This window comes from Salvia miltiorrhiza, chromosome 8, assembly GCF_028751815.1.
Source record: "Salvia miltiorrhiza cultivar Shanhuang (shh) chromosome 8, IMPLAD_Smil_shh, whole genome shotgun sequence".
NCBI classification, from domain to species: domain Eukaryota; kingdom Viridiplantae; phylum Streptophyta; class Magnoliopsida; order Lamiales; family Lamiaceae; genus Salvia; species Salvia miltiorrhiza.
The window spans coordinates 54,927,056-55,050,982 of NC_080394.1; the positions used below are offsets into that span (position 1 = coordinate 54,927,056).

Genomic DNA, 123,927 nt, shown 5'->3' on the forward strand with positions numbered 1-123,927 from the left:
TTAGTATGGGTTAATCCCACAAAATAGCATGGAGAAGTAGGATTAAGTAGGAGTTGACCATATTAACTGCACATGATATCAAACATCACACTAATCTGTATTAATTTAATTTATCCTACCTATAAACCCATATCAAACAGGCCCTAAGTATAAAGGTGGTTGGTTGTTGCTTGATCCGATACCAACACCAACGGAGGCTGAAAACTCTAGGAATCTTTTGACTAACCGATGGAGCCGTCGAGTGACAAAGGCTGTTGATGGTATTGCAAAGATAATTAGCGAGTTAAGAAGTACAGTCGCAACTGCACCAATCGAGGTAAGAACCGACAAACAGTTTTTGAGTTGTATTCAGTCAGGCGAACAGAAACTCGGGATTAGTTTTAGTTTGCCGGTTGTTGGATCAAGCAATGATGGAGATTGTATCGACAATGAGGATGATACTTTCTTCGGGCAAGATGAAGTACTGAAGTCTATTGACGATTCAACATTGAAGGCTATGAACAAGAGCACTAGCCGTATTTCCAAAGTGGGTGACATTCCAAGTTTCAGCCTGGGTATGACACAAGAAGACATTGATGAGGGCCAGGTAAGGTGTCTTCTTTTGAATAGTTAAATGATTTTTGAATTAAGTTTTTAATTGTACTAAGGGGCGACAATGTATTTACTATTGTGTAAGGTGGCAAAAGCTGGACCAGTAGCAGATAATCCCTCAAGGGATTCCCCGATCAGAGGCGTTATTACTGGAGCGGAACATAATGCAGATGCTGCAGCTGATACTTTGAATGTAAGTAACTTAGTATGAACATCATTTTATTTCTTTGAACATCAATCGTTGATGCACGAACAAGGGGACATTCATACCGGAAATCTGCTCGACCGGCAATCATTTTATTCCTTTGAATGTAAATATTTATTATATTGTAAATTTGTCAATTCAAGGTGGTCGTCCAAGTACTTGCACAGCAAAGGGACATTCATACCGGCAATCTGCTCGACCGCGGTGGACATGTTCAGCCAAATCAGGTAGTTGTTCAAATAACAAAATGTAAATTGAACAAGTGTTTTCACATTTGAACAGATTTTGGGTTTTATATACTTATATGTTCTTGCTCACGATTATAGGTGGATATCGGTTTAGCTACTTTGGGTGACGGCATTGATGCTACGCCGGCAATGAACAAGGTCTGTGTTGGTCAAATATGTTAGTATTTTAATCACGTTACTTTAATTACTATTAATTATAATTTTTTGGTAGCAGACACCACAGCCTGAAAAGCACTCGGACAACAAGGAGAATGAAGGCGGACGAGCTCTGGCGCCGGTAAAAAAGACCTATGTTAGGAAACGTAGGAACCTTTAGTTCGATATGGTTGTAAACATTAACATATAAAACTTATCAGGTGTGCAAGGGTAAGAATGATATTCCAAGTGGACGTAAACGGTTGGTTTTGAGAAGCAGATCGTTGAATGTAGGAAACAACATCCCTAACTCTTAATTTGGAATTATAAATTAACTATGGATGTTTTTTGGTTGATGCATCTTTTGTTTTGAAGATTGTTGGTGATTTATGTGAAAATGGGAAAACACCCATGAAAGGACGGTTGTTGAAAACGATGAAATTGAGGTCACCATATATCCAGCGGGAAATTTGTACATCAAAACAATTGAACCAATCTGAGAAAGAATTGGGGTTGTATGCGATGTACAAAGATGATGAGGCAGAGTATGTTCATGATCAATTAATTTTTTTTTTAACGTGAATTTTCATATGAAGTTAGTCGTACTTAATATTCATACAGGAATGAAGTCATGTTCTCATATAAGGATATAGATCTACATAGAATTGACATGTATACTTTGAGGAGGGGTACAATTATTGGAAACCATGTATTGAACGCATGGATTTTGGTACTAAATAGTAGAGAGGAAATCAGGGCAAGCACATCACCCGTTCGTTTTTTTGCATCGATGAATATCTATGTAAGTATATTTACATATGTTCAATAGATTTATAGTGTTGTACTCCAAAAAAATGTGTTGTTAATTTATTTAACCTTTTTTTGTTTTGTTTGTGGCTTTAACACTAGCTGGACATTATAGCCCCCAAGAACATGCTTTACGAGACGCGTCAAAAAAAAGTTTTTTGAGACTTTGGATACGGAGCTCAGTGAATACCACAATAGTCCGCTGAAATTCATGGATCTAGTAAGTATCTTACATAAAATTTATGTACATTTTATTGTATAAGATGTCAATACATATGTGTTGTTATGACAAATTGTTCCTTGTAGTTTTTCTTCCCAGTGTACGAGCAGAAAAAATATTACGCAGTATGCATTGATGTGCGAAAGTGCAAACTATTCATACTGGATAGCACAATAGATTCAGTCACAGACCATAATATAAGGAAATATGACAGTGTATGCTCGGTTCTGGTGAGTGTAAGCCTCATTCAATTGATATTCTTATAATTGGTTAAATCTAAGATTTATATTACACAGCGTGTACTGTTCTCGAACTTCCTTGCTGCTCAAAATGAGACAACTAAGGCGAACAATGTATCGAAGTCTGAATTGCTGCCCCTAAAGTTGAAATGGGCTGACAACAGAAACACGCTAGACACAGGGGTATATTTAATGCGACATTTGGAAACCTTTATGGGCGATGGATCATCTGGTTGGAAATGTGGAATGGCATCAACATCACCACGTCAAATAAGTCGGATGCGTGTGAGGTACTGTGCAACGATCATGCAGAGTGATTGCAACAGTGTGAAAGAAGATGTCATGAAGTCCGCAACTGAACATTATCGTGAATTAATCGCTAATCCAAACTTCAAAGCTAATTTAGTTTTGTTTGGTTGAGTACTTTTTACGTGATATTCATGGCCTTTAAGTTTTTTTTTTATTAGATTGTCAAAGACATCTTTATTTTTGATAATAAAGTTCGACGAAACTGGTTACATTATGAGTGTTGTTTTTTTTATTGCCAAATTCATGATTTTTGCGAATTATGTTGGTTTGTTCGCAGGCGTTCACATTGGAAATGTTGAATAATGGTGTTATTATGAAATGTTATATCATTGTTTTTTGATGAAATTAATACAAGCAAACATGATGCATGGCAAAAAAATGTAGAACAATATATTACACACCAGAAAATGACAGCATAATAAACATTGAACAAAATGTAGTTGATGGTGAACAATACATAAGTACCGTGAACACAGGGTGTCCTATCTTGAACATTGATGTCGTAGTTTTGAAAAAAACATAAATCCAGATGACCAACTGCATCCCTTAATTTGTGTGAACAATACACAATTAAAGGAAGTCGTAACTCGAACATACTAATTTAAAACCCAACATTTGTACAATTGATACTTAAATATGAAATTTTCATAGATCACACAATTGAATAGGAGTATTTTTGCCATGCATAGTTCGCAATGTAATGGTTATTGCAGGGAACGGTTTATAGACGGTGAGTATTAGGCCAATTAACAATATGAATGAACAGTGATATTAAATATTGAACAAAGGCTATAATTTTGAAGAAAACATAAATCACGCTGACCAAAATCATCCATAATTTTTATGTGAACATTACACAACGAACGTAGAACAAGGAACATAAATAACGCTGACCAAAACCATCCCTAAATTTTGGGTGAACATTACACAATGAACGTCGAACAAGGTTGTGTATAAATGAACATCGTCAATTTAACCAAGATTTTTGTACGAGACATAGTGACAAAAAACAAACATAATAAGCAAAGTGTAAAATCGAAAATCAAGGAAAAACCACACGAAAAATCTAAAACATCGTTCCCACGACAATTGAAGAAATTGTACGAGTCATAATGACAAATAACAAACGTAATAAATTAACTGTAAAATGACAAAGTTGCTGAATAAAACAATTCAAACATCCACTGAATCATCCGTAACATCCTTCCCAGGACAATTACGTGAATCGTGGTTTACCATCTGATTGCATTTCCTGCATCTCCTCTTAGGCTTGAGTGCTTGTTCAATCATTTTCTCCCTTGTGGATTTCCTCCTCCCACCACAGCCACTGCCCTTAGTGTGCACTACAGGAGGCGGTAATACATCAACCTCAGTAGGTTTGGGTACACCATAAAATTCTTCAAACATTGCATGCTTCGACATTGAATCAAATGGTACTCCCAACTTCGAATATTTATCAGTGATACCCTTCAAATCGTTGTATAGCTGCTGACCCAGCGAAGAATCCCCTCGTACATGGCCGAAACTCTTACAAACTTCAAGAAAGAATTTCTGTATTGGGAGGTCATCCTTCACAACCACGGGCTCCGGCACATTCTGTTCGTACGGGGTTTGGCTCATCTGTGAAAGTTTGGTCCAGCGTGCGATAATATATTTTTCAGGAATCTTGTTCAATTTTCTTGTTCGCATGACAAAGAAAATGTGTTTGCACAACCAACCCTTTCTGATGAACAGCTTGCAAGAGCAAGAGAAGTGATCATCGATAGAACTGTAGCACACTTTAAATACTCCATGAACTGTGTCGTCAACCTCATAGTAACTGAGATTACCTTCATCGTACATGCGTGCCATCAGACAAGATACAGCAGCAGCCACAATTTTAGGCTGTATCTCATCCTTGAATATTTTGTTCGTGTATATATTTGAAGCATGAACTTCTATACGTAAGTCTGTGCACATATCAAATGAGCTGGTTTCATCAGCCATAGTGATAGTGTCGTATGAAGTGCGTTGTGCATCCATAGCACTTTCATAATGCATGAACAACTGAACCACATTTGCATCTTTATTAAAATGGCGCCTGAAGAAACTGTTCTCGCTCTCTGACATAGATGTTGTCCTAAAAAGACCACTCATCTTGACATCACGAAAATATGAAGATACCCAGTTAGCACGCCTGTGAAACATATCAGTGAACCACCTACTCTCAAATAGATCATACTCCTCCATAAAATGATGCCAATTCTGCTCGAATTCATGTGGCTCAACAAAATCCGACCAAACTATATTATTGAATCTTTCCTTCAGCTCAGTGTTGTCCCTTAAATGCCTTGGCAACTTTTCAACAACTTTCATTAGTATATGCCACATGCACAATCTGTGAGACGTGTTAGGTAGCACATTTTATATAGCTATCTTCATCGCCGGATCTTGGTCTGTGATAAATACTAAAGGGTGAGATCCCATGCACTCAACAAACTTGTTGAGAACCCATGTATAGGAATCCACATCCTCGTTCGATATCAAAGCTGCTCCAAAGGTTACACACCTCCCATGGTTATCTTTCCCGGTGAATGGTGTAAAAATGAGCTTGTACCTACAAAGAGAAATATGGTGTAAAACACATGTTCAGAACATAACTACTATAGTGTTATGTTCATTGATGAAGTTCATCACTGAACATTTAACTAACACTATGAACATATAGAATTTCATGAAAGCAACAAAGTACACAAGCTACATGACCAGTTAACGTATACGTAAAATGATAAATACAATAAAGAGTTCGTAAATTCGAAACAAACCTATTGGTTGAATAAGTTGCATCAAATGACACGGCATCTCCGAATTTGTGGTAATTCTGAATTGACGTCTCGTCTAACCAAAACATCCTCTTCAGTTGAGCTTCTTCATCAGTTTCAAAATAATACTTGAAACCTTGGGACTTCTCTTGTTTTTTCTTCAAATTGTCTAGCAGAATTTTGGCATCAACACCTTTCGTATGGACCCTAAGATCTCGAGCATAGTTCTTAAAATCTATACTTGTGCATCCAACGTCATCATAATTACCAACTATCTCCTTGAAAAAACGAAAGGTCCTCATGGGTCCAATGTTTGCCTTCATACCACAAAGAAGGAACATTTGATGGACATAGCCGACGTTCCGACGTGACTTCATAAGATGACGTTTGGAAGCAGGGACCATGTGGTGCGTGTGTTCCTCAGAAAAGTCGTGAACCACATACCCAACCACAGCTTCCAAACGAAACACGATACGTGCCATGCAATCAACTCTAGTGGAGACCGTTTTGCGTTTCTTCTTAGGCTTCGTGGATTTCTTTGACGACGAACTTTTACTGTCACTCTTGAGGCCTGCTCGATTACAAACTATATGCCTGTGTGTTATGGTTCCATCTTCAGCTTTTTTCCGACAACTCAAACGTGTACCAAAACCACACGTGTTTGCGTATCTGTAATAAAATTGAACTCTTTCTTCAAGAGTACGGAAGGCTTGTCCAATCCTCGGAATTAAATCTCTATCACACTTAGGGATAATCAACTGCGTTATTTCATCTTCCGTCCACGCGTTTACATCATCTGCAAAATAAACGTCAAATAGTCCCTGTTAAATTCAGCATATAACAACTAACGCACGATCCATAAATATCTGTGAACAACATTATAACGCCTAACTGAGCTTCACTACCAATTAGTATCTATATACTCTATACATGTATATGACGATATTAAGAATGCATTCTACGATATAACACCATTCGAATATGAATTTACCGTCTGCAAATCACACATGAAATCACTAATATACATTTATAGAATTCACACATCATTATCTGTGAACAAACGATTAAGATGCAACATTCTACGCACGTTACAGTCTGCAAATCAAAGTTGAACTCACTAATATACATTCACGCAAGTTTCACACATCATAATCTGTGAACAAACTATTAAGAGTAACATTCTACGCACGTTTTGTAGAATTTATACTAAATCAATACTATTTGAAGAAATTATTAATATGAACATAATAGATTACGATGAAACTAACACTTCAAAAAAAAAACCTCATGCTAGTCCGCCATTGATGGAGAAGCACGCTGGTCCGCCATTAATGGAGAAGATGCCATGGTGAACAGAATAGAAAATAGACGTGTGAAACGGCCGTAAAGAATGTAGTGGAGAAAATAAAAACCTAAAATGTAATATCTAAGTTGTAACCAAAAATAGAAGATCTCATGCAATCATGAACGCATGATTATAGGGATGACAGAACTCATTTCGGTTATGTGTTAATTGTCAAAAGTCAAATAAACCCTTTCTTAATAAAATGAATTAAACAGCCGCAGCATGCTCAGCCGTTTGATCTCCAATAATCTACGGTTTATATTGGTTCCCCGTTCTCACAATTATCTCCTATTTACATATGATCCATTCCCTATATGTATATATATATTACTAATATATAAGCCATAAATATTATAATTGAAACTACTATAGAAGCTTAAAATATAACAGCCATCAGTCATAAAAGTCAACGATTTGATAGCTATCAGTCAAGAGTACATATGACCGGTGGGTGGCTAGATCATGTGTCCGCCCAGGCGAACACATGATTTTACCGATCGGACACATGATCTAGCCACCCACCGGTCACATGTATTCTTGACTAATATCTGTCAAATCGTTGACTTTTATAACTGATGGCTGTCAAATTTTCATAAAAAATTAACACATAATCCATATTTTATTTTAAAAAATTGTACAAAATATCTTATTTTATGGCCATATTAAATAAAGAAATAATTTATTTAATCACAATTATTTATTTTTCCAAAAATTAAATTAAAATAGTGTATTTTATATAACCAAATAAATTTGATCAAAATAAATTGATAATACAATTCAAATTGTATTAATCTCATCGCTCCACCAATAAATTGTGAGATTGTGAGTTTTTATTTAGGGGGAATAAGAGCATCTTGTTATTATTATTATTATTATTATTATTATTATTATTATTATTATTATTATTATTATTATTATTATTATTATTATTATTATTATTATTATTATTATTATTATTATTATTATTACACACGTGATTATATTATAAGTTTATTCATTATATATTGATTGGTACATATATCTCGTAGGCATTTATTTTTATTCAATGTATATTTATATATTAAAAATGAATCAAATGTAGAACGCCTTCATATATATATCGCGTGTACATATCATTCGAACCGGAATATAACCGATAATATTGGACCAATATAATATCAAAATTAAAGGTAAACTTAAAAGAATAAGGTAGATGTGCAGCGTTCTCAAATACAGAAGGCGGAGCATAGAATTTTTGATTGTGAACTGATGTAGCAATTTCTATGATGTAAACCAGTTTCAGTTACCATATAATAGTATTTGTCTCAGGACATAACCAAGAACAAAATTTACTGACCTCCTCACATTAGCGAAAATATCATTGTTGGAATGATGATTATTAACGGAATCCATATAATTGGCCCCAACTCATCTTCTTTATTTGGCATGCATATAATAATCAAGCTCCAATGAGAGCTGCAAGAAATGAGATAATGCAAAATATGGTCACTGAGGAAGCCCATGCAATACAACATGCGGTTAGAAAAGATCTGATAAGCTTACTCTCCATTAATTGGGAGGAAAATGTATGATTTCTGGAATATTTTCACATCTCTGATTGTCTGAAACTCTAAAATGATTTGCCTTTGTCAATCTGCATCAAGGAAAAATAAATAGCAAATGACTCCAGTCTTGCAAAATTGTTATAACTTCAAGAAATAGTAATCGTTCATGTTTCTTCAAAATGTCTTAAACAAGCAGCCCAGAAACACACAAACAACTAACTAAAAAACAAACATCAAAAGTTGGAGAGCAAGTACGAGATTCAACACGACCAATTTCTACTTTTGACTGTGAAGAATTTTGACTTACGCACGTTAAACATTCTACAAAAGACTCAATGATTTTGAGGTTGACAAGATCATCAAATTCTCATAAGAAAGTCTTTCCATGCCTTTCATAGTAAAAGTCTCTCAAAGATACACTGGATGATCAATCCATTGTATATGGCATTGACATCTTTTTTATTTCATGAATATGAGAAGATTCTATAGCAAAGAGATGAGTGCTTCAAGAATTTCAGAAGCTACCTGACTCAACTCAAAACACCTAAGGGATTGACTCGCAATCGTACGAGGTCGTCCTAGTGTAATAAGCTAACCCAAGTCGTCTCTCAAGAAAGGCTAAACAGGGCTCTGATCATGCTACGCACAGAAAAAAGGAAATAATCTAAACACTCTAATCAGAAGATTGGGTCTGACACTCTCTCTCCAGTTAACTAATTCGTAATTAAAATAAAGCATATAAATTTATCTAGGCGAAAGATAGGAAGCAGGTAAAGAAAGCAATAAGACAACATAAAGAACTAGGGTTCTAATCTAACAATCTAAAAATCAATAATTAAATCCAAAATCATAAAGCAACAATTATCTAGGCAAGAAAAATAAACACGCATTCAAATCTATGGCAAACACTAATCATGATTTTTCCTAAGGAACATGTAAATAAAAAGCGACACAAATTCAACTAAGTATTACTCTAACAAATCAACCAACGATCTAACTATACTAACTAGGCAATAAGATTAACAAAGCATAAATCAATGCTAAATATCATTATCAAAATGTGTTCAATTATCTAGGAAAAGAGCAACCAAGAAAGCTTGTAGAATTCGATAAATCAATAGATAGAACTTACAATTGATTAAAGGAAACAACGATCTAGCGTAATCCGAGAGTTTCTAATGTGTTTCTCCCTACCAAAACTCTAAGAAAATACAGTAAAAATGGAGCTGGAGGCTGGATGGGTCGAGAATGGGCGCAGAAACCCTAAAAAATAGGTTTTAAACCTAAAAAACGTAACTGCCAGATCGCGCAGGCAGCCATGGCCGCCCGGGCGGTGGCAGCCATGGCAATGACGAGCGAAGGCAAGCGATGCCGTGACATCACCATGAAGTGAAGGCTTCCAGAAAAGTGTGTCTTGATCGTCACCAATAGGAAGCAATAGAATGTCACACACCGCGTCAGGAAAAACGTCCACAAAATCCTGTGTGAAGTGCCAAATCCCATCATAGAAATAATCCGCTACCGAATACTTAAGAAACTCTTGAACGTAATGCGGAACCCCACATTTACGGGCAATAGAGTACCCAATCCAATCGTCATTCCAAAAATTAGTGGAATCGCCATTGCCGATGTAACAATAAGATTCATTAACCAACGGAACGATTTCTGCTCGGAGGCCAAGCCAAATCGAAGAAGGAGCAGTAACAATTTTCACATGGCTGAACTTGTTAAAATATCTCTGTCTCATGATATCCATACCAAAAGCAGTCCCACGTATGACACTCCATGCACGCTTCATAAGATAACTTCTATTCATCAAAGAAAAAGAACGTATGCCAAGACCACCTTCATCTTTAATGGCACAAACCCTCGCCCAGGCCACCGTACAAGCAGCACGTTTTTCAGTATTACCAGTCCAGATAAAATTACGGCATTTAGCATCAAGGATTTTTAATAAAGACTGAGGCCAACGATAAATCATCATACAATGGGTAAGAGAGCTTTGGATAACAGACTTCACCAAACAAACCCTTCTGGCCATAGAGAGATGCCTGCCACGCCATCTAGCGAATTTCTGTAGAATACGGTCATGGATGGTACGGAGATACGAAGCACGAACCCGCCCAACGAAAAGAGGAACTCCCAGATAAGTAAAAGGCAGAGAACCAGGCGAGAAATCAATGGAGCACCAAATCGCACGTTTCAAGGCAGTAGGCACCTTGTCCGTAAAATAGAGATGAGATTTTTCGGGGCTGTACAACTGACCAGAAATATCTCCATAATAGGTAAGAATATGCCGTATAGTTCTCGCATTCTGTTCAGAAGCTTTACAGAAAACTAAAATGTCATCTGTGTAGAGAGAAGGTGAGTGGGGAAAGGCCGAGCTCTACACATGTTCATAGGTGTAAGTTTACCAGCGGCCACACAGTTCCTGAAAAGCGTACTAAGAACGTCTTTAGCAATTCCAAAAAGAAGAGGAGATAGAGGATCTCCCTGTCTAACACCACGCTAACAAGCAAAATAGCCATGTAAACGTCCATTATAAAGAATGGAAAGCCTAGCAGAATTCAAAATGATTCTAATCCAATTAATAAATTCTCATCATAACCTCCAACTTTAAGAACCACCAACAAAAAATCCCATCTAAGAGTATCGAAAGCTTTTCTGATATCAATCTTGCACGCCATATTAATCCCACCACTAGACCGCCTCATACAATTAACACCTTCAGAGCCAAGTAAAATACAGTCATGAATTGAGCGCCCACTAATGAACCCAAATTGATTCGGACTAACAAAATTCACAGCAACGATTCCAAGACGCGAAGCAAGGATCTTCGAGATGATCTTGAAGAAGAAATTAGATAGCACAATAGGGCGAAGGTCTACCACAGAAGTGACAATCTCTTTCTTGGGCAGGAGAATCATGACACTTGAATTACAACCAACCAGAAGATAAGATTTCTCGAAAAAAGTAGTGACCGTCTTCCAAATGTCAACTTTAATAATATCCCAACAAGACTGGAAAAATTTCCCAGAGAAACTGTCAGGACCAGGAGAGCTGCTCGAATCCATCCCAAAGACGGCAGTCTTGATTTCATCTTCATCAGGAATTCTAGTGAGCAGGTTATTATGATGATCATCCACAACCTCATCAATGACTACCTCAATAGAAGTAATATCCAAAACACCATGATTCATCTCCTCAAAAAGAGAAGAGAAATAGTCAATAATATGATCTCCAATAACCTCCTGATCGTAGACCAAATCTCCGTGGATATTTAAGTGAGATATAATATGTGGCTTTTTCTTGTATTTGAGCATGGTATGAAAAAACGTAGTATCACGGTCACCATCGTGAAGCCAAGAAACCCTGCTCTTTTGCTGAAGAAAATTATTCTTTCTGGTAAGGGTATTGTTGATCTTTGCTTGAGCAGCGACTTCCTCATCAAACAAATCAGGAGTGTACCCGTTGGAAGCAATCTGCGACTGAATCTGAACAAGAATGTTCTGAGAGTCTGCGATCATCGTGTCAACATTGCCGAAGATAGATTTATTCCAAGCTTTAAGCACACCACATAACCACTTAAGCTTAAACATCACCATATAAATCGGGCAGCGGCTAGAAGTCTCCTCATTCCAAGAATTTCGACTCACCTCTTGAAAAGTGTCGTGCAACATCCACATGTGCAAAAATTTAAAAAACCTCGGACCATGCTGGAGAGATTGGCAACATCTCAGAATAATAGGCGAGTGGTCAGAAGTAAGCCGAGGAAGGACCTGGGTATACACAGAACTCCAGTAACCCGCAAAGTCTGGAGAAAATAAAACACGATCCAACTTAGATTCCACATGAGAATGCATGAATCTCCTCCCTGACCAAGTAAACTGCAGCCCCACAATAGGGGAATCAATGAAGCCAGAAGCATCAATAAAATCACAAAATTCTCGGCACGAAGTAGCATTCGGCATACAGTCGCTACTTCTCTCGTGAGCTCTTTTCACGGCATTGAAATCCCCAACAAAAACAGAAGGCCCATCCACCATACTAAGAAGGTCCACCCAAAGCTGCCTTCTCAAAACATTTGAATTAGCGTCATGAACGATGGCAACACGGAAAGTGTAGCGAGTCCAGACGCAATTAACAATAACAACCTGCTCAGACGTGAGAATAACATTAGTAGTCACATCAGGATGAGTAAAAATCCAAATATTAGATCTCCTGTTAAGGCGAGAATTCTGATGACAAGGAATAAGATTTAAAGAACGCCAAAAACCATCCGGAATCTTGTGGAACTTCCTCTTGGGCTCTAGAATACCCACGATCATAAGAGAAAAGGAACGGCAATGTTCCTTGAGAATTAGTTTAGACTCGTCCGAGAGCCCTCGGGTATTCCAAACTAATAAATTCATGGAAACTAAAGGCAGTTTGTCGAAGTTTCCCCCGATTCCATTTCTGCAGCCCAACTCCGAGCTGTAATGTTATCCATTGATCGGGCACTAGGAGAGGTAGAATTCTCCACCGTGTAATTTCAAGGCTGCTGACCCGCAGCGATAGCTGTACTCAATCTCTTGTGGATGTACTCTTCTGAGGAAAAATTAGACTTCATATCCTGCGTGCGTTCTGGTAACCTGCTCCTGTCTTCTCAGTCTGCCTTTAATTCCATCATCTTGCACATATTTCCGAACAGAACTTTCAGATTTTGGAGGACGCCCCCTCTTTTTTACCTGCGGTTCCTTCACTTTCGAGTTCCCTGACGTTATCAAATCCACAACGCGAGCCACTTTAATCTGATTCTCAACAATATCAGCAGGGCTACTGGCAGCCTTCTTATTCTTATGATTAGTGACAGCCAATGTGGAAGAAGATTCTCTAACAACTGGAATACTTGCTGTAGAAGTTTTCTCATTCTCAACCATTCTCTGAACCTCAGCTTGCCTTTTTCCGTGCTCAAGCTCATCAAAAACCACCTCCATTTCTGATTCTTCATCCCTTTCCTCATCCACGTTCTCCCCCTCTGCTTTTTCATTTTCTCCTTCATCAGAAACGTTCTCTGACTCCAAAGCTTCTTCCTGATCAACGTCCGCAGAGTGGTCATTAACTAGCCTATCATCATGCTCTCCCGTATCATCATACCCTTTCGTATTTTTACTAATCAAAATCTTGTCTAGTAAATCGGGACCATATAAAATCCCTTGATCAATGTGCTCCTCATTCTCCGAAAGACAAGCAAAATTATTGGTACTTTGGTATTCCACCTCAGACTCTTTGGGTTTCCACTTTGGTTCTTTCACAAGGTCCATACCTCTCTTCCCAGGTTCATTTTCCTTATCAGTCTTATTGCCGATAGTTTTCTCTTTCGTAGCAGCTTCCTTATGGGCAGCCTCCCATTTTCAGCATTTGTCAAGTGAATGCCCAGTGATTCTGCATTTGGAACAATATTGGGGAAGTTGTTCATAACCAAACTCCACATAAAAAGACCCTTCATCACAATTAACAAGAAGCGTTTCAGGCAAAGGGAGTGAGAGATCAATTTCAATCAGCAAGCGAGCAAAATGTCCAAATTCCCCATGTGTCGAAGCCGAGTCAATTTGTAGAGGAAGTCTAATATGATGTCCAACTCCGGTAATAATTTCCGGGTACCAACATTCAACCGGTAAATAATAAATTCTGACCCAAACATGGCATAAAGAAGATATCTCCCGGTAAGGATCAAACATTTTAACCCATTCACGAATACGAATAGTGCCTGTCGAAAGTTCCCATATCAAATGTTTCTTGACCTTCGCCTTATCATCAACGCTTGAGAATTTCAAAGTAAAATATCCTTTTCCCATCGGAATAAGATTCCAGTTATTTTGAATATCCCACATGGTGTGAAGTTCATTTTTCAACTCCAAGTTAGGACGAGGCTTATCCCCTTTTCGCAGCAGCAGACGTCCGATAAGAGCGTGTTGAAACTCAGAAACCTATTTCTGATAGATAGATGAAGGAATATTTAGCGCAACTTCATCCCCTTTCTTTTCAGGTTTTAGGGCAAAGAAATTATGTGCCGGGATATGGGGTTTACGCCGCAGACGTGGACCCATGACGGCGACATAAGAAGGTTTCTGAACGAGAGCCTGAGTGTTCTCGGTACTCCCCTTCGTGATGTTAGTAGCAGACGGCGTTTGATCATGATTATCAGCAGGCGTATCCAAAACCCTAGTAAGAACCCTAGGTGAGTCAACAAGAGCCGGGACTTTCTGAGGGGGATCGAAATTGGCAGAGATCTTAGGCATGTTCCTTGTCGGAGATGCCATCCCAAAGCAGCCGGAAGGAAGGACGTCCAGCGCCGAAAAAACCGTAGACGACAGCTAGGGTTTTAAAATGAGAGTATTTTCACAGAGCGTCATGCTCATTCTAAAAAAAGATTAATCAAATATATAATACGGTTAAGGAATCCTGCGCTTTCCTTAATCCAGGGTCCTACATGGCATATCTAAGAATTCACCATTCAAAATCCATGCAATTCTAGAGCCTCTAGCTCAATTCTCTATCGCTGACGTGGAAATATAATTCCACATGTAATATTTTATTTTAAAACAATATATTTTATTTTCATTTTACATTTAATATTCATCCCTAATCCTACGCCACCTCCATTCTAACAATGAATACAAAATCTGCAAAAACCATGAAAAACACCTCCATACGAACAATGTACCAAATCTGCAAAAACCATGAAAACCAGTCACCCAACCACAATTCGCCGCAATTCCCACCGCCATCGCTGCCTTCAACAGCTGCAATCTGCTTTGTCGGACCACTCGGCCCCCCTTCCTCCCAACACTGTGATCTGTCCCACCGCGCGATCTGCCCCTCCTGCCGCCTCGATCTACTGCTCAAGCCCTAATTCGTCCCAAATCTGCAAAGGTGACGAGAGGAGGGGGCAGGCCGACGATACCCTACGGCCGCGATGGCCGCGATGGAAGGGTTTGTTGCTGTCGGAGGCTGCGGTGACGAGATGAGAGGGCAGGCCGACGATTCCCTACGGTCGCGACGCCGCCGATCTTCGCCCCTTCTCCGACACTCTCAACACTAATATGGAATTGATCTGCCCCCTCCATCTTCCCCCACGCGATCTGCCCCTCCCTTCCCCCACCGCGATTCGCCGGCAGCCTCCGCGATCTTCTGTAATTCTTTGGTAAGTATTAAATTAGTTTCCTAATTTAATAACGCGTTGACTATTGTACATATAGAATGATTATTATTTTAGAAAGATCAAATTTTGGAAAGAATTTTTACAATGGAAACTTATAACCTAGATTTTTAGCTATAAATTCCTTAGTAAAAATGATTTAGGTCCCATCGTGTTTTTACGGCCAACCCAAGGTATCTATATTCTTCTTTTCCTCCGTTTTTTTTTTGTTCATTGGTATATTGATCTTTCGCAAATTATAGTTCGTGGATTTACAAGAATATAGTGTCAGCTTTTTGTTTGCCAGCTTCTTGAGGTGTCTGGTTCTGATCTAATGGGAAGAGTAACCCTTAATTCAATCAGTGCTCCATCCAGTAAAAGTTATGCGAAGACATTACTTTCTGGATTTGTTGTGATTTTATCTCCAACCTGTGAATTCTATGTCATGAGCCTCCATATTAATTAATGTTAAGTGTTTGGGAGGAGAATGTCCCAACAAAGGACCCTAAATATACTCTCAGTTTAGGGATAATCAACTTTTTGTATTCTTTTGAATTGATATGTCATTTTGGCTTGTGAATAGGAAGACCTATTTATATCTTATTACGTCACTAATTCAAATTTGATTACCATGTGAATCTAATATTGTAGATCATACTCCCTAAGTCCAATTTATGAGGCTATCGCTAGGCCATTTGAGTCGGTCCCCATTGGCATAGGGAAAGGTGAATCAGCGGATGTTTTTTTTAGAAGCTTTTGTTTGATTTTTTTTTGTCAGTAACACATAGAAATATTGTAATAGATCTTATATTATCTATCATGCTATGGTTATTCTGTTTCAGTGATTTTTAATGAATATTATCTTCAATGTGTACGCATTTGTGAGTGGTCTAATCAAACATTTTTAAGTAGCACCTACACCAGAAACCAGAAGGTCTCTTCTGTTTCTGACTTGAAAAGAAACATTTTCAAGAGGATCTAGAAAATACATATGTATATGCTTTGTTAATGCTGTGACTCACTTTAATTGCTTAACAATTTTAGATGACTGTGAGATCACATGGTGATTCAATTTCAGAAGCCAAAACAGCAGATGAAAAAGTTCAGTCCCCATCCTTAAAGTAAGCAATTTCAGCCTGTTGTTGTTGTTGTGTCAATGTGTGTAAAGATTGAATATGTGGTATCCTAAATTCTGTTTTAGTTGAGACAGCTAAAAGTTGATACGAGAATTTAAATTTTCGAAATATGAAAATTTGGAAAGATTTACCTATTGATTAATAATCAGCAAATTCTTAGGGTTTAGATTTAACAATGGAAACTTTATAACCTACATTTTAGCTTAAATTCATTAGTTTGAATGATAAATTTTATTGCCACTGTGCTCCAAAACTCGGCGAGGGCCGTCGTTCAACCTTGCCTCCCCTTCCTGAAGACTCGCCACTGTATTTCTGCCACGAAACTTCATTTTGTAATGTCATTAATGGTTTTGCTGATTTGCAATGATTGAGTATATGATACTATGATACTGATAGAAGTGAGGTATAAAGCATGAGGGCAACCAAGATTGGGGTTGCCGCCATTACGTTTAACTATTAATCTCAAGAGTATATTAGATATCTCGCTATGTGTTTTTCTAAATGGAGCAGTTACATTATTTAGTTTAAAAGATTTAATGATGATGAAATCATGTTTTATATTGAAATGCATTGATGTTCTGCAACCTTAGTTTCTTCTACTGTCTGCAAGATACTATTGAGTCTGTTATGTCTTAAATTTTCATTTGGTGTACAATTGAAACCAATGTTCTTTCTCTTACACTTGAATCAATTTGATTAATGATCTTATGCAAATAAATTTATAGTAGGTATTGGGGGCTAGCATCTATCAAGTTCTTCAAGAATGACAGCGGGCACTAAGAAAAATTCCCTGCTTTTAAGGTAAAATCTTCTTCCCCCTGTCTGAGCCGCAAGTATTTGATTTGGAAACCACGTCGTGTAGGTTATGTTATCTTGCTCGAGGAAGAAACGGAGAGTGCTCGGTTGTTCCGCTTGGCTGTTGCAATACGAAGAGTTGGTTGGGATAAGCTAAAGGTGCTGTCAGTTAAATTCTTCTGTTATTTTTAGCTTTTTTCTGGTTTGTCTTTCTTTTGGGGATATGAGAATCATTAATAGCTGATGAAATTGGACCTTTGTGTTTTAAGTTTGAAGTTGTTTGAATTAAAGATGATGTTATATCACAATTGTAAAACTCCATGTTGCATCTGTTGAGCAAATTAATCTGGTTTTGAAAGGTTTCCTAAGAAACGGAAGTTGATTCATGATCAGATTAATTTGGTTATTAGCTAACTCTGCTAAATTTATATTGCAGGCGATGAGCTTCTCTCTAACTCATTCCCATATAAGGAAATCGAGAATGGGATGCTGCGAGAAGTAGAAGGAAAGGTATAAACTAATGATCATATACACTCATACTATATATGAATTTTGTGTGATTAGTGAGAAATCTAAGACAAGTTTTGTTTGGTATGTGTAGTGGGTCGTTCAAGAGCAACCTCCTTTCGACAAAAAACAGTTCATAGCATACGTAAAGAAATATATCAACAACTTGATCCCCAAGCTTCCTGAAGCTGAGAAACAAGAGCAGTTCAAGAAGGGTATTGAAGGAGCTACAACCTTGGAAGTGAAAAGGTTGCAGCAGGAGATACAGAGGAACAACCGAACTTATTTGAGGCAACGAGTGCCGTTTTTTCACAACCAACCACCGGATCATATTTGTATATAAAATTGAGATCTCGTAGGATCATTAGTGTAGTAGGTTTCTCCTTCGAATTGGATTTGCATGTTCAGATTACTATGTGCCATTAATAAATATTTGTTATTCAGTAAGGTTGGAAACTATATATATATATATATATATATATATATATATATATATATATATATATATAAATTGATAAATTGAGGTATTAGTTACAAAATTAGGGATGTGATGAAAAATAAAACTATTTGTTAGGAATTTTTACCTTACAATTATTTGAGTTTTTGTGATAAAAAATGACTATTTGTGACGATTTTTTTCATCATATAAGCATGATACTCTAATGTGAGGAAATCAAGTTTTCCTCACATAATGTGGCCATTTGACACCATTGTTTCTTATTTATAGTATATCCAACTATCCATATTAATTCTTTGAAATTGTACATTGATTTGTTACATTTATGTTATTTTTATCCTATTTTTTTCTTATTTAATTTTTAATGTTGAATTTGAGTCCATTCCAAAGTTAAAAGTAAAATTACTAATTATTAACAATGAAAGTTAGTTTATTTGTTTAGAAAATGAAATATATTTTTTTAAAAGAATGCATAAAAGTATGTTTTTGTATACTTTCAATCTACTTGATGTTGAATTAATTGAATTGCAAACAATTATCTATTATATTAAGTGATTGTTAAAAAAAATGCATGAAAATGAAGTGTACGAAATTCTCAAAAAAATTTGCACCTCCGTGTCTACATGTGTCGTAGATCAATAAATTCAGCCCCCCTAACCTCAAATCCTGGATCTGCCCCTGCGTAAGATCGATCTTATTCGCAGCTTAAGTTCAGCCTCTTTTTATGCTATTTTCTGTGTATTATCATTCTCCTCAGTTGCATCAAGAGACTCACTGCATTCATCCCTAACAGGAGAATCACACAGAATTCATCCCCATTCTCCACATGGGTTGTAATATGAGGCTCAATGGATCCATCCCCGTTCGGCTCATTGATTTGAACATTCTCCACATTCGGCTCATTGGGTGCAAGCCTCCTCTTTGGACCACATTTATCCCCATTCTCCACATCTATATAATATATAATAACGATTACGGATTGCTTTAAATAGAAACTTCAGCTTTTCATTTTTCCAACTTTCTGTTTTTAGAATAATTTTAGTAAATAATACATTATAGTATTGAGTACTTAATGATTAACTATATTATTAATTAATTATCTTTGATTACATTTCAAAGTATACTATTAATACTGCCATAAATTAATTCAATTAGTCAGCATGATTTTTTCAAATAACGGTTTTCTAAAAATAGTAACTTTGATTTTTCCATTTTTAACTATATCTTTGTTGTAATTAAATATGTATATGTTATATATAGTACTAATATATATAAGCCATAAATATTATAATTGAAACTAATAGAAGCTTAAAATTTAACAGCCATCAGTCATAAAAGTCAACGATTTGAGCGGACGCATGATCTAGCCACCCACCGATCACATGTACTCTTGACTGATAGCTGTCAAATCGTTGACTTTTATGACTGATGGCTGTCAAATCGGTCAAATGTGTAAGACTTTCACAGAAAATCAAACAAACCCATCAAATCAAAGGGTATTTAATGAATAAAGCATAGAATGCTTATGTTTATAAAAGAGAGCATTTTTATTTTTTACTATAGAACTTAAGGAGTAGGGCATTTTAAATTTTCAATCATATAATATTGTGAACTTGCAAACATATTAATTTTGAATTTACAACATAAATTATATATACATACATATATATATATATATAGATATAGATATTAGAGAAAAATCTAAAACCTCTAATGCCTATACTATGTTTGACAATATGCGTAACAAAATTAACGTGAAAAAACACAAGGGAAAAGGTGCAGATCCTTGTAGTGGTAGCCCCTATAGCGTATAGCTCCCCTTACTCAATGTGTGTGCAAATAGGCCCCCGAAGTCTTAAAAATCGATCAATTAGCCCATTTTGACTAATCGACGTTTTTCTTCCGTTAGTCAACTTTTTATATATTTTTTAATTAAAATGTGGGACCCACCTTTAATAAACAAACACATATAATTCCTTTAATAAAAGAAAAGTTATGAATTTGATACCACGCCGCTGCAGCAGCGGCCGCCGGCGATACCACGCCGCCGTCGCACGCCTCCCTCAGACCTCCTCCCGGCTCCCTCTATATACTTCGGCGGTGACACGATCACAAGTCGCGCCCCCACATCTAATCCCGATACCCCAGACACCACCTCTCCTTCCTGATATTCCGGTGACTCAGCCGCAAGGCTACCATCGCCGCACCCGATTTTCGACGACTGCGCCGCCACCATGGTCCTGAAACCCCTCGCCGAGAATCTGACGACACCACGACGGATCTCCCTCTCTCTTGAGCTTCGATTAAGTGGCAGCGAAAAGCCACCACTCTGCCTCACATCTCTCACCACTCCTCCGTCCACCGACTAATTGTGGAGCCAATGCAGTCAATGACTAGCGAAACGAGCGGTTGGATGGTCTCCAAAGTTGAGCCTTGCATTATTGGATAATTGTAATAATTTCCTCCTATCTCTCCCATCAGAACCAATGACTTTTGGAAATACTTCTTCCCATCTGATGTGAATGATAATGATTTTTCATTGCTTTGGAGAAATTTTACTTGCATTTGAAACTTCATATTGTAGATCCTGATTAGGAATGAATTTTGTTCATACCTGGAATTGTGGCCAGAAATCGTGAAATTAACCCCCTGCGCGATGGAGATCAGAACAGTAGCCTCCCCAAAACTCCACTACTGCTGAACCTAATGCAAAAGGTGGGCCCCATTATTTTAATTAAAAAATAAAAAAAATGTTGACTAACGGAGGAAAACGCCGCTTGGTCAAAAGGGTGTAATTGAGCTATTTTTAATACTTCGGGGCCTATTTGCACACACATTGAGTAAGATGAGCTATACACTATAGAGGCTACCAGTACAAGGGTGCATCTGCACCTTTTCCCAAAACATAAGAAAATGATAATCTACTCCAATAAGCGATGTTTTTGTATATGTAGATCCAATAAAATAAAAAGAAAACTATTCATATATGTATATTCAATTATAACTTTCAATATTCATATCTATATGTATATTTCTATATTTCTATGGTGATTTTGAATTTTAATATCGTTAAATTTGAAACGATCATTTTTTGAGAATAATCGCGTGTAGACAGGACCACTACACACACAAAGATGAAAAAACTAACCGCACACATGCAGAATTGAACTCAAGACCTCTCACAAAGGAGAGTTTTTGGATGCCTCAACTTTGCCATTTGAGGTAGACCTCATTGCCGATATTTAGTTTTAATTAGTTGTTTGTTTTTTGATTGATTAATTATAATTAGTTGTTAGTTGATATATAGTTGAGTTTTATTACTTTTGTATATTGAGATTTTTTTTTCAAATTAATTGATAAAGTATTTAATTATTTTGATTAAATTAATTAATAAAGTTTGACTTAGTTGGTCACGTTTTTATTAATATAAGGTATTGAAGAATTACATCTATATTTTGTACTTGATTAAATTTAATGATTCTGTGTGAACTGATTTGTTTGATTAGTATTTTTTTTAGGGCAATTAGTGTGTTTAAAACTATGCAATAGAGAAAAACACATTTGATCATTTTGAATAAACCTATATAATTGGAGATTGGGTTCTTGCCAGTATAATGTGACTCATTATATATATATAGGGTGTGGTTCTAGAGAGAACTACATTATTTGTGAGAACGGGAGAACCATCAAATCTAATGCATTCGCTGTAAAAATTAATGCATTCGCTGTTAAAATTAATGCACTAAAAAAATAAAATAAAAAATGCTCTCTTCAGGATTCGAACCCAGGATCTGCATTCATCCAACAAGATGATGCATCCACCGTAGATCTTGATGATCGAATGGCTGAAAATGGTTCTCCGGTCTTCTTTTATTTATGGTTCTTTCTTGAACTTCTCCCTATATATATATATATATATATATATATATAAGGTCAAGTTAAACAAAGAATGACTCTATGTATAGAGAATAAAGAAGAGATCTCATCCATTAAAACCGCTGCATCATGTGGCTTATATTGAATGAATTTTCCTATTTTATTTAAGAATTGTAATATTCAAAAATTACTGAAAGGGTATATGGGTAACTTTCGTATGAGTGAAAGCGGAAAATCCTATTTTCACTCTTCATTCTCTCACTCTTTTTCGTTCCTCAACCCTCAACCGTCTCTCATTCTCTCTCCAATCTCTCCATCTCTCCCCCTTTCCCTTGTGCAGCCACCTTGTCGCCTTTCTCATCCCTCTTCGCCATCAGTAGCAGCGGCGAACGGCAACGCCCGTCACATCCTCGCCAACACAGTGCAATATTGCTTCGGTCGCTGGCATCTTCTCGTCGACGCAAACGGTCGTTGCCGCTGCTGGTCCAAGGGCGCATCCTGACGCCGCAGTGCCTCCGCGCTTGTAGCCCATCTCGCCAATCAAGGTGAGGATCTCTGTTATCACGATTTTCCTGTTCGGCGGCGAAGTTCAACAAAGGTAGGATTTTCGATTTATTTCACAATTTTAAGAAATCTTTTGAACAGATCTAGTGCGTCATTTTAATTTTCTCATTATTCCGATAATTTTCCATCATCTTCTCCAAACAATTTTGATTCTGACCAAATCAACCTCGACCACTTTAAATTGATTTTACTTTTAAAACTTTGTTAAATGAGAACAACACAACATATGTTTGTTGAAAGTTCAAAACCAAAATTTTCAGATTTCCAGATTTTTCAGGGAAAAAGTTGCTGCTTCGTTCAATTCGTTCAAGTTTGCTGAAAAAAGAAAGCTTCCACAATATCTGTGTTCGTAGAATCAAATGCTGCTTCGCACAATGGAGTCTACGGCGGCTGAACCACCAAAGCATCGTGGCTGTTAGATTGATTTTTCAGCTAGACTCATGTTCATCGAAGAATTGTGTTCCGTTCGTTTAGAAATTATGTTTGTTCATTTAAAAAATTTTGTTATGTTCATCTAGAAATTGTATCGTGTTCATTGAAAAGTCATGATTGTTCGTTTTATAATATATTACGGCGGCTGAACCACCAAAGCATCGTGGCTGTTAGATTGATTTTCCAGCTAGACTCATGTTCATCGAAGAATTGTGTTCTGTTCGTTTAGAAATTATGTTTGTTCATTTAAAATTTTTTGTTATGTTCATCTAGAAATTGTATTGTGTTCATTGAAAAGTCGTGATTGTTCGTTTTATATTATATTCATGATAAATATTACTTTATTCAGTGTAACATTTTTTTCGCATTTTATGATTAAAACTTGTGTTCAGTTCATTGAAATATTTTGTTTTGTTTATTGAAAAATTGTGATTGTTCGTTACGCATTATATTTCTGAATAATATTATTTATATATGATTAAGAATTTTAAAAATATTAAACATAAATGTTTCGAACAGGCTTTAAAAAAATTACAAACATATAAACTAAAATATTCGAATCTTTTGATGATATAAAATATTTAACATATAACTTTTCGAACAAGCCTAATAATATTACGAACATTTAAATAGAACATTCGAATATTTCTTGCTGTCAGAACATATTTAATATAAAATATTTCGAATAAGCATAAAAAAATTGCGAACATCAAAAATTAAATATATTGTACAGATTATGAAAAGATTAACGTGAACATATATTCTGTACACAACAGACAAAGTTTAAAATAAAAGAAATATAAAGATTTGGATGTATAATATCTTACCAAAAATAAGTAGATAATTACAGATCTTCAAATCTTAATTAACGGATTGCATAAAATTGAACAATTACATATATAGCCTTTTCGGCTATAATTAAGGAAAATAAACAGAAAAAAAATCGGCCCTTGGATTTGTAATTTTGGATGCTCCAGATTAATTCTTCTTTCTCTACATGTTTATCATTCTCTGTTTAACATTTCTCTCTCTCTCTCTCTCTCTCTCTCTCTCTCTCTATATATATATATATATATATATATATATATATAGAAACAATCCACCCAAATGGCCATAATGAAGAATGAAAATCAAATTTTGTCCATCATTTGAAAAAACACAAATTTTGGCCATTTTTATTGATTTGGACGCTTTTGCCCTTAATGAGGCGGACTGGGTAGGGTCAGACACGCGGGTCGCGTGCCGGGTCGGGTTAGGCACTTATGGCACTATTAGTGCCATAAGTGCCATAAGTGCACACTTCCCCCTAGGGTTTAGATATTCCATTTAGGGTTTAGATTATTCATTTGGGGTTTAGATGTTCCATTTAGGGTTTAGATTATCCATTTAGGGTTTAGATGTTCCATTTAGGGTTTAAATGATGTTGTTGTTTCTGTATTTGTGCTGATGACCATTTTACTTAGTTTTATTTTGAATTTTGTTGGCACTTATGGCACTAATAGTGCCATAAGTGCCAAAATGACTATTTTACTTGGTTTTATTTTGGATTTTCGATGGCACTTATGGCACTATTAGTGCCATAAGTGCCTAACCCGACCCGGCACGCGACCCGCGTGTCTGATCCTACCCAGTCCGCCTCATTAAGGGCAAAAGCGTCCAAATCAATAAAAATGGCCAAAATTTGTGTTTTTTCAATGTGTGGCCATAAATTGTGTTTTATGCTTCATTTTGGCTACTTCAAAATTTTACTCTATAGATATATATATATATATATATATATATATATATATATATATATATAAATGTATGAATTGCGAAAAATAATTTTTTTGCTACCTATGGGATTCGAACTCAGGACCATGAATTCATCCAACAAGGTGATGAATCAACCATAGATCTTGATGATCTAAGAACTGAAAATGGTTCTTATTTTATATTTTAAAAAAAGTGTTTTTATTTTAACTCACCCATATATATATATATATATATATATAGGGACTGGTATAAATTATAATAATGTGAGAATTTATTGTTAACGAGTGATGGTAAAGTATGACATTTGAAAATCAAATAATAAGAAAGATTTAGATTAATCAGATCAATTCAGTTGATTTTTAAGTTAGTTCAATCGGCCTAAACCCTTAACCCTCAATCTTATTGGACTGTCAAACTATTTGGTTATGTCATTCAAATTTGAATTTTTCCTAACCACTTCTTTGTTCAATCTATCTAGAACAATTCATAGATTTCTAATTAAATTGATATGAAGTTAGAATGTGTATTAACAAATTTTATGTATACAAGAAAACATTCTAATTTTTTTTATGAAGCTAATATATTTTTTTTTGACTTCTTTGTATAACTTTAATGCGTATATAATTTATTTTATTTAATCAAGCTCTCATCATGAAAATAAAATGATCCCCACGCCTGTGGCGGATCCACATGAAGGCTAGGGTGGGCTGAAGCCCACTCCCAAACTTTTAGTTTTTTTTTTATAAAAAAAAATAAATTTAATTATTATTTACACTAACATATATAATTAATTTGTTTAAATAGTTTCTATATTTAAATCAATTAATCAACTTAATTTAGTATCAATTAATAGATTTTCAATTTTAATTTTAATAATTTGTGCAGATGATTGTGTATTTCTTTATTTAAAGGTAATTAATTTAAATATAAAACTAGCACGGATCTTACAAGTGTAGATATTCGCATGCGTGTGGGTATATATTAAAATATGGTAGTCAAATTAGATGTATATGATTCTAATATAATTTGTGTAATTAAATTAACTTATTCTATATAGAATGTTATAATATTCATGAATTTGAAAATATTATTTTTAAATTTTTTTCACCCTATTCATAGTGTTAGAATTTGAAAGTTCATTTTATCTATATAATAGCAGAGTGATAAAAAAAATATTTTTCCACTTAAACTACAGTTGTAAATTCTATTTTTTTGGGGCAACATCATTTATTATTTTGGTTTGAAATTTTAATTATTTGTTGGCTGAATTTGATCAAATTTATTCGTCCATTTATTAATATAATGTGTGTTTATTATATCAGCTTTAATTTTGTCATGTCATTTTTGATTTGGTGAAATTAAAATTAATGACAAATTTCGGAATTGACTAAAGTTTATGTATTAGCATTACAACTTTATAGAGTTGAAAAAATACCAAAATTCACTAATAGTTTGTGGATTTACAGCCAATTAATGTCTCCAAAAATATGTTGTGAAATACTGATCTATAAAAAGTAATTAAAAGTTCCAAAAACTCTTTCTACACTAATAGAAAATTTGAAAGAAAAAATATATAGGTATTTTGGTGAAAACTTTAAAGAGATAATAGTGTTCATTAGATAAAAAAGGTTTTGTCAAAATCTTGATCATTCATTTGATAAGGCTCCAACTATAAAATAATTTCATCTTCATTTTAATGCTACTATTTTTGTTAGAACTATTTAAAATAATATATAAAACTTATAAAATTTTATTTTTTAAATATAATATTTTAAAAAATATAGATTATAATAGAATTTGGCTTGGGGATAGTCCCCGAACCCTCATACAAGTTTAGCCCCCTCTAATGTAAATTTCTGGCTCCACCACTGCCCCACGCATATTGCGTGGGTGGTAGACTAGTGGCCTGTAAAAAGAGGCTCATTGGATCCATCCTCGTTCTGCTCATCAGTTGCAACATTCTCCAAATTCTTCTCATTGGGTGCACGCTTACCAAGTTTATGCTTAACATGATACTGTCCAGATGTTGATGTTGCACTGTTCCTCTTTGTACCACGTTTAGGCTTAGAATCATAATGTTCTAATGTTGCAAGCTCATCGATTGCAACATTATCCGCATTCTCCTCATTGGGTGCAAGCCTACGACGTTTAGGGTTAGGATGATACTGTCCAGATGTTGATGTTGCAACAGAGACAGAATTGTTCCTCTTTTCACCATGTTTAGGCTTTGCAACATGATGCTCAAGATGTTCATCCTGATCAGATGGCGAAGGGTTATTTGAATTCGCAACATGATGCTCAACATGTTCATCCTGCCAGATGGCGAAGGGTTATTTGAATTCGCAACATGATGCTCATGATGTTCATCCTGCTCAGATGGCGAAGGGTTATTTGAATTCGCAACATGATGCTCATGATGTTCATCCTGCTCAGATGGTGAAGGGTTATTTGAATTCTGAAGAGCAATCTTTTGACGCACACGGGGCTGCCTAGTTCTTTTTCTACCACATTTTGGTACAGTTGGAGCTTCCAAACGTTCAGCAGCACGTTCCAACTTTTTGACCTCAAGGCACTTGAGGTGCTTGCTCGCTCGTCGAGAAGCCATATATATCTTACCTTTGTGTAACTCTAGAGTTTGGAATCGTTGCACCTCATGCACTTCCTCTAAAACCTTGTTGAAAAATGACTAATTATCTATGTATTCTCTAATCAATCTCTACTAATCAAATTCCACCCATCTACTAAAAAATTTATAAAAATAAATTGTTATTTTATTGTTTCATCTTATCATGAATTTAAATATATTTTATGTTTTTCAATTGTTATTTAATTGTTTCATCTTATCATGAGTTTAAGTTGAGAATGGATTAAAATTACATTTTTAATCGGGTTTGACACGGGTAAAAATATATAAATGTTAAATGAGTATATAGATTGTATAGCTTTTATTATTTGTACTATTTATTAATAACACACACATATAGATGTTCATGAATCCACTTTTATTTTTTTGGGTGACTTCACTAATGGTAAAATCTAAATAAAATATTCTATATTGATAATATTTTACTATTTACTATTTATTGCAAATGATTATTTCAAAATGTTCCCAGTGTTTGTTGAGATGGATAATTAATTATCGTAACACCTTATATTGATGATTTAGATATTCGATAAATTCAAATATAGTCAAGTAATTGCGAATATTACTATTATAAATTTAAAATGAGAAAGAGTAGTAAAATCATTGTAATTGGATATTTAAAAGTTAAAATTATAAATAAAATTTATATATAATAATTAATTTATGTCGAATTTCGATGGGCAATCTATATATATTAAAGCAAAATAAACTCTATTCTACGTGGCATTGTATAATCACTCCATTCCAATTTTCCTCAATTCTCATTCATTCTTATTTTTTCTAAATTTTTAAGCAACAAATTTCGATAGATATCTAAAAAATAATACATATATGCTAGAACTCCAACTCACCCATTTTTTTTTTTTTTTGAAAAATTTGAAATTATCAAAAACAAAGAGATACTATATAATATTGGTCATAAATATTCCGTGGGTCAAGTGATTATATTTACTCGTGAAAAATAAGAGTCAAATATAGATAGACTCAAATATTTCATCCGTGTGTTGAATACTATTTCATCTCATCTTCATCTCTTTAATTTTTCCGTGGGTAGAATACTATTTCATCTTCATCTCTTCGTATTCAACTAATAATAATTTTTTAGAGGGGGGGGCTCGGTTTTCGGAATGAGAATAATGGTAGCATAGCATGGGTCAAGTGGAGTGACTTATGCCATGGTAAAAAAGAGGGGGGGCTCGGTTTTCGGAATTTGGAATGGATGAACCTTGCTCTTGTAGTTAAATGGATGTGGAGGTACTGGGAGGGAATTGCTCTTTTGTGGGCTAAGGTTGTGAAATCCTTGTACGGTGAACTTGAGTGGGGAGAGGGGAGATTTCAGCTTAGGGGACATAGAGGATCAAAAATGGGATGGTGGCCAAAGATTGTTGCTGTGGGTGGGAGGGACAATACGAGTTGGTTCTCGGATCATCTCAAACGCAGGTTAGGAGACGGGCTCCGTACTAAGTTTTGGGAGCATACTTGGGTGGGCTCGGTACCGCTGAAAGTTTCTTTCCCTATGCTCTTTCACCTTAGCGAAAATAGGGAGGTCAGTGTTAGCGAGTGTGGGAGATGGGATGGGGAGGTTTGGGCTTGGGATTTGAAATGGAGGAGGGAGTTACGGGATAGGGAGAAGGAGGCGGTCAATCTGCTAATGGGCTGTTTTTCACAGTGTTGTCCGTGCGCAGGTATTGAAGATGGATGGACATGGACAGAGGCTCCGGATGGCAAATACACCACTAAATCCGCTTATGCAGCTTTCAAATCAAAAAGGAGTGAATGTCAAAGCCAGAATGTTGATGTGAAGTCCTTGACGTCGGTGTGGAAGACGCCTGCACCGCATAAAGCTGTGGTCACAGTTTGGAGATTGCTCCGGAACCGACTACCGACTTGTGACAATCTGCGAAAGAGGAACATTAGCTTGGGAAAATAGGAGCGAAAATGTCCACACTGTCACGACTCCGATGAGTCTAATAACCATCTATTCACCTCATGTTCAAAAACACAAGAGATTTGGGATGGAATCCAGAAGTGGACAGGAATCAACTTGGCACGGCCTCCATCGACAGGCATGCACTGGGAAATGTTTACTTACTGCGGCAAAGAAAAGAAGGTTAGAAATCTCCTTAAAATGATTTGGGTGGGAAGCAACTGGATTTTATGGAAGAAGCGGAACGAGAAGAAATTCGAAGGAAAAGATTGGGGTGTTAAAGATTTCATTCTGGAGATCAAAGCTAGAACTTGGTGTTGGAATAGAATTTTCGGTGTCTTAGATAAGGAAATGGATTTCACATTGTGGAGCGATGATAACTTAATTATGCGAACTGTGTAATTCTGGTACCCCTGGTACCGCTTGTTCGTTTTGAATGAATCCTTTGTTTGATAAATAATAATAATAATAATAATTTTTTAGAATTATTACAACGTTTATATAATAAATAACATAGAATAGTATAAACTGAAGTTGCAAATTGATTAACAAAGTTTGTTTATTATCTATCTATCTATCTATCTATCTATCTCTCTCTCTCTCTCTCTCTCTCTCTCTCTCTCTCTCTCTCTCTCTCTCTCTCTCTCTCTATATATATATATATATATATATATATATATATATATATATATATACGTGCTTCATTCCAATTTTCCTCAATTCTCATTCATTCTTATTTTTTTAAAAAAAATTAATCAACAAATTTCGATATCTAATAAATAATATATATGCTAGAACTCTAACTCAACCATTCTTCTTCTTGAAAAATTCGATACTGTCAAATGATAAAGTCCAATAACCCCAACTCAACCATTCTTCTTTTTGAGAATTTCGATATAATATTGTTGAATAGAATAAATCAAAGGGTTAAGTACCAAATACCCCCCCAACGTTGGGGCCCCTATCGCGTATAGGACCCTATAGTCAGGGTCCGCGCTGTTTACTACCTCAACGTGGCTAAACCTAAGCAAATCCCCCCCTCAACGTTGGGCCCCTATCGCGTATAGGACCCTATAGTCAGGTATTAAGTACCAAATACCCCCCCAACGGTGACTTAATGCAGGGGGGGTATTTGGTATTTGAGGGGGGGATTTGCTTAGGTTTAGCCACGTTGAGGTAGTAAACAGCGCGGACCCTGACTATAGGGTCCTATACGCGATAGGGGCCCCAAACGTTGGGGGTGTATTTGGTACTTAACCCTAAATCAAAAAATTTCAACTTTTTGAAACTGATCTTTTTCTATTTCAGCGAAATTTCATCATGCCATTAAAGTGTGTATATATATATATATATATATATATATATATATATATATTGTGCGTTTAATTTTAAACACAAAAAATACATACTACTATTAAACAAAGATATATACTACTATAATATTGGCCATCAATATGCATAAAATAAAATTCTAAAACATATTTTTCCGTAGGTCAAGTGAAAAATATCTAAAAAAATCATTAACTATTTAAAAATCATTCTATGTCAATTTTCAATTCTAATTTATTCTTGTTTATTTATAAATATGTAATCAATCTTTACATCTAAAAATTATTAAATAATTATATAAACTTATTAATAAAAATCCTACACCATTAAATAATCATACAAACCTATAGATAACTTGCAACATGTTCAAATTTTATGTTCGTTACACATAAAATTAATTTATGAAATTCAAATCTAAAACATATAAATAGAATTAATAACATTAAAGTCATATATATTAAAGTAAATCATGTACATTTTTAAATTGAAATTGCAAAGTTGGATATTATGAAGTATAATATTACAAATCATTACAACCTCAAAATTACAAATAATTGTGTATTTTCTATTTTTCGTGTATGGATATAATAAAATTTTATTGATCAGTAAAATATTAATATAATGATTTTAGATATTTAATAGTTTTGGATATAGAAATTGAATTAAAATTAAAAAAAAAAGAATGAATAAGAATTGAGGAAAATTAGAATGGAGTGATTATACGACGCCACGCAGGATATAATTTATTTTATTAGAATATTTATATAATGATTTTTTTGATATTTAGTTTTTAAATATATCATGAAGGAAAAATTACTTATTGCTAAACGATTGCTTCGGTAATTTATAGTGGACTGATACACCATGATGAAAATGCAAATGTTACAATTGATTTGTTACATCCAGCCGACTCCAGGTCTAAAGATTTTAGCATCAAATGAGAATGGTCATATGTATGAGCATGACATGCCAACTAACTTGTGTATGATAAAATTTTCAATAAATTAAAAGGTATTTGTAAATTTAAGAATGTATTCAAACTTTGAAAGCTGAAGTCATAATTGATGTATTATTTAATTCATTTTCTTTTAATATATTTTCAATAACTGATTGCAACCACATACATCTAATTTAAGTAAAATTCAAATAAATGTAGTAGATCAACAGTTTGTCTCTTAATATTTTGTAGGTCAATAATAAGATATCTAATTTAATTCAACTTTAAATAAATACCATATATTTTTATTTTATCCAATTAACACTCTCAAAATGAGAGCATTTCCAACCACAAGTCTTGAGAAATAGAAGGAAGTTCCATTAATGAAATGAGAAATTGAGAAATTCTGGCAAAAATCACAAGGATTCACAACAGCATACCTCGCCTACCGATCTACAAAAAAATATTCATATTCACTCCTCCAAACTCAGCTGAATCCAGTCACCTCCAACTCTACTGCAATTGCTTCAAAATGCATCCAATATAAGAAAGTTTAGAATATAAACTAACAATCCATTTGAATCACCATGGCTTCTTTAGCTAGCTCAAGGCCTTCCCCAACTTCATCAGCCCTCCGACGCCACATCATCGCAGTATGCTTTCAAACTCACGGCAGGACAGGGACCAAAACTTTGAGCTTCCGATTGCAAAGGCGAAAATCGTTGCTTACAAAGTTTCATCTCTTTTTGTCTTGACATATATCTTTGTGATGTGTTCTTCGCCAATCTCATCACGATAAGGCTCAACAAATCTGTCAAAAAATCTATCCTCTGTCAATGTAGCAACAGCTGACAGTTTTGGCCACTTTTCAATCAGACTCCTACTTTCCAAGAGTCTAAGTATTTGCAGACGCGGCTCAAGCCTCTTCTTCATACTGCACATGAGTGCTACTGGACAAGTGACAATGCTGGATAGATCGTACTTACCGGTAGCAAGCAGAAGCTCTGTGACATTCTTCATTTTCTTCCCAGATTGTGAGAAAACCAATGGTTGCTTCCTAAATATTGTGAGTATATCATCATCAGAAAATCCCAAATCGCGGAGCGTTTGCACCTTGACTTCCCACATCCCTTCACTCGTATGAGTGAAAAGATTCACAGCTTGGATAAAAACGCCTGAAGTCCAAGGGACCCCAAATTCTATAGCCCTGACTACAGATTTCTGCATAATATCCGGCTTGACCACGAAACATCTCGGGCGAAGATGGAGAAAATGAAGGATATGCACCATTGGTATGCTATAGCTCTTCAATATTTCCATATTTGGCATTAAGGTTTTCTCCAAATCGGCTGACAGAAACCAGCTGCATCGTTTCAAAAGTCTGGCCAAATCATGATCGGATCCCAGCAAGCACTTTAGCATCAATAATTTGGGAATGATCCTATTCTCATAACTTGAACGTAAAATAGACGTATTTTCGTATATTATCTTGGCAATCTCCTTGGGGGAAAGGCCCAAACTCTGGAATACCTTCAATTTGAAATTAATGCTCTCAATGGTAAACCCTAGAATTCGAGGATTATATGTGACGACTTTCTGCAGCTGAGTAGCCGTAAAGCTATTCTCTTTGAGGAATGACAATAATGTATCAACTCCTAAGGGGCTTCTAGATTTAGGTAAACCCGATGAAGCTATTGAAGCTAATTCAGGAGGAAATTGGTGTTTGTTGAGCAATAGATCATAGATTTCAGGGTTCGGGTTTTTCACCCTCCAAGTGGAGAAGAAATGGATTGACGGGAAGAAATGAGTATTGGAGTTGCAGAGGAATGAATTAGGGTTTATGCATAAACAGGAGAGATTCCTGCGTGCAATTGCAATCATGTTTGATAGAAATAGAACTTGTGTGGGGAAATGATAAACGACTTGCCTGCAAATGGACGGATTCAAAGCTTCTGGATTGAGGGTTTCTGAAGCAGCGGCGCCGCCATGGCAGGGAAGGGAAGAAGCTTTAGTTTCAATATCACTCACTCTGTTACTGATATATTAATATTGAAATAATATATAGTAATATATTTTAAATACATTCAAAACAGCCCTTTATAAAATTAGAATTTATTGAAAACTCCATAAATTAGTCTGCTATAAAATTAATGAAAACCAAATTTCATAATGGGAAAATAGTTATAAAATTGTAAATACTGAAATATGCAAGGGCAAAATCGTAACATCAGCATTCAACTCTTCAACAGCTTCGAAAGGTTAGGCCAGGGCTTTATGCATTTTGCATTCTGATAAACCCTAAATTTTCGCAGAATTAGGCCACAAGCTCTTGAAATTTCGCGGGTTGAAGGTAATAGAATCTCCGTTCAAGGGTAGCAGAGATTCTTCAGGAGGATAGGGAATCGCACGAACGATTCACCGGAGAGTGGAGGTGTTGAGGAGAAATGACGGTCGCGAGCAAAATCGGGGACTGGACTTTCAAAGCGTTCACGGCGGGGCTCGGCATCGCCACCATATATATGACCGGTACTTTCTCCCTCAATGTCTACCGTGGTCTCTCCTGGCACAATGAACAAAAGGTTTGAATCTTGCTTGCCCCTGTTCCTTCACTTTCGCATAATTTCACGATTCTGTTTGGTATCTGATGGTTTCTGGGGGGGAAAAAACTGCTTTATTGTGTATGTATACATTTTTGTGCTGTATTTCTGTGTGCCAAATGAAATTCGAAGCAAAGATTATGATAATTTGTTTGTCGATAGTTTTGGCTTGTTTCCATGTGTCTCATTGCACTTGATTTGGGGAATTTGAGAATTATAGATCTCATGAATTTATAGGAATTATATAATTTGAAATCATTCTGAGATTTTTGGTCATTCTATGCGTTGGTAGAATCTGAGAATATTGCTCAAAGTGGCAGCTGAATGCTCACTCACTTTGAGCTTCGCCTGAGGTTTTTGAAGCTATTTTTTGCATACTTTTCTGTATTCTATTTTATGAGCAGTTTCAAGGCGTAGTTTTATTTGGATCGAGTTTCTTGTCTCAGGTCGACCCCGTGTGGGCATAACATCCACCTCACGTCTTAAGATGAATTACACGAATAGCAAGCTAACATGAGTGATACACAAAATGAGATACTATAAATTAGGAAATGTAATATAAGTAGTGTTGTTTTTCTGAGTAGCTGGTCACATAATTACTCTTGAACCACGTAGTACTCCAAATAGTCATCTCTCCAAAAGGATTGGATCCGGAATCAATATTTTTGGTATGTGGGTGATACTACAATTCGTTTGAGTGTCTTGACTACTTGATCCTCGATTTAGGCTTCCAGTTTCTTACAAGGGCAAGAGATTCTCAGTCGAGACAAGGACAAGTGTGACTGATAGTCTCTTGTCAAGATCACTCAAATGAATTGTAGCATCACTCCATATACCAAAACTGTTGGTATATGGGTGATGCTACAATTCATTTGACTGATCTTGACTACTTGAGCCTTATGTGAACATAATTATGCTATTTAGGCTGCCAGTTTCTGACAAGGACAAGAGGTTCTCAGTCGATACAACTTTTCCTCGTCAGAAACTTGCATAATTATGTTTACATTAGGCTCAAGTAGTCAAGATCACTCAAACGAATCATAGCATCGCTCACATACCAAAAATGTTGATTCCAGATCCAATCTTTTTGGAGAGATGACTATTAGGACTAGCAGTACTACATGGTTTGAGGGTAATTATGTGATCAGCTACTCGGAAGGAGAAACCTTGCCGGTTTCTTAATCCGACCATGTTATTTGCCACAGTTTGTTTTGTTGTATTGGGCGGTCGCGTTGTCAATGATGTATGCTTTCATTTTGCAGAAGGCTGGGAAGGAGGGGATTTTACAGAAGCCTGAGGAGGAGTCTACTGATCAAAATCCACAGTGATCGTAGCCTCTGACGAAGTCCATTGAAGACCGGAGTCTAGGCTCCAGCTGAATTGATTCAAGCAGACAAATTTCATGTAAAAGTATGCTATAGCAAAAGTCAGATTTTCATACATATGTGCAACGGAACGGATGGATCTTGCTTTGATCATGAGTTTCTTATCTTAGAATAAAATTCCATCAAAGTATCAAAAAGGTTTATATAGTACTTTTGCTTTTCTGAATTCTGATTGATGTTATAGAATTCGGAATAAGAGGAGATGTCTAGCTTGATAATGGGTAGCATTATTAAATTGGATGGTGTATTGGGCACATTATTTGTTATTTTATTTTTATGAGAATTTATGGGATTTTTTTGTGACATTTGCAAGTTGAAGCTTTTTTTTTAAAGGTTAGCTGTAGTTGAATAATCTTGATTCTTGAATTTGGGTTTTCACATTCTGGCTCAATTAATATTTTCATGGATCCAATTTGTAGTTTGTCTTTTCTATCGAAAAATAACGTCGTTTTTTAAGCTCGAAAAATAACAATGTTGGTAACAAAATTTAAAAGGTTTGTCTTTTCTACGGAAAAAAAAATAAGAAACTGAAAATATAGGTAACAAAAGCAGTAAATCAATATCTAATTAGGGAGATTTTCTTTAATACACAAGTTTTTAAAATTGTATACTAGAAATATCCACTTTTCTATTTTGCTACATTCTATTAGGGCAGAGCATCGGTTCAAAAGCGAACCGAACCATTTTAAGAAAACCGAAACCGAACCGATCTTAGTAGCGCTGGGACCGAACCGAACCGCCTAGACCCTAAAAACCGACCAAAATTGAACCGGTCGAAACCAATCGGTTTCGGTCGGTAACCGAACCGACCGACATTTTCAATTTTTTTTTCAAAAATTTGCCAAATCTGTACTTAATTAAAAATCTGCCCAAAACCTACCCAAATTCAGCCTTTACATAAATAAAAATTTGCATAAATAAAAATCTACATAAATCTCCCAAATTCAGCCAAATAAAAATTTGTACATTTAAAAATCTGCCCAAATTCACAAACAAAATCGCAGAGGAGGACGCGGGCGGCGCTCGTTGCTCCTCTGGTTTGGTCTGCTCGCAGCCTCGCACTGGAGGTCGCCGAGAATCGGGTCGTGGCTCGCCCTGGAGGAGAAACGCCGGGGTGGCGGCGGTCGCCGATCAGAGGGAGGACGACTGGGCTTTGTGGAGAATGGAGGCGGTGCGGTTGGGAGGGAGGGAGGAGACTAGGTTTTCGTGACTGAGGAGTGAGGAGCGGCGCTGTGAAATGAAATGGGAGGGAGCGACTAGGACTTGGGAGTTAGGAGACTAGGGTTTACTCTTTACTGTTTAGAATTAGTATATTAATATACATGATCGGTTCGGTTCGGTTAATAACCGAACCAAAAATAGTAAATCGAAACCGAACCGATATACCATCGGTTTTTAGCTTCAAAAACTGAACCAAATTTTTAAAAACCAAACCAAACCAAAATTGATCGGTTCGGTCGGTTTTTTCGGTCCGGTTCGGTCCGTGCTCTGCCTTACATTCTATACCCATCTTAATTCTTTTAATACTATTTGTTTGTTGAAAAAAGATGAATTAATTGCGACATAAAAGACAATTGTTGTGATTGAAGTTATAATTGGTACTATAATTCATCTGCGTGTGAATGTAAATGCCTTCAAAGGTGATGAATTAATTGCGACATACAAGACAATTATTGTGATTGAAGTTATAATTGGTACTATAATTCATCTGCGTGTGAGTGTAAATGCCTTCAAAGGTGTCTGCTCCATAAGTTTCCACCTATTTTTTCATCACATTATAGATTTTTGTTATTTAAGTTCTCGCTTTTTCCTTCTTTAGCATATTAAAGTTAATTTCGGCTTTGAAGTTTCTGCCTCTAAAGCATTCGCTCCACAATCATTTATGTTTGTGTCAGTAGAATTGGCGACAGAAACGTAAGTATTTTTTTATTGTACTTGAAAATTTTGAAGGGGCATAACTTAATTTTAAAAAAAAATAAGAATTAGTATATTTTAATGTTGTTTTGGTATGCAGTGTAAATAGATTAAAATTGTGTAGTTTGAAGTATTTCCATATCTAATTACTCTTTTCCTTTCTATAAATATTAGTAATGAGTACTCAACGTGCAGGGTCCTACAAGAGATGCTTTCGATTCACGAAAAGCGTAGTAGCTATAGAATTATGAGCAGAAAACACAACACAATCAAGTTTCTTAGAAAATAAAGAGTGACAACAAATTCTAAGCTCATCATATCATTCAATTCGCCATCATTCAACTCAATAAAGAGTTACAACAAATTCTATCACTACATAAAGAAAATATTGAAGCAGAAGCTTTTCATTTCTCGAGCATATGTGCATAAAGTGTGTCCATTTCTCTGATGATGAACACACTCACCGTACCTGCCGATGGACGGTCTTGGTTCTTCTTCGACTCACGGGGCTCGTGCACTCGTGCAGAAACGAGGAATCTAAGGACTGATACCGGTGCTAGGATCGCTCTCTTGATCCTTGTTTCACCGAGGAAACCGTGTGTATGCCTGGCTAGCAAGAGTATTAGTATTCTCCAAAATCAAAGCTATAGTTGGCTAATTCATATATATGCAGCACAATCTCTGCTTGGCCCATCACCTGCGTTAGAAAGCACGAAAGCTAAGAGTCGTATCGAGCCTTCAAATACATATATGGAGGGTTAGACGATTAAACAAGCTCAAATCTAAACGAGTTAGGATGATAGGAAAGGCACGAACGTTGGAATTGATCAGAGGGTACCTCGAGTAGCCATGAAAGGACGACGCACATCAAGCAGTACTATTATATACAAGTCCACTTGAGGAAACTTCAGGGAGTGCCGGGGAGCCACTCGGGATTTTGGCCAGTGGGTTCATGACAAGCGCATGGCGACCTTGGAGAAACCTTCGGTGTTCCATGGGAAACCCTTGTCCATTTCCAAAAACTGATGGGTTTCCATTAGAAGCAGCAGGCAATCGAGAGGTTGAAGAACGAGATCCTGCTTTTCTCCACAGTTTTGAGCTCAAGAAGTCGGTACCGGGTAGCTTGCAGCACATGGCTCCAGCAGCACCATTTTGTGACATCCTTCCGGTTGAGACAGCTAGATCGAATGAAATTTCATCCAAAGCTAGCTCGAGACCGTGTACACGTGCCTCAAGCGAATTCAATCCCTTCTGTGAGCTTCCAATAAATTTCTAGGTTTCATACAAGAAAGTTTTCAATGTCAGATTAATTAGCTATATAATTTCTAGTATGTAAATGAGGCAGAAATCCAAGCTAGTTGTTACCGTTGCAATATACATTGCACTAGGCATCCCTTCATAAGCTGAAAGGAAAAATATTTAGAAATACAATTGGAAGAAAGCTGAATACCTGAAGCATGTCCATCAAATTGGATTGCTGACTTTCAATCTGAAGAAGTTGTGTTCGTATCAAAGATAAGTCATCACACTCTCTGTGGTTCCTACAGATATCTCCCGTTTCATTACTAACAACGACGCTGGTGTCACCACATGGAACGACACGAGAGCCACCTCTGAAGAAACCAAGCTTATGCTGCTTCCCATTGTTCTCCTTGAAAAGGGCACGTTTGATTCCCGACTTTTCAAACGCTTTCTTCTCTCCCTCGCTGGTTTCCATAACATGATCACCCTTACCATCGGATAATTCCACACCGTAACAACCAGCAGGAGTGACAATTTCAACTTTCAAGTCAGAGGGTTTCTTCCGATCTAACTTCTGGAACATCGCTGGGCCCGTATTCCTAACATTGGAACCAAGAGGACTTCTTTTTCTTGCAGTCGAAGCTGGAGAACCATCAGCACGGGGCGTCCTGGTAGCCGGGGTGTCCAGAGGGCTTCTTCTCCTTGCTAAAAGATTATTAGACCCAACAGAGCAGGCAGTCTTGGAAACAGGAGGGTAACAACCATCGCTGGCGTTTTCTGTACTCGAAAACAAAGAAGTCTGTTAGATGTTACTGGAAAAGAAACATGGTTAATCGATCAAACAAGATACCCCATCTGAGGATGAACATTAAAACCTTACCGAACTTGAACAAATTCAAATGCAAGTATATAGTCATATAGATGACTTGGACATAAACGAACAATAACATGTAGGATATGATATTTACATCTGAAGCTTATGAAAGGAACTTAATACAAAGAGATGAAAGAAAACAACATAAGCAGAAAACAAGGCATCACAATTCACAACTGCATAAGAGTTTGAAAAGGCATGAACAACACAACAAAGCATTCAACACATCACACAAAAGCCATAATCAAATCACTATAATCCATTCTATGATGAATGTATGGGCTGAATAGATTTACATCACGAATTCGAATTTCAAACACAAAAATCTGAAAGAATGAAGAATAAACAACAGTAACTTGTAAACAGCAGAGTGAAAAATCATGTATCGTACGTTTAGATGAGGCCTCCGATTCCGGCAGCGGCGAGAACTCATCAGGCAGATCTGGAATTTCCTTCCAAGCTTCAATCATCTGATTCATCGTCTCCCTTGCTGCCTTCACCTGATCAGATCAACCCACACTCATCAGTCATCGAGACACACACACACAAACGGCCACATTTTAGGGCATTATGAGAAATCAATTGATTCAACAAATTCACCCAGATCTAAGATTACAACAAAATGTCGAGAAGCTATACTATTAGGGCGTTGAAATAGATCAAATTAATCAGCTTAAGATCACAAAAAGTTATGAGAGAAGCAGACCTTATCAAATCTCTTGGCCTCAAAAGTCTTCAAGCACGATGCCTTATACTCAGAGAGTGATTCCCTCTCCACGGCGGCGATCTTCACCAGCGCCTCCGCCGCCGCCTTCCTCGCGGCCCAGTCATCACTGCTCAGGAAATCCACCAACAAATTCAGCAAATTCCAAACCACATTCCTTCCGCCGCCACGCAGCACTCCGTCCACCGCCACCAAGCTCCCCACCAGCGCCAGAAGCGCCGGCTTCGCCTTGAAACTCTCACTCTTCGCCAGCTTCTCGATCCTCGGCAGCAACCTCCTCAGGCTCGCGGCGTCCGGATTCCTCGATCCCTCGATCGCCGCCGCCAGGCACAAAGCCGCGCCGGTCTGCGCGTTCGTTTCCTGCTCCGTGAACAGCGATTCGACGAATGGCTTGATCACGGACGCGAACGGAGGGGAGGTCACGTGAGAGGAGAGGGATAGCGACGCGGCGACGCAGGCGGAGCGGACCGAGGAGTCGGCGTCGCGGAGGCGGCGGACGACGGCGGAGAGGATTTTCGAGAGGTAGGGCGAGAGCGAGTTCCCGTGGTGCTCGGAGAGGATCGAGACCAGCCGGAGGCACTGGCGGCGGACGGGTGACTTGTCGGAGGCGTCGGTGGCGGCGACTGAGGAGATGAAGGAGGGGAGAGCGTCGGCGGGGAGCGTCCTGGCGATGGATTCTAGCTCCGACGCGGCGGCGGAGTGCGTGTCCCTGTCGGCTAGCTTGTGGAGGCACGTGAGCACGCGTTGCTTCATGTCACGTGCCTTGGCTTGCTTGGCGGAATTGGAGGCCGACATTCTCGGTAAACTGCTGGAAAATGTGAGATGAGTGGAGAATTTTTAAGTTTGCGGAGGTGGCGGAGGCGCCGGCGGCATCTCCGGCGGCATCGCGGTGGTCGGAGAAGATGAGAGGTAGTTGAGCTCAGATTTACTTTTTCTGTTTTTTTCCGATTTCTCCTTTGAGAATTATATATAACGGTGCGGGGTAGTATGGTAATTTGCTCTTGGTATTTATAACTAGAAATAAATAACTGCGGCCAACGGTGCCGTTTTGGTGAGTACACGTATCATCTTTTCTTTCTTTGGAAGAAAAATGAAAAATAGGGGTTGGATTTGATTTAAAACTAAGGCATAAATTTTGGAAATGAGCAATAGAAATGTGACAAAACGAAAGCAAGAAAAGGAAATATCATTTCTACCATTATTAATATGTTTGGATAGTTCGCTATCAATAATGGACAAAAAAAAAAAAAACTTTTATAGAACTATATTTTATAAAATTTAATGGAGAATAATTTTTCAGACGATTTAATCCATCGAGAATATATATGGTATTTTTTTATAAAAATCATTTTATTTAATTTCATTTGAAAAAGAAAGAAAGATGATACATTAAATTTCAACCTAATCGGCATAAATAAATTGTGACAACCATGTGAAAGTATAGATTTCCATACTACTCCATTTGCCAATTTTTTTATTCTATCGATTAATTTAATTATGTTTATAATAATAACATTATCATTATCAAAACATTATAATATAATTATAAAAACCATGCACTAAGAGTGGTTGATCTGTTTTGCGTATGAATGTGGGCTTAAACAAATGTAAATTAGGTGAACAATCTTGGGGTTGTTTCCATTTTTTTTAATGAATCTATAAATATGACCAATTATTTGTCTAAAAAATATGATTTATTTGAAAGTATTGATAATATGGGAATAAAGCAATATATGAAATATTAATATACAAGAAAATTCACGACTATTTAGTCTATTTTAGAGGAATATTCACAAACAATATAAAATTGGGTGGCATCGTTTTATCTTACGATATATAGTTGAACCATGATTCAAACCACATTTTGGAAATTTTCCCAAATCATACATAATTACCATATTAAATTCTTAATCAAGTAAGATTGATGTCTTTGTTTCCCTCATTTGCCTTCCATAAGTTCCATTATGTGAAAAAAGGAAAATTTTATTTTGTACGAGACTATTAATTAAGGAAAAAATAACTCAATTTAGCAATTTGGGGTCTAAATCAGGAATTGGAAAGGCAATTTAAATAATTACAAGCATTATTTTCCCCAAATAAAGTGACAAATCTTTCAATATATCTCTGGAGTTTTTGTGTTATAGTAACTTTTAGTGGTTGATAAAATTAATTACTCCTGTATATACAGCTTAGAATATTTATTTCTTCGGTCTCATGTTAATTAAATAAATATTCAATTCATTATAATATAAGTGAACGAGGACTCTTAATTACTCATGCTACATTATTGTCTCTTTTAAATAGCCTCAAACGCTAGATCTATTTTTACTTTTTTTTTTCCTTCATATTTTGTTGATCATAGCCAAATTAGAACAATTATACTCTTTTTTGTACATAATCATTGAGTTCCTTAGAGAAAATTAATAAGAATATTTCCAAAAATAATTAATTAATTAAACATGAATGATGAAGTACGAATTGATTTAGGAGGTAGGAATTTTCTCTATAATAGGTACTACTTTAGATATACAAATGAACAATGAGTTTCCTCGTACGGGTAATTAGGGTGTATAATATACCTATGACACCTTATTATATATTATTTAGTAAGAAGTAATACAAAACACTTGACCCTTTATAAATTAGAAGCTCAAAAATATTATACTGATTTGAAGGATTATGTATACCACCTACGGAGGTGGTATATGTAATACAAATTTTAATTATAACTATTATTAACTTTATATAATCATAATACCTTATACCAAACAATATATTATAATTTACAGATATTTTTATGCATTATACTAAACAAGTAAACACGATATTAATATGATATATAATAAAAGACATCCCCGACAAACATATCACACATTATCTCATACCGCGAACCAAACGAGTCTTATAGTCATAGATATATTACAATTTATTCAATTTCAAACATATTATTTTATAGATTTTGATATGATTATATGATACCACTGACCTAGGATTCGTGGCTTAAGTCAACAATTAAGAAAATGATTTATTCGATCACACTTGCAAATCTACATTCATGAAGAATTAATCGGTCTCCTAATTAATAAGGTATCTAATTACACAACACAACCTTTCAAATTACTAAATAATCAATAAAATATTAGTCAATAAATTGAAAACTCTTTAATCAACAAATTTTTGTGGGTTGAGTTTATTAATTAATTATATATATTTTCGGAATTTGCCAATCACCCCCTCACCCGTTTTCATTATTACAGCCTATAAATTAAAACCTATAATTTATAAATGCCTTTGAATGATCAGCTGCATTTCTTAATATTGACCCTACAAAGGAATGGGAAAATAATGTTTATTATAAGGGGGAAATTGAATGTGAAATTGAAATAGAGACTTATTGATAATAATTTAGATGTAATTATATGAGCAAAGGTGTGACATATCAAGGGGAAGGAGTGTATAGTTGAAGGATATTTGCAATCATTGTGCTTCTTTTTCAACTAAAAAAATAAATAAATAAATTGTGCTTATTCTTTTGCATCTTACGTTATTACGCCCTACTATGATTAAGGTATTGTTTGATGATCAAGCATCAATGATGAAAGAAAAAAGAGATATATATATATAGGGGTGCGCTCCAGTGAGACCCCCTATTTTTCGTGTAACATGAGTACAATGAATAAGACATATAATACTAATGAACAAAACGTATATCTAATGAACAAGATGTATATACTGATGAAAAATAAAAATTAAAAAATTCGTAATGAATAAGACATATATATTGACGAACAGAGCCGTATATACTGATGAACAATGCAGTATATACTGATGAATAACAAAATTTAAAATATTCTGCTCCCTCCAGGATTCGAACCCTGCGAAAAAAAATCACCCTCCAGATACAATATCAGCCATAGGATTGATAAAATAAATGCACCAGATCGTGCCCTAGATCTCACTAAAATTAGGGGGTCTCATTGGAGCGGCCCCCTATATATATATATATATATATATATATATATATATATATATATATATATATATATAGGGTGCGGTTATAGTGAGAATCATAATTATCGTGAGAACATAAGAATCAATAAAATTACTGCATCTGCTATACAAATTAATGCATCCGCTATTAAATTTAATGCATCCGAAAAAAAATATTTTTTTTGCTCCCTTCAGGATTCGAACCCAGCACCTGCATCCATCCACCAAGATGATGCATCCACCGTAGATCTTGATGATCGAATGACTTAAAATGGTTCTCCGTTCTTATTTTATTAGTACGTGGTTCTTATTTGAACCTCTCCCTATATATATATATATATATATATATATATATATATATATATATATATATAAATGCGTGGTATTTATCAATTAAACTTGCAAGTTTGTTATTGGATGCAAATTTAATTTTTGTTACAACAAAATATGGTTGATAATTAATTGTTATTATTTAATGATATTTGAACCTAATTTTCATCAACTTTATTGCTTAGGATAGGCCTCATAATGAATTTTTACCGGTTCAGATAAATCAATTAAAATGGCTATTTTAATTACTATTGAGTATTTTTTCTTTTTCTTTTTTTGAGGAGAAAATTTCAAAATTAAAGTATATTGTGAGCGGTAATATTTACATAACTAAATTATTTCTTCATAACAAATGAGCCGTATTTAAATTAAATTTCAACATTATATTATAAAAAATTAAATTATCGTGCATTGTAAACTATAACACTATAAAATTACGAACGGCAAAAACAAATCTCTGCATTAATTTCAAACTATAAAAGAAAAAATATTTGATTTGAAATGAACGTGATCGTATATTTTAATAATCATATTTTTTATATAGTTTATAGAGCATTACCAACTAATTATTGACTAATTTATCATAATTAAGCATCAAACTTAGTTATGTCACTACCATGCATTTAAAAATTGAGTAGTGATATTTGAACACCAGGTGTACGTTACACCTGGTAAAAAACCGGTTTTTTACCTGCTTAAGAATGTGGGCCGGTTTTATGGATTTAGTATATTTACTGATTTATCCTTGATTTATTCCATCCCTTTTCTTTCTTTTTTTTTCTGCCATATTATTTCATTTTTTCGGCCAGTATCATTAGTTTTTTTCGGCCAACATCTTTAGTGTTTTTTCGGCCATTTTTTCCTTTATTTTCGGTTAGTTTGTTTCCTTTATTTTTGAAGACTTTGTTTCCTTATTTTTATGTTTTTAGTTTGGAAAATTTTATTATTTATATAATTCGATTTTTTTAAAAAAAAAAATTTGTTCGGTTTTGTTTTTGATTTATTTGTTTTTAAATTTAATTATTGATTTGTTACCAATAATTTAGTGTTTCTTGTTATAATATTTCTAGGTTTGTTTCCAGAGATTTTTTTTTTCTAAATTAATATTATTATTTTTTTCAAAAATTATTTCTCCTAAATTTTGTGTTTATTTGTTTTTTATTAATTTATTTCAACTAATTTTGTGTTTCTCCTTAAAATAATACTAGATTTGTTTTTTGCTATTATTTTTAAATTTTTTCGAAAATTAGAGTTTTTTATAAGATAAAAATAATATAATTTATTTTTATTTAATATAAAATTATGTTATAATTTCGGATATTTATATTGCTAAAATTTTGTTATTTTTATTTTTTCCACTAATTTGTTTCCTATTATTAATTAATTAATTAAATTTTAGTATTTGTTAGGATTTAACATAGACTTGAATGAAAAACTATGTATTATTGTAAATAATACAATGAATAATACAATGAGGTGAAATGATTCGTAGGGTTCATATGAATATATTTCGCTCGCAAGACTATGTAACGAAGTCAATTCAATTCAGTTATTCGTTATAAAATAAAAATTTATTAATTAATTTAAGTTAAATTAGTGAATTTGAGGATAAACGTAATAAAATGAGGTGAAATGGTTCATATGAATATATTTCGCTCCCAAAACTATGTTTAACAAGTCGATTCAATTATTCCTTATAAAATAAATATTTATTAATTATTTTAAATTAAATTAGTGATTTTGAGGAAAAATATAATAAAAGGAGGTGAAATGGTTGATATGAATGTATTTCGTTTGCAAGACTATGTATAACAAGTCGATTCAACTATTCGTTATAAAATAAACATTTATTAATTATTTTAAGTTAAATTAGTGATTTTGAGGAAAAATATAATAAAATGAGGTGAAATGGTTGATATGAATGTATTTCACTCGCAGGACTATGTATTACAAGTCGATTCAACTATTCGTTATAAAATAAATATTTATTAATTATTTTAAATTAAATTAGTGATTTTGAGGAAAAATATAATAAAATGAGGTGAAATGGTTGATATGAATGTATTTCACTTGCAAGACTATGTATAGCAGGTCGATTCAACTATTCGTTATAAAACTATATAACATATACTTGTAGACAATGTATTATAATATAGTATTGAAGTCGATTTGATAATAAAAAAAAAATGAACTACTATAGTGTAAATAATGAAGTCGAAATAATTATACTCAATGAAATGAAGTTGAATTACTTAATTGAATTAAATTAGTGAAGTTTTAATAAAAAACGAATCATAGGATGGGGTTTTTATCGGAAAGCTATATAACATATACTTTATTAAAAGCGATATAATAGTAAGAAAATGAACTACTATAGTGTGAGTAATGGAAAAAAAAATTAATTCAAGTGAATCATACAATGGGATTTTGCTCGAAAAACTATATAACATATACTTTATTTGAATATATTATAATGAAGTATTGTAATCGATATGATGATAACAAAATGAACCACTATTGTGTGAGTAACGAAGTCGAAATAGTTATACTCGATGAAATAAAGTTTAATTAATTAGTGAAGTTGTAATAAAAATAAATTTTATAAGATATATATAATGAAGGAAATTTTATTAAAGTATAATCAATCCTACGTAGAGATTTTGCTCGGAATCTATATAACATATACTTGAATACAATGAATTATAATATAGTATTAAACGCGATATAATAATAAGAAATAATTATACTCAATGAAATAGAGATGAATTAATTAATTGAAATAAATTAGGGAATTTGAAAAAAAAAATGAATCATACGATGGCATTTTGCTCGGAGAACCATATAACATGTAATATAATACAATACTTTATTATAACATATTACAATAAAGTATATGTAATATTATTTTTCGAGCAAAATCTCATCGCGTGATTCAGTTGAAAATATTCTGTTTCGTTACTCACACTATAGTAGTTCATTTTCTTATTATCATATCGCTTTTAATAAAGTATATGTTATATAGTTTTCCGAGTAAATCTCTACGTAGGATTGATTATATTGTATTTTTTGCTTTCAACTTCACTAATTTATTTCAATTATGTAATTAAACTTGATGAACGTTGAGTTTAATTATTTCGACTTCAATAAAATATTATAATACATTCTCTTAAAGTATATGTCATATAGTTTTCCAACCAAAATTACATTGTATTCACAATTTTTTTTTGAACTTCACTAATTTATTTTAATTAATTAATTAAAATTTATTTCCTATTGTTATATAGCATTTACTGGATTATTATAATACATTTAATCCAAGTATATGTTATCTATTTTTTCAATCGATGCCCCATCATATGATTAATTTTATTTTTCTTTCTAACGCTTCACTAATGCGGTTGCCACTACCGGACAAGGTGGCAAAGTATAACTCACATATTATTGGTGTCTCAGGTTCAAATCCACCAAGTACCTTTTTTCTTGTATTTCGCTTTTTTTTTTTTTAAATCATCTTCGAATTTTTTTATTAAATATTTGAAAAATAAAATAAAAATGAAAACAAATCTAGGAATACTTTGAAAGGAATCTCTAAATTAGTAGAAATAAATAAAATTAACATATAATTCGCAAAATAAAAAATAAAAATCGAAAAATAAAATAAATGTCGAAATAAATGTAGGATTATTTTATAAGAATCTCTAAATTAGTGGAATCAAATCAAATATTATTTATTGGAGAATAAAAATCTCTAAATTAGTGGAAACAAATCAAGGATTATTTTAGGATAATATCTAAATTAGTGGAAACAAATCGAAGATTATTTTAGGAGAATTTCTAAATTTGTGGAAACAAATCTTGGATTATTTTTAGGAGAATATCCAAATTAGTGGAAACAAATAAAAAAATATATAATTTTCGAAAAATACAAAAAATTCAGAAAAAAAATTCGGAACAATAAAAAAATAATATGTGGAAACAAAAAAAAGAATATATAATTTTTGAAAAATACAAAAAATTCAGAAAAAAAAAATAATATGTGGAAACAAAAAAAGAATTTTTTTTAAAGAGAATCATAAAATTAGTGGAAACAAAATAAAACACAATTTTAGAATATAAATAAATAATTTAATCATCAATAAAAATAAATAATATTATTTTTTTTAAAAGTTGGAAAATATAAGGAAACAAAAAACCGAAAAAGAAGGAAACAAAAAAACCATAAATTTCAAAAATCATAACACAGAAAAAAAAAAAAACAAAATAATAAAACAATATATCTAATAAAGGATAAATTAGTAAATCAATAAATCATTAAAAACCGGCCCATTTGGACTAGTAGAAAAACCGGCGGTTTTTTGGAGGTGTATTGCACACCTAGTGTCCAAACATCATTATTGTTAAAGATTACACCTACGCTACAAAAACGTAAGTTCTATCCAAATCCTGATTCAACCAAAAAAAACAAAATATAAATTCTGATTTGACTTTTGTGAAATTCGAGTACAATCACATCTTATACTGTTATACATATCATATTTTAAAGTAATACTCTACAAAATTAATTATTACAAATAATCTTTTTGTTGCATCGAAACATATCATGTTGACTAATTTGGCTAATACTCCCTGAACTTGGTGAAATGAAATGGTTTACACACGTTGGCATTATCTTTCTAAGTTTATATATTTATTTTATTTTTATTACTTTATAAATTACATAAAATTAAATCAAATCACAATTTATCTTAATATTAAATATTTGAAGTTAAAAGGAGAAATGAATGAATTGAACTTTGATTTTTATATAATTTATTAAATTAATAATCATTTTTAGAGAACAATAATTATTATGAAGTATTATAATCAAAATAAATAAAAAATAGAAAAAATAATGCTAATATGAATCAAACGTAAGTAGATGTTCACATAAAATATGTACATAACATCTCTATTTGTATATATATTTTTTTAAAAATACTAACATGAACCAAATGTATACATATACTTACATAAAGTATACAACATAATATTTTTATTTTATTATATATATTTAGAATTATCCATATTAGTACTATCTTGGAAAGCTGAATCCGCCATAATCGATCAACTACATGCAATATTCCAAACATTTATAAAAAAATATTAAATCTCTCTCTCTCTCTCTCCAACTGAGTCATGATTGAATTTGACTCGGTGAATAAATACTTTTATATATTTTGCATTTTGCATGATTATAGTATGCCATTTGTTATCAAGTCGCACTCTACCCTCATAAATTGAAACCTTTTCTCTTTCATCTTGAACTTATAAATTGTGAACTCATTAATATATATGTCTCGAATTATCCAGGGCCATTCATATTATATACAAATAATTTGAATATATTATATTTTGAATTAATTTAATAGGGAAATATATCGAGTATTCGCGTCGGTTGCGAGGGGCCATTTCGTTGGACAATCTTTCACATCTCAAATCACTTCAAACCTATTTTACCAACCACTATATTTCCACATGATTTTTTACAAATCTATTTATAAGACAAAATAAGGGATTATGGTGGCCTTCTTTTATAAAAAGAAATATTATTCTAAGGTAACCATACTGTTTTGGGAAATTGCCACTATGTTTGGCTTCATTTTGACATTTTGACATTTTATTTTATTGCAAACAAATTCTTTTTGATCCATACATTTTGTTTGGAACCGTGTTATCGATTTTGCTAATTTCTACAACTCATTGAAAATAACTATATTTAAATATCCAGTGAGGGAGCATGATAACTCGTGATTAAATATTACCGCCGATGAAACCTAGCTCAAGCGATAAAGTTGAGACATTCGAATACTCTTCTTTATGAGTGATCTTAGGTTCAATCTTATTTGCGCGCGATTAGTTTTTTCACCTTTAATTGTATGTATAGTAGTCCAGCCTGCATGTTGTTGCCTCTTGTAGTTCTCAAAAAAAATATTGCACTAACAAATCAACTTATTTGATTATATAATAAATACTTCTTGTATTTTTTTTAAAGATTATATGCGTTAAGTGTCTTATCAACTAAATTAAAATTCATTGTTGGTTAATATTATCTTCTTTAATAGTTATACTTTCATTAGACATATCACACATGAACTTTATTGTAGTCTAATAACAAATAGACATCAAAATGAAAAATAAGAAAAAAATAAATGGAAATTCCCTAAGAATCTAAGATCTAGTTGAGTAAAGCTGTAAGTCTGTAGTATTTGTGCAGGAGAAAGTAAAAACATATAGTAGGAAAAAGTTAAAGTTGAATATTAATAAAGTAATAAATCAAAAGCAAAACATATAGGATGCTGGAGGTATATAGTTCTACTTTAAAATTATGGCAGTCAATCGCACTAGTCTAGATTATTGTAGTTAAAATTTAATTTTATTGGATCATATATAATTTTATCTGTCGGCATAATTGATTTTTTCGTAATGAAAAAATTTGTTCCACAATCACTAATCAAAATGCACATTGCACACTGAATTAATAATTTATACTTAATCGCAATAAAAAAAAATCATACATGAAAAATTAAAAGTGGTAGAGTATTCAACCTCAAAGAGGTCATATAATTTATTTTCCTCCTATTCTAGTGATAGTTTATGTTGGAGTTAATTTTTAACTCCAGTATTATTTTGTTTTGCCTTTTATCACGTTTTTGCAGGCCTTAAAACAAAGTCATAGTCAGTTCATATAAGATAGGAAACATGGAGAAATGAAGAGAAGGGGTTGAGAGAGTTAGTTCCTAAAATTATGGATAAAACCCTAAACTATCTCAACCTCCACTACTCCACTTCTTGCAACCACGTTTTCAGCTTTGAAGAGCAAAATTGGAGTTGTCTATAAAAGCTGAGGAAGTTCCCTCAGTCTGACCAGAGCTTACAGAGAGAAATCAAGCCATGTAGGGCAATTGTGTACGAGTGTGATTCCGTATGTTGGGATAACATCAGAGTCAACACTCGTTTTATTTTGTAAGGTTTCGGAGTATTACTCTTGAACCGAGTTTTGTATTTTTAGTGAAAGTGTCATGTGTTAAATACCTAGAGTCTTGTAAAGGTATTGAACGTGAGTTGTTCATTCTCGATTTAGTCTTTTGCCATGAGGCGTTTTCAAGTTATAATTTATAACTTGAAGAATTTTTCCATCTCATTGTGTTTCCCATTTTTATTTTCGCTGCAATTTTTCTCAGTGTGGTTGTGCGTGTTGTTTCAACATTCAGCACAATATTTTGATCCAGAAGAAGCAACACTAACAAGTGGTATCATAGCGGTCACTCGACACACTAAGTGTGATCCTCGTTGTTATCAAAACAGTTGCTTCAACATGGAGTCCAAAAATCTCGGATTTATGCAACCACCAATTCTGGATGGTGCAAATTGCTCTTTCAAGAAGTACAAATGCAGGGGGAGAACATCCATTTCGGGGGAGATTTAAAGGCTTATTGGTTTTGTGAAGAAAGGCAAAAATGGGGGTTTGTTGGAGTTAATTTTTAACTCAAGTATTATTTTGTTTTGCCTTTCATCATGTTTTTGCAGGCCTTAAAACAAAGTCAAAGTCAGTTCCTACAAGATAGGAAACATGGAGAAATGAAGAGAAGGGGTTGAGAGAGTTAGTTCCTAAAATCATGGATAAAACCCTAAACTACCTCAACCTCCACTACTCCACTTCTTGCAACCACGTTTTCAGCCTTGAAGAACAAGATTGGAGTTGTCTATAAAAGCTGAGGAAGTTCCCTCAGTCTGACCAGAGCTTACAGAGAGAAATCAAGCCATGTAGGGCAATTGTGTACGAGTGTGATTCCGTATGTTGGGATAACATCAGAGTCAACACTCGTTTTATTTTGTAAGGTTTCGGAGTATTACTCTTGAACCGAGTTTTGTTTTTTTAGTGAGAGTGTCATGTGTTAAATACCTAGAGTCTTGTAAAGGTATTGAACGTGAGTTGTTCATTCTCGATTTAGTCTTTTGCCATGAGACATCTTCAAGTTATAATTTATAACTTGAAGAATTTTTCCATCTCCTTGTGTCTCCCATTTTTATTTCCGCTGCAATTTTTTTCAATGTGGTTGTGCGTGTTGTTTCAACATTCAGCACAACATTTTGGTCCAGAAGAAGCAACACTAACAGTTTATATAATCAAATATCTCCAAAACTCATGAAATTATTAATTATTAATTGTAGTTTAACTAAACCCCGAATTAGAGTTTTAATTAGGATTTGTTAGCCTTAGTGAAGGGGTTTATTAATTTTCAATTTCTTTTTTCATTTATTAATCATGATTAAAATATAGTACGTATTTTTCTAAAATTTATTAATCATTGCATCATTAAATTAATTTTGATACATTGTACATAGAGTAATGCTATTTTGAACAAAATTTGTCCAGACAAAAAAGGTTGTTTTTAAAAAAAATATTTAAAATTTTTGGTTCAAGGTTGAAAAGGATTTAGTTAGTTTTATTGTTTTGCCCATATTGCAGTTTTTTTTTTAAATCAACAATTATTTGATTTTTTGTTATTTGTTTTGTAGTTTTTGTATTTTAAAAATAATAAAAATTTAAAAAGTTATTAAAAAATTACAAAAAGTTTACAATATGGAGAAAACAATAAAACTAGTTCAATTTTTATTTTTTTTTGAACCAAAATTTTAAATAAATTTATTTTATAAAATATTTAACTATATTTTATTCGGATAAATTTTGTCCAAATAGCATTATATTGTCGTACAAAACCTTAGAAAAATCAACGCTAGAATTAATTCATTTTCAGACTGCCATGCGATAGCAGACACTAGACAGTACTCAAACAACTTATTCAGTTACAAATAATTTCTCATTTAATTCAATCTATGTTAAAGTCAACTTTTCTTTATAAATGCCCATGCATTAATTATTCTTCCCTTAATACTAATTATCTAATTAATGTTCTTTGAAACTAGTCAACTAATCAGAGCATAGTAGGAAAATTTTATGTAATTTTTTTTTCAAATATATTAAGGATATTTAAATAAAATGAGAAGGGAAAAGAAGAGGGCGTTTACCTTTTTCTTTTAATAATTTATTCAGAACATGGTCCAACTGTATCCCTTCAACTTCTGTGAGGGATAATTATAAATTTCTATTTAAATATTATCAAATGTGGGGTCTTTATAAAATTTCCCTTGCTGGACGGTTGCAAAATATCAAATGGTCAGAATTTTAAATAAGTAAATTTTATAAGAAATGTATAATTTTAGACAACTTTAGTCTTTTTGTTTCTTGATATAATTTGAGATAATTTCTTCACATAAATAATTATTAAGGTCAACTAGAGCCAATTTGTTAGGTTTCGAGTTAGTTCAAATTGTTGTTAGACTATTCAATTCTGGTTAATTTGAACCTTTTTTTTTTCGTACTAAAAAAATTCTTCGCCCTAAATCTAAACTTTGATATGCATACTTTTTTTTAATGGCCTCACTTCGAATAATCCCCTCTCCCATTTTTAAATAAACAAATCCACAATATCTCAAAAAAAAAAAAAAAAAAAAACACACACATTGAGATATAAAAGGAAAACAAAAGGTAAGACTAATTTTTATGACTTATTTTTCATTTTCGTTTGTTCTATTGATAAAAGCATCCACAGTGGTGACTCGTTCTCCCTTACTCGAGTAAGGGAAAGATCGAGTAAGCGATCTATGACACTCTCCTTACTCAAGTATGACGCAACGCTGGTTTTGATATGCGCATGTCTACACGCGCGATATTAAAAAAAGTTATTTCTTAAATTTTGAATGTTAACGGCTCTTTACCTTTTATTTATTTATTTATTTGTTTCAAACAGTCAAATGACCGTTTCTCGTCCTTTTTTTTTTCCTTCATATAAATACCCCCAATTCTCCACATTTATTCATACCTCCAATTCATTCTCTACTTCAATCCTTCTCTCTTTCTCTACTTCAATTCTCTCTCCTCCTCCAAAAAAATGACCGAATGGTTTGATGATACTTTGTCGTCTTCGTCAAACGGGGTTGTGTAAGAAATCATCGATACAATCGCGGAGCATAAAAAAGTGATTGCTCAAATGTTCTCTCAACCGGAGTTGGAACGTGTTATTTACCACCGGTCTTATGTTTATCGTGATCGTGACTCGTGAGGCTGCCCATTTACGTCTTATGCAAGACTACTTCAATGACAATCCGACGTACGGGCCACAGTTTTTCCAACGGCTTTTTCGGATGTATAAGGAGCTGTTCTTGCGCATCGTCGATGCTGTGCAAGGTGAAGATGGTTACTTTCGGATGAGCCATGATGCTGCGGGTCGGGACTCTCTCACACCTTTGCAAAAATGCACGGTGATTATCCGCCAATTAGCCACCGGCTTTAGTGCGGATACTTTCGACGAGTATCTCAAGGTCGCTGACACGACAGGGCATATATGCCTAAAGAAATTCTGCAAAGTTGTCATCCGGGCATACGATGCCGAGTATCTTTGACATCCTACGGCGGCGGATGTAACATGTTCAACACTTTTTTCAGATGCACGAGGCGCGACATGAATTTCCTGGGATGTTCGGGAGTCTTGAAGTAATTATGTGTTAGTATTAAATTTTTTGCAATTAAAGTTAAATAAAAAATATAAAAATCAAAACTAAAAAAATAAAGTAAGAGAATGAGTCATCCCACAGTGGGCTCATTACTCATAAGTGGTCCCCCCTCAATAAAGTAAGGAGTTTACTCAACCACTGTGAATGCTCTAATGACCTATTTCAAAGAGAAAAAAATCACATTCTCTCACAATGAGTTGTGGGCTCCACTACCTTATATCACTTTGATCCTTTAATCACTTTTCTTCTTAATAATCGTGTCGAACAGAAATGAGTCATTATCGATGGCACAAATGGAGTAACAAGCATAAAATCTCTTATGTTACAATTCCACAAATTACATTGGAGGAAAATTGTATATTAGACAAGTTTTGTTTGTAGAATTAATTGGACATGCATAGAAAATTATGTAGTAACCATTTTTTTTTTTGGAAGAAAAATATTTGTGCATGTAACTTAAAACACGGTGTATATGACAAGAGCTTACATGAATTGTCTACACATAATTTCGAAGAAAAATTGCACATAGAAATGCCGACACCGTCAAATTTAGGGGTTTGGTACATTGCAAGGGGACACCTTCATTCAACATAATTGGTAGATGAAATGTCACATTCAAATATTTTACGCATATTGATATAAGTCTATGAGCTAGGCCAAGTAATAAATTTAAGGTATATCGAAAGATTCTCCTTATTATTGATGAGGTATATATATCGGTTCGATTCTTACCTAAAAGTATGGATTGTAGTTCTATTTTATATTTTATATAGTATGATCGAATTTGTACTAATTTGGTTATTGGATAAATTATTTGGAATTTTTTGTAATACATTAGTGTGGAATTTATTATACTATGAAATAAAGAAATTGCATACAATTAGGTATGAGACTAGTGATCTATGTGTGGCCGTAGATACACTATAATATATATTAACATGCATATTTTTGTGACGATAAATGTGTAACTATCATTATTATTATTATTATTATTATTATTATTATTATTATTATTATTATTATTTGATAAATTACACAAGTAAATAAAGAAATTTAAAGACTGCACCACGATGACTCAAACCCAAAACCTCATGCATTGAGCATTAACAACCTACCGTTTAAGAAACCATTATATATTGATCCTACGAAAAGAAACAGTATACTCCCTCTGTCCCGCCCAAGATGCTACATATTCTTTTTTGGGCCGTCCCAACGAAGATGCTACATTTCTATATTTGGCAAAAATAAAGAATTTTAAACACTTAATTAACACTAATTAAGTATTTCTTTATTACCTTCTCTCTCCTACTTTATCACTTTATTACCTTCTCTTTCTTACTTTATTACTTTCTCTCTCCTACTTTATCACTTTATTATTACACACTTAAAACATCAATCTACAACTCCTTAAATTCCGTGTCGAAAAGCAAATGTAGCATCTTGGCCGGGACGGAGGGAGTATATATTTTTGAGAGGTTATTTACATAAGTTTAGGATTAGGTGAGAACGGCACCCTTTTACGTGAGAACTAAAAACACTTGTCTAGGCAGTGACGTAGCTAGCGGGGGGGGGGGGGGCAGTGGGGGCACTGGCCCCACTGAAAATTTTAAAAATATTAGGGTATTTTAGTAATTTTATATTTAATATTAAATAAATGCATAAATATTATTATTATTTTTAGTAATAATCCCAATTTCTCTCTACTCAATCGTATATGAGATACGCTATCGAATGATTGTCTAATATCTTACATCAGAAATTATGAATTTGTAAATATGTACTAATGAAACGATTATGTAGCGATTTCAAAACATGAAAATTAAATAGAAGAGAAATTTTATGATGGTAGAATATTTATTTTTATTTTTGTAATATTATGGTGCAACTAATGTAGCATTATGATTTTATTGAAATTGTTATATATTCGGAGTCTTTTATAATATTATGATTATTACTTTCTTCATCTCAGCTAACTTGATCAACTTATTTTCGACAGAACTTAGTATTTTAAGTGTCTTTGGTAATATAGTGAATAAGTGATTGATTTTTTTTTTTTGCTTATATATATCTATTTCATATAAGAAAATTGATCAACTTAATTGAGACGGTAAAAAAAATATATATTTACGAAGTTAGTTGGAACCAAGAGAGTATTTGCCCCCCGACTGAAAAGTCTGGCTATTTCACTGTTCTAGGCACATATAAAATTGATTGTATCATGTTAACATGCAGTTCAATTAGTGTTTTTTGCTTATATATATTTTTTTGGTGTGTTTTTTATGTTCAATTTGTTTTCTTAGTTCTCATCAAATAGAGTATTTGCACTAGCCCGATTGATATATAAATGATTATTCGTTTTCATTTGAACATCTCTTCCATATATGTTTACTATGCATGAATAATGTTGATATAAATTATTGCTACATGCATGTTCAACGTACTATACTTTAAAAATATGTTACGTGTTGAAATAAATTAAAATTCAATGAATTTCTTTGTGAAAATGCACTATATATGAGGTTGCATTTGGCCTTAAGTTCCACCTACTTGCAAATATATATTGAGTATCTCTCTATAAAAAAGATCTTGCATCACAAGTTGACTATCACTTAAGTAAGATGACAAGCAAATTGAAAGATAGGTATTAGCTAGCATGAAATTGACTTCAACAGTCCTTTATTTAAACCTATGCTATATGTAAAAGTATGACATAGTTTCCAACTCAATTTCTTTTCTCCAATGTATTTTCGAGAGAATATGATGTCACTTAAAAAAAATAAATTAGAAGATCACTTAAAACCCAAGGAAAAATTGATTGGGTATTCAAATAATTAAATTGTTGTCAATTAAGTTATTTTATTGATTCCAAAAATACACGGAGTGCAATTAATATCCATGTTATATGTGAAAGTAGATATCTCACATAAGAAATATTTGAAGTAAAGATAGAAAATCTTCCTAGAAAAAGATAAGGGAAATTTCCAAGGAAAGAAAATACTATGATATGATAGCCATTTTTAGTAAGACTCAAACTGTAAATTAAGCATCTCTTTATCCCATGTGGGCTTGCTTCAAACTGCGACAATGGGTAATTAAACTAGAAAGTTGGAATACTACTCTTGAAATAATATATAAGCTCAATACTCAATTGGACTAGTTCTAGCTTTTTTTAATCAATAAATTAAAGGATTAATTACGCCAAAACCATGAACTTTGGGCCCATTTCCAAATTTTCCATGAACTTTTTTTTTAATCAAATTTTCCATGAACTTAAGGGCGTGAACAATTTTGCCATGATTTTGAGCTCCGCTAATACTCCGGTCTGAGCTGACTCCTACGTGGCATTACCGAGTTGACATGGCGCCTACGTGACAATACCGAGCTGACATGGCGTCTACATGGCTCTGCTCTGCTCTGCTCTGCTCTGGCCGAGAACAGCTTTGCTCTGGCTCTACTCTGGCCGAGAACAGCTCTGCTCTGGCCGAGAGCAGCTCTGTTCTGGCTCTGCCTCCCTCACCGGCCAGAGCAGAGCTGCTCTCGGCCAGAGCAGAGCTGTTCTCAGCCAGAGCCACGTAGGCGCCATGTCAGCTCGGTATTGCCACGTAGGCGCCATGTCAACTCGGTATTGCCACGTTGGAGCCAGCTCAGACCGGTATTGCCACGTTGGAGCCAGCTCAGACCGGAGTATTACCGGAGCTCAAAATCATGACAAAATTATTCACGCCCTTAAATTCATGGAAAATTTGATAAAAAAAAAAGTTCATGGAAAATTTGAAAATGGACCCAAAGTTCATGATTTTTGACGTAATTAACCCTAAATTAAATAAATAAAATTAAAGACCGCGTGCCGTAGTAAAGTCGAACACTCATTTGGACTAGTTACTGGAGCATAATTTAGTTAGTGTTAAGATCAAATTAACTAGTTTATGTTTTATTAGGACTTAGGAGCCATATTGTGAGAGTTCAATTAAGAATAATTTTTCTCTTCTCAAATGATATATGATTTCTTGATTCAACACTCAACCTATTAAGCAAAAATGAAATGTGTTATCCATTGAGCTGCCCTTCATTATTTAAAGGGTTAATTGCCGGAAAAACCATATACTTTTTCGATTTTTGGTTATTTCCCATGACAAAAAAAGTCTGAACAGAAATCCATGAATTGAAAACTTAATTGTAATTTTCCCCCGCGTCCATTTTCCGGCGATCTCCGATGGAGCTCCGATCCAACGTGGCATAATTCATTCCATCTGTCAAAATAAATTGATGACTAGGCAGCCACATCGCCGCCGCCTGAAACCCGAATTTCTGAAAGAGGCGCCGCAGATCTGGTTATGTCTCCCTCCTCCTGCTTTGTCAAGCAATGCCCTAATTAATGAGAATGGAGGCGAGCAAACTGGAAGAGGAAAGGGGAGGGCGAAGGCGGCGAGGCGAGAGGGCAGAGGTTGGAGGCGAGACAAGGGCGGCGGAAGTGGGAGCCGGGATCTGAATCAATTACCCAAATTTCTGAAAGAGGCGCCGCAGATCTGGTTCTGTCTCCCTCCCCCTGCTTTGTCAAGCAATGAGCCCTAATTAATGAGAATAGAAGCGAGCGAACTGGAAGAGGAAACGGGAGAGCGGAGGCGGTGTGTGGATGCGGCGAGGCGAGAGGGCGGAGGTTGGAGGCGAGATGAGGGCGGCGGAGGTGGGAGCTGGGATCTAAATCAGTTCTCTCAAAACTAATTGTCGTGCCAACTGCCAATCGCCGCCGGCGTCGGGGACTCGGGGTGGAGTCACGAGGCTCGAGCCAGGCGACCGTTGACTGGTTTGCTGGCGCCGGAGGTCGAGGTGACGGGACTCAAAAAAGCTTCACTATCGCCGCAAAACTCCAATTCCCGGCGATGACACGCTGGAAATCCGATTGCCACCTCGGATTCAATTTGGGAAAAAAATAGACGCGGGGGAAAATTACAATTAAGTTTTCAATTCATGGATTTCTGTTCAGACTTTTTTTGTCATGGGAAATAACCAAAAATCGAAACAGTATATGATTTTTCCGGCAATTAACCCTTATTTAAAATACCTGTGTATATGAGAGATATTATTAAATTCGAATTGCATAAAGACAAAAGAAAAAAAAAACTTAAGAAAAATTCTTGAAAGCAAAAAAACATAAATTAAGAGCCGGACCTCGTTAAAACATCTCCAGAAAAAATCCAGTAAAAAAAACCCATAAAAAAGAAAAAGAGTATTTATTTATATATTACAAAATAATGATTGATAGATAAAACATATAATTGAGTAATCGAAGGATTAGATGATTAAAAGAGCTCAAAATTAATCAATCCATCCATCAAATTAAATAGTAAAGAAACCTATATCTTTATTTGTCCATCTATATTAATGTAGAGAGTAAACGTCTTACCGATTAAGCTGCGCTTCATTATTTAAAATACTTATGTATATATATGATAGATAAATATAATTTAATATTTGAAGAATTAGATTGTCGAGGTTAAAATTCTTGAAACCTACCTTCAAATCCTTCTGATTTATTTAGAAATTTGTTTCGAGCAATTAACGATATCTAAAATGGGGGGTTTTCGTATACTAATTGGGCTTTAATGTTCTTATTTTTTTGTATATAATTGGCGGTGGCCCAATTAAGGTAGTGGGCCCTTCAAGCTCGATAAATCAAATGCAGCCCAATTAAAAGTTTAAAACCAAACAACATTCGTCTTATTTCTTTTTGTCGGAAATAATGGAGATGCCACTTTCTAATTAAAATTTACTTCTCATTCGAAATAAATTATTTATATATTTTACATCTGATGTTGATTTCCATTATAAAACTACGCACAAATATTGATAAACTCGATTTTTTTTTTTATTTTTTCCATCGATTTAAAATTGGCCAAATACATTTTTTTTTATATAATTTTTATGAAAACCCTCTAATCGTATAAAACACAATAATCATTGAATTATTATTGAGTCACTTATTTATTGAAAATATTAAAGTAAAGCAACCAAATGTAGTATTTTATAGTGTTACTATTTACACGTGGGGTTTTGAAACCCCTTTTAATTCATGCAAACTTTAATGTTATTTTTTTGCGAAATATTGTGCTACCTTTTTGTGTTAGCTCGTTATTCAACGTGTACACATGCACATCTCTCACTTTCACGTATAATACTTGTCTTTTCTTCCTTTATAGCCTTTTTTTATTAGATTTTTTGTGGAAAAAGGGCATATAATATTCGAGTATTTCGTATCTTCTCAAGTACATGAAACAAAAAAAAAACATGAAAATCTTAGTGTAATTCAATAAATGTATATATTTTATTTAAATTTTCCTTAAATTAAGTATACGCTATATTAAAAAAAATTATCCGAATCCAACCGCTCATCAAACTGAATATGATATAATTAGACAGTAATCATTCAACAACCAATCGATATCTGATCAGATCAATAAAATAATCGGTACTCATACGTCATCTAAGCTGCCATAATATTTAATGGGTTTGTGGATTCATAATTAGAGTTTTGGATTAATAAAATCAAATTAATTGTGTGGCGAGCTAAAACAACTTGATATTTCTCTAATATATTTATTATTTATAAAATTTAATTTGAACCGTATTTATTTAGAAAAATAAACGCTTTATCGATTTGTACATATTTCTTCTTACATATTTTGTCCTACGTTACAAATTTACCTTTGAAAGTTGAGATATTAATTGATTTGAGTAAAATAAAATTCACAAGTTAATCGAAAAAGAAAATATGTTTTTCTGTGAGTAGGCCCACTATTTTAATTAATTATAATTTGATATACGAAACGCAAAGAAACTATGGAGATTAATTATCATTACCTACGTACAAAAATATCATTTTCCTTAATCAAATAAAATTTGTACAAAATTAGTGTGACGAAAAAGCCCCCGCGGATCAGCAGGGATTACCGAAGGAGTGTTGGTGGTTGGCGTTGAAAAATAAGTGGGAAAGGAGGGGCAAAATGGTCCAAAGGCGAGTATTTATGTAATACAGCTTTCCAGTTGTGCAGCTCACGCTTGTTGGTTTGAAGAGTGGAAGAGGAAAAAACGAAAGGGTTGGAGCGAAGCAGAGCAGTTGCCGTTATCCACATTCTCTCTCTCTATATCTAGCGCTTTCTCTCTCCATCCGTTTCTCCGATCAATCTGTTTAGGGTTTTTCAGATTCTGCAACGAGCTGACTCAGCCATGGTTTCCGATTCGATCCCCAACGCCTCCATCGCCTCATCGAACCCCAGGGATTTCGCCAAGAAGAAGAGGGTGCGCATTACTTGTTGTCGGTTTCGATTTGTGGGGGGGAATGTTTGTACGCGCATTTTGCTATCTGCGTGATTTATTGGATTTTCTTGAATATCTTTAATTTGAAATTAGGATAAACTGTTTCATTTTCGTGTGTGAATTTTCGGGACGGCATCTTAATTTATTTGGGGGGAAGTTTTTCTTGGTCGGTATTTGATCGTTTCTTTGATTTTTCTTTCCATTTTTTCCAATTTCCCTTATTTTTGGGGGTTTCGCGAATTCGTCAGTTTCTATTCTTTTTTGTCAGTTAATTGTGGATATTTTTTTATCTGAATCTGTAGAATTTGTGGTAAATTATTTGTTTCTGCAGTTTCTAAGATCGATTTTTTTGTTAATTGGAAACTGTAGGCAAACCGCTCGGCGAAATTGAAGCAGTGCAAGCTTGATGCTCGTCGTGAGCAGTGGCTTTCTCACGGTTTGTGATTTTTCTATTTTTTTTTTTTTGTAACTTTATTTTTCTGAATGCACAAATAAAGACTTGAATTGAATGTTCCGATATTCAAGATCCCTAGTTTTCCATTAGTTATTGCATGTCAAATGAATTATTATTGCAATAATTATATTTATAATTGTACTTGGTTACATTTGGTGAATTGGGTTGTTTTATTGTTTTTTGCTACCAGTGAAGAGTAAGGGTGAGTGTAAGGGGGAAGCCAATGGTGGAGGGACTGCATCCATTGGGGCATCTGTGCATTTAGAAAATCACAGGAGCCAACCGATAGGGAAACTGGAGATAAAGACGCGAAGCGAGGAGGGGATTTATGGAGATGGATCATCAATGCATCATTACAGTGACTCGGAGTCCTTGCAGTCCAACAGCCCGACCAGCCACACCAGTAGTGTTTCGGGCAGCAATGATTCCGGGGCCAATTTTACTGCGAGTAGCAGCAGCAGCAGCAGTAGCAGTACTAATGGTTCCTGTTCAGGACACATGAGCGAGGAAGATGAAGGGGATGCTGGTGATGATGATTGCTTGGATGATTGGGAGTCCGTTGCTGATGCATTGGCTGCCACTGATGAAAAGCAGGAAGATTCCCCTCCTTCAAAGAATCAGGACCATTCTACAGAGTCTGGTTCTCAGGTGGATGTGAGGGACCAGATGTTTTCGGGGATTAGTATCCCGCGGATCCATACAGCAAGTGCTAATCCAGGGAGTGGAAGAGCTGCTAACCAGAGGGCCCTGGTAAATTGCTGTGCTTGGAGGCCAGATGATGTTTGTCGTCCCCAGACCTTACCCAATTTAACCAAGCAGTATAGTTTTCCTTTGAAGTCCGAGCGCCATTTAGACCGAGGATCAGTATGGGTCTGTAAAAATGTTGGACCAATCCCCACAGCATGTCCGATATGCTTTGAGGATTTAGACTACACTGATTCAAGCTTTCTCCCCTGTGGATGTGGTTTCAGGCTCTGCCTTTTCTGTCACAAGAGAATACTTGAGGAGGATGCACGTTGTCCAGGCTGCAGAAAGCAGTATGAGGTTGAACCTATCGAGGGAGAGCCAACACTAGACGGAGGCAGCTTGACGTATCGTTTGGCTCGTTCTTGTAGCATGGTTGCAAGGTCTTGAAAGTCTCTGTTCCTTAAACTTGTATGTTTGGGTCTATCTTTCCGCAGCATGTCTTGCGTGCATACTTACTATTAGACTGTTTTAACAGCCTTTAGATGTTGGTATATAATATCTTTTGAAGCTCAGGAAATTAATCTTTTGCTCATGAGTTTGCTCTATATATCTTGTACTGTGCTTATGCGATGTAGAAGACGCTGATATAGAAGACCTATTATGTGAATAGATAAAATGGCAGAGAAATGAAATACATATAGTTCTTATCTTGGTATCCTGTTCCATTTTGAATGATTAATCTTTTCGAGTATCGACTGTTGTTTATGGACTTCTTGCTGGTGAAATACTGTGCGATTTTTTATTGTACAACTGCATAGCACTCTAATTTGAACAAATTTGTCAAAATTGTTGTGAATTTGATTTCTTCCTTGTGCAAATATTCTGATGGTTGATTCTATAAGTTCCCAAAACTCCAGTTGGCTTGATTTATTGAATTAGGAGGCTTGGTGATAATTTTGTTTGCTGTGTTGGTGACTTGGAATTGCTGAGACGGAATATCTGCTAACGTTGGAAAGAGTTAAAGAGGACATCTTTTTGCTGGTGCGTTGGAGATTATCATTCTGAATAATGAATTGTATTGCAGTGATTTGATCATGAGAGTAAGAATATTGCTAATTTATATGCAAAAAACCACCTTTCAATCAATTTGATCAAATTCAATCAATATGAGGGGCGCTTTGATTTTCCATCATTCTATGTATGTTTTTTTTGTGAACTGCAGACTGAAGACTCAACTGAAATCAAATTGAGAAAATCAGAATTTCCAGAGGAACATGCTTTTAAAACATTATGTTGCATTTTTGGAAACATCAGCTTAAAATATGTTCTGTTCAACTTCATTCTGAGTCTGCATGCTATGTATTTATTGGTAGATAACTAGAATTACTATGCCCCTCTCTGCAGTTGGGTGTGCGCACATATATCTGACTACTTAGTGAGAAATCTGTTGAGTATAGAAGCTTGCATCAATGTTACTATGTGATTAAAACTTATATCTGGCCAAAAAAAGAGAAAAAACTGGAAAAATGACAGGAAAATATGTGCTCTCGGTGTGGAAGCTGGTTGCTTTAGATTTTGGTATTAAATTATTGTATATTTTGGATATAGATTTCCTTTTTCGCTCATTTGTTGATGACAGATTATTGAGTGCATTGATTTACTCCATGTCAAGATTTATGATGATTATGATATAAGTAAGTTGTGCTCATCCAGGATTTTCTGTTTTGGATGAATCACTGCTTCTTTTTAGAGTGTTTCATAAATTTTTTTGTTTTTTTTTTGGCTCTCTTGCAATCTTAATAGCAACTTCTTGTGTTGGATAGATGCAGTTGTGTTCTTTTTGCTTGAGAGGATCAACTAAAGACATGGATGAAAACATAGAAGAAAATAATGTTGATCAGTTGAGTGAATACTTGTACAAATTTATATGTTGATAGATGATATGTGGAGAGCTTCACAATTTGGGATAAAATATTCTTTTTTTCTTTCTCTCTAGAGTTTTACAATAGTAGTTGAAAGCATTGTAACTCCTAGGGTATTGGAATTTGGAAGTAGCTAATTAGAACATAGTTAAAATAGTGGGTAATAACATCATATTTTACATCACATAGGCATATAAATTTAGACAAACACCAGTTTAGGAACAAGGCGAAGAGGATTCTTCTTATGCATTGTGATTCCAGGTAAAACCTCGAAATCAATGTCCTCTTCCTTCATTCCAAGAGGCAATTCCCATTCAAATTTGCACACAACATTTGCCAATGCAAGTTCAATTTCAGCCATCGCAATACCTATTCCGGGACACCTTCTCCGGCCAAATCCAAACGGGATCACCTCCGGATTCTGACCCCTCACGTCGAGGTCAGCCTCCAAGAATCTCTCCGGCAAGAACTCATCTGCGTCTTCCCACGTGGCGGGGTCTCTTGCAATAGCCCAAGCATTGATGTACACCATACTCCCACCTTCAATTTCGTAACCATTTATCCTACATTTCTTGGTAGTATCTCTTGGGAGTAAAAGTGGAGCTGGTGGATACAATCTCAGAGTCTCCTTTACAACTGCCCTCAAATATGGCAGTTTCTCTGTGTCTTCTTCGTCGATCATCTCTTTCTTTCCGGCCAACTGCCTTATCTCAGCTTGCACTTTCTTCATCAACGAAGGCTTCTTCATCAACGCCGTCAGCGCCCACACTAAAGCAGCTGCAGTCGTGTCGCTGCCTCCGGCTATTATGTTCTGTAAGCAAGACCTGCAATCTGTTCAAAACGTTCTTGTCTGAAATCAAAATATGAAAACTTACCATAAGTAGTGCTTTGATGTGGTCTAGTGTAAGATCAAAGGAAAAAGATCCATTTTGTTTAATCCTAAGCAAAATATCAACGATGTCTCCTTCCATAGATTTTGGCCTATTTGGATTCATGTGCTCTTCAATCACTTCTTCATAGAAAGAATCCATGTCTTGAAAATTCTTGTCTAGCTTTGCAGCCATTCCAGAGAGATGATCAATCCATTGAAGTGAAGGGAAGTAATCCGCCATGAAAAAGCCTCCGAGAAGCGACTGAGCGTCGCGAAGAAGATCGTAGAAACGATTCTTTCCATACCTTTCGTCTCCATAGCTCTTCCCAAACGCAACTCTGCAGATGGTGTTACTCGAAAGCGACATCATCGTCTCACTGAAATCGGTGACGGCCGATGAGGCGGCGTCTCGAGCAATCTTCTCCATCATCTTCGACACTTCGTCTTTGAAAATGGGGCGGAAAGATTGAACTTGCTTCGTGCTAAAGAGATGGATGGTGGAAATCTTCCTCATCTCCCTCCACGTGTCGTTGTAGGGCGAGAACGCGACGTCTAGGTAGTTATATGTCAGCCTCCGGACGGTAGCGAGAGCCGGCCGGCTTGAGAAAACGGCGTCGTGGGATTTCATGATCTCTTTCACTGCATCGGCCGAGGAGATCACGACGACTCGCCGGAATCCGAGCTTGAGGGACGTGACGGGGCCGTACTTCTCCGAGAGGCGGTGGAGGTACGTGTGCGGAGACCGGCTGTCGAAGTGGTGCAGATTGCCGATGAACGGCAGCCGCGGCGGGCCCGGTGGCGGTGGAGGGAGTTTTGGTTTATGTGTTTGAAAGTAGAGGATGAGGATTATGGGAAGAGCTAAGAGCAAAATCAAAAGAAATTGCATTATGTCTAGTTATTGAGGTTGTCTTGATCAAGATTTTCCGATCTTCTGTTTTTCAATCTATATATTTTACCGTATGATAATTGACCAAGAACTTCCAAGTATTGCTATCGAACTAAAAATGCTATATTTGAGTAGAATACTTGATTCTATACGCTAGAAATGAATGGGAAAACTACACTTAATAAATGTGGTTAGGGTAGGTTTATATATATGTGACATATATAAGTCTATAATTTGTATGATTTATAGGGGTAAGCTAAGAAATTTATGCAAACATTAGGTTTTATGAGTAATGATCGTCGATTACCCTCTTTTACATAATGATCATATATATGCCTAATGTTGTTAAGGGCCGTTTGGTTCAAAGGATTAGATTAGATTAATCTTATGATATCTTATTCGGTTGGATGGATACGACCCATGATTCAATCTTGGAACAATGCCACATAGGAATAGTCTTGGTTTATGAGTCTTGGCTTACCCCTATGACAAAATTAATCTCGGGTCAACTCAATCTTAGAGCGAAAATGCGACGTCTAGGTAGTTATATGTCAACCTCCGCACGGTAGCGAGAGCCGGCCGGCTAGAGAAAACGGCATCGTGGGATTTAATGATTACTTTCATTGCATCGGCTGAGGAGATCACGACGACTCGCCGGAATCCGAGCTTGAGGGACGTGACGTGGCCGTACTTCTCTGAGAGGCGGTGGAGGTACGTGTGCGGAGACCGGCCGTCGAAGTGGTGCAGATTGCCGATGAACGGCAGCCGCGGTGGGCCCAGTGGAGTTTTGGTTTGTGTGTTTGAAAGTAGAGGATTTATGGGAAGAGCTAAGAGCAAAATCAAAAGAAATTGCATTATGTCTAGTTATTGTGGTTGTCTTGATCAAGATTTTCCGATCTTTTGTTTTTCAATCTATATATTTTATTGTATGATAATTGACCAAGATTCCAAGTATTGCTATCGGACTTGAATGCTATATTTGAGTAGAATACTTGATTCTATTACGCTAGAAATGAATGGGAAAACTACACTTAATAAATGTGGTTAGGGTAGGTTTAATATATGTGACATAAGTCAATAATTTGTATGATTTATAGTGTGGTATGCTAAGAAATTTATGCAAACATTAGGTTTTGCTATGAGGATTCATCCAAAATTGTCAGGACTGTAACTAACTTTCGGAATTACTGGACACGTGTTTGAACCCTTAAACTGAAAAATATCGCATTGGATTAATCATTACATCTAAAATGAACCTACAAGCAACCAATGAGTAACAAGATAAATAATATATACTAATAGAAACAATTTGTGGATTGCCTATTTTACCTCTGTTATATATTTATTATTATATTTATAAAATATAAATCTATTGTGATATACATTTATTTGTCACCCAAATCTATAAAGAATACTTTATATCTATAGCTATTGATAAGGTTATAAAATAAATATATCCATCCAATAAATAATCTAATAAAAGTAATGAATTTTTTTAAATAATAGATTATCAATTAAAATAACACTAATTACATGTACAACGTACGTTCTTTTTGCTAGTAAACCTAAAAAGGTGCTCACACAACAAGGACCTTCACTATAAATAAGAGACATGACCTTAAGGAAAGCTAAGATCACATATACAAAAAATAAAGGGTTAATTGCCGGAAAAACCATATACTTTTTCGAAATTTGGTTTTTTCCCATGACAAAAAAAAACCTGAACAGAAATCCATGAATTGAACAATTTATTGCATTTTTCCCCCGCGTCTATTTTTCGGCGATCTCCGATGGAGGTCCGATCCAACGTGGCTGCCACCTAACCATAATTTTCCACCTCACCCTAACACCTAATTTTCCACCTCACCTCAAACCCAAAACCCTCACAGCAGCCCTAAGCATCGAAAATTCTCCATCTTCTTGCCACGGCCTCGGCGAATTTGAGGATGTGCTTGGTGATCCCGCAGGTGAGGCCGCGGAAGAGGGTCTCCGGAATGGTGGGGTGGGCCGGGAAGACGGAATCCAAGAAATTCCGCTCGGCCGGAAACTGGTCCTTGGCGAAGGTGGTGAATTCGGATGAGATCGGAGGTGATGTTGGCGTCGTCGGCGGTGTATTCCTCCAGCAGCACCTTCAATTCCCCCTCCAAATACGACATGGCGCGCTGCACCACGCTGCCGGCGCGGTTGATCGTGTAGGCGTACTTGTACGTCACTCGATCCACGGCGTCCAGGAACCACGCCGCGTCTTCCTCTCTCAGGCGCCTCCATTTCACGTGGCTCTCCATCGAATCGTAGCCGTCCATTTTCTCCTCCACGAGCATCAGGAATTTCTCCATGACGATGGGCGCAGCGTCGCCGCCCGACTCCAGCGACGAGATGTAGCGGTCGATTTCATTGGAGATTGTGGGGAGATCGGGCGTTTCTGGGGGTGGCTCCTCTTCTTTGTCGTCCATGGGCGTTGAAGATTTTCTAATTCAACTGTCAAAAAATCATGAAACGACGTCGTTTAATTGCCGGCGATGACATGCTGGAATTCCGATTGCCACCTCGGATTCAATTTCGCCGGAAAATAGACGCGGGGGAAAAATGCAATAAATTGTTCAATTCATGGATTTCTGTTCAGGTTTTTTTTGTCATGGGAAAAAACCAAATTTCGAAAAAGTATATGATTTTTCCGGCAATTAACCCAAAAATAAAACATGCTCACGAGAGAGTACGAAGATCATATATATATTTATGTAAATATTTAAATATTGAACTGAATATCATGTTTTCATATACGTATTTGAATACTAATCAAATCGAATATTTGTAATCGACTACGAATCGAATAATTTCGAATACGAATATCAAAATTTCAAACGAGTAAAAATATTTGATTCGTTTACAATCCTATTATAAGCTATTGAAAACTTACATATTATAAGCTGTTCAACCTTACAAGGTTTCTTTAAAATAAGCTCAGTCAAACGAGATGAGATCCAGTGTCCCACAATTTTATGTGTGCCACTGTGTCCCATTCTTATATCTATTATTTTAAAAATATTTTTTATAAAAATAAAATTTATTATGATACTATGAATTATATTTAATTTTTATTTTAAAAAATTAAATTTTTTAAAAAGTATATACCATGACTTTGAATTTATCAACCTATTATTAATTAATAAAAGTGAAATTAAATGATAAAAAATAATTATATACCCTAAATGGATGGAATAAACCCTAGTTAATAATCACAAAATTAAACTAAAGCATATAAAGTTGAAATTAAAGAAAAAATATATAAGAAAATAAATAAAATTGAAAATGAGACACAAAGTGGGACATAAAGTGTGGTACACTGAATCTCATTCCCAGTCAAACGCCCTCTAAATCACGAGTTTAGGAACAAGGCGAAGAGCATTCTTCTTATGCATCGTCATTCCAGGCAGAACCTCGAAATCAATGTCTTCTTCCTTCATCCCAACAGGTAATTCCCATTCAAATTTGCACACAACATTTGCCAATGCAAGCTCGATTTCAGCCATGGCGATTCCGATCCCGGGACAGCCTCTTCGGCCGAATCCAAACGGAATCACCTCCGGATTCTGACCCCTCACGTCGAGGTCAGCCTCCAAGAATCTCTCCGGCAAGAACTCATCCGCGTCTTCCCACGTGGCGGGGTCTATTGCAATAGCCCACACATTGATATACACCATTGTTCCACCTTCAATTTCGTAACCATTTATGCTACATTTCTGAGTAGTCTCTCTTGGGACTGAAACTGGAGCTGGTGGATACAATCTCAGAGTCTCCTTCACAACTGCCCTCAAATATGGTAGTTTCTCTATGTCTTCTTCATCGATCATCTCTTTCTTTCCGACCAATTGTCTTATCTCCGCTTGCACTTTCTTCATCGAAGAAGGCTTCTTCATCAATGCCGTTAGCGCCCACACTAAAGCAGCCGCAGTCGTGTCGCTGCCTCCGGCTATTATATTCTGTAAACAAGACCTATGATCTAATCACAACGTTCTTGTCTAAAATCATAACTTTATTGTCTGGAGTTCGATTGACATGAATTCGAATGTACCGCTGAAAACCTCTTGATATATATTCCCTCCCTTTCATTTATAATGGCTCATTACTTTTTGGTATAGTTATTAAGAAGAAGAATGATTAAAGGATAAAAAGTGATGGAGCCCACAACTTTTTAGGAGAGAAGATGGTTTCTTTTTTTGGATCATATCATTATTAATGAGACAGATGAAAAAGAAAAGTGAGTAAGTAATAATGAAACGGAAGAAGTATATAACTCTCTAATTAACCAATATAGTTTGGTGTTGGTCGCCAGAATTAGTCGGAAAAAAGAAAAAATATTGAGTTTCATTCCATCAACTTTCATGTCATTTTCCGACCACTTTAGGTGATCAAAACACAAAAATATAAGTATCATTACAAAAATAATATCTAACTAAACATGGTCTTAGTTTTTATTACTAATTTTATCTATCGAAACTAACCATTCAAAGTAAACGCTCTCTAAGATCTTTTCTACGGTACATTCGGATTACCCATCGGACTCCAGACAATCCCATCGGACTCCAGACAATCAAGTATTAGCCAATGAACTTTGGCCTAGGGTCAAATTTTAAAAAAATATTAAAAATCGGAATTTAAGTATAGTTCGTGTATCTATAAGCAATTAACCCAAATTTTTACATACCATAAGTAGTGCTTTGATGTGGTTTAATGTAAGATCAAACGAAAGCGATCCATTTTCTCTAATCCCAAGCAAAATATCAACGATGTCTCCTTCCATAGATTTTGGCCTATTGGGATTCATATGCTCTTCAATCACTTCTTCATAGAAAGAATCCATCTCATGAAAATTCTTTTCCAACTTTGCAGCCATTCCAGAGAGATTATCAATCCATCGAAGCGAAGGCAAGTAATCCGCCATGAAAAAACCTCCGAGAAGGGGCTGAGTGTCGCGAAGAAGATCGTGGAAACGGCTCTTCCCATACCTTTCATCTCCATAGCTCTTCCCAAACGCAACTCTGCAGATGGTGTTACTCGAAAGCGACATCATCGTCTCGCTCAAATCGGCAACGGCGGAGGAGGCGGCGTCTCGAGCAATCTTCTCCATCATCTTCGCCACCTCGTCTTTGAAAACGGGGCGGAAAGATTGAACTTGCTTCGCGCTAAAGAGATGGATGGTGGAGATCTTCCTCATCTCCCTCCACGCGTCGTTGTAGGGCGAGATCGCGACGTCGAGGCCGTTGTACGTCAGCCTCCGCAGGGCGACGAGAAGCGGCCGGCTCGAGAAAACGGCGTCGTGGGATTTTACGATCTCTTTCACTGCATCTGCTGAGGAAATTACGATGACTCGCCGGAATCCGAGCCTGAGGGACGTGACGGGGCCGTACTTCTCCGAGAGGCGGCGGAGGTACGTGTGCGGAGACCGGCCGTCGAAGTGGTGCAGGTTGCCGATGAACGGCAGCCGCGGTGGGCCCGGTGGATGGGGTTTGTTGGCATGTTTAGGGTTTTGTGTTTGGAAGTAGAAGATGATCATGGGGATTATGGGAAGAGCCAAGAGCAAAACAAGTGACATCATTTTTTCTTTCTTTGGTTTGTTTGAGAGGTTGATACTTGATGTTAAAATAGAAAAAACCACAAAGGTGTCTCATTACATTGGACTATGCATTGAAGTGAAAATAAATAGAGGAAAATTTTATAGGGGTAAGCTAAGAAATTTGGTTGGAAAATAAAATATTATTGAGATTATTAATTTTATAAATTACATAAAAATCAATAAAGATCGCGATTTGTTCACTTTTGATAATTGAGCTTTGATTTTTATTGAAAGAAAAAAAAAACTAATCCATAAAATATGTGGTGAGGTGTGTTGTAACAATGAATGTGAGTACAAAAGATTGAACACAACGAATGATAATCCAGTTCGGTTAAACAACCTACGTCTAGGGGCCTCGCCCAGGGAAAATTATCCACTATATGAAGTTAAGATGTACAATACTTAGCCTCTACATCTTCCCAAAACCTCATCAATGGAGAATAGCTGAAAGCTAGACAACGACTAACTTTTTAGGCGTACCTAATCAAGTATATATAACTACCCGACTTAAATGATACATTGAGTACACTAGAAACGAATGGGATCAAACTACATTAGTAAAGCTAGGTAGGACATGTTTATATATATGTCTATATAGTAAGATTTATAGGGGTAATTTGAGCTAAGAAAAAATCGCTAAGAAATTTATTAATTATTGGAAATTAAAAATCCTTATTAGAGATTAACAAATCTTAATTAAAATTAATAATTCATAATCAACCTAAAATTGACAATTAATTAATAACTTAATATATATTAATTAATTATAAAGAAATAAATGAAAAGGGAATGAGGCCCAACCAAAATCCCATGCATCCTAGTTTACTATTTCCATGAAGCACACATGACAATAATGACATTAATTACTTCAAATACTATCCTTGGTTACAACAGTTGAGAACATTTTGCCAAGTCTTTTATTTAACACAAAAATTCATGTGAAACTGGCTTCACAATGACACTACTTCAATATACAAATGATACTTTAACATTTTAAAGTCTCATTTGTATATTGAAATAGTATCATCTTAAGCCGGTTTCACCATAAAACCGGTTTCAGACAACCTCTTTATTTAATTAGAACATTGACCATTTTTCGATCATTAAAGACGGATATTAGCGACGGAAACAAATCCATCGTTGAAAAAGGCGGCGTTGGCGTTGGCGCGCGTTAACGACGGATGTGATCAATTTTATATCGCAACCTTGGCAACAAGGCGAAGAGCATTCTTCTTATGCATTGCCAATCCTTGCTGAGAATCGAAATCAATGTCTTCTTCCTTCATTCCATGAGGCAATTCCCATTCAAATTTGTACAAAACATTTGCCAATGCAAGTTCGACTTGAGACATACCAATCCCGATCCCGGGACACCCTCTCCGGCCAAATCCAAACGGAATCACCGTCGGATTCTGACCCCTCACGTCGATCTCAGCCGCCAAGAATCTCTCCGGCAAGAACTCATCTGCATTTTCCCACGTGGCGGGGTCTCTTGCAATAGCCCAAGCATTGATGTACACCATACTTCCACCTTCAATTTCATAACCATTTATCCTACATTTCTTGGTAGTCTCTCTTGGGAGTAGAAGTGGAGCTGATGGATACAATCTCATAGTCTCCTTCACAACTGCCCTAAAATATGGGAGTTTCTTTATATCTTCTTCATCGATCATCTCTTTCTCTCCGGCCAATTGCCTTATCTCCGCTTGCACTTTCTTCATCGATGAAGGCTTCTTTATCAACGCCGTCAACGCCCACACTAAAGCAGCTGAAGTCCCATCGCTGCCTCCGACTATTATACCCTGTAAATAGCTAGGAATGTCAATCTAGTCCGAATAAATTTATATATATTCCAGAAAAATCATAACTCGAATAGCCTGAGCCCAATAGGACTGACCTGAAAATGAGTGAGTTGGCTTGACTTATTATTTGGTTTCCAAAAGTTAGTAAAAATATGGTCTTTTTTGTCGTATGTTTGTGAAATGTATTTTGATTCAATATTCAAAATTTATACTCATCATTTGATTCTCTGTGTATTTATTTTAGATGTTTACATGTAAAAATTAGAAAATGATAATTATTTAGAAAAAATATTGTTACAATTATATAATTGAGCTAACTGTTAAAACAAGACCGTAACTTTAAGTGTTTTTAGAAAGACGACTATATGTTACAAAATTTAAAAATGAGGACTATATGCTATAGAATTTGAAAATGATGACTACAACTTCAATTTTTTACACTTACACTCCTATTTCGGTCCGTAATGGAAGCTATAGACCTCATTTTGATACGTTAAATAAGAGTATAACATATAGTCGTCATTTTCAAATTTCATAACATATAGTCCTCGTTCTCAAATTTCGTAACATATAGTCCTTTTTATGAAAACAACTGAAAGTTACGCTCATATTTTAACAATTAACACTATATGATTAGCACGAAACCCGAAAGATTAGTGTTAGTGTCGATAATTTTTAGTACGAAAAAATTGCAACTCGACTGATTCGTAACCGAATAACCCAATAACCCGATAAGACTAACCCGAATCCGATCAGCCCAAAATCTGAAGCAATAATATGAGAAAACGTTACCACAAGTAGTGCTTTGATGTGATCAAGTGTGAGATCAAAGGAAGCCGATCCATCTCTTTCCATCCTTAGCAAAACATCGATAATGTCTCCTTCCATAGATTTCGGCCTATTCGGATTCATGTGCTCTTCAATCACTTCTTCACAGAAAGCATCCATATCTTGAAAAACCTTATCCAGCTTCGCCGCCATTCCAGAGAGATTATCAATCCAGCGAAGCCAAGGCAAGAAATCCTCCATGAATAGACCTCCAAGAACAGCCTCTGCATCGTGAAGAAGGTCGACGAAACGCTGCTTCTCTCCATATCTCTTCCCAAATGCAACTCTAGCGACGGTGTTAGCAGCAAACAACATCATCGTCTCGCTCAAATCGGTGGCGGCGGAGAGAGAGGCGTCTCTAGCTATCTTCTCCATCATCTTCGACACTTCATCTCTGATAATTGGAAGAAAAGTTTGAACTCGCTTCGCGCTGAAGAGATGCACGGTGGAGATCTTCTTCATCTCTCTCGACGTCTCCGTGTAGGGCGAGAACGCAAAGTCGAGGCCGTCGTACAACAGCCTCCTCAGGGCGACGAGGGCCGGCCTGCTCGAGAAAACGACGTCGTGCGATGTCATGATCTCTTTCACTGCCTCTGCGGAGGAGATCACGACGAGGCGCCGGAGTCCGAGCTGGAGGGACATGACTGCGCCGTACTGCTTCGAGAGGCGGCCGAGGTACGTGTGCGGGGATCGGCCGTCGAAGTGGTGCAGATTGCCGATGAGCGGCAGCCGCGGTGGGCCCGGTGGAGGGAGTTCTTGTTTGGCATGTTTAGGGTTTTGAAGTAGAGGATGAGGGTTATGGGAAGAGCTAAGAGTAAAATTAAAATAAATTGCATTATTATACTCCCTCCGTCTATGTAAAAACTATCAATTTCTAAATAATACGAGTTTTAATAAAGTAATTGAATGTGTTGTGAGTGGAGTAAGAGTCTCACTTTATTATTAGTAAAAAATTTACCAAAAATAGATTTGGTAAATATTGTCTTGTAGATTTCACAAGGAGTTAATACGGGGCTTAGCCCACTGGCCACCAGGTCCTCACTTAAGTGAAGTGACCCGGGTTCGATCTCTCTTGGGAGCGAATTGGAGATTGGAGATATAAGGTGGATTTGGTGAATGGAGAGATAAGGTGGTTCTTGGAGTGGATGGCGAACTAACTACTAACTTCTAACATGACTTTGCCCGATAAAAAAAAAAAAGATTTCACAAGGAGTTTCAATTTTTGCCAACTATGGTTTCCATATATTTTATTTTCTAGGTAAATTGGTAATAATTTGTTTATTTATAATAGTAATATATAATGGCACGTGAGCTAAATAATGCGAGGTGGGCTAACAAGTAGATTTTTTTTGGGAGCCGTAACAATTTAAAGCTCTATGGTAATTGACACGGAGCTAAATAATTTTTTTTTCTCCCTCTAAAAGCTCTATGGTAATTGTACGTTTTAGATATAACAAATTTAGTTATTTCACAAATTTTACTTATATTTTTAAATAGGGATAATTGCGTATAATATCACCAACTATGCTCAAAATCCATTTTCCCCATGAACTTCTAAAAATCCAAATTATATCGCATACTTTGATTTGTGTTCAATTTGCCCATGGACCTATTTTTGACTATTTCAAATTATACCCCTGTTTTTCTTGAATAATGTAAAATTGACCCCATCACATTTTTAATTGCACAACAACCCCACCTTTTGAATTGTCTTTTCAAAATACCCTAATTACTACATATGCATACCCACGCTCGCCTAAAATGGTATCAGAGCGGGTTTTAATTGAGGAATTATATTATATTTAATTTATTTTATGATTAACCTATGGGATTAACCTATGTGGGAGGAGACTCCATAAGAATTGGAATGGATCCGGACGAATGTCCGAGATGTCTTGTATACAGGATATCTTTCCAAATTTTGGAAAGAAAGGCTAGTCACCTAATGGGTGAATTACGATGGTATTGGCGAGCACTTATGCTCAACATTACTGAGGACCAAGAGACCGTTCGTGATATCATTACGAACATCCAGGAGCGTCTTGATGCCCTATTGGAGAACGCCGAGGCCAAATCGGCAAACAGACAAGCTAGAGCCTACCTCCATCAATATCATACTTGATGGAACTAAAGGACAAAGCTGGAGTAGCTTATCCAAGCTACCACAAGATCGAGCCAAATTCTTCCGACAACGTCAACTTGCGGGAGATTCAGAAAACGGTGGAGTATTATGGCGTCAAGCTATATGAACTACCGATGGAGATGAGCAAAATATCACTAAAACAAGAGGAAATACTAACCCTCTTGCGTGATATCCAGAAAAAAGTGGAGGACATCGAACGGCGAAAACCATGTTCTGGAAGAATTCGGAATAAATGGTCCAAAGACCCGATGTATCCACAAATCGCTTATAATCTACAGGATTCATCCTTCAGCCGAGCCCTGACACTCTATCAGGACTATAAAAGGAAGGATCTGATGACGAGAGGAAATAGGCCATACTCGTTGACATATCAAGTCTCGTATGCCTTATCAAATTCCCATCACACAAAATTATTTCTGGGAAAGGAATTTATTGAAATTCCAGAAATATTTAAGGAGGTAGCCAAGGCAGTCAATCCAAATCGAGTGGAGATTCCCCAGATCAGGGAAATCGACATCGACGTAGGAGACAAGCAGGTGCTAAGCCATAATCAGAGTATCAGATTGGGAGCACCAAGGTTATCATTCCAGGGAAATAGGCTAACTTCAGGACCTATAACAAGAAGTTTCTCTCCATCTTATGAGAGAAAGACGATTCAGGAAATACCAGTTCCAGACATGAGGGTTAAGCTCAAATGTCCCGAAGGATGGAAAAGGGTTTCCACAAGATTCAATACAACCGAAAAGGAAAATAATTTTCCTTGCAACATGTTGTATTATTTGGCAAATCCAGAGAGCAACCGATATATCGGAATTTTGGAGGTCGGAGGCTTTGAAATCCAAGTCGAAGGCCAAGCCGGACAAGAAACTGACGTTCTGATCTTAGGACGCAATTTTCTCGACAAATATCAACCATGGTCGTGGAAAGCAAGTGGAATGGAGATTACGATCGGCAGACAGAGGTTGCTGATTTGATGACAAGTCCATTCTCGATATACATCTCTATTGGGATGTTATATGAGAAGTTCAAAGCAGAATATTTTGCTGCTTATGTAGATTCAGAAGCAGGAATCTGTACAGCAAAACGAGGAGTCTTTCCAACAGAAGTTGAAGAAGAACTGCCTCGAATTGCGGGAATGGATTTCTCCAAAAAGATTTTACTCCTATCAAAGGGAGTAAAACAGACGGAAATATTAATCGGAGGTGCAGGACAGACACCTTGGTACAAGGTAAAGACTCCACCGATATATTTCCATGATACCGGAGCAGATATATTATTTGGAAATAATTTTCTGCAAACCTTCAAGCGGTACACACAGGACAATGAAGCCAGGAGGTTAGTGTTCACAACTAATTGTGACCACAAGATCATTATGCAGAGGCTCAATGGAGCTTTTAATCGCTCGATGCCAATCAAATTCCGCAGCAAGCGTGGTGATGATGGCAGACTCCGACGACCACAAATGAAAGATCAACGGAGATTCGGAGAAGTTTTGCTCAAGTGCAGAACTGAGGGATTCCCAGATCTCTCCGAGGAGGAAACTCAAATCCTCAAAGTCTCCCTGATATCACACAAAGATATCAGAGAAGAAGAACAAGTGTCCATTGCCGACGTCAAAAGAAGGATTCAGAAGTGTTACCATGAGAATCCTTTGGCATGGTGGGACAAGAACCAGCTCAAAGCTACTTTGAAAGCTAAAACTGGAAAGGAGCATGAGTTCGTAAGATTCAGACCTATCCTGATGAACCCTCAAGATCAACAGGATATGATGAGTATAATCAAGGAACACCTTGATTTAAAGCTGATCGAAGAAGGAAGATCACCCTACAGTAGTCCTGATTTCTCGTGAGGAATCATGGGGAGATCAAGCGAGGAAAGCCAAGATTGGTCATTAATTATAAAGGGATTAATGATATTCTTGAGTTCGATGGATACTTCATCCCGAGCAGAGAACACCTTATTAACTGCATTAGAAGTGCAAGGGTATTCTCAAAGTTCGATTGCAAATCAGGATTCTACCAGATTCGCATGGAGGAAGGAAGTAAGAAGTTCACAGCCTTCTCAACTCCACAAGGACATTATGTCTGGAATGTCATGCCAATGGGGTTAGCCAACGCGCCTCAGATATTCTGAAGGAAAATGGATAATCTCTTTAAGGATTATTCTTCGTTTATGTTTGTTTATATTGATGACATTCTTATTGCATCAAAGAACATTCATGAACCAACAAGAAGGACTAGTGCTGTCAGAAAATAAGGCAGTCATAGCCACCCAGAAGATGGAGTTTCTGGGTATTGAGATCGATGAATCTGGAATTATTCTACAAGACCATATTGTGGAAAAGGTCCAGAATTTCCCGGAGGATCTCAAGGAAAAGAAGCAACTCCAAAGCTTTCTCGGAGTTGTTAACTTTGCAGGAATGTTCATCAAAAATCTTGCAGAGCACAGGAAGATCTTCAGTCCATTACTGAAGAAAGATGTTCCATTCCTTTGGAAAGAGGAGCATCGTGAGGGTATGAAGAAGCTGAAAGAGATTTGCAAAAATCTCCCAAAACTTTCAATACCACAAGACGAGGATGACCTGGTCCTCTACACTGACGCGAGTGATTTCTGGTGGGCGGCCGTGCTCACAAAGATCACCCCATATGGAGAAGAACCTTGCAGATACTGTAGCGGTCTTTTCTCCGACAACGAGGCTGTGCGGTGGCACATAAACGAGAAAGAATTTTATGCAGTCAGAAAGGCGTTTAAAAATGGCCGCTCTTCTTACTTGCTAAGAAATTCGTTTTGAAAGTTGATAACACTAATGTTAAAGCTTTCTTAACAAAAAAGATAGAATCTAAACCTGAAAAGGCTAGATTACTAAGATGGCAAGCTGAATGCCAATATTATGAATTTGATATTGTCATTTTGAAATCTGATGATAATGTTCTTGCAGATTTCTTAACAAGAGATGGAGCCAACTGAGGTTGACTCTATCATGGAGAACCAGAGGCAGCTCCTGGACAACCTGGAGATGCTACAACAAGAATGGCAAGAGTGCTTACTCCATGCCAAACAAGCGGGAAGGATACAAACGGATGATGAATCCAAAGTGTCTAACCGTATACGACAATGTATCAAAAAGATGTTAAATCTTAATGATGCAACCCACAAGCCGCTCCTGCGCGGGATCATGGCTCCCATGATCGAAGCAGGCATTACCGTACAGGCCGGATTACCTGTAGCAGGGGATTCAAATACCCCTAGCACAAGTTCTGAGGCTAAGGTATTAAAACCGGATCCTCGAGAAAAAGATGTTGCTAAGGCTTCACCGCCCGAACCAACATGTCAACCCTCCACCTCTGGGGAAAAAGAGGGAGAGATCAGTCTTAGGCCGTTGACAGGCAAATCTAAGATTGATATTAACATGATTGAAATTTCTCCTGTTTGGCAGATATACCAATCCAGATGGGAGAAACTCAACACCAGAAAAGGACTTAATCCGGGCTATTGCCGGGTTGATGTGGCGGGAAAATATCCTCGCATATGGATGACCACCGGAGCCAATCCTCAGGAGGAGGTCCATTACTAATCCATTGATGTCTAGTCCCTAAATCATCTTAATCATCATATTAATCCACTTTGCTTATTTGACTTTATTTGTCTTTGAACTTGTTAAGTAATTAGTAGATAATCAAACCAATGACCTCATTGTTTAGTCTAAATAGCTATAGCATAATGACTTAGGATAATCATCAGATTGAACTACTAATCCTTGTGGCATACGACCTTGCTTCCATATATTACAACTACTCGTATACTTGCGGCGTGGTGAAAATATTAGCGAACAAGTTTTTGGCGCCGTTGCCGGGGAAGATGGGTTACTTATCTCGTTTATCCGTTGTTTATTTATTTAGTTAGTTTAGTTTTCGAATAATGAGATTGTGTCTCGGTTTTTTTGAGCTTTTCCTTATCTTTTGTGTTTGAGCTTGATTGTTGAAAAAAACATGAGTTGGATGAAGTGTGTGATGGGCTTATGATAATAATTGTTTTTGGAGAAATTGTTGTGTTTCACATGTGAATTTTTGCATGAAAAGTTTGAACTTTTGGTTAATGAGCTAAATGTTGTACCTCCAAGAACTTGAAAAAAAAATGAGCTTGTGAGAATTGAGCCTTTGATTGTCATACATTTACAATCTCATTTTGTTCTTGAGTGTAAATCATTTGAGCATGTGTGTTGATATCTAGAACTTGCCATGAGTCCTCTCTTGAAAATAAAAGTAGATGTGTTGTGAATATTGAAGTGATTTAAGGCCATCCTTGTTAGCCACTTGACTTAAATTGTGTCCAAATTCTCATATGATCATAGTTTACCCACTTTGTGCCTTATAGCCTTTTTTGGAATGAACCAATGAAAAATGGGTAGAACTTAGATTGTTGGTGGTTTCTTTGATGAAAATGGTTGGAAAATGATTGAAATTGCTTGTCAAACTTTGATTGAGTAAAAATCACTAGTCTCCTATAAGCTCGAAAAGAAAAAGAAAGAAAAATGAAGAGACGTGTTGAATAAAAGAGTATAAAGGGGAGTGATTTTGCCTTTTGAATCATGGTCTTGATAAGTATTCATAGGGTGAAAAAGAAGAAATGTGGGGATATTGGTTATTGATTGATTAGAAAAGAGAAATGGTGAATTTGACTTGTTCATTGTGATTGTTAGATTGTGGGATTTGAGTCATTTGCCTAAAAACACCTCACCTCACCAAAGAGCCCCCATTACAACCTTATGAAAGCCCTTGTTGATCATTATTTATAACACATTGAAGTATAGAGAGTTAGGATAAATGGCAAGACGAGGGAGAACGGAGCAAAACGAGCGGACTGCGCAAAACGCCCAGTACCCCGCAGTCACCACCCGCGGCCGCGGGGTGGGACCGCGGGTAAGCTGTCCCCGACTCCAGGAGACACCCGCGGTCACCACCCGCGGCCGCGGGGCGGGACCGCGGGTCCCCTGAGCATCCCCCACGTTTGAAGGCCGCGGACGCGGGCCGTGACCGCGGGAAAAGGGCGGGGCTTCCCCCAAGTGGGCCCCAGACGTGATTTTGAGCCCTAAAACCCCATTTTCCCCCATTCCTCACATCATTCACCATTCCCACACATTTTCATCTTCCCCAACACTCCAATTCCAAACCCTAGCCTCCATTCTCTACCATTTTTCTCTCTTCCACACACAAGAACAACTCCAAAATCAAAGAAAGAAGGGGAAGACTTGGAAATGAGCTTATCAAGACTACATGATTGAAGATCAAGATTATAGGATTTGTCTATGAATCTCTATCTCTCTATATCTTTATTTATGTTTTCTTATGACTTGAGATTTGCTTTTATTATGAATATGTTTTTTTTCATTTTTTTTATTATATATATATATATATATATATATATATATTTTCGAGCTTATAGGAGACTAGTGATTTTTACTCAATCAAAGTTTGACAAGCAATTTCAATCATTTTCCAACCATTTTCATCAAAGAAACCACCAACAATCTAAGTTCTACCCATTGTTCATTGGTTCATTCCAAAAAAGGCTATAAGGCACAAAGTGGGTAAACTATGATCATATGAGAATTTGGACACAATTTAAGTCAAGTGGCTAACAAGGATGACCTTAAATCACTTCAATATTCACAACACATTTACTTTTATTTTCAAGAGAGGACTCATGGCAAGTTCTAGAGATCAACACACATGCTCAAATGATTTACACTCAAGAACAAAATGAGATTGTAAATGTATGACAATCAAAGGCTCAATTCTCACAAGCTCATTTCTTTTTCAAGTTCTTGGAGGTACAACATTTAGCTCATTAACCAAAAGTTCAAACTTTTCATGCAAAAATTCACATGTGAAACACAACAATTTCTCCAAAAACAATTATTATCATAAGCCCATCACACACTTCATCCAACTCATGTTTTTTTCAACAATCAAGCCAAACACAAAAGATAAGGAAAAGCTCAAAAAAACCAAGACACAATCTCATTATTCGAAAACTAAACTAACTAAATAAATAAACAACGGATAAACGAGATAAGTAACCCATCTTCACCCTCCCCCCAAACTTATTTCACACAAAGGAGAAATAAGTTTGGATGAAGGAGAAAATGGTTACTTGTCTCGTACTCACAAACAAGGTGGATGCTTAGGCGGTGGCCATTTCTCATCAAATTTGCATGCTCCATCCACAGCGACCCAAAAATATGGTGGCTTTGCAATTCTTGAGACATCCCGGGCATCATGGTAGTCTCGTTCATCATCTAGAGTACCACCACACTCAAACAATTCCTTATTAGATAAATCAAAGTGAAAATCAAAAGATGAAGATAAATAAAAGTGAAATAAGCAAGCCTTCATAGAATCGCCCGTGTCGAGGTAAGGATCGACAAAATTTTTGACTTTGCTTTCTTTAAAGCTTGTGAAATCTTCATCTTTTTGGAATTGTAGAGGTTGTGTCGGAAAAGTTGGGCTCTCGACTTCAAGGGGTTTGGAGAATTGATCCTCATCTTCTTCATACTCTTCTTCAACTTCTTGAGGCTCTTCACTTAGCATTGGCATTGGTTCCTCATACAAGGTTCCATTTTGAAGGCTAATGGCCATGCACAAATCATCAATTCGCTTTCGATTTTCCATAGTGGTAGCCAAAGACCTTCTTTGCTCTTCTAGCATAACCTCCGATTTTGCTAGACTTTTTTCGATCCAAGCTTGTGTAGCTATGAAGCATTGAAGGAGATCGTCTTTCGAATTCGATTTCTCCTCTTGATAGTATCGATTTCCCCCTTGGAAGCCTTCTTGAGTGGAATAAGATATTTCATAATTCCAACTATTGAATTGGTCCTTATACTCCAATGGTGATTGCCACTCCATGGCATTGCACCCCATGTCATAAAAGTCACCATATGAAGGAGTTGGTTGGAACACTCCTTGGAGAGATGGTTGCCCATAATTTCTTTTGGCTTCTAAAACACGCAACTTAAGTTGCATCATCGCCAATTGTAGTAGGAGTTCCTCAACCAACTCATTCCTTCCATCATCCATTTAATTTTTTTTGGTGCCGCTTCTTCGGTTGTGCGGCAATTTTCTCTAACAAAAAAAAAATGAAAAAAAAACATATTCATAATAAAAGCAAATCTCAAGTCATAAGAAAACATAAATAAAGATATAGAGAGATAGAGATTCATAGAAAAAACATATAATCTTGATCTTCAATCATGTAGTATTGATGAGCTCCTTTCCAAGTCTTCCCCTTCTTTATTTGATTTTGGAGTTGTTCTTTTGTGTGGAAGAGAGAAAAATGGTAGAGAATGGAGGCTAGGGTTTGGAATTGGAGTGTTGGGGAAGATGAAAATGTGTGGGAATGGTGAATGATGTGAGGAATGGGGGAAAATGGGGTTTTAGGGCTCAAAATTACGTATGGGGCCCACTTGGGGGAAGCCCCGCCCTTTTCCCGCGGTCACGGCCCGCGTCCGCGGCCTTCAAACGTGGGGGATGCTCAAGGGACCCGCGGTCCCGCCCTGCGGCCGCGGGTGGTGACCGCGGGTGTCTCCTGGAGTCGGGGACAGCTGACCCGCGGTCCCACCCCGCGGCCGCGGGTGGTGACCGCGGGGTACTGGGCGTTTTGCGCAGTCCGCTCGTTTTGCTCCGTTCTCCCTCGTCCGGACTCGGATTTGGTCGCCGTTTGCGCTCATGGATTCCTATCGAGACGTAATTCAATCCCATGTCTTCAAAATCCTCCAATTAATCCTTGATATTTCCTAAAATTACTCCAAAACTACACCAAGACATCAAATCTTCATAAAACTAAACATTAGGGGTACAAACACGCATTGACAAGCAAAATATTGATCACTATTTTTATAGCAACAAAAATTGCAACTAAACAGTGTAATTGTAGCACAGAAATAGCAAGCAGAGTATCGTATCCACAGAGACTGTAAAACGAAATCACTCTATCTATTCCCTAAACAGACTCTCACAGTATGCAGGTAAACGATTATGAAGAAGATTTAATTAACTAAAACTAAAACGCAATAAATCTAAACACGTAAGAAATATCAAATAATAAAGACAACTGATCCTAGGGTAGTAAATTCATTAACTAAATCTACATAATTAATCTATTAATCCTATGTACCAGTTTAATCCAGTTATGATGAGAGATCACTTAATTAATCAATCACTCTCGCTAGAGCAGCAACGATCGTAGATTAGTAAATTATCTATCTCCGTTAGGTCTCAAGAAAATCTACTAACTCCCAATAGCTCATAAGAATAGCTCCCTATGATCCACCTATCTCCGCTAGGTCTCAAGGTTAAAATCATATCATACATTCCTGAATCCACTAAACAGTTATCTCCGCTAGGTCTCAAACCGAATAGCTAAACATGCAAACTATTGATCAGATAATTCACAAGAAATTAAGCACCAGGAATTATGAATCATAAACTGGAAGGCACAAAGGTATTAACAAATAAATCACATGAACCTAATTAACTATTTACAAACCCTAGAATCAGCTAAAGGAAACTAGCCAGACATAATAAAAGAAAGCATAAACATAATTAAATTGAACGCAATTGTAAAAACTAAATTAAATAAAAACTGAATGAAAACTATTGTAGCGGCTTGAATCTTCAATCTTGATCCAAGCCTTGAAAACTGGAAAGCTAAAAAGTTCTAAAGCTATAAAACTGAAATATGAATGTTAAGAACTAAAAAACTAAAGCTCGGAACCCTGAATAGGTGCAAAGAAGACCTATATATAGTGTCAGGGTAAAACTACAGAGTTTGAGCTCGAAAAGACTTTGAAAAACGAATAAAAACGCAAAAACCCGGACTCGCGGCGGTCGCACGGCGGGCACCCGCCGGTCGCCGCCTCCTTCTTTATTTTCCTTCTGCACGCGGCGGGCGCCCGGCGGGCGCCGCTCGATCGCCAGCCACGCCGATTTCTCGGCGGGCTGCGTGGCGGTCGCCGGCTGGGTCGCCGGCTGCGTCACAAAATTCCTTCTTCGGGCGGCGGTCGCCGCCCGGTCGCCGCGGTGTCGCCGCCGTTTCGCTGCAGCGCGCGACTTTCTTGTTTTGGTCATAACTTTCTCGTCCGAACTCCGATTTATGATCCGTTTACGCTCACGAACTCGTATCGAGACGATATACAACTTCTATTTCAGATAAGTTTTCCAAATTCGAACTCAATAAACCTGAAATTTCCTTCAAAGTTCAAGTAAGAATCATGTTTCAAAAGATAAAGCAAATTAAGCACAAAACAATCATCCAACACTCAATTTCCTATAAAATAATATCATATGAACACTAAAAACCATGGAAACATGAGTGTTATCAACTCCCCCAAACTTAAGCCATTGTTCGTCCTCGAATAATGAGAAGAACACAATCAATAACACGAATGGGTAAGAAATCTAGCTCATCGATGCCTCCGAAAAATAAAGGATAATAGAATTCTCAAATCCTTAACAATTTAGCACAAAATTCACTAATAAACACAACCTATAGCAAAATCAACCTTGACATTCCAAACAATTGAATCTCACAAGGTATGTATATCACTCAACTCTCAATTTTATGGAATAGGACGTGTATGCTCTCATCGAATTCAATGCAATGCAGATCACTTACCATAAGCTTGCCAATCGTCTACAATCTCCATCGCTAAAAGTGTGCCAAGACTAAGATCAAATAGGTCTTTATTTTTGGGTTATAATGTAGGGACATTGGTTAAGGTAGGGAGATATAGGCTAAGTGACTCAAATAGATCAAGAACACCAACCTTATAGCTTCACTAATCAAGCATGGAATAAATTCCATCTTCCACCCAACTATATCACCATAATCAACAAAACTCAAGGGATTTAATCATCACAAAACAGAACTAAACACTCTTTTATGCTTTTAACTTCTTTCCAATACACAAAGTCGACTTTCAAACAAATATCTCAATATACACTCGACTTCACACTTTTCTTTTCTTTTTCTCTTTTTTTTTCTTTTCTTTTTCTTTTCTTTTTTTTTTCTTTTTCTTTTTTCACAACTCACTATGAATATTCACCACACGAAGATCCCCATATATCTTATCACCCCCTATCATCCGGCTAAAGAATAAAAGCTAAATAGGCTCAAAGAGGATAACAAAGGATAATTTTTTTTTTCAAGGATATTGTTTGGGAAAATAATGTGGCTAACAAAAGATGGCCTAAAATCATATCCTAATCCTGGGCACAACAGCAACCTCGACACAGAAACCATGGCAAGTTCTAGAAGATCACTACATATGCATGACAAAACTCACAACAAAGAATAAGCTGTGTATGATAAACAGTTATAGCTCAAATCCTCACAGGTTTATTCAACGTCCAAAAGTCAAGGTCAAAATCACTCTAGAATTATGCAAATTAGTTCCAATTATATTTAAATCATCAAAGAAGATCAAATTCCAATTTTTTTTTTCACAGAAATCATCATTGGCATCTCACCAGAAATCTAATGGAGCAATAATCATCTAAAAAACAATCACACACCACCAACCAAGCAGGATAAAACAATAAAGCTAACAAAAAGATAAAAGTGATACACATATCTACTCTCACCACCCTCCCCCAAACTTATTACAGAACATAAGTTCGAAAATAAGTTTGGAGGGATGATGATATGTGTGTCACTACTCACAGAAAAAACATGCTCCATGGTGGTGGTATGAACCAAGCGCGAGTTCCCGCATCTTCCAAGCTCAACGCTGCACTAAAAACCCCAAAACAAAGAAAACAAAGAAAACAAAGAAAACAAAGAAAACAAAGAAACAAAAAGAAACTAAACGAAAGGAAAACAAAACAAAGAAAACGGTTTGGGTTACCTCCCAACAAGTGCTTAATTTAACGTCTAGAGCTCGACGATACCTCATGGTCTCAATGAACATCAAACGCAGCAGGCGTGACAGATCGCCTAACACGAACAGAGACAGAGGACTCATGTGCATCAGCTGCGTGAAAGACGACGCTTCCATTGGGCACATCTATCATAGCCCTCCCCGTAGCTAAGAATGATCGACCAAGAATCAATGGCGGATTTGTATCTTCAGGAATATCGAGGACCAAGAAATCTGTAGGGAAGACGAGCTTGTCAACCCTCACAAAGATGTCTTCAAGTTTTCCTCTCGGCTTCACTCTTGATCTATCCGCCATTTGAATCTCCATCGAGGTCGGCTTGAGATCTCCAATTCCCAACCGCTTGAAAACAGAGATGGGCATCACATTGACACTTGCCCCTAGATCACAAAGAGCCTTGGGAAAGAGCTCTCCTCCAATCTCGCACTCAATGGTGAAGCTACCCGGATCTTTCTTCTTCGATAGTAGTTTCATTGGCAGCTCAGTGCCCACAGCTGTCGCCTGCGGAATTTTCTTATCCTCATCACCCATCTTCTTGGTGTGAACAACTATATTTTCTTCTTTTTCCTTGGAATCCTGCAATTTTGAGAGAGTTTGAGGCTGTGCATGCTGGTCCGATTCTTCAAGTAGTCTCTCTAGCTCATCCACTATACGTCTATGCTCTGTCTCCTCGGGATTGGCAATTTTTTTTCTCATTCTTGCAATGGGAGATCTCCAGCTTGATTTCCTTGGCATCCACCTTTTTGCTCGGCTTCACAGCACATTGCTCTTCAAGCACCTCCCTCTTCATCAGCCTACGGGGGAATGGAGCCTTTGGGATGTATTCCCTAAGTGGAATAGGAGCTTTGTATGGTTCCTCACTTGGTTGTTCGTTCTCCTTGCTCATTCTCCTATCTTTTGGAGACAGAGTGCCATCGAAAATAGCATTGCATTGGCCCTTTGGATTGACAGTAGTGTTGCTCGGGAATTGGCCTGACTTGTGCTGCGCAGCTGCTTGGTTGGCCATCTGACCAACTTGAGTCTCCAATATCTGCACTTGCTTGGACAATGCTGAAACATGATTTCCTAATTGACTCACTTGGGTCTCCATATTGGTCTTCCATGCACCTACATTCGTTTCCAAACCACCTATCTTTCCTAACACCTGCTTCATCATGTCTTCCATCGAATCTTTCTTTGGCTCATTGATAACTCCTCCGCTAGACACAGAAAATCCAGGTGGAGGCTGCAAAGCATTGTTCGGATTGCCGTAAGAAAGGTTAGGATGCGGGCGTGCTCCTGGCTGGAACTGCTGCTGAAACTGCTGCCCTCTGTTGTACATTCCTGGCTGTCCTCGCTGGAAATTCTCATAGTTTCTGCCATTCACAAAATTTACATCTTCCATGACTGACGGATCTATCACAGCTTGCTCAGGACGTCCAACATTCAATTCACCAAGTTTTGTAGTCAACTCTGCCAGCTGTGTAGCCATTGCTGACTGCTGCGTAGCCATCGCTGCTTGTTGAGTGACCATTGCTGCAATAGGATCAGAACTGGAAGCAGCTGCAACCTTCTTCAATTGTATTCGCTCAGATGGCCATTGGTAGCTTGTAGAAGCCATACTATCAATAATGTTCCATGCATCAGAGCTGCTCTTCTGAAGTATAGAGCCACCTGCAGCTGTATCCATGTGCATCCTTGTACGCTCCCCGCAGGCATTGTAGAACATTATCACTAGTGTGCCTTCATCAAATCCATGGCTTGGGCACTTTCTGAGCTTCTCCTGATACCGCTCCCAAGTCTCCGCTAGCTTTTCTCCATCGTACTGTTGAAACTGCACGATGTCCATCTTCAACTTCAATGTAAGGCCAGGCGGATGGAACTTGCGTAGGAATGCATGAGCCAAGTCCTCCCACACGACATTATTTCCCAGCTGCAGCGTATGATACCACGACTTCGCCTTATCCCGCAGTGAAAAGGGAAAAAGACGAAGACGGATAATGTCATCAGGGACACCATTCATCTTCACCGTGCTACACAGCTCCAGGAAATGTGCCAGGTGCGCATTAGGGTCTTCGATCGCCTGTCCACCATATTGGCTCTGTTGAACCATCGTGATCAGACCCGTTTTCAGCTCAAAGTTGGTAACGTTCACACGTGGGGGCTCCTGGTACACATACTGTGGTATGAACGCTTCATTTATGGCTGGTTGTTTCGGAGCCTCTATCGTCTCCTGTGCGTCAAGCAGCTTCTTCAACTGCTCTTGCAGAGCTCGAATTTGGATCTGCTCTGGAGTAGCCATCGTATTATCCTCAACTTGATTCTGTTGCTTCTTAAGATTGCGCAAGGTCTTGTCGATTTCAGGGTCAAACTCAACAAGAGGATTTCCTTGAGATCTAGTGTTCATACGCAACCTACAGAAAAACAACTTATAAAAGTTAGAAAAGAAAAATAAAAACAAAAAAAACTTGCAGTACTATAAAGTCCTATTGGAAATATTAAAGCAAAATCTAAACAGTCCCCGGCAACGGCGCCAAAAAGTTGATCACTATTTTTATAGCAACAAAAACTGCAACTAAACAGTGTAATTGTAACACAGAAATAGCAAGCAGAGTATCGTATCCACAGAGACTGTAAAACGAAATCACTCTATCTATTCCCTAAACAGACTCTCACAGTATGCAGGTAAACGATTATGAAGAAGATTTAATTAACTAAAACTAAAACGCAATAAATCTAAACACGTAAGAAATATCAAATAATAAAGACAACTGATCCTAGGGTAGTAAATTCATTAACTAAATCTACATAATTAATCTATTAATCCTATGTACCAGTTTAATCCAGTTATGATGAGAGATCACTTAATTAATCAATCACTCTCGCTAGAGCAGCAACGATCGTAGATTAGTAAATTATCTATCTCCGTTAGGTCTCAAGAAAATCTACTAACTCCCAATAGCTCATAAGAATAGCTCCCTATGATCCACCTATCTCCGCTAGGTCTCAAGGTTAAAATCATATCATACATTCCTGAATCCACTAAACAGTTATCTCCGCTAGGTCTCAAACCGAATAGCTAAACATGCAAACTATTGATCAGATAATTCACAAGAAATTAAGCACCAGGAATTATGAATCATAAACTGGAAGGCACAAAGGTATTAACAAATAAATCACATGAACCTAATTAACTATTTACAAACCCTAGAATCAGCTAAAGGAAACTAGCCAGACATAATAAAAGAAAGCATAAACATAATTAAATTGAACGCAATTGTAAAAACTAAATTAAATAAAAACTGAATGAAAACTATTGTAGCGGCTTGAATCTTCAATCTTGATCCAAGCCTTGAAAACTGGAAAGCTAAAAAGTTCTAAAGCTATAAAACTGAAATATGAATGTTAAGAACTAAAAAACTAAAGCTGGGAACCCTGAATAGGTGCAAAGAAGACCTATATATAGTGTCAGGGTAAAACTACAGAGTTTGAGCTCGAAAAGACTTTGAAAAACGAATAAAAACGCAAAAACCCGGACTCGCGGCGGTCGCACGGCGGGCACCCGCCGGTCGCCGCCTCCTTCTTTATTTTCCTTCTGCACGCGGCGGGCGCCCGGCGGGCGCCGCTCGATCGCCAGCCACACCGATTTCTCGGCGGGCTGCGCGGCGGTCGCCGGCTGGGTCACAAAATTCCTTCTTCGGGCGGCGGTCGCCGCCCGGTCGCCGCGGTGTCGCCGCCGTTTCGCTGCAGCGCGCGACTTTCTTGTTTTAGTCATAACTTTCTCGTCCGAACTCCGATTTATGATCCGTTTACGCTCACGAACTCGTATCGAGACGATATACAACTTCTATTTCAGATAAGTTTTCCAAATTCGAACTCAATAAACCTGAAATTTCCTTCAAAGTTCAAGTAAGAATCATGTTTCAAAAAGATAAAGCAAATTAAGCACAAAACAATCATCCAACACTCAATTTCCTATAAAATAATATCATATGAACACTAAAAACCATGGAAACATGAGTGTTATCAAATATGAAGGGAAATGACAACAAATCATGTGGAATTGAGGTACGAAAACCATGTTTGTCAAGGTCAAAGAGTGGTATGAATTCGGGGCATTAGCCTCAGTCTATACTACTTCGCCAACATTTAGCGAAATTAAGGGTCTACTCAGGTGGATCCAAGAGATAGTTTATGATGCTTGGGCGAACAACCAGTTTTTAACCGAGGAGATGTCCTGGAGCTATATTTTCTCAGTGCAGCTCCAGAACCAGCAGGTAAAGGGAATCATGAAGCTTTCCATTTTATCAAGCTTCGGAGACCCGATACGGAGGCCTTAAACCGAATTAAGGCACCTAATCATGAAGTTTCCATTGTCACAACATTCACGGAAGATCAAATTTCCACGAGACGTGCATGGGGACTATGGGTCTGTCTCACAGAGATGAACAAAGTAAAGTACCAGTTCAAGTTCTCTCACAACGCAGGACTTGGATCTTTCCTGTTAAATTCTATGACGCGAAAAACTACAAGCTTCGCGGAGAAGGCCTTTGAAGAAAAAAGGCTGACTCTTTGGCGAAACAAAGTGGCGGGAAGCAAGGAAACTCGTCACAAGTTCTGTAATATGGCTCATTTAGGCCATTGGACAGATCACATCTGCACGGAGTGTCCGACGCAGAAAGAACCGGAGTTCGGCAAAGGCTTTTTCCCAAAGCCTAACAAGAAGAAATTCCGGTCCGACGAGTACGAGGAGCACAAGACTCCACGGGGACGAGCACCTCGGGCACCAAAAAAGTAAGGGGCCCGACAAAGAAAAGGGAGTCATGTGACTCAAGACAGGAGGACCACCCACTAAAAGAGAAACGACGAAAGTGGGTGGATAATAATGCAGGCCAACTACCCACTGACCAAAGTGGGTAATTCTACAGGAGCTCCACTCATCAAAAGAAGACAAAGGATGGTGGAAAAGTTGTAAGCTGGCCCCTCGCAGCATTATCAACTGAATAATGGAGGATGGGACCAGAAAAGCACCACTCACCAAAAGCATAAGACAATGCTGAGTGGAGGAAAAAGCGGAGGGACCTCCCCAAACCATTATTACAAAAGGATAAAGGAAGGTTCAACTCCATGTGAAGGCACTAACTAGTGTCGGTAATCATGGCCGACAAAAGAAGGTGGATGTCACATTCAAGTTAGCTGGCCACAAAGAAAGAATCCAAGGCCAACTACCAAGCAATTATAGAGGGGATCAAACCTCTATATAATCCCAAGCTCTGGAGAGAAGAGATCATCGAAAATTTTCACAACCTTACTCACACAACACACTCTCTCTTCAGAAAAACTATCTTTGTATTTTAAATTTTGTTTTCAAAGTTTTTCAATTCTAGTTTTAGTTTCTTTTATTTTATGTATACAAGAATTAGCTACTATGAGTAGCTAAACAAGTTAGTCTCCTCCCTTAGGGAGATTATTATGAAATAAAATAAGTATTTTATAATTCCTCTCTTAACGCTATATTTTAGAGCATCCGCAATGGGGTTACATGATAGCTTACATGATAGCCTACTTTATGATGGGGGGACCACATGGTGTAAAGATGCTGCAGTGGGGTTACATGATAGCTTACATGATAGAATTAGTTTTGATTTTTTCATTTTTCATTTAAGTTTAATTTCATAAATTTAAATTACACAATTTACTTCAAATTTAAATTGCATTAATTTTTAAATTCCTAAAAATTACATAAAATTTAATAAAATAAAAATAAATACTACAAATAACTATTCCGGCCCTAGAGGTCCGAAACGTGCCCAAACATGCTCCATCAAATCATATTGGAGCGCGGCGTGCAACTGCCTATCTCGAAGAAGGACATCTCTTTGGACATATTCCTCGAATGAAACGGGGGTTGCTCGACCACTCTCCGTCGAGTCACTGCTAGACGCCCCATGTCCCGCGTCGTCATCTCTCCAATTGGTTGCTCCTTCACCTTCGTGCTCCACAATCATGTTGTGGAGAATGATGCAACACAGCATGATGTCCCGGAGGTGCTCCAAGTACCAATTCCGCGCGGGACTGCGAATTATTCCACACCGTACTTGAAGGACTCCAAAGGCACGTTCAACATCCTTCCGTGCCGATTCTTGCATCTTCTTGAACCTCGCCTCCTTCTGATTTGTCGCCATCGGTGGACTCTTGACGAAGCAACGCCACTCTGGATATATGCCGTCGCACAAGTAGTAGCCCATCTGGTAGTAGCGCTGGTTCGCCTGAAAGAGCACAGGCGGGGAAGTTCCATCCAACACGTCGGCGAAGAGAGGCGACTGGTTGAGAACGTTGATGTCGTTGTTCGAACCAGCGACACCAAAAAAGGCATGCCAAATCCACAGATCGTGGGATGCAACGACTTCCAATATCAAGGTGGGCTCTCCCTGATCCCCGCGTGTGTAGGCGCCGTGCCACGCCTTTGGGCAATTCTTCCACCCCCAATGCATACAATCAAGACTCCCGAGCATCCCGAGAAATCCGTGTCGCACCTCGTGCATCTGGGTAAGGCGTGTGATGTCCTTCGGCGTTGGACGGCGTAGATAATGGGCTCCAAAAGCCCGGATGACCGCCTTGCAGAACTTCTTGAGGCATACACGCCCGGTGGAGTCGGCGACTCTGAGATACTCGTCAAAAGTATCCGCAGAGAGCCCGGTGGCTAACTGGCGGATAACCGACGTGCATTTCTGCAACGGGGAAAGAGAGTCCCGACCTATTGCATCAGTGGTCATGTGGAAGAAAGTATCTACACCTTGAACAGCCTCCACGATGCGCAAGAAAAGCTCCTTCTGCATTCGAAAATGCCGCCGGAAAAATGTAGGTCCGTACGTCGGATTGTCGTGGAAGTAGTCTTGCATAAGACGTAGGTGGGCTTCCTCTCTATCACGGTGGACGTAAGATCGGGGACGTTTCACACGTCCCGCCTCCGGAGCCGGCTGGCCATAGATGTGAGCAAGCAGTTGTTTCTGCAACTCTATCTCCTCCATGATCGCATTAGCTACACCGTCGGATGAATCAGACGAAGAACCGTGGTCGGATTCCGCCATTGTCGGAAGAAATAAGATGAAAGCGCTTGAAAGAGGAACAAGAATGAAAGAAATTGAAAGAAGAAAGAGAATTGTAGAGTGAAAGTGAGGAAGAGGAAGGAGGAAGATGTAGTTATAAAGAGAAGAAAAATTGAAAAAAAAAAAAAAAAAATTCAAACGGTCAAATTTTGGCACACAAACCGAGGAGTCAAAGCAGTCAAAGCCTACAAATTTTGATTTAAAATTCGAATTTCCATTTTCTCTATATTACCGTTTAAAGGGCTACACGATAGAACGTGTAGCCCTCGTGTAAACCTCTCCCGCAACGGTTACACGATAGCTCATTTACACGATAGCCCTATCGTGTAATGGCTATCGTGTAACCATTGTGGATGCTCTTAGCCCAATTTCCGGTTGAGTAAAAATATTTTCTTTTCATTTATCAACAAAAGTATTTAACGTCGAGACACAGTGAAGGAGGGAAACTGATTCCTGAAGGTGACCATTCAGCGAAAGCCGAAACACAGTGAAGGAAGAAGGTTGCAACCATCTCTTGCGAGTGCGTGGTTGGACGAAGGCTGAAGGGCAGGAAGTCCGTAAAACGCGACAAAAGCTCCTGAAGGTGACCAGTCGACGGAAGGTATACTGTTGATTTATGTTTGAATTATTTTGAAGTGTTACGGAAGCATGTTGGGCCATATTTTGATTATTGCATAATAATTTTGGGTAATTTTGCCTTGAATGAAAGCATGTTGGGGTTCTTTGTTTGAAGAGTAAAATTTTGAAGTAGCCAAAATGAAGCATAAAACACAATTTATGGCCACACATTGAAAAAACACAAATTTTGGCCATTTTTATAGCTTTGGGACGTTTTTGCCCTTAATTGGGCGGACTGGGTAGGGTCAGGAGCGCGGGTCGCGTGCCGGGTAGGATCAGGCACGCGGGTCGGGTTAGGCACTTATGGCACTATTAGTGCCATAAGTGCCAAGCTTGGCACTTATGGCACTAACGAAATTTTTTTTTACTCCCCCTGCCCTGTCTACCCCCCAGACCCCCGACCCCACCCACCCCACCCACCCCCAAGCCAAAAACTTTTACTTTATTATTTTATTTTATGGCACTTATGGCACTAATAGTGCCATAAGTGCCAACGAAATTTTTTTTTACTCCCCCTGCCCTGTCTACCCCCCAGACCCCCGACCCCACCCACCCCCAAGCCAAAAAATTTTACTTTATTATTTTATTTTATGGAGTGCCAACGAAAATTCAAAATAAAATAAAGTAAAATGGTCTTTTTAGCACTTATGGCACTAATAGTGCCATAAGTGCCAAACATGCAGAACAAATATAGAAACAACAACATCATCTAAACCCTAAATGGAACATTTAAACCCTAAATGGATAATCTAAACCCTAAATGGAACATCTAAACCCTAAATGGATAATCTAAACCCTAAATGGAATATCTAAACCCTAGGGGAAGTGTTTAAAAAGTTCCTTTTGACTTGGGGGTGGGTGGGGGGGTAGGGTCGGGGGTCAGGGGGTAGGCAGGGCAGTGGGAGTAAAAAAAAAATTATTGGCATGGGGTGGGGGGGGTGGGAGGGGTTGGGGGTCTGGGGGGTAGACGTGGCAGGGGAAGTAAAAAAAATAAAAAAATTTGGCTTGGGGGTGGGTGGTGGGGGGGGGTGGGTGGGGTCGGGGGTCTGGGGGGTAGACAAGGCAGGGGAAGTAAAAAAAAAAAAAATTGGGCTTGGGGGTGGGTGGGTGGGTGGGGGGTGGGTGGGGTCGGGGTCTGGGGGGGTAGACAAGGCAGGGGAAGTAAAAAAAAAAAAAAATTTTTTTTTTTGGCTTGGGGGTGGGTGGTGGGGGGGTGGGTGGGGGGTGGGTGGGGTCGGAGGTCTGGGGGGTAGACAAGGCAGGGGAAGTAAAAAAAAAAAAAAAATTTGGCTTGGGGGTGGGTGGTGGGGGGGTGGGTGGGGGGTGGGTGGGGTCGGGGGTCTGGGGTCTGGGGGGTAGACAAGGCAGGGGAAGTAAAAAAAAAATTTTTTTTTTTTGGCTTGGGGGTGGGTGGTGGGGGGGTGGGTGGATGGGTGGGGGGTGGGTGGGGTCGGGGGTCTGGGGGGTAGACAAGCAGGGGAAATAAAATTTTTTTTTTTTTTTTTGGCTTGGGGTGGGTGGTAGGGGGGGTGGGTGGGTGGGGGGGTGGGTGGGGTCGGGGGTCTGGGGGGTAGACAAGGCATGTGTTAATCCCTAAATCTGGATCCGGGTCAAAGAAAGTTGTTGGATCTATTGGGTTAAAGGGTAAATTAGGTAGAGCACATAAAAGATGGCCAAATATTGATGTTTTAAATTTTGTGGACAAAATTTAAGTTTCAATCACCAATAGGGCCATCCGGCCCTATTGTTTCTTGTTTGAAATGGGGTCTTTTTTATAATTTGTCTGAATGTTGGGTAGATTTGTAATTATCATAAAGATGAATGTGGGGAGATTGGACAACTTTGAAAGTATTTGATATTTTGTGGATTTTTTAAAGATGGTGGGGAATTTGGATTTTCCTCAAAGTTGGTGATATTCTATGCAATTATACCTTTTAAATATAATAATTATTTTTAGGGACACATTTCTTAGTATCACTACTGGAAAAGTTAGAGGAAAACATTACCACAATGAGTAGTGCTTTGATGTCGCCACCGCCCTATCTTGCTTCATCCAATTACTATATATAAATGATACTCTCTTCATCTTACTCATAATAAAACAATTTCTTTTATCCATCGTTTATCTCATTAATAATGACATATTATAAAAATAAAATATGCTTCATTACTCATTTTACAATCATTAAATAAATGGTCTCGATCCATCGATCCACTTCACAATCTAAACACCTTTTTTTTAAAATTTTCATGCCCAAAAAAATTGTGACATTATTAATGGGACATATGAACTACTTTTTTCAATAATAAATAAAATCATGCACATAAAACATGATATCAAATTATATTTTTATTAACAATAATTGATATATTTTTTTAAATGTAAATGATACTTCACAAATGATATTTTTTTTTATAAAAAAGAAGATATATTAGGCACGACACTTTTAGTCCATGCAAATAACACTTTTAATAATAATAAATTATATTTTATCGGATGGGAAAGGGGCGAGGTAGGCGCGACAGATGCATGGCACGTACGGGAAAACTTGCCATATGAAAATATATCAAAAGTTGTAATGTTGGCCTCGTGAATAGGGATGGCAATGGATCCTGAACCCGGTCCAGATCCGTGGTTACGGATCTGGATCTCAATTTTTTGGATCCGCGAATCTGGATCTGGATCTGGATCTCATTTTTTAAAACGGATCTGGATCTGAATCTTGAAATTTGAGATCCGGATCCGACCCAGATCCGACTCGTGGATCCGTTTTAAATAATTATACTCCCTCCGTCTCTAAAATAACTTCATCTTTTTCCATTTTGGGACGTCCCCCAAATAACTTCCTATTTCTTTCTTTCCATTTTTGGAAACCTACCCCACCACTAATAATACTTTATTTATTCTTACTTTTCACTTTTCACCACTCTCAATACTAATTATAACACTCTTCACAACTTCCAATAATAATTATATCACTTTTTCTCCACTATCAATACACTTTACAACTTTTTATTATAACCCGTGCCGTCCCCAAAGAGGAAGCCATTTCAGGGACGGAGGGAGTATTATTTATTTTTTATATTTATTTTATTAATAATATTAGATATATTAAAAATTAAAAATAATAGACAAATTAGAATTACTTTGCAAAGAATTTGTATTGCATGAATGTATTTTGTGCAATATTTTTCATGATGGAAATTAGATATTGATTTTATGATTTTTTTTTAATTTAATTTAAAAACAGTAGATCCATGGATCTGGACCTGCGGATATAACGGATCTGGATCTGGATCCAAAACTTTCAGATTCACGGATCTGGATCTGATAAACAAAAACGGATCTGGATCTGATATTGATGAGATCCGATCCAGATCCGGCCCTTGCCATCCCTACTCGTGAAAGAGTTTAATAGGAAAATCTTGAAGGAATGCAAATAAATTTAACAAGTTGATTAGAGTTATGGTTTTAGTAAAGCCACGCAGTTCTATAATAATGAAACTATTTATAGCTACATGGCTAATATATTAATTTTGGACATGGTCTGGTGGCCTAATAACTAGTTTTGGAGACTAAAAACTATTTATAGCTCTATGATTTGGTGATGGAGAGCTTCCAATTAATTAATTAAGTAAACTTGATAATCGAGGTGCAAAACCGATCACCTACCCATTACTGATGTGATAATTTTAATTAGAAAAGAGAATTACTTTAATTAAATTATCTTACTTTAATTAAAATTGTTATATCAATGATGGGCACGTTATATATGCTTAAATTTATTTTGATAAAGTTAGACTCTATTTTTTCACCTTATTATTCTTAAATTTGTATTTGATACTATCCATATACACTTTTCTAAACTTAAAATTGGAAATTAAAATAAATAAATACAGATGCACTACTTCAAAAACCACCCATATACACACTAAACCCAACTTGAAAAACTGAATTTTAATATAAATAATTAAAGATAATTATGGTGATGATTGTTGAAATTAATTTATAGATATTTAACTGAATTTATATTTTTTTTCGTTGAAAGAACAATTCTAATGGTGATTGTTGAAATTAGTTTATAAATATAAAATATTTGACTGAGTTTTTATATTTATTGAAACCCTTCTCTCTCACTTGCTACCTTTGTTCAGATCTAATCTCGCAGTCTCCCTTTCCTCACATTAAATCTCAGCGCAATCTCGCAGTTTCCCTTTCTTCACATTAAAATCTCGCCGCCGATTAAGAATGATGAGCAGAAGAGCAGCTGTTTCTGCAATCGATCTCATTCATGGAAGAGGATTTCTGAATCGATGGTCGCATAAATTGGGTATTATCTCTCCTCCGTTCTCTCTCTTCTCTTCCAAGGCTTTTCAACCTAACCGTCCCAGCATCGATTGCGGTTGTGTTAAAGAATTGAATGATGCTATTGAATTGTTTCAAAGAATGAAGAGTATGCGGCTGGAGGCTCCTGTTCTCGCGTATAATAAACTTATGAGTGTTAGTGTAAAGATTGAGCAATACACTTTTGCCCTTTATGTGTTCGATGAAATGCTTAGGATGGGTGTCCCTGTTGATGTTTACACGATGACTATTGCTCTCAACTGTTGTTGTCTCTTGAAAGATATAAACTCTGGTGTTGCTATAATGGGATTCTTTTTTAAGATTGGTTACGAACCAAATGTCGCGACTATCGCCACTCTCATTAAAGGGTTTTTTATGAATGATAAGGAGGCCGAAGCTGTGAAATTGTTTGAAAAGGTTCTGGATTTAAATCTTTGCGAGCCAAATGGTGTTATGATTCTGCATATTATAGATGGGTTGTGCAAAGTTGGACAAGTCATGGCAGCCCATGAACAGCTTCTTAGATTAGAAAGTAGTGGCTTCAAAGCCGACGTTTGGAGTTATAGTGCGTTAATTGACGGATTTTGCAAAGAAGGAAAGATGGAAGAGGCTGGGAAGATATTGAAAACTATGACGCAACAAAATATTTTTCCCAATGTCATCACATATTCTTCGCTTATTGATGGGTTTTGTTTGAAAGGTGAAATTGAGAGAGGGAAGAAACTACTCGATCTCATGGTAGGGAGGGGCCTTAAACCCAATGTTGTTACCTATGGTAGCTTAATCAATGGATATTGCAAGAAAGGGAGCCACGATGAAGCTTGGCTTCTTTTTCTTGAAATTCCAGGTAAAGGTTTGAAGCATAATGCACATACTTATAATACCATGATACATGCATTATTTAGGAAAGATAGATTTGTTGAGGGGTGGAAGCTTTTTGAGGATATGGAAGCTCAACACATACATCCCGACTTGCATACATATAGTATATTATTGGATGGGTTGTGTTGGAATGGGGAGATTGATGAAGCTCTTTCGTTACTCCACAAGATTAATGTGAAAGGATTTACTCCTGACATAGTCATTTATGGCTCGCTAATTGATGGATTATGCAAAAATGGCAAACGTGATGTTGCAAGAGATCTTTTGAGGGAACTTCCTTCTAAAGGTTTGCAGCCTAATGTTTGGATATATACAATGATCATTGATTCACTTTGTCGAGAAGAATATGTGGAGGAGGCAGAACGTTTGCTTGTAGAGATGAAGAACCGTGGCTGTGAGCCTGATCGTGTAACATACAACATTATCATCCGAAGTTTGCTAAAGCAAAATGAGTTTCACAAGGCAACATCATTCGTGGAAGAAATGCGCCAAAAGGGATTATCAGCAGATTCTCCAACTTCTTCGGTGCCAATTGAACAGAGTGGAGATGATTTCTTCCTCAAATTGATGATGTATCTTGCTCCCAAGGATACTGTGTCATACTCCATTTCTTCTTGATACGAGGTTAGTGATATCGACAGCGTGATAATATCAATACAGTTATAATATTATTGTGTGTTTCCTTGTGTTTTTTTGGCCAACATACCATTCTTTTTGCATAAGAGACTGTAAACTTTTTATTTTTTGGAATGCAGTTTTGCTAAAACTTGTATTGAAACTGCTGGTTTTTATTTTGCTAACTTGGAGATCTGTACCAGAATGTGGTTGCGATATGTCATGCTGTGTTTGTTTTCCAAAAGCACACATTGTTGCAGCAGGTGGTATTCCTAAGAGCATCGTTACACTACTGATTGGGAAACGGCGTTGTTGCCGCCGCCCTTCTTAGTCTTGGCCCACCTAAAAATGAAGAAAAAAGACGCCGGGTGGACACGGCTGGGATTGAAGCGGAAGAAGGGGATGGCGAGGGAGCGGGAGCAGGGGAAGGAGGGTTCAGTAGCGATGAAAGAGGAGGCGGAGGAGAGCGTTGCCGCAATTGGGGCAGAGGCTGCTATGGAGTATATGTTAGTGTTTATGTTGTAGATATAGATGGCATTTGTATGTGGTGTGTGTGCAAGCTTAAGTGTAAGGGATAATGATGCCTCTGATTCATGAATTGAATATGAGGCTTTATATCAAACATAAAAATCTATTATTTACATATATGCTCGTTTATTATCTACTAGCAGAAAGAACGTACGTGTAATTAATGTTTTTTATTTGATAATCTATTATTTTAGAAAGTCTATTAATTCATTACTTTTATTAGATAATTTATTGAATTGATATATTTATCTATAAGCCCTATTATAAGCCCTATCAATAGCTATAGATAGATATCACATAGATTATGTGTAATATTTAATGAATTAATATATTCTTATTAATATATACTCCCTCCGTCCCTGAAATGGCTTCTTCTTTGGGGACCGCACGAGTTTTAATGAAAAATTGTAAAATGTATTGATAGTGGAGAAAAACTGATATAATTATTATTAGAAGTTGTGAAAAGTGTTATAATTAGTATTGGGAGTGATGAAAAGTGAAAAGTAAGAATAAATAAAGTATTATTAGTGGTGGGGTAGGTGTCCAAAAATGGAAAGAAATAAAGAGGAAGTTATTTGGGGGACGTCCCAAAATGGAAAAAGAGGAAGTTATTTTAGGGACGAAGGGAGTAATATGTAAAATAGCCTTAAAATAAAATATGTAATAGGGGTAAAATTAAATAAGCAATCCACAAGTTGTGCCTTAGGATGCCTTAGGCTCTTTTTCTATTAGTATTGATAATAATAAGAATTGGTTAAAGTATTTTCGTAATTAGGGGTTAATCTAATCAAGCTGAGACGAATACGTACTATTAAGCTCAAGTTTAGTTATTTATCATCATGTTGAATCTTGAAGTTTATTTATCGAATACTTCAAGGCTCACGAGCTTAAACGAACAATCTAAATTTATGATCAAAAAATTAATTGTTCTATTTTGAAAATAAATTACTTTACTTCATAATAACATAATAAGTAATTAATTATTTTCTTATTTGTAGAGTTAGTTAGAAATTTGTTACAATCATTACTAATTATAGGAGTATATAAATGTAAATTGTACCTAGTAATAATTTATTATATTTTCAAACTAAATTACTTAACGAGCTAACTACCAAGCTCACGTTCGATCCGTTTATTTATCAAGCTTTACTAAATGAGTTTAGGAACAAGGGGAAGAGCATTCTTCTTATGCATTGCCATTCCCATTTAAATTTGCACAAAACATTTGCCAATGCAAGTTCGATTTCAAACATGGGGATTCCAATCCCAGGACACCCTCTCCGGCCAAATCCAAACGGAATCACCGTCGGATTCTGACCCCTCACGTCGAGATCAGCCTCCAAGAATCTCTTCGGCAAGAACTCATCCGTGTCTTCCCATGTGGCGGGGTCTCTTGCGATAGCCCACACATTGATATACACCATTGTTCCACCTTCAATTTCATAACCATTTATGCTACATTTCTTGATAGTCTCTCTTGGGAGTTTCTCTATGTCTTTCTTTCCGGCCAATCGCCTTATCTCCTCTGCTTGCACTTTCTTCATCAACGGAGGCATCTTCATCAACGCCGTCAACGCCCACACTAAAGCAGCAGAAGTCCCATCGCTGCCTCCGATTATTATTACACCATGTAGGTAGGTAGGTAGGGATGTCAATCTGGCTCGAATAAACCGACAATTAGGTAAGGTAAAGGCTGAAAATTTATATCACAGCTCGGATAGTTTGAGCCCAATAAAGGCTGACCTAAAAATGAGTGAGTTGGCATGCCTTCACTTGAAAATGAATGAGTTGGCATGACTTATTAATTGGTTTTCAAACTTCGTTCAAAGTTAGCAACTACAAGATCTTTTCATATGTTTGTGAAATATATTTTGATTTCATATTCGAAAGTTATACTCATAATTTGATTCGCTATGTTTTTATTTTAAACTTATACATGTAAAAATTAGAAATTGATAATTATTTAATAAAAATATGGATATAGTTACCGATTAATTATCACGTAAGTAGATGTTACAATTATATAATTATAAAGATAAACATATTAATTTCATTTTATAAATTTTCATGCCCGACTGACCAGATTGGTTAGCATGAGACCCGGAAATTTTTTGTTAATTAGTGTTGAGATTTTCTAGTATGAAAAAATTGCAACTCGAATGAATCATAACTGAATTGCCCGACAACCCAATAAACCTAACCCGAATTCGATCGGGTTGACCTGATTGACATTCCTACCCAAAAATGATATATGTGAATAGTTAACACGAATTATACGATATATTTTTGCAATAACACGTAATATTTTCATATTTAAGTGAAACATTAAATAAGGTTAATTTAGTGAAAAACAATATTTTTATATAGTTCTATATATTAATTAGAAAAGTGGACTATGTTTTTGGGGCATCCCAAAATAAAATAAGAGACTAATTTCCTGACGGAGTGAATACTATATAGATATATATATTCATAGTCGGAGACTCGGAATACCATAAATATGGTAAAATTCTTTTATTTTACATCACAACTTTGGCAACAAGGCGAAGATCATTCTTCTTATGCAATCCAAATCCAGGCTCGGAATCGAAATCAATGTCTTCCTCCTTCATTCCATGAGGCAATTCCCATTCAAATTTGTGCAAAACATTTGCTAATGCAAGTTCGATTGCAGACATACCCATTCCAATCCCAGGACACCCTCTCCGGCCAAATCCAAACGGAATCACCGTCGGATTCTGACCCCTCACGTCGATCTCAGCCGCCAAGAATCTCTCCGGCAAGAACTCATCTGCATTTTCCCACGTGGTGGGGTCTCTTGCAATAGCCCAAGCATTGATATACCCCATACTTCCACCTTCAATCTCATAGCCATTTATACTGCATTTCTTGGTAGTCTCTCTTGGGAGTAAAAGTGGACCAGGTGGAAACAATCTCAAAGTCTCCTTTGTTGGGAACAAGAAGCAGAGAACACCAAACAAAAGGAAACAAATGCAAGTTATTTAGAGGACTCCAAAAAAGCTGATATATTTCATCTAATATGAGGTGCTATTTATAAGCCCTCTAAGCATAAAGAATACAACGGAAAGATATGCATCTCAACAGAAAAATCAGAAATCCTAGCCACTTAAGGTGACACGATCTACTCAACAAGTAGCTAAAAATAAGGAAAACCATGACTAACAAAGACTAACAAACTAACTGATGAAGACTGAGTCAGCTGCTATTTTGAATCAGCAAACTTCATTCAACACTCCCCCTTGATTCATAATTGCATACTCCCAGCTGAGCTCTGAACTTGACGTGCTTCTCCGAAGGCAGCGACTTGGTGAAGATGTCTGCTAGTTGTTCATGAGTGTTGCAAAACTTCAAAGCAATGGAACCATCACTAACCAAGTCCCTTATGAAATGAAACTTTACATCGATGTGCTTCGTTCTTCCATGCATGACTGGATTCTTCGTGATAGCTATAGCTGATTGATTGTCGCAGAAAATTTCAGTCACCTCCTTTTGTTCTTGATCCAGATCAACTAATAGCCTCCGAAGCCACATCGCTTGACACGCCGAAGAAGCAGCAGCCACGTACTCTGCTTCCGCCGTCGAAAGCGTTGTCATTCCTTGTTTCTTTGAGCTCCATGTTACTGCTCCTGACCCAAAGTTGAAGACAAATCCAGAAGTACTTCGCCTATCATCCAAGGAGCCTGCGTAATCACTGCCAGTAAAACCAATCAATTTGAACTCAGCAACATTTGAATACCAAACTCCAAAGTCTTGAGTTCCAGCTATATAGCGGAGAATTCTCTTAGCTGCTCCATAATGTTGCTTTGACGGATTATGCATGAATCTGGAAACCATACCAACGGCAAAGACAATATCAGGTCTGGTATGTGTTAAATAAATCAAACCTCCAACTAGACTTCGAAAGCGTCTCGCATCAGCTTTCTCGGTACCATCTTCAAGCTGCAACTTTTCGTTGATATTCATTGGAGTAATTTCAGCATTGCAATTTGTCATGTTGAAGCGCTTGAGAAGATCCTCTGCATACTTTTTCTGGAAGACAAACACATCATCTTCTCCTTGCTTAATTTCCAACCCAAGAAAATAGTTAAGCAAGCCCAAATCTGTCATCTCAAACATATTCATCATACTCTCTTTGAACTCAGTAACAAGAGAGTAAGATGACCCCATATAAATGATATCATCGACATAAACGCAAACGAGCAACAGACTATTGTTACCTCCCTTCTTTATGTACAACGTAGGCTCAAGTCTACTTCTTTCAAATCCATTTTCCACAAAGAATGAATCAAGCTTGCTGTACCATGCCCGCGGAGCCTGCTTCAAGCCGTATAAGGCTTTCTTCAACCTATATACCTTATCCTCCATGCCCTCAACAACAAAACCTTCCGGTTGCTCAACATAAACTTCTTCCTCCAACTCTCCGTTCAGAAACGCAGACTTGACATCAAGTTGATAAATAGGCCACTTAAGATACGCAGCGAAGGATAAAAACAGTCTCACCGTTTCGAAGCGAGCAACCGGAGAGAACGTTTCCTCGAAATCGATGCCTTGCTGCTGCGCATACCCCTTGGCCACCAAACGAGCTTTGTGTTTCTGCACACTCCCATCCACATTGTACTTTGTTTTGAACACCCACTTCAAGCCAATTGCACTCTTACTTTCAGGCAAGTCCACAAGCATCCAAGTTCTGTTCTTTTTGATTGCTGCAATCTCCTCCTCCATTGCTTTCTGCCATTTCTCTTCTCCAACAACATCATGGAAACGACTTGGATCTGCAACCATAAGAGCAAATGTACAGCTCTCATAAAGTTCAGTAAGGGATTTGTATCCTCGTGGAGGTGGTGTTCCAGAATTTGAGGAGCTATTTGACGAGCGAGGTGTATTTGTGATTGGAGAATTTATGGGGCTGGTATGTGGCGAGGTTAAGGGGCTAGTGTTTGGGGAATTTGTAGGGCTGCTTTCTGGTGAATTTGGGGGACTACTTTGAGGTGAATTTGGAGAAGGATCAATGATATTTGAGGTAGGAGGAAACTGAATTTGGGAGTCTGCTTGGTTGCTCTACCAATCCCAACTTGCATCTTCATGGAATATCACATCCCTGCTGATAATAACCTTGCCATTGAGTGGATTATACAGCCGGTAAGCTTTGGATGTAGATGGATACCCGATGAAGATGCACTTCTCTGATTTCTCATCGAGTTTGCGGCGATTCGGAGAGCTGACCAACGTATAAGCCACACATCCAAAGACTTTCAAATTGCTCACCGATGGCTTTGAACCTGCCCAAGCTTCATATGGAGTGCGATCTAGGACAGCCTTCGTTGGTGATATGTTCAGCAAGAACACAGCTGTGGCAACCGCTTCAGCCCAAAAAGAATTCGGGAGTTGCTTTGACTTCAGCAAGCTTCTTGCCATTTCCACAACAGTGCGATTCTTTCGCTCCGCCACACCATTTTGTTGTGGTGTATAAGGTGCTGTCAACTCCCTGCGTATGCCATTAACTTCACAAAAATGATTAAAATCATTAGAGCAGAACTCACCACCCCTATCTGTACGAAGAATCTTGATACTCATATCACTTTGCTTCTCAGCCATTGCCTTGAAATTCCTGAAGTTCTCAAAGGCTTCGGATTTATTTTTGATAAAATAAACCCAACTCATACGACTATAATCATCAGTAAGTAATAAGAAATACCGACTTCCACCAATCGATTCGGTATTCATAGGCCCGCACAAATCTGCATGAATGAGCTCAAGACATTTTGAAGCTCTCCATGATACACCAGTAGGAAAAGATTTCCTCGCTTGTTTCCCGTAGATACATCCTTCACATAGATCAAACTCATTAATAGTAGGCAATCCAAAAACCATACCTTTCTGCCTTAGAAGCTTTAAGCCCTTGACATAGAGATGGCCATATCTCAAATGCCATAATCTGGACTCATCTTGAGTACTGGAAACGAGTGCATACTCATTTATGTTCGATACACGCAGCGGAAACATTCTACTCTCTGTCATACAAACTTTTGCAATAGTTTGCCCTGACTGCTTTTCTTTGATAACACAAGAGCCATCATCAAACAATAACAAGTATCCAGTAGTCATCAATTGCCCAACACTTAGTAGATTATGTGCTAAGTTAGGAACAAAATAGACATCATTAATGAGTTTGGTTTTACCATGGCTATTCTTCACTGCTACAGTACCTTTCCCTTCCACTTGAATTGCCTTGTTGTCACCTAGCCTGACTTGAATCTTGTGAGATTCATCAAGCTCTTTGAATATCTCCTTGCTGGTACACATATGGTTGGAACATCCGCTATCCACGAACCAAACATCATTTGGCATATCCACAGCATCTGCACAAGCCATGAATAACTTGCTTTCCTCCTCCTCTTCTTGGACATATTGCACTTGCTTCTCCTTGGACCAGCAATCTGCTTTCACGTGCCCAAATTTGCCGCAATTGTAGCACTGAATATGACTCTTGTTGCCTTGCTGTCCACCAGAAGATTGCTTTGTGTCTGATCTACCGCGACCTCGACCTTGGCCACGCCCGCGACCTCGGAAACCTCCTCTGCCTCGTCCTCTTTCCGCAGAGAATTCCTTTTGTTTGGAGGATTCACCTTTCACTTGAAGAGCTTTTTCATCAGGCTTTTCAAATGATCGGTTAATCCTCGACTCATGTGATTGAAGAGATCCCATCAATTCCTCAAATGTTAGAATTGATAGATCTTTTGATTCTTCTATTGCAGCTACTACATGATCGAATTTTGTAGTCAAGCTCCTGAGTACCTTTTCAACAATGGTCTGGTCCGTAATCTTTTCTCCATATGACCGTATTTGACTCACTATTGCCGTTGCTCTTGACAAGAAGTCAGCGATCGACTCTCCGTTCTTCATCATCAGCGTTTCAAAGTCACGTCGAAGTGCTTGCAATCGCACAACAATGACCTTTGAACCTCCTTGGAACTCCTTTTGTAAAACTGACCACGCTTGCTTTGAGGTGGTCGCCGCCGCAATTCGTGAGAAAACACCATCATGAACTGCTTGCTGGATGATTGCCAACGCCTTGGCATCTTTCTTCCTGTTCTCCCGCAACCTGTTCGCCTCGTCGGGATCTGTAAATCCCTGGTCTACGAAGTCCCAAAGATCTTGAGACTTCAGTAGAGTCATCATACGAATGCTCCAGTATTCGTAACCTTCTCCCTTGAAGAGTGGTATGAGTGGTTGTGCAGCACTCATTGAACTCCCGTTGCTGGCCATCAAACCAGGCTCTGGATACCACAAATGTTGGGAACAAGAAGCAGAGAACACCAAACAAAAGGAAACAAATGCAAGTTATTTAGAGGACTCCAAAAAAGCTGATATATTTCATCTGATATGAGGTGCTATTTATAAGCCCTCTAAGCATAAAGAATACAACGGAAAGATATGCATCTCAACAGAAAAATCAGAAATCCTAGCCACTTAAGGTGACACGATCTACTCAACAAGAATAGCTAAAAATAAGGAAAACCATGACTAACAAAGACTAACAAACTAACTGATGAAGACTGAGTCAGCTGCTATTTTGAATCAGTAAACTTCATTCAACATCCTTCACAACTGCCCTCAAGTATGGGAGTTTCTCTATGTCTTCTTCATCGATCATCTCTTTCTTTCCGGCCAACTGCCGTATCTCCGCTTGCACTTTCTTCATCGACGAAGGCTTCTTCATCAACGCCGTCATATAGGTATTTTATTTATTTTTACTATCCCAATATATATAGGTATTTTTAGGGGTGAACCGGTACGGTATGCCGAATTTTTTTTGCCATACCGTATATCATACTGTAAATTACGGTATGAGAATTTTCATACCGTTGTCATACTAGACCCTTCGGTATAATTTTGGTACGAACTTTTCTCATGTCGATGTCGTATCGATAGTGCGATATATCGTATCGAAAGTCAGTATACCGTACTTTACGGTATATCAAAATTATTGGTATAAAGTTTCATGCTTAAATTTACCAAAATATTATGGCATATACTGTAATTTACTTCATTTAGTACGATATACCGGTACTGCGGTATATACCACGGTATCGGTATATATCGGTATATCGCGGTATGAGAAAAATTGATACCATTGTGACACCGAAAATTTTCGGTACGATATAATACCGTACCAAAATTTACTGTAATACCAAAACTTCGGTATTTTTGGTATTTTTTCGGTACAATAAGTGCGGTATATCGATTATTCGATATTTTGATCCACCCCTAGGTATTTTCCTTTCTCCCATACTTAAATATTAATGGAAACGTTACCACAAGTAGTGCTTTGATGTGATCAAGTGTGATATCAAACGAAGCCGATCCATCTCTTTTCATCCTTAGCATAACATCGATAATGTCTCCTTCCATAGATTTCGGCCTATTCGGATTCATGTGCTCTTCAATCACTTCTTCACAGAAAGCATCCATGTCTTGAAAAATCTTGTCCAGCTTCGCCGCCATTCCAGAGAGATTATCAATCCATCGAAGCCAAGGCAAGAAATCCTCCATGAATAAATCCCCAAGAACAGCCTCTGCATCGTGAAGAAGGTGGAAGAAATTTCCATAGCTCTTCCCTAATACAACTCTAGCGACGGTGTTAGCAGCAAATGACATTATCGTCTCACTCAAATCAGTGGCGGCCGAAGAAGAGGCATCTGTAGCTATCTTCTCCATCATCTTCGATGCTTCATCTCTGATAATTGGAAGAAAAGTTTGAACTTGCTTCGTGTTAAAGAGATGCACGGTGGAGATCTTCTTCATCTCCCTCGACGTCTCCGTGTAGGGCGAGAACGCAAAGTCGAGGCCGTCATATGACAGCCTCCTGAGGGCGGCGAGAGCCGGCCGGCTCGAGAAAACGGTGTCGTGCGATTTCATGATCTCTTTCACTGCCTCTGCGGAGGAGATCACGACGAGCTGCCGGAATCCGAGCTGGAGGGACATGACGGCGCCGTACTGCTTCGAGAGGCGGCGGAGGTACGTGTGCGGGGATCGGCCGTCGAATTGGTGCAGATTGCCGATGAACGGCAGCCGCGGTGGGCCCGGTGGAGGGAGTTCTTTTTGGGCATGCTTAGGGTTTTGTGTTTTGGAGTAGAGGATGAGGATTATGGGAAGAGCTAAGAATAAAATTAAAATAAATTGCATTATTATATCTAATTGTTGAGGTGTCTTGTCTTGTAGATTTCACAAGGGAAATTGGTAAGAATTTGTTTATTTATAATTGTAGTAATATATAATGGCACGTGAGATAAATAATTAATGCGAGGTGGCCTAACAAGTGGAATTTTTTGTTTGGAGCCGTAACAATTTAAAGCTCTACGGTAATGGACACGTGAGCTAAATAATAATTTTTCCCAACAGGTACGAGGTTTAATAAAGGATTGAAGATATCTATGAAGAGAAGAAAAAGATTCATCAAAATTAATTTATGGGTTAATTAAAGTGCAGATCCATTAGGGTAGAGAGGCCCCTAAAGCGTATACCCTTCAATAGTCGACATTAAATCAAATAGGCCCCTGAATTTCAAAAAATTAAACAATTAAACCCAAGGTCTAAACGGTCGTTTTTGTCTGCCCCCCCCCCACCCCCCGCCAAAGCTATCCCAGCTGATCGTTGGGTTTTGCCTCACCCAGTTTCTTTTTGTGTGGCAGTGGGTTTCCCATCGTGGTCCCCCCGGCCCCTCGATCCGAAGTTCATCCACCGGCGGTCCACACAAAAACAGAAGAAGAGATTTAGAATCGTCCATAGCCGTTTAGACCTTGTGTTTAATTGTTTAATTTTTTGGACTTCGGAGGCCTATTTGATCCAATATCTACTATGGAGGGGTATACGCTCTAGGGGCCTCTACCCTAGAGGTGCATCTGCACCTTAACCCTTAATTTATTAGGTATTTTATAAATAATTTGTGAGTTATTTAAAAAAAAAAATTAATGGTTGGTTAAGCCATTAGGTCATTTGGTTCTACCTGTTTGAACGGTTTTCGTTTTCAAAACCGAATAATACGTAAAAATATATATTGATAAACTTTATAAAGTTTCATTCCTATTCGTTGGCTATGATGTTCAATATTCACATAGTCGAGATTCACGAAGAAGTATTGCGCTATTTACCATTGAGTGGATTTCTTATGGCCCAACTTGGGTCAATTCCAAAAATCATTAGTTTTAATAAATTAATAAAATAATATTTTTTAGAAAATTCTTTTATAAATATCTTGTAAATGTTATAAATTAACAATTATTAGAATATGAGAATTATGAATACTATGATAATTAATTTATTTAAAATACGAATCCATCTTCAACTTGAATACTACTTGATCATCGATCATTAGGATTTTCAATAATATCAGCCATAATTTAAGTTTGTATGGCATGAAAAAGTTTATAATATTTAAGTTTACTTGAGAGGCGAGACTTGCTTGCTTAGTGTAAATTCGAGTTGGTAATCCAACTATTTATATGTTATCGAAAAGTTCCAAATTAAGGCCATCAATAAATTTGTCTGGCATGATCGTAGGTAGGGTTGTAAATGAGTCTGGCCTAGTCGAATACTAATGGACTCGAGCTCAGCTTGTGTAAATATTCGGGTGTTTGAGCTCGGTTCGAGCTCGATTCGAGCTTTTATCTAGCTGTTCGAACTCGGCTCGTGATCCACTTACCAAGCTCGAGTTCGGCTTGTTAGATGTTCGTATCGAATTCGAATTCGTTAAAAATTTAGAAAATATTTATTAATTAATATGTTACTCGAGTTCGAGTTCGTCTCGTTTAAGGTTCGTGTACTAGCTCTATTGAATGCTTGAACCGGCTCGCAAACATGTCACGAACAATCGAATTCGAACATGCTCGCGAGCTTAGTGAGCCGAGTGCTGTCAGGCTCGAACTTGTCTTGACAAAACTATCGGGCTCGAAATCAGGCTTGAGCTCGGCTCGTTTACTATCGAATCGTATTTCAAACGAGCTTTTTTCGAATTGAATCTCGAATAGTTTGCGAATAGCTCTGTTCATTTACAGCTAGCCAATATGAAATTATAATTTATTCAAGGCCAATATTAGGACAAGTTGTTTAAATACTCTAGCTAAAATCTACGCAAACAAGAGTTTAGGCACAAGGCGAAGAGCATTCTTCTTATGCATTACAAGTCCAGAAATGTAATCGAAATCAATGTCTTCTCCCTTCATTCCAAGAGGCAATTCCCATTCAAATTTGCACAAAACATTTGCCAATGCAAGTTCGATTTGAGACATGGCGATCCCAATCCCGGGGCAGTGTTAGTCAAAAATAGGTAGGTAGCCATCAACTACCTCCACCATGTGCCACCTACCACCATTTGCCACCAACCACCTCTTAACTTTTGCCTATAAAGAGCCTCTCCGCAGCATTTGTAAAACACACCAAAATCACAACCAAAGCATTCTCTAGTTAGAGAGATAGAGAGATAGAGAGATAGAGAGAAAATCTTGTGAGAGAAAACTTCAGTGTGGAAGTTATACACGAGTGATAAAAGTGAGTTGAGAGATAGCCTCTGCGTAGGCAGATACAAAATACAGTGTGGTATTGTTGTACTCCTCCTTTTGTGAGATTCTCTAATATATTGGGGTGGGTCCGTGGACGTAGGCAGTTTGGCCGAACCACGTTAAATATCGGTGTCATTTTTTTTTCCCGTCTTAGATAATTTATATCTTTGATATTGCTTTCGATTTGATAATGGGCGGAATTATTTGTGTATATTTCCCAACAACTGGTATCAGAGCCACGTTTGTGGCGGTCTGATAATTTTCTTGTGCTGTTACTATTCATCGTGAATAGTGATTTCGTTGTGAACAGTGATTGTTTTTTTTTGTAATTCTTAGTATGCTCTGTGGTTGCAGTAATTACTGAACCTCCACATCAGAAAAGAATTACTTTGAGAAAATTATCTTGTTTATCAATTGGGAGCAGTTACGATGGGCGACGGAAAGATTACGATTGAGAAGTTCGATGGTACGGATTTCGGTTTCTGGAAGATGCAGATCGAGGATTATCTTTATGGAAAAGATCTACATCAGCCCCTCAAAGAAAAACCAGATAAGATGGATCCGGACGAGTGGGGGCTGCTGGACAGAAAGGCGATGAGTGCAATACGTTTATCGCTGTCCAGGAACGTTGCCTACCACACGACTGGAGCAAAGTCAACAAAGGAGATGTTAGCGATTCTGGCGGAGATGTACCAGAAACCATCAACTGCAAACAAAGTACATTTGATGAGACGATTGTTCAATCTAAAAATGTCCGAGAGCACACCAGTGCAGAATCATTTGAACGAGTTCAATATGATCACCACACAGCTGAGCTCGGTGGAGATCGAGTTTGATGATGAAGTTCGTGCCCTAATATTGCTATCTTCTTTGCCAGAAAGTTGGGCCGGAACAGTGACAGCAGTTAGCGCTTCATCGGCAAAGGCAAAGTTGCACTTTGACGAAGTAAGAGATCTGATGATCAGCGAGGAGATTCGCAGGAAAGAATCTCCATCTTCTTCAGGGTCAGGGACTGCACTGAACACGGAATATCGAGGAAGATCGAAAGGAAGGCAGAACAGGGGAAGGTCAAAGTCCAGAGGAAAGAGCCAATCCAGGACGGATAAGGGTTCAATCCAGTGCTGGAACTGTGAAGAGTTCGGGCACTTTAAGAATCAGTGTAAAGCGCCACCGAAGAAAAAGGATCACAAAAAGACAGCGAACGCAGCCACAACAGAAGATGTAGGCGAGGCGTTGGTCCTGAGCGTGACCAGTCCGATGGAGTCGTGGGTGCTGGATTCTGGAGCGTCTTTCCATTCATGCAGTAATGAAGATATAATTGAAAATTATGTCTCTGGCGATTTTGGACAGGTGTATCTTGCTGATGATGAGCCCCTGAAAATCGTGGGAAAGGGAGACGTGCGAGTTGTGACATCCAACGGATCCGAGTTGAAGCTGAATCAAGTCAGACATATTCCTGGACTGAAAAGGAACTTACTTTCAATTGGGCAGCTTGATGCAGAGGGCTACACAGTGACATTTGGCTGCAGTAATTGGAAGATAATCAAGGGAGCTATGATTATAGCTCGTGGAAAGAAGGAGGGCACGTTGTATATGACAACTAACTCCAAAGATTGCATTGATCTTGCAGGAGGAGTGAACAATGCAGATTTGTGGCATTGTCGGCTTGGCCACATGAGCGAAAAGGGGATGAAGATAATGTGTTCAAAGGGTAGGCTGCCTGGCCTGGAAACTGTTGAAGTTGGCCTGTGCGAGGATTGCGTGTTCGGAAAGCAGAAAAGGGTAAGCTTCTCGAGAGGCGGCAGAACCTTGAAGACGCAGAAGCTGGAGCTGGTCCATAGTGATCTATGGGGACCGGCGCCTGTAAAATCCCTTGGTGGCTCGGAATACTACATAACCTTCATTGATGATTCCACTCGAAAGGTATGGGTTTATTTTCTTAAAAATAAATCCGACGCATTTGATACTTTCAGGAAGTGGAAAGCCCTTGTAGAAACTGAAACAGGGCTGAAAGTAAAGTGTCTACGATCCGACAATGGAGGAGAATATGAACTTAAGAAGTTCAAAGACTACTGTGCTGAGAATGGGATTCGCATGGAGAAAACCGTGAGAGGAACTCCCCAGCAGAATGGTGTAGCAGAACGGATGAACAGAACACTAAATGAGCGAGCAAGATGCATGAGGCTGAAAAGTGGGTTGCCTAAGATGTTTTGGGCAGATGCAGTTAACACAGCTGCATTCCTAATCAATAGAGGTCCATCAGTTCCATTGGAGTTTCGGATACCTGAGGAAGAATGGACAGGAAAAGAGGTAAACCTATCTTTTCTACGCATCTTTGGATGTGTTGCTTATGCTCATATTGATCATGTTAATAGAAGCAAGTTAGATGCTAAATCTCTTAAGTGTACGTTCATTGGTTATGGTGGAGACGAGTTCGGTTATAGGCTCTGGGATGAGCAGAACCGAAAGGTTATTCGAAGTAGAGATGTGGTTTTCAATGAACAGGTGTTGTACAAGGAAAGAGTGAAAGCATCTAGCCCTGGCAATTCTGATTCCCAAGTAGTCGAGTTAGACATCTCAAACTCGAGTGGGAGCAAGGAGAGCCAGAATTTTGAAGAGGTTCCAGATGAGGAGCCAAGAACCCCACCACCAAACAATCCGCTGCCAAGACCGGTTAGAGAGCGACGTGCACCTGAGAGGTACTCGCCCTCTAACTTTTATTTACTACTTACTGATGGTGGTGAGCCTGAATGCTATGCAGAGGCAGATACTGGTAGTAATAAGCGGATGTGGAGAGTTGCTATGGATGATGAGATTGCATCTCTTATCCTAAACGGCACTTGGGAACTTGTAGAGCTCCCGAAGGGGAAGAAGGCATTGCATTGCAAGTGGATCTATCGAATCAAGATTGAAGCTGATGGTAGCAAACGCTACAAGGCAAGGCTGGTTGTCAAAGGGTTTGAGCAACGATACGGTATTGATTATACCGATATTTTTACTCCTGTTGTGAAACTGACCACTATTCGTTTAGTGTTGAGCATGGTAGTTGCAGAAAACTTGTTGTTACATCAGATGGATGTAAAGACAGCGTTTCTTCATGGTGATTTGGAGGAAAACTTGTACATGACACAGCCCGAGGGATTCGTGGTGAAAGGAAAAGAAAATCTTGTGTGCAAGTTGAAAAAGAGCTTGTATGGCCTGAAGCAAGCTCCGAAGCAGTGGTATAAGAAGTTTGACAGTTTTATGTTGGAGATTGGCTACGCGAGATGCCACGCTGATCATTGTTGCTACTACAAGAGGTTTGACAAAAGTTATCTTATCCTTTTGCTATACGTTGACGATATGTTGATCGCAGGAGCTGATGCAAAGGAAATGGATAAGTTGAAGAAGCAATTGTCTGAACGATTCTCCATGAAAGATCTTGGAGAGGCCAATCAGATTCTTGGCATGAGGATCAAAAGAGACAAGGCGGCAGGAAAGCTGTATCTTTCACAAGCCAACTACATTGAGAAGGTATTGGAAAGATTTAACATGCAGAATTCAAAGCCGGTGAACATCCCGTTGGGTTGTCACTTCAAGCTGTCGAAGAAGGAGTCGCCATGTACAAAGGAGGAACGTGCCGAGATGATAAAAGTACCTTATGCATCGGCAATAGGCAGCGTTATGTACGCCATGGTGTGTACAAGGCCAGATATTGCACATGCAGTGGGAGTAGTAAGCCGATTCATGGGTGATCCGGGCAAGCAACATTGGGAAGCAGTCAAGTGGATTCTTCGTTACTTAAGAGGTACCACGGACAAGGCTTTATGTTTTGATGGCAAGAGTGCCAAGTTGGTTGGCTATGTTGATGCAGATTTGGCATCAAATGACCTGGAAGGTCGGAAGAGTACAACCGGGTATGTATTTACTTTTGGTGGTACTGCTATTTCTTGGTCTTCTAAGTTGCAGAAGATTGTCACGTTGTCTACTACGGAAGCTGAGTATGTAGCCGTGACGGAAGCAAGCAAGGTGATGGTATGGTTGCAGAATTTCTTGGGAGAACTTGGGAAGAAGCATGAGAATAGTACACTCTTTAGTGACAGTCAAAGTGCTATTTTCTTGGCTAAGAATCCAGCGTTTCACTCAAGGACAAAGCACATTGAGTTGAAGTATCACTACATCCGTCACCTGCTGGAGATGAAGATCTTACAACTTGAGAAGATCCAAGGAAGCAAGAACTCAGCTGATATGTTTACAAAGGCAGTAACCATTGATAAATTGAAGTTGTGCTCAACTTCAATTGGTTTGCTAGAATAACAAAGACAGAAAGGCTGCTGCGTTGATCGAGGTGTGAAGACAGATTGAAATCAGTCTTCAAGTGGGAGATTGTTAGTCAAAAATAGGTAGGTAGCCATCAACTACCTCCACCATGTGCCACCTACCACCATTTGCCACCAACCACCTCTTAACTTTTGCCTATAAAGAGCCTCTCCGCAGCATTTGTAAAACACACCAAAATCACAACCAAAGCATTCTCTAGTTAGAGAGATAGAGAGATAGAGAGATAGAGAGAAAATCTTGTGAGAGAAAACTTCAGTGTGGAAGTTATACACGAGTGATAAAAGTGAGTTGAGAGATAGCCTCTGCGTAGGCAGATACAAAATACAGTGTGGTATTGTTGTACTCCTCCTTTTGTGAGATTCTCTAATATATTGGGGTGGGTCCGTGGACGTAGGCAGTTTGGCCGAACCACGTTAAATATCGGTGTCATTTTTTTTCCCGTCTTAGATAATTTATATCTTTGATATTGCTTTCGATTTGATAATGGGCGGAATTATTTGTGTATATTTCCCAACAGGCAGCCTCTCCGGCCGAATCCAAACGGAATCAGCTCCGGATTCTGACCTCTCACGTCGATGTGATCAGCCGACAAGAATCTCTCCGGCAAGAACTCATCTGCATTTTCCCACGTGGCGGGGTCTCTTGCAATAGCCCAAGCATTGATAAACACCATACTTCCACCTTCAATCTCATAGCCATTTATACTGCATTTCTTGGTAGTCTCTCTTGGGAGTAAAAGTGGACCAGGTGGAAACAATCTCATAGTTTCCTTCACAACTGCCCTCAAATATGGGAGTTTCTCTATGTCTTCTTCGTCGATCATCTCTTTCTTTCCGGCCAACTGCCTTATCTCCGCTTGCACTTTCTTCATCAACGAAGGCTTCTTCATCAACGCCGTTAGCGCCCACACTAAAGTAGCTGCAGTCGTGTCGCTGCCTCCGATTATTATATCCTGTTATATTTATCATTTTAATAATATTTTTTATGAAATTAAAAATATTATTCACCCTAACTTTGAGTTTAAATGATAAAAAATAAATACTTATATAACTAATGGAGTATAAAATTAAATTGAAGCATCGAAAATTGAAATTGCAAATCTGAACACAAGTACACAACCGATGATATAAGGTTAATAGTGTGTTAGGTTTGGAATATTCAGCGTTTAAATGTCTTGAATTTTCATTTTCTCTTGAAAGACCCCAAACTTTCAGCCCTTTCGATAGAACATCATGCTACACAAGGGGAGCAAAATATTCGAACAAATCGGTCCAAATCATAAAACATTAAAATATGGTTCAGATTTTTTGATTTATTGGTTTGGTTCAGTTTGTTGAATAAATAAACTTAATTTAGTAAGAATTCTAGAATATTAGTTTTTTCAAATATGGTGGCAATAATATGTCAAATATGGTGGGCAATAATTTGTCAAATATGGTGGCAATAATATGTCAAATATGGTGGGCAACAATATGTCAAATATGGTGGCAATCTCCACCTATAAATATGTATTTGTATTGGAGTTGTGATGTGCAGAAAAGAAAATAAGCAAATTTGCTTTCATAAGTTTTTCTCCATCATATACACACGCACACACACGTCCACATAGTAGCCAAAATTTAAAGAAATTCATTCCTCCAATATTTATTAATTTCTCCAATTTTCCTTTATATTCCAACAAAGTGGTATCAGAGCCACAAGATTCTACTTGTGGTATGGCGAATTTACAATCGTTTCAAGTCCCCATGCTCAACAAGAGCAACTTCGATAATTGGAGCATCGAGATGAAGGCACTATTTGGAGCCCACGACGTTTGGGAAATCGTGGAGAACGGCTACGAGGAGCCGCAGGACGAGGCCGCACTATCCCAACAACAAAAGGATAGATTGCGAGACGCGAGAAAGAGAGACAAGAAGGCTCTCTGTCTCATTTATCAAGCGCTAGGGGACGATGATTTCGAGAAAATCTCGAATGCAAGTACCGCCAAAGAAGCATGGGAGAAGCTCCAGAACGCGTGGTACCTCGACACTGGTGCTAGCAATCATATGTGCGGGAAGAGAAACATGTTCGTGGAGCTCGATGAGTCGGTAAGTGGCAACGTCTCCTTTGGTGATGAATCCAAAGTTCCAGTTAAAGGAAAAGGGAAAATTTTAATTCGCTTGAAGAATGGAAATCATGAATTTATTTCCAACGTTTATTACGTGCCCAATATGAAAAATAATATCTTGAGTCTGGGACAACTCTTAGAGAAAGGTTATGATATTCACATGAGAGATTATAATCTTTCAATAAGAGATGACAAAAATAATCTTATTGCCAAGGTGCCAATGTCAAAAAATAGAATGTTTCTATTAAATATTAGAAATGATGTGGCAAAATGCCTGAAAGCATGTTACCAAGATAAGTCTTGGTTGTGGCATCTTCGGTTTGGGCACTTAAATTTTGGTGGTTTGGAGTTATTGTCTAAAAAAGAGATGGTGAGAGGCCTACCATCCATCAAACATCCCGATCAACTCTGCGAAGGTTGTCTACTCGGGAAGCAGTTCAGAAAGCCGTTTCCAAAGGAGTCAAGCTCAAGAGCTCAAAAGCCACTGGAGTTGATTCATGCTGACGTGTGTGGGCCGATAAATCCAAGCTCCCTCGGTAAAAATAATTATTTTCTGCTCTTCATTGATGATTTTTCTAGAAAAACGTGGGTATATTTCTTGAAGCAGAAATTAGAAGTATTTGATGCATTCAAGAAATTCAAAGCTGCCGTCGAGAAGGAGAGCGGACGACAAATCAAGGCCATGAGGTCCAATCGAGGCGGAGAATTCACGTCAAGGGAGTTTCTAGAATTTTGCGAAGCAAATGGAATTCGGCGGCCCCTGACAGTTCCGAGATCCCCCCAACAAAATGGAGTGGCAGAAAGAAAGAACAGAACAATCATGGAGATGGCGAGGAGCATGCTAAAGACGAAGAATTTGCCTAAGGAGTTCTGGGCAGAAGCAGTGGCATGCGCGGTGTATCTATCCAACCGATCGCCGACAAGGAGCGTGTGGGGAATGACTCCACAAGAAGCCTGGAGCGGGAGAAAGCCAGGAATTTCTCACCTAAAGGTATTTGGGAGCAAAGCCTACGTGCATGTACCAGATGAGAGAAGGAAGAAGCTCGATGACAAAAGTGAAGCATTCATCTTTATCGGGTACGACTCTAGCTCCAAAGCCTATAAGTTATATAACCCAGAGACCAAGAAAACAGTGATAAGTCGAGACGTCGAGTTCGACGAAGAAGAAGTATGGGATTTCAGCTCCAACGGTGACTTCACCTACATCCCACAGTTAGAAGAACAAAGTGCAGAAGAGCAAATTGGAGAAGTCCAACAAGAGCCAGTGACTCCACCAGCTTCACCAGTGCCAGTCACTGAAGACTCGCCACCATCTTTCTTAAATGAAAGAGCCACACCACGAGCAAGGAGTTTGGGCGAGATATATGAGGATACTGAAAGGTTAGAAGATCTTACCTTATTTTGCCTATTTGCTGATTGTGAGCCTGTTAGCTTTGAAGAAGCAGCAGATAGTGAAAATTGGCGAGTCGCGATGGATGAAGAGATCAAGGCCATAAAGAAGAATGATACGTGGGAGCTCGTAACACTACCGAAAGGGCACAAGGCTATTGGAGTCAAGTGGGTGTATAAAGTTAAGAAGAATTCCAAGGGTGAAGTGGAAAGATATAAAGCGAGGCTCGTCGCAAAAGGATATAGCCAAAGAGCTGGAATTGATTATGATGAGGTATTTGCTCCCGTCGCTCGATTAGAAACTATCAGACTAATACTCTCTCTTGCAGCCCAAAATAGATGGAAGATTTATCAAATGGATGTCAAATCAGCCTTCTTGAATGGGTATATAGACAAAGAAGTCTATATCAAGCAGCCAATGGGCTACGAGGTGAAAGGGCAAGAAGATAAAGTCTTGAAGTTAAAGAAGGCCCTATACGGACTAAAGCAAGCACCAAGGGCATGGAATAGCAGGATCGATAAGTACTTGGAGGAGAATGGCTTCACCAAATGCCCTCACGAGCATGCCCTCTACGTTAAAGCCAATGGAGGAGAAGTCTTAATTGTGTGCTTGTATGTAGATGATTTGATTTTCACAGGAAATAATCCAAAGATGATTGAGGAGTTCAAGAAGGCCATGTCAAAGGAGTTCGAGATGACAGACATTGGGCTGATGGCGTACTACCTCGGCGTGGAAGTCAAGCAACTCGAAGATGGGATCTTCATCACACAAGAAGGATATGCCAAGGAAATCCTCAAGAAGTTCAAGATGGAGGGCTGCAAAGCAATCAACACGCCAGTGGAATGCGGGATCAAATTATCCAAGAATGATGGAGGAGAAAAAGTGGACCCGACATTGTTCAAGAGCTTGGTTGGAAGTTTACGGTACTTAACTTGCACAAGGCCGGATATTCTTTATGCGACAGGACTCGTAAGTCGCTATATGGAAAATCCAACCACTACGCATTTTAAGGCGGCAAAGAGAATTCTTCGCTACCTCAAAGGTACGCTCAACTATGGCCTGTTCTATTCATGTACTGATGATTATAAGCTTGTTGGGTATAGTGATAGCGATTGGGCTGGAGATAATGATGATCGGAAGAGTACAAGCGGATTCGTGTTCTTCATGGGAGACACTGCTTTCACCTGGATGTCGAAGAAGCAACCCATAGTCACGCTATCAACGTGTGAAGCTGAATATGTGGCTGCCACATCCAATGTTTGTCATGCAGTTTGGCTACGAAGTTTACTGGAAGAGCTTGGATGGCCACAAAAGGAGCCAACAACTATTTACGTGGATAACAAGTCG

The 123,927-nt window shown here is 37.3% G+C and overlaps 10 protein-coding genes, 3 long non-coding RNA genes and 1 pseudogene across 16 annotated transcripts; 6 read left to right on the top strand and 8 right to left on the bottom strand.

The window, feature by feature from the left end:
• Positions 1 to 11,770: 11,770 nt before the first annotated feature.
• On the top strand, positions 11,771 to 18,509 carry LOC130998705 (translationally-controlled tumor protein homolog). The gene is made up of 3 exons (XM_057924117.1): positions 11,771 to 11,849; positions 17,992 to 18,065; positions 18,157 to 18,509. Exons 1-3 carry the CDS (start codon positions 11,771 to 11,773, stop codon positions 18,403 to 18,405), a joined length of 402 nt encoding a protein of 133 aa, XP_057780100.1. The 3' UTR covers positions 18,406 to 18,509.
• On the top strand, positions 14,938 to 17,820 carry LOC130999246 (uncharacterized). The gene is made up of 3 exons (XR_009093453.1): positions 14,938 to 16,349; positions 16,669 to 16,745; positions 17,489 to 17,820. It is a non-coding gene; the product is annotated as an uncharacterized LOC130999246 (long non-coding RNA).
• A 4,136-nt stretch (positions 18,510 to 22,645) lies between the features above and the next one.
• LOC130999247 (uncharacterized) lies at positions 22,646 to 23,735 on the top strand. Its single transcript, XR_009093454.1, has 2 exons — positions 22,646 to 22,993; positions 23,237 to 23,735. It is a non-coding gene; the product is annotated as an uncharacterized LOC130999247 (long non-coding RNA).
• Positions 23,736 to 32,340: 8,605 nt separating this feature from the next.
• LOC130999248 (uncharacterized) lies at positions 32,341 to 34,052 on the bottom strand. The gene is made up of 2 exons (XM_057924759.1): positions 32,970 to 34,052; positions 32,341 to 32,794 (listed from the first exon to the last, which is right to left on the bottom strand). Exons 1-2 carry the CDS (start codon positions 33,862 to 33,864, stop codon positions 32,610 to 32,612), a joined length of 1,080 nt encoding a protein of 359 aa, XP_057780742.1. The 5' UTR covers positions 33,865 to 34,052; the 3' UTR covers positions 32,341 to 32,609.
• A 4,120-nt stretch (positions 34,053 to 38,172) lies between these two features.
• On the bottom strand, positions 38,173 to 41,834 carry LOC130999249 (TORTIFOLIA1-like protein 4). Of its 2 annotated transcripts, none has more exons than XR_009093455.1 (5): positions 40,702 to 41,689; positions 40,387 to 40,495; positions 39,330 to 39,898; positions 38,696 to 39,151; positions 38,173 to 38,576 (listed from the first exon to the last, which is right to left on the bottom strand). XR_009093455.1 is itself a non-coding variant. In XM_057924760.1 (5 exons), the coding sequence occupies exons 1-4, from the start codon at positions 41,512 to 41,514 to the stop codon at positions 38,747 to 38,749; spliced, it is 1,896 nt and encodes a 631-aa protein (XP_057780743.1). In that variant the 5' UTR covers positions 41,515 to 41,834; the 3' UTR covers positions 38,173 to 38,576; positions 38,718 to 38,746. The 2 variants fall into 2 exon arrangements, 1 of the variants encoding a protein (XP_057780743.1); XM_057924760.1 differs by having other exon boundaries at positions 38,718 to 39,151; positions 40,702 to 41,834.
• Positions 41,835 to 51,956: 10,122 nt separating this feature from the next.
• LOC130999250 (uncharacterized) lies at positions 51,957 to 53,085 on the top strand. Its single transcript, XR_009093456.1, has 2 exons — positions 51,957 to 52,041; positions 52,260 to 53,085. It is a non-coding gene; the product is annotated as an uncharacterized LOC130999250 (long non-coding RNA).
• A 9,607-nt stretch (positions 53,086 to 62,692) lies between these two features.
• On the top strand, positions 62,693 to 64,823 carry LOC130999252 (uncharacterized). Its single transcript, XM_057924762.1, has 3 exons — positions 62,693 to 62,949; positions 63,337 to 63,403; positions 63,612 to 64,823. Exons 1-3 carry the CDS (start codon positions 62,878 to 62,880, stop codon positions 64,553 to 64,555), a joined length of 1,083 nt encoding a protein of 360 aa, XP_057780745.1. The 5' UTR covers positions 62,693 to 62,877; the 3' UTR covers positions 64,556 to 64,823.
• A 308-nt stretch (positions 64,824 to 65,131) lies between these two features.
• LOC130999251 (cytochrome P450 71A1-like) lies at positions 65,132 to 67,892 on the bottom strand. Its single transcript, XM_057924761.1, has 2 exons — positions 66,906 to 67,892; positions 65,132 to 66,841 (listed from the first exon to the last, which is right to left on the bottom strand). The coding sequence occupies exons 1-2, from the start codon at positions 67,785 to 67,787 to the stop codon at positions 66,230 to 66,232; spliced, it is 1,494 nt and encodes a 497-aa protein (XP_057780744.1). The 5' UTR covers positions 67,788 to 67,892; the 3' UTR covers positions 65,132 to 66,229.
• A 3,266-nt stretch (positions 67,893 to 71,158) lies between these two features.
• On the bottom strand, positions 71,159 to 73,454 carry LOC130998706 (cytochrome P450 71A1-like). Its single transcript, XM_057924118.1, has 2 exons — positions 72,493 to 73,454; positions 71,159 to 71,767 (listed from the first exon to the last, which is right to left on the bottom strand). The coding sequence occupies exons 1-2, from the start codon at positions 73,381 to 73,383 to the stop codon at positions 71,159 to 71,161; spliced, it is 1,500 nt and encodes a 499-aa protein (XP_057780101.1). The 5' UTR covers positions 73,384 to 73,454.
• Positions 73,455 to 74,594: 1,140 nt separating this feature from the next.
• LOC130998707 (cytochrome P450 71A1-like) lies at positions 74,595 to 76,867 on the bottom strand (annotated as a pseudogene).
• A 24,067-nt stretch (positions 76,868 to 100,934) lies between these two features.
• On the top strand, positions 100,935 to 103,381 carry LOC130999254 (pentatricopeptide repeat-containing protein At1g62720-like). Of its 3 annotated transcripts, none has more exons than XM_057924764.1 (2): positions 100,935 to 102,665; positions 102,797 to 103,381. In XM_057924764.1, exon 1 carries the CDS (start codon positions 101,064 to 101,066, stop codon positions 102,657 to 102,659), a length of 1,596 nt encoding a protein of 531 aa, XP_057780747.1. In that variant the 5' UTR covers positions 100,935 to 101,063; the 3' UTR covers positions 102,660 to 102,665; positions 102,797 to 103,381. The 3 variants fall into 3 exon arrangements, with proteins under 3 accessions (XP_057780747.1, XP_057780748.1, XP_057780746.1); XM_057924765.1 differs by having other exon boundaries at positions 102,849 to 103,381; XM_057924763.1 differs by having other exon boundaries at positions 100,936 to 102,665; positions 102,860 to 103,381.
• Positions 103,382 to 104,323: 942 nt separating this feature from the next.
• Positions 104,324 to 106,033, bottom strand: LOC130998708 (cytochrome P450 71A1-like). Its single transcript, XM_057924119.1, has 2 exons — positions 105,708 to 106,033; positions 104,324 to 104,840 (listed from the first exon to the last, which is right to left on the bottom strand). Exons 1-2 carry the CDS (start codon positions 106,031 to 106,033, stop codon positions 104,324 to 104,326), a joined length of 843 nt encoding a protein of 280 aa, XP_057780102.1.
• A 5,440-nt stretch (positions 106,034 to 111,473) lies between these two features.
• LOC130998709 (6,7,8-trihydroxycoumarin synthase-like) lies at positions 111,474 to 112,391 on the bottom strand. Its single transcript, XM_057924120.1, has one exon. It carries the CDS (start codon positions 112,389 to 112,391, stop codon positions 111,474 to 111,476), a length of 918 nt encoding a protein of 305 aa, XP_057780103.1.
• A 7,185-nt stretch (positions 112,392 to 119,576) lies between these two features.
• Positions 119,577 to 119,972, bottom strand: LOC130998710 (cytochrome P450 71A1-like). Its single transcript, XM_057924121.1, has one exon. It carries the CDS (start codon positions 119,970 to 119,972, stop codon positions 119,577 to 119,579), a length of 396 nt encoding a protein of 131 aa, XP_057780104.1.
• Between the last annotated feature and the right edge of the window lie 3,955 nt (positions 119,973 to 123,927).

Excerpts from the sequence above, each read along its gene's own strand:
- LOC130999248 (XM_057924759.1), bottom strand. The coding sequence starts at position 33,864 with ATGATTGCAATTGCACGCAGGAATCTCTCCTGTTTATGCATAAACCCT. Across the intron at positions 32,795-32,969 it reads AGAGCTTCTGCTTGCTACCG|ATTTGTTGAGCCTTATCGTG; the intron begins GTAAGTACGATC and ends ATTTTTTGACAG.
- LOC130999252 (XM_057924762.1), top strand. The coding sequence starts at position 62,878 with ATGGTTTCCGATTCGATCCCCAACGCCTCCATCGCCTCATCGAACCCC. Across the intron at positions 62,950-63,336 it reads ATTTCGCCAAGAAGAAGAGG|GCAAACCGCTCGGCGAAATT; the intron begins GTGCGCATTACT and ends TGGAAACTGTAG. Across the intron at positions 63,404-63,611 it reads TGAGCAGTGGCTTTCTCACG|TGAAGAGTAAGGGTGAGTGT; the intron begins GTTTGTGATTTT and ends TTTTGCTACCAG.
- LOC130998705 (XM_057924117.1), top strand. The coding sequence starts at position 11,771 with ATGAAAAAACGTAGTATCACGGTCACCATCGTGAAGCCAAGAAACCCT. Across the intron at positions 11,850-17,991 it reads GAAGAAAATTATTCTTTCTG|GCGATGAGCTTCTCTCTAAC; the intron begins GTAAGGGTATTG and ends TTTATATTGCAG. Across the intron at positions 18,066-18,156 it reads TGCGAGAAGTAGAAGGAAAG|TGGGTCGTTCAAGAGCAACC; the intron begins GTATAAACTAAT and ends TGGTATGTGTAG.
- LOC130999254 (XM_057924764.1), top strand. The coding sequence starts at position 101,064 with ATGATGAGCAGAAGAGCAGCTGTTTCTGCAATCGATCTCATTCATGGA.
- LOC130998710 (XM_057924121.1), bottom strand. The coding sequence starts at position 119,972 with ATGAAGAAGCCTTCGTTGATGAAGAAAGTGCAAGCGGAGATAAGGCAG.
- LOC130998708 (XM_057924119.1), bottom strand. The coding sequence starts at position 106,033 with ATGGGGTATATCAATGCTTGGGCTATTGCAAGAGACCCCACCACGTGG. Across the intron at positions 104,841-105,707 it reads CTTGTTGCCAAAGTTGTGAT|ATTGACATCCCTACCTACCT; the intron begins GTAAAATAAAAG and ends TATTCGAGCCAG.
- LOC130999249 (XM_057924760.1), bottom strand. The coding sequence starts at position 41,514 with ATGTCGGCCTCCAATTCCGCCAAGCAAGCCAAGGCACGTGACATGAAG. Across the intron at positions 39,899-40,386 it reads ATCGGAGGCCTCATCTAAAC|AAAACGCCAGCGATGGTTGT; the intron begins GTACGATACATG and ends TTTCGAGTACAG. Across the intron at positions 39,152-39,329 it reads ATTTGATGGACATGCTTCAG|AAATTTATTGGAAGCTCACA; the intron begins GTATTCAGCTTT and ends TATGAAACCTAG.
- LOC130998709 (XM_057924120.1), bottom strand. The coding sequence starts at position 112,391 with ATGCAATTTATTTTAATTTTATTCTTAGCTCTTCCCATAATCCTCATC.
- LOC130998706 (XM_057924118.1), bottom strand. The coding sequence starts at position 73,383 with ATGATGTCACTTGTTTTGCTCTTGGCTCTTCCCATAATCCCCATGATC. Across the intron at positions 71,768-72,492 it reads ACATCAAAGCACTACTTATG|AATATAATAGCCGGAGGCAG; the intron begins GTATGTAAAAAT and ends TCTTGTTTACAG.
- LOC130999251 (XM_057924761.1), bottom strand. The coding sequence starts at position 67,787 with ATGCAATTTCTTTTGATTTTGCTCTTAGCTCTTCCCATAATCCTCATC. Across the intron at positions 66,842-66,905 it reads ACATCAAAGCACTACTTATG|AACATAATAGCCGGAGGCAG; the intron begins GTAAGTTTTCAT and ends TCTTGCTTACAG.